General features: G+C 39.4%; 2 protein-coding genes across 2 annotated transcripts; both read left to right on the top strand.

Moving 5' to 3' along the window:
• The first annotated feature begins 47,529 nt into the window (after positions 1 to 47,529).
• LOC131700504 (protein FAM149A-like) lies at positions 47,530 to 83,377 on the top strand. Its single transcript, XM_058998104.1, has 15 exons — positions 47,530 to 47,995; positions 50,565 to 50,675; positions 51,314 to 51,446; positions 51,546 to 51,688; positions 53,523 to 53,645; positions 55,062 to 55,232; positions 55,566 to 55,747; positions 65,243 to 65,397; positions 66,467 to 66,570; positions 66,893 to 67,120; positions 67,338 to 67,455; positions 70,855 to 70,983; positions 74,532 to 74,610; positions 77,567 to 77,719; positions 78,222 to 83,377. Exons 1-15 carry the CDS (start codon positions 47,895 to 47,897, stop codon positions 78,293 to 78,295), a joined length of 2,004 nt encoding a protein of 667 aa, XP_058854087.1. The 5' UTR covers positions 47,530 to 47,894; the 3' UTR covers positions 78,296 to 83,377.
• Positions 83,378 to 85,195: 1,818 nt separating this feature from the next.
• Positions 85,196 to 102,457, top strand: LOC131700506 (cytochrome P450 4V2-like). The gene is made up of 11 exons (XM_058998108.1): positions 85,196 to 85,650; positions 86,980 to 87,092; positions 87,830 to 87,915; positions 89,807 to 89,997; positions 90,603 to 90,672; positions 91,533 to 91,659; positions 91,849 to 92,040; positions 98,086 to 98,188; positions 98,625 to 98,759; positions 99,685 to 99,864; positions 100,450 to 102,457. Exons 1-11 carry the CDS (start codon positions 85,458 to 85,460, stop codon positions 100,620 to 100,622), a joined length of 1,563 nt encoding a protein of 520 aa, XP_058854091.1. The 5' UTR covers positions 85,196 to 85,457; the 3' UTR covers positions 100,623 to 102,457.
• The last annotated feature ends 41,722 nt before the right edge of the window (positions 102,458 to 144,179 follow it).

Genomic DNA, 144,179 nt, shown 5'->3' with positions numbered 1-144,179 from the left:
CTCTCGCCAAGATAAGCACCAACTAAGACATAGCTTTACAGTAAACTAATTTTATCCATCTGTGTCTCTGTCCATTTGCGTTTCCTTCCATATGATGATGTAGATATCCTTCTGTCTGGTGTTGATGGCTGAAGTGTAATGCTGGCGCCAGGGATCAGCTTATTTGCCTCCCTGGCGCATCAGCACACACAACGGCTGCGATGCTGGCTCCGGGGATCAGCCACAGTGTGGTCTCCCCAGCGCATCGCCATGACAACCATCTGGATTGAGCAAAGTAGGGTACATCTCTGGGGTCTTCAAGTGGGCACCTTCCATCCTCGGTGTTTCATTGACTAGCCCACGACACCTCAAGAGGACTCGACGGTGATTGTGGCGTCCCAGCATCACCCCCCTCCGTCCCCCACTCAACTCAGCCCAGCTTACTTACCCGTACATCAGCATTTCTTTCTTTCTATTGTGCTTGAGATCCCCAGCCAGAATCTTTCCGTCTCAACCACAGCCAGTTGCTGCTCCTCTCTGCTGCTTCAGATAAGTTCTTCACTGTGTGATGCAATTCTTGGCCACTGAATCCGACGTCTCTGAGAAACTGGGTTGTAGAGTGTGCCACAAATCCTCGACAACCCACCTCCACTGGGTAAACCCGGACTCTCCATCCTCGCTGTTCCGCTTCAGAAACTAGTTGAGCGTACCGCAGTTTCTTCCTCCCATACGCCTCATCTACAGTATCCTCCCATGGCACTGTTAACTCTACCAGGTGTACAAGGCGTGCTGATCCAGACCACAAGACAACATCTGGTCGAACGTTAGTGGTGGAAATCTCAGGTGGAAAAATAAGCAGTTGACCAACATCTGCCAGCATTTTCCAGTCTCTAGCAGCTTCCAGTTGTTCTGGGCGAGGATTGGTTTTAACACCTTTTCTTGATGGTTGCTCTCCTGGGCGGAGGAATGTTGTCTTTTCTGTGTAATGTTTTGATGGAACTGGTGGTAACTTATTGGTCATGTTACGCTTGTCTTCCAATGCTAAGGCCAAACATCGCAGTACCTGGTCATGGCGCAAAGTAAACCGTCCTTGGCTAAGAGCCACCTTACATCCTGTCAAAATGTGCCTTAATGTTGCAGGTGATGAACACAAAGGACACGAGGGATCCTCTCCTACCCAGAGGTTTAGGTTCTGTGGTGATGGGAGAACATCATATGTTGACCTGATGAGGAAACTGATCCTGCTCTGTTCCACTGACCATAGGTCTTGCCAGCCAATCTTGCGTTGTTCCACACTTTCCCATCTCATCCATTCTCCGTGCTTGGCCTGGAGTTTGGAGTTTTGCAAAAAAATTGCTGAAATAAATAATTGTAGACATCTATTTCCTCATCCACAAAAGCAAAACTTTTGCTACAAAAGATTTTTCCTGAAATCATTCCTTTGGGGAATGTAATATATATATATATATATATATATATATATATATATATATATATATATATAACCAAGTAATTCAGCAAGATCTATTTATTTCTCGTTAGTGAATCAGTGAATCAAACAAACAAATCTGTTGAATTGATTCACTAAACTGAATGAATCAAACGAATCGAGTCAGTAAAAAGAACTGAACTGCACATCATTAGTTTTCAGGCCAGAAAAAGAGGTTTAAGTAGCGCGCCTATCAGTGGTTTAAGCCTGGTCTCTCTATACGCACTAATAAATGATCACTTTAATGCGTGCACTAAAATTAACATATTTTAGTAAATACCATCTCATCTCATTATTCTGAGCTGGATGTTCATTTAAATACATCAGCATGCATTACCATAACAATCACATATTCATTCTGATTACCATAGTGTGAAGCACTACATTTAGTGCACGCCATAATATGCCAAGTATCGCACACGATAATGAATAAAATTGCAATAGTAAATACGGAGATCATGAACGTGCACACTAATTGCAATTATTGTGCACCATAAAGTTTAGCGCCCTTTCATAAATGAGGCCCAGTGTCTCTTCACTGGGTACTATATGAGAAAAGGACACCACCTTTAGCTCTGGTTCAGAACTGTGAAGCTAAAGATTTGGTTCAGAGTTTGGTAACAACAACAAATGTGTGTTATTTATTTCAGATGACATTTATGCATTGGTGTGCTTGTCTGCTCCCCTGAACAAGACCCTTCCTCACACCAAGTACAACCATATGGTATGTTGTGCTGTGCCTGATAATATGTCTACAGATTTATTCAGCGAGATTAAACAGGTCATCCACAAAACAATCCTCCCCATCACTAGATTAGCAGTTGTCTGAGGTCTCTCTGAAAGGGGGTCATCCTTTAAATCCTCAATGCACTTCAATGCATTGGTGAAGCATCTACAGAGCTTTATTTACACGTTTTAAAGACATCAGCTTTTTTTACTTAGTGGTATAACATACTGGTATAAATACTGGCTTTCTGAAGCATGTCCCACACAGTTTCTATTTTATTTTATTAATCGTATGCAGTTCTGGAAGAAACTGCAGTAATATGTCAGACCCTTCCCTGGAGCATGACTGTCTGTGGAAATGATGCAGCGGGACTGTTAAAGAAAAATCTCCTACTGATTCAATTTGATAAGGACACAGAATTCTGAATAGAACATAGAAAAGGAGACATTGGAGCTAATGTTAATGGTAGGGGTGGTTTCCCAATGGGTTCAAGACAAGGCCAATCAAGCTAGAAACTCACTTATTGTGTTTAATAGTTGTGCAGATAAAGACTTGAATTTCTCCAGACATAAGAAAATACTACAAGCTGAAAAATATCTTAGATGTATACAAACTGAACATGATGCAACCACAGTAAATAATTAAAGGGAATATTTTTAGGTCAGATAGTTTGACAAAAAAACACGTTTACCATCATAAGTTTTCCCTTACTCTGATGCATTGCACTGCTTTTTGGAAACAGTTTGAATGTTAAAACGATAATACATCACCCTGCCCTTGCTAGGAACACACATTTTCAACCTCAGAACCTAAAAAAATAAAACTAGTTGTAAGGCATTTTCAGTGTTACCTCTAGCAATGTTTGCCAAGGGATTTAAAATAATCAGAAATCAGCACAGGAAAAAGAACATGGATGTTATTGTTGTGCAATCCTGTGCTTAAAAAAAAAATGCATATAGTTTTAATTTAATGTCATGTTGTTTAAAATGAATACCAATCACGGAGTTGGATGGCAAGACTACAATTACTGTAGATAATTTCAAACATTTTTATTCAGATGGGCAAATACTGGTATCATGTTTTTACTATTGTATGTATACTTCTGTAGTATTACAATTTTTATATATTTGCCTATGTTATAGTGAGAACAGTTAAGACTAAAGAATTTACAGTTAAGACTTATGTCATGAAAACTAAACCACGCGGTTACTCCGTCTCTATGGTTTACATATTAAGAATAATTATCATATTTATGTTTTTTAATACATTAAAATGATCCTGGACCAAGTCAAAACTGCCCAGACGTGGCACTAAAACAATGTGAAACGTATTTAAAACTATAGCACACGATTACTACGTCTCTATAGTCTATATATGATTTCTGTGTACATATGATTTTGTAAACCTCACATAGTAGTTTATTTTAAAAGAAAACATTCACACAATAAACCACTTGAAGAAGTGGAATACCAACGTATAGGCTACATAAAATCATAGGCCACAGTATAGTTTACAAATAAATTGAAAACTTAATTTTTCTTTTTATCTTGTATGTGAACAACAAAATGTTACAACCTAATATGCTGTAATTCGAATGTCTAGCGAATAATCTCCATAATAATGATCTTAAAATTACACAATATAACTTTTCTTTTTAAACAGCTGAAGGGCTTTTGCCCGAAACGTCCTGAATTTTTGTGTACAGTTTTAAAAAAAACAACTTTTCTTTCATATATATATATACAGACATGCTCAAATTTGTTGGTACCCTTACAGCTCATTGAAATAATGCTTCATTCCTCCTGAAAAGTGATGAAATGAAAAGCTATTTTATCATGTATACTTGCATGCCTTTGGTATGTCATAGAATAAAGCAAAGAAGCTGTGAAAAGAGATGAATTATTGCTTATTCTACAAAGATATTCTAAAATGGCCTGGACACATTTGTTGGTACCCCTTAGAAAAGATAATAAATAATTAGATTATAGTGATATTTCAAACTAATTAGTTTCTTTAATTAGTATCACACATGTCTCCAATCTTGTAATCAGTCATTCAGCCTATTTAAATGGAGAAAAGTAGTCACTGTGATGTTTGGTATCATTGTGTGCACCACACTGAACATGGACCAGAGAAAGCAAAGGAGAGAGTTGTCTGAGGAGATCAGAAAGAAAATAATAGACAAGCATGGTAAAGGTAAAGGCTACAAGACCATCTCCAAGCAGCTTGATGTTCCTGTGACAACAGTTGCAAATATTATTAAGAAGTTTAAGGTCCATGGAAATGTAGCCAACCTCCCTGGGCGCGGCCGCAAGAGGAAAATCGACCCCAGATTGAACAGAAGGATAGTGCGAATGGTAGAAAAAGAACCAAGGATAACTGCCAAAGAGATACAAGCTGAACTCCAAGGTGAAGGTACATCAGTTTCTGATCGCACCATCCGTCGCTTTTTGAGCAAAAGTGGGCTCCATGGAAGAAGACCCAGGAGGACTCCAGTTTTGAAAGAAAAACATAAAAAAGCCAGACTGGAATTTGCTAAAATACATATTGACAAGCCACAATCCTTCTGGGAGAATGTCCTTTGGACAGATGAGTCAAAACTGGAGCTTTTTGAAAAGTCACATCAGCTCTATGTTCACAGACGAAAAAATGAAGCTTTCAAAGAAAAGAACACCATATCTACAGTGAAACATGGAGGAGGCTCGGTTATGTTTTGGGGCTGCTTTGCTGCGCCTGGCACAGGGTGCCTTGAATCTGTGCAGGGCACAATGAAATCTCAAGACTATCAAGCAATTCTGGAGCGAAACGTACTGCCCAGTGTCAGAAAGCTCTGTCTCAGTCGCAGGTCATGGGTCCTCCAACAGGATAATGACCCAAAACACACAGCTAAAAGCACCCAAGAATGGATAAGAACAAAACATTGGACTATTCTGAAGTGGCCTTCTATGAGTCCTGATCTGAATCCTATTGAACATCTATGGAAAGAGCTGAAACTTGCAGTCTGGAGAAGGCACCCATCAAACCCGAGACAGCTGGAGCAGTTTGCTCAGGAAGAGTGGGCCAAACTACCTGTTAACAGGTGCAGAAGTCTCATTGAGAGCTACAGAAAACGTTTGATTGCAGTGATTGCAACAAAATATTAGGTTAGCGGTCCCATCATTTTTGTCCATGCCATTTTGATTTGTTTTATTATTTACAATATTATGTTGAATAAAAAGTTTCAAGTTATTTCAGAGAAAATTGTGCATTCTTCGTTTTTTGTGGCGGGGTATCAACAAATTTGAGCACATCTGTATATATATATGCAAAAATTACTACATCAAAGTGCCATTTAAAATTTAACTTAAAACAAATTATTCTACAATAGCGATATATTAGTGATTGTATTTCTTGTCAAACGGGATGTGCTCTTGCAAGTCACTCTGGTCTGAATGAAACAGGGTACCTTTTTTTGATGCACCAGGAAATTACGTCACAGGAAAAAAAAACCAGCAGTTTAATGCAAATGTTGTTATGCATAGTAAAGAAAACTGTGGTGTTTGGATGCAAGGGAGATATATAACAATTAATGTTCAAATGGCAAGAGACTAAATATTACATCTGAGAAAAGGCAATATTTACTTTAAGGGGACAGATTTGCTAAGCTTTTGCTCAAGTTAATAATTATCCCCACAGTTGTTGTTGAAGAATAAATGGATTTGACCCAAAAGTACAAGGAAAATTATAAGACAGCAACATGTTTTTTTAAAATCTTTGTTAAAACAAGTTTTCTTTAAGACTTTCAGTGGATTTCTTGGCTATAATTCAGACCAGGCTCTTGAAGTTAAAGCATTTTGTAACCTGAGAAAAGAGAAGCAACTTGAAATGTAATCCTGTTCAACCTCACACCATACCCTTCTGCAGTTAGGGAATATTGCTGTCACAACATTATATCCTTTCAAATGATGTGTTAATCACATCAGGGAATAGTAGATGAAGAATGTAATCCCTTTTAGTCATTAAACCATTTGAATATATACAAAAAGAAGAAAGCCTTTCTTCCTTTATTTAAAAAAAAAAGGTTTCCCAGGAGTGTTTTTTTTTTTGTATGTGTGTTATCGCACTCACAGCCTGTCAAATGCCCAAAGTCCAAATGTTTTTGGACAAAAAATAAGTTTCTCTTTCAAGTAAAAAGTATTCATAATCTTGATACAGTAGCTCTGTGCTTCATCAAACTATACATGCTATTACACCCATGCATATTTATGCATTTAATTGCACCTTGATTGCAATATTTGAAAAGTATTCCAATTCCCATGTCACTTTTCAAAGGACATTATTTCGATTGTGTTACTTAATTATTTAAGCTAAAATGATACAACTTGCTTGGTACGATACTAAAGCAGGTGATCTGTATTCACAAAAAAACAAGCTTCTAGCTAAAACCCTGTTTTTCTGAACTTCCCTTTATATTTACAAGCCTCTGAAACATGTTTAACAAAGACGTAAGTGTAACTGTGCCTCTGGGGATTAATTCTGCCTCTAAATCATGGCTATATCACTTTCAACATGACCTTTCAATACTTATCATCATGGGCTCTCCCACGGAGCCGCCAGCTATGGCATCTCTTCAGTCCCGATGGCTTCACTGCGCCAAACTTTTGACCCCTGTTTCAGAGTATTTTGTTACACTATTTATATATATATGCAATATTAATAAATAAGCTTAACATTTTAAACAGTTTTACCATGGGATCTGAAGCCAATTCAGGCAACAATCTGGTTAGTTATCTGAAAGCTAAACATAACATTTGTTGCGTATATTTGTTTCAATATAAAATAATCATTCATGCTTGGAAAAGGTTCAACTACCAATATTGACTGTCAGCAACATGTTGGTTTTATAAATATATGACACAATGCAGGAAACATTTTAGTATCAAGGGATGTATTTTACTCAACTTGTTAGAGAAATTACTACATTGAGTGAACTAATGTCAGACTCTGGTATAAATATTAGACATATAATTTATATTGTTGCATAAATGTATTCTTTTCCAGTAAGTTTAAAACACCATACTTCAATGGAAACCATTGGATTGACAGTTTCAGCTCACAAACACAAACTCTATCGCTCCTTTTTACCCTATGACTCATCAGGCAGGATTCTGCTGTTGCATTCAGCAGCAAGAAGGTTGTAAACATCTTCTACAGACTCCATTGAATACAAAATTTTGAAAACCATATGGGGCTGTGCACCTTTCAGACCATGTTTTAAACAGGCCCTCTCTGTCTATCTGACCCGCTAACAATAACTATAACTAAGCTTGCCAGTGCCGGTCAGCTTTATTTTAATCAATAATTTGAAACAAATGTATTTATAGAGTTGAAACAAGGGCATGTATTGAGTTTTCCTTGCCTGAAATTCTTCTTTGTTTTTGCTTAGACTAGCTAGCTAGAACGACAACACGTTAAAGTGGAAAATATCTAACCAGTCTTAAAGCTCGGCTACCTTAAACTTATTAATTAAAAGGAGCCTTGTGGGTGAATTCGATATATTTTCTTCTATTTCTTCAACTCTTTTCTAAAATAGTCCCACACGCAATGCGGTTATCCCACATACTGTATAGCAGTATTCTCATACAAAAGTGCATCCTCCTATTTGCACATGTGTACCATTGGGATGTGTACTAATACTGTCCCAATACACCATGCATCCTAACCATGTGCTGGAGGGTAGTGTATTTGTATTTCCAAAGAAGATTTTCCTAAATCAGCAGTGGAAAACCCAGCTTCTTGGATTCTGTGCTATGTCAGCCCATCTACAGCTCACCAGTCAGTGCCCTGGGATCACTTAACTTTAACTAATCAGGCAAGACTTTGGGTTAACGTCTCATCGGAAAAGCAGCATCTTTATCCCCATATTAAAAAAAAACAGCTGCAGAGAAACGGTTGTGCAAGTGCATTCAATTAGGACACTTACCGATAGATAATAATGGTTATCATTCATTGGGAAATACATTAACTACAAATGTGTACCTGGAGAGAAGCCCACATGCACTGCACAATAAACCATTTCCTGAAGTGATGTTGACACGGACTGGTTCCATTTGTCCCTGTTTCTGCTTTTGCTTGAACAGCAGCCTTATATTTTGAAAAAGTGTGGCAAAGTGGTTAACTGTGTGCAGGTGCAGGAATGCAGTAGTGATCAATGAACAGACAGTCAACGATATTCAAGGTGCAATGTTATTTTATTTGTAATTCCAAAGTCTGATGACAAAAAGGCAGTAAACAACAACAATGAGAAACAGGCAATACAGCGGCGTGTATTGCCCTGTTTTACCTAGGAACAGATCACTTCGCTACACCTCCTTTTGTACCGTCAATCATGACCCCTTGGTAAACTAGTGCAACCACTCCTCCAATCCGCAGCTGCCACGTCGTTTCCCTTCCGGGTCGATGATTTAGTGTATCGTAGCTCCGCCACCTTTCTAGATGACCGACTACCTTCTAACCCTGGGAATGAATTGTCTGGCCATCCACTCAAGGGTTCCCTTTACACAGTGCCCTCACAGGTCGGGAGAGAGATTCATCACCAAGAATCATTCTGTCTCTGTCACAAAAAGAAAAAGGTAATGGGATTTCATTTAAATAAAAATGTTTTCTACTTCTTATTCATGTTTTTTAAATGAAAATAATTCAATTTCAACAATTAAAATTGGCCTGTTCTTTTTTGCGTAATTACGCAAATAAACGCATGGATACACTAAGGTATGAGCTGTATTCTGTAAAAAGTAATCCAAGCATGCGCCTGGTTCCGAGAATAAGTGCACACTCACACAGATATACAGTACAGGAGCCTCTTGGTTGGAAAGCTGTGACTAAGATGTGGTAAGCTGTATTAGTGCTATGGTTAAAATATTATTGCTGTGCATTAGGGTTAGGGTGCATATTATCTGGTGTGAGTATACATTACATTGCTGTTCATACCTAATCAATCAAACACCATAAGCAAATAACAATGTTCATGCTGTGTGTTTAACTAGCAAGAACCAACTTAGAAGTCCCTTTAAGTTTTTTTGGGGGCATTTTTGAACATCATAAAACAATATATTACAACAGAAAGAAACAGCTTAAATACATACATGAACAGTTGCCTATTGTACTGAGTAGTTTCATGCCAGTTTCATAGCTTTACGATTTTCAATTTCATTTGCTTCAAAATGGTCCTGTATCTACTGTATCTGCAAGTTGTTTCTTGTATCATCCATATTTTCTTGCTGAACAAATTGTGGTAAAACGTTGCACCATTGCAAACTAATTCAAATTGTCCCATTGTGTTAAATTAAAAAATGGTACACTACAAAATGAAATCGGACAATGTGAGAGGCAGCAAATCAGGGTTAAATGGAAGATTAGCATTTCAACTGATCCCTGAAAGCAAGGATACTTGTTAGTACTCAGAAGCCCATTGATCTTGCATTGAGATTTAACATTTACCAATAAGAGATATGCATGCTGAAATCCTGGGCAAGATTTTTTCATTGGGTTAGCACAGTGCAGGGGGTCAATACTATTATTATTTTCTTAGCAGACGCTCTTATCCAGGCTGACTTACAATTGTTACAAGATATCACATTATTTTTACGTACAATTACATTATTTTTTACACATTATTTTTACATACAATTACCCATTTATACAGTTGGGTTTTTACTGGAGCAATCTAGGTAAAGTACCTTGCTCAAGGGTACAGCAGCAGTATACCCCACTTGGGATTGAACCCACGCTCCTCTGGTCAAGAGTCCAGAGCCCTAACCACTACTCCACACTGCTGCCCTGATGCAAATGAGCCTCGAAAAACTAGATGCTTCAGTCGTCTTGGGAAACGCAGATTTTCTCTTCCCATTCTTTTTTCTAAAGCCTTACTTCTTAAACTGTATTTCAGCAATAATGTCCCATTAAAGGAATTTCAATCTTATTGTTGTGCAAGTGGCTTACAAAACACTCAGCTTTGAACCTTGCACTTCCCCCTCTAGAAAAGGCTGCATTCCTTGTACTGATCTTACAAAATGATGTACATTAAGCTATTAAGAAATTACAGTATTAGAGGCATATTAAAGTTGCTGCAGTGGCATTTACAGTATCATTGAAATAAGGAAATACATGTTAATACATGGCAACAGTACCAAACCCCCTCTAAGCTTTCCAGGGTGAATGTTATTACAGGAGAATTGTTATGATGAGCATAGACATCCTCTTGAAGTACCCAAATATGTGGTTACATTCTAGTTTAATAACCAAGAACACTGGGAGCATGTGTCACTATTTACCATTGACCAGCAGCATAGCTAGAGGACCTTAACAAAAGCATGTATTTGCTGCTGCTGTTGCTGCTGTTAATTGAGATGGGACCCTACTTGAAGTTTGTACCAAGAGCTGGTACTGGGACCAGGACGAAGCACCACAGTCAAAAGCAGGCACCCTCACTACCAACCTGGAGTGACAGTGTTTGGACCTTTGGCAGGAAGACAACCAGGCATAGAGCCAAATGATGACATACCGGTTCAAATGATGGCATACCGGTTCAGATCCAGTCATCAACAAATACATTACTATATATCTGGTGCTGATCCATCGTGTCTGATCCGTTTCCCTGAATGATATTGAGGCTTTTGCTATAGAGTTCTAGGCAGGCAAAGAGACATATGTCATTTGATGTGCTCCTCAGTTGTTATTAACCAACATTAATAATAACAAAAACTACAACTAATAGAGATCTTTAGTACTGTATAATAGTATACAAATGTATATTAGTAGTGTATAATAGTAACTAAGGGCAGCAGTGTGGAGTAGTGGTTAGGGCTCTGGACTCTTGACCAGAGGGTTGTAGGTTCAATCCCCAGTGGGGGACACTGCTGTTGTACCCTTGAGCAAGGTACTTTACCTAGTTTGCTCCAGTAAAAACCCAACTGTATAAATGGGGAATTGTATGTAAGAATAATGTGAAATAATGTATAATGTGATATCTTGTAACAATTGTAAGTCGCCCTGGATAAGGGCGTCTGCTAAGAAAATAATAATAATAATAATAATAACTCCTTGCAGATGTATTGCTGGTATTTAACCAAAACAATAAGGTTAGGTATTGAAATGACCTTCATTGAAATCATGCAATACAATTATTCAACACTGATGGTTTACTAAATGTTCTTTAAACAAAAATTAAAAAAGTAAAAAAGTGACTTTGTAAATAAAAAGCATTAAAATTGTTACTAGTATTGAGCCGATCTGTCCACTGAACAGTGCTCTCATGGATGTTGACAAATGGCAAGGTCATTAGTATCCCTAAGCAGTGAAATACAATGCATAAAATAGGAGTGCAAAGTATTTGTACTCCATGTTTAAAGAAGCTCAATCATTTGTAAATATTGGTGGTATAACTGCACATACAGTACAATATATCCACATTAAACCTTAACCACTGTAAGTACTTGTGTGGGTCATTTTGACCTGGCCTCAGCAAATCAAGGTTAAAATCTATTTAGGTGGTATAGTGAAATTGTCAGTCCTATACTTATAACACATTAGCTGAGTGAACTTGTATTATAGTTTCCTTGCATTACAGGAATGCCAGCAACTTTTCAGTTTCCCCCTTTTATTTCATTACAGGTAGAGGATTTGTATCACAGACTTGCTCTGCACAGAGCTCAGGTTGCTAAATCTTGAAGTGGACTGCATTTCCCATTAAGTTATATCTCTTGTCATGTCTGAAATATGCTGATTGCTTGAATCTTTTTCTTCAAATAAGTTCCAAACAATTCTTAGTAGATTGTTTTAAAGAAATCCAGTACCAGGTTGATATGCTGGTCTCACTTTTCTTTACAATTCTGTGATGTGCCACAATCAAGGTCAGATTATTTTAGCATTACACCACACCCCCGCTCCTTCTTCTTTGAAAGCATAAAAACCATTACACAAATACCTTCTGACAGATCAGGATAATGCTCGCCAAAAGACTGTTCCACCTGACTATATTACTATATATCTGGTAGTACTTATTTTATTTTTATGTGCTCACCGGTGTGCCCAGCGTTAAATTATAATTGGTTTGATGTATTTTAAAAAACCTACAACCACTTTATGTGGTACAGGTAGTGGACAAAAAAATGGAAACACCTGGGTAAATGAGGGACACCAAGTATATTGAAAGCTAGGGCTTCCACACAGGTGTGGCTCATGCGTTAATTAAGCAAATAACATCCCAGCATGCTTAGGGTCATGTATAAAAATGCTGGACAGACTTGGTTGCCTATAATTATGGCTAGCATGGCTGCAAGAGGAGACCTCAGTGACTTTGAAAGAGGGGTGATTGTTGGGGCGCGTTTGGCAGGAGCTTCAGTGACCAAGACAGCTCAACTTGCTGATGTTTCACGAGCAACGGTGTCTAAGATGATGTCAGCATGGAACTCTGAGGGAAAGACATCATCAGCAAAGGGCAACAGTGGACGGAAGCACATACTCCAGGATCGTGATATTCTTGCATTAATTTGAAGTGCAAGGCAAAACAGGCGAGCAACTGTAGATCAATTGACTGCAAATTTCAACCTGGGGCGCGAGCAGCCAGTTTCATCAAAAACGGTCTGCCGAGAACTCCACAGAGCGGGATATCATAGTGGCCCAACGCCCTATTAAGTGACTTTACATTGTTTCTATTTTTTTGTCCACTACCTGTATATGGTTAGTGCTTCCCAGTAGCTTATGCAACATGTATAACAAGCTCTGTTTTCTAAAAATGGTGCCTCTCATAGGGTTATCTTGGGATAGAAAAACTTGAAACAAATATTTGTGGTCTTAAAACGTGGTCTGCAATTTCATATCTCAGGGATTTACAGATTAGGAACCAATGTTTGAATTCCTGCTCAGGTAGGTTTCTCCACAATTTAGAATGTCCAATTATGTTGTCGTTCCCCCCCCCCCCCCCCCCCCCCAAAATCATTTGCTGGGTTGTACTTGTACAAATGGTCTACTTGCAATTAGATCATGTGACCTACCTGATTAAGCTAAAGGTAATAAAATTGATTGTCTACCACACCTATTACTTTTAACAGACATCATCTTATAGTCATCCCCAGCCTGGGATGACAGGAGACATAAATTAGATTAAGATCTTAAATTAGATAAATTAGATTAAGATCTTTAAAAAAATAAAGGAAGGAGGAAGGTCTTACAATAAAAACAATAATCAATATACATACTAGAGGGTAGAACAGTTACTACTGTATGTGAGATCTAAACGTGGACTATACTATATGTGCAATCGTTTCTATAAATGAGAATTTGAGACTGAATCCAAGTTAAAACAATATTGGCCTGGAATTTTGCCTTTGTGTGATACTGGGAAATGTATCAGTCTAGCAAGTACTGTAATAATTTATTATGGATAAAAAATAAATAAACAAGCAAAAAACAAAAACCTGCAGGCAATCTAAATATCCTATAAACTGCAAAAATGAGAAAATGAGGCCTGCTGTTACTAACTGAATAAGTAATATTACACAACTGCCATCTACTGGATATACCAGTTAATTACAGATTATATATAAAGTGAACCTATCTACTAAAACGTAGTGCCGTACTTTTATTTTCCTGAGATTTTTCTTGCTATACTTGATTTTTATCATCTTAATTTTTATAATTACTTCTCAAGACAGATTGTTTCCCTTTCTTGAATTTCCTTATTTCAGTTCTGTTTCATAAAACTACCAACCATTTGTGTGAAAGAGAAAGTCTATTTATGTAATTAAGCCAAAGCATCTGTTTGGTAGTGCTGGTTATGATTTCCTGTACTTCCTCCTAGTTTCCACGCCAAATTCCAAAGATTGACATGTTTCTTGCCATCTCGTCAGTTTCTTCATGCCAGAAAGCCAACAATAACCGTAATAAAATATTTTCACTAAGATTGAGCAGATATGACATGTTATGAAACCGTTCATAAACGTACATTTTAAATTTAGATGTATTCATCCCATCAAATATCTTGAGAATAATGCATGAATGCCACTTGTAGGATGATTCAGGAAAAGTTATCAACGTTAAGCAGTTCTTAAGTAGTGCTGAGTGGTTTGTCAAGACCTTGAAAGATAATCCATCTCAAACACAGACAGAACTGCAGTTCAGCATGAAGTTTGTACTTTCAGTTTGTTTCTTCAATTATAGTTAATTGTGTGTGTGTGTGTGTTTAGCATCATTGATTGTTAATAGCTACATGTATAATTAAACAAAATGCAGCCCTTGTGCTGAGATTACTTTTACAATGTGAGAGCATTCTTTGAAGTATCAACAGTCTTAAATTCAGCTGTAGATGTACTATATTTAGTCTCGTAAATCAAATGACATTTTGAAGTTTACATTTAGTGCAGTTTCTCAGCAACTTAGAACCATTTGCACAATTAATAGCACAAGCTTTGCAGAATACATTGAGATATGAAAAACTGTGTTACAAATAGACGTCCACATTTTCTCTTGCACCCATTGAGAACTGTTCATTTTTAAGATGGCAGTAATTTCGTAACTTTAAATACTCAATCCACATAACTACATCCCCAACTGTTCGGTGTGCCAGAAAGAGCTGAAAAGCACTTAGAACCATATTAAATAAACATGGTTAATTGATGTGCTACATCAAAAAACTATAACACAAAATGAATGTCAGTTGATTGGCAATATATACTTACTCTGGTCAAACAAAGGGCCATTTTTAATTTCAAAAGGCAATTACTGTGGTAACAAGCAGGGGTGAAATTTTCAACAAACAAGTGCAGGTAGCCTACTCATATGCGCAGCTGGGTGGAAACATTTTTAAAATTGAAACAATTTGAGTGCCAATGAATAAATACTTAAATGTATACATAGCGGTACACAATACATTTTTGAATACAAAATAAGCCTTAAAAATAACTGCTAAAATATAACCAATTCACCAGAAACACGGAAGCTGAAAATACTGAAAGCTTTGTACGCTCTGCATGTATCACTCAGTACAGTAATATAACACTTAGCTTAAACCTTTAATGACAAGCATTACCAGTAAGAAATATTACACTATGCAATAACTGCTGTAGAGAGGGAGTTTCAAGATATCCTTAAAAGGGGATGATGTTATAAAAAAAATGCTTTAAAAAAAACAAAAAAACTGTGCTATGAACAAATAATACAAAAAGGTCTAAGTCAAACAATGCACAATTGGGGCTAAAATACCCCTCAAATTTTTAATGTACTACTCTTAAAACAATGATATACCTGACTTGGCCATTTTAATCTCCATAGTATTCTCTGAAATCATCCCCATACTTTCCAGACTCTGGGTACTCACCTTAAGCACTAAAAAACCTGCTTGATGTAAATCACAGTGAACTGTTAGACTACAAAGCTGTCAGCCTGGCTCTTTACCGCTTTGGGGGGACTGAACCCGCCATCATCTTGTGGTAGTGATTGGCCACCCGCCTCCACTGTCCCGGGGAACCGCTGGGCCAATTCACCGCCGATGTCTGCTACCTAGCCCGACAGGGGTATGATGGTTTCACCGCTGCCGCAAAGGAAACCTGGCGACCGAGGCTTTCCTCCGCGGCTTCACTCCCCCGACGCCCTGCGCCACCATGTTTGCCTCACCACTCCAACAACGTTAAACGCTGCGCTCTCCCAGGCCAAACTAGTGGAAGTGGTCCTGGGAGAGCAGCCGCTGCCTTCAGCCCCCTTCAAACAGCCGCCCCGCTTCAGTGCTCGCCGGACCCAAGGTCCTACTGCCGCAAACACAGAGATTAAACCTGACGCTCAGACTGCGGATGACCCGGACCAGTCGGGGGAGCCTGAGCCCCAATGAATCACTTGACCTGGTCGCAGGGTCAAAGTGGTTTTCATCCCTGTACTTGAAAGGTGGCTATTGGCAGGGCGAGGGTTATGGCAGTTCTGTGCCATGCCGTTTGGCCTCTGCAACGCTGTGGCGACTTTTGAACGGCTGATGGAGAGGGTGTTGACGGGAGTGCCCCCGACCTGATCTGGTCTATCTGGAGGACCTCCTCACGCGAAGGACTTTGATGAGGCCCAGTCTGCACTGAGGGAGGTACTGACCAGGGTCCGATTGGCAGGCCTCAAGCTCCACCACGAAAAGTGCAAGCTGCTGAGGCAGGAGGTGTCGATCCTGGGCCACCGGGTGAGCAAAGCGAGCATTACCACTGAGGAGGATAAGGTTGCAGCCGTGAAGGACTGGCAGCCCCCTGATAACCTGTGGCAGTTGCGAGCCTTTCTGGGCCTTGCCTCATACTATCGCTGCTTCGTCACCGGGTTCGCCACCGTTGCTACTCCCCTCCATAGCCTGACCAGAAAAGGGGTCCCCTTTGAGTGGAAAATGGAACAGGAGGCCTTCGACACACTAAAAAGGGCCTTGTGTGAGGCTCCGGTACTAACCGCCCCCGACCCTCAACTATCCTACATCCTCGACACGGATGCCAGTGATGGGGGAATCAGAGGCGTGTTTGCCCAGCAGACACCAGAAGGAGTGAGAGTTGTCTCTTTTAGTCAAACACTCAGCAAACCTGAGCGCAACTATTGTGTCACCCGCAGGGAGCTGCCAGCTGTGGTAGAGGCGACAAAACACTTTAATCACTAACTGTGCAGCTTGCCCTTTAGGATCCGGACCGACCATGCGGCATTACGGTGGCTCATGTCCTTTCGGGAGCCCGAAGGGCAGGTGGCACACTGGATAGAACTCCAGCCCTACCAGTATACAATCCAGCACAGAGCGGGGACAGCCCACCAAAACACAGATGGGCTGTCCAGGAGGCCCTGCACGGCGGACGACTGCCGGTATTGCACCCGGAGGGAAGAGCGGGAGGTGGAGATGGCAGAGGCAGGGTCAACTAAGTGTCGGGCCTTGCTCCCAGGGAACGGACAAGACTGGCATGCTCACCAGAAACAGGACCCGAAGCTACATGAGGCCAGACAGTGGGTGACTGAAGACCGGAGACCTGGTTGGGAGGAAGCGGTTGCTCAATCCACCAACATCAAGAGCTTGTGGTCTCAGTGGCCGGGCCTAGCCATCCATAAGGGAGTGCTGCGGTGGCGCTGGCTGGAGCTACCGGGGAGGCGCGGTGGCAGATCATCATCCCCAGGGCACTCCGGGAAGAAGTGCTGACAGCGCACCATGGCGCTCCTGGGGTGGGGCATTTCGAGGGCACTAAGACCCTCCGCTGCCTTTGCCAAGTGTTCTACTGGGGACAGTACAGGCGCGATGTGGAGGACCACAGCCGCCGATGCGATGCATGTACGGCCCGCAAGGGTCCCCAGTATGTTCATTGAACATACATACTTTCGCTCACATAACTTTAACGTGCATTTTATATATATACAGACATGCTCAAATTTGTTGGTAACCCTCCACAAAAAACAAAGAATGCACAATTTTCTCTGAAATAACTTGAAACTGACAAAAGTAATTGGCATCCACCATTGTTTATTCCATATTTAATAGAAATCAGACTTTGCTTTTGATTTTTTATTCAACATAATATTGTAAATAAGAAAACAAATGAAAATGGCATGGACAAAATTGATGGGACCGCTAACCTAATATTTTGTTGCACAACCTTTAGAGGCAATCACTGCAATCAAACGTTTTCTGTAGCTCTCAATGAGACTTCTACACCTGTTAACAGGTAGTTTGGCCTACTCTTCCTGAGCAAACTGCTCCAGCTGTCTCAGGTTTGATGGGTGCCTTCTCCAGACTGCAAGTTTCAGCTCTTTCCATAGATGTTCGATAGGATTCAGATCAGGACTCATAGAAGGCCACTTCAGAATAGTCCAATGTTTTGTTCTTATCCATTCTTGGGTGCTTTTAGCTGTGTGTTTTGGGTCATTATCCTGTTGGAGGACCCATGACCTGCGACTGAGACAGAGCTTTCTGACACTGGGCAGTACGTTTCGCTCCAGAATGCCTTGATAGTCTTGAGATTTCATTTTGCCATGCATAGATTCAAGGCACCCTGTGCCAGGCACAGCAAAGCAGCCCCAAAACATAACCGAGCCTCTTCCATGTTTCACTGTAGGTATGGTGTTCTTTTCTTTGAAAGCTTCATTTTTTCGTCTGTGAACATAGAGCTGATGTGACTTTTCAAAAAGCTCCAGTTTTGACTCATCTGTCCAATGGACATTCTCCCAGAAGGATTGTGGCTTGTCAATATGCATTTTAGCAAATTCCAGTCTGGCTTTTTTATGTTTTTCTTTCAAAACTGGAGTCCTCCTGGGTCTTCTTCCATGGAGCCCACTTTTGCTCAAAAAGCGACGGATGGTGCGATCAGAAACTGACGTACCTTCACCTTGGAGTTCAGCTTGTATCTCTTTGGCAGTTATCCTTGGTTCTTTTTCTACCATTCGCACTATCCTTCTGTTCAATCTGGGGTCGATTTTCCTCTTGCGGTCGCGCCCAGGGAGGTTGGCTACAGTTCCATGGACCTTAAACTTCTTAATAATATTTGCAACTGTTGTCACAGGAACATCAAGCTGCTTGGAGATGGTCTTGTAGCCTTTACCTTTACCATGCTTGTCTATTATTTTCTTTCTGATCTCCTCAGACAACTCTCTCCTTTGCTTTCTCTGGTCCATGTTCAGTGTGGTGCACACAATGATACCAAACAGCACAGTGACTACTTTTCTCCATTTAAATAGGCTGAATGACTGATTACAAGATTGGAGACATGTGTGATACTAATTAAAGAAACTAATTAGTTTGAAATATCACTATAATCCAATTATTTATTATCTTTTCTAAGGGGTACCAACAAATGTGTCCAGGCCATTTTAGAATATCTTTGTAGAATAAGCAATAATTCATCTCTTTTCACAGCTTCTTTGCTTTATTCTATGACATACCAAAGGCATGCAAGTATACATGATAAAATATGCTAATTTCATCACTTTTCAGGAGGAATGAAGCATTATTTCAATGAGCTGTAAGGGTACCAACAAATTTGAGCACGTCTGTATATATATCTATATATATATATATATATATATATATATATATATATATATATATATATATATATATATATATATATATATATATATATTTGTGATAAAGTTTTGGATAACTGGTATATCAGTCTAAGAATGCAAAGAGCTTTATTCCCTCAATAACTGCAATCTGTCATTTTGCCACCAGGTGTCATATTTTGTTTGTAGTGGGGAAAATTCCACATGCTTCTAATTGTGTAACAAGGTGCTAATTCCACATGCTATAAAAAGAGAGCTTGCATCTCCATTAGGAGAGAGATCACCAGGGAGCTGAAGTAAGAAGAGAAGTGATGTGTAAAAGAGGAGAAGTGCTGTGTTTAAGAAAGAAAAGGGTATTGTGCAAAGTAAAAGTTGCAACTGTGTGAAGAAGTGTGTTCTGCTGGTAAACGGCTTAGCCGTCCAGCGAGTTAGTTCAGGCTTGTGTTAAAAGTGTACTTTAGCACTACGTATGAGTGAGGTTTTGTTTGTTTGTTTTATTCTGTGAAAAATAAAAGTGTGCAGCAACCTCCAGCCTGTTCGTCTTTCCTAACGTTTCTGCCTTGATCGTCGGCCACACTGTCACAATTGGTGTCAGAGTGGGATTAAAGCGCCCCCCTACAGGCTTAGAGTAAGAAAGAAGGCATCAAGAGCAAATGGTTGCGGAGCAGGCAGCCATTGTTGCATAACAAGCAACTACCCTGGCGCTGCAGCACAACAACAACAGCTGATGGCCTAACTAGTAAAAGCCCAGGAGGAACGCCAGACATTGGCACAATGAATTCCTACAGGTGAGACCGACCAGTCTTGGGATCCCCCGATGAGACCAACTTACCTGCTGGCCAAAATCACCCCCAAGGACAACGTGTAGGCTTTCCTGTTAACCTTTGAAAGGATTGCCACCTGAGAAGGCTGGCCCAAGCTTGCTGGGCTGGTACCGTGGCACCCTTTCTAATCAGGGATGCACAAAAGGCTTATTATGATCTGGACATTACCGCTGCAGAAGACTATGATCGTCTAAAAGCCAAAATCCTGGCCCAAGCGATAGTGACCACTGCCATACAGGCACAATGATTTTTGTGTGGAGGTTTGAAGAGGACCGGGCTCCATGCTCACAAATGTTCGACCTCATAGATCTGGCTAAACGCTGGCTACAACTGGATGTAAACTCTGCAAGTAGAATCATGGAGATCCTGGTTATGGATCATTTTTTACGAGCTCTAACGGAGCAAATAAGAAAGTGGGTAGGCCAGGGGAACCCAGCCACCTTGGATGACTTTGTTGCCCTTGTGGAATGCCAGATCGCAGCGGAGGAGCTGTTCCAGAGATACTCACCATCGGCCCCTTTCCCCGAAACATCGCCCCGGCCAGAAACCCGGTAAGACCGATCTGAGGGGAGGAGGTACCGAAGAGCAGTCCATGACTGTGAAGGGACTGGGGTCAAAATCAGTAACACGGAGTAGGATGAAACTGGACCGGTTCTTAAATTATAAGATCAGGTCTACGGGCATATTGCAGTGCAATGTCCTAATGAAACTGAACCCATGCAAGGTAATGTGGGAAATAGTGATTATTGTGAGTTAATAAGCCTTGCTAATGTCACTTTTGGGGGTCAACAAAATATGGTCAATATAGAAGTAAACAGGAAAACAGGAAGCTCTCACTGATTCGTTTTTCAGGGGGCTGCAAATGTTGTAAGAGTTGGGGTTGTCCCCAGGCTACCTCATGAGGTGATACTGGGGTGAGATTATCCAGATTTTTCCGACTTGCTAAAATTACAAGGGGAACTGGCGGCCTCTAATAAAAATTTGAAAGGGCAGAATGACCCTCCAGAGACCTTGGAAAGTATATTCCCGTTTACTGATCCTGATTTATATGTAGAATGTGTAACGGAGCATAAATCCCCTAGACAGAGGCGGGCCGAGAAGCATAGAGGCTCTCCCAAGGGTGTTGTCTTGGTAGGGGAAACAAGCAAGCTGCTAGAAAGGGGGTTAACACACAGTGTTCTCCTGGAGCTATTGTTAATGAAACAGGAGACAGTGAGGTAATCATAGAGAGTGAGGACCAAGAGATGTTTGAGCAATGGAGTGAAAACTCCTCATAGTTTGGTCGGGACCAGGCTAATGACTCAAACTTAGAAAATCTAAAAAGGGCCGTAGTTGAAGTAAATGGAGTACCAATTGAAGGGTGAACTAAGAATCCCCTTGAGCATTATATTGTGAAAAAGGAGGTCCTGTATGGGGTCACCCAGATGGGAGAATCCGAAGTGGAGCAGGTATTGGTGTCAAAGAAATTAACAGTAATGCGCTTGGCTCATAGCCACTTGTTTGGTACACACCTGGGCCAAGAAAAAACAAAACAGTGCATACTGAAAAGGTTTTACTGGTTGGGTATTCCCGCCGAAGTCGAAGACTTTTGTGCTTTGTATCTCAAATGTCAAAAGGCTAGCCCACATACACACTTTAGGGCCCCATTAGTCCCACTTCCTGTTATAGAAATACCATTTGAATGTATAGCCATGGACCTGGTTGGCCCAATAAATCGGTCGGCTAAAGGACATGAACATATACTGGTTATAGTGGACTACGCCACGAAGGTACCCCGAAGCCATTCCTCTCTGTAACATAGCCTCTAAGACAGTTGCCAAGGAGGTGGTATAACTGTTTACATGAGTGGGAATTCCCAAGGAGATCCCGACGGACCAGGGAACACCTTTCGTATTCCAGCTCATGAAGGATCTGTGCGACCTTCTGAAAATCAAGCCCATTCACACCTCAGTATACCACCCCCAAACTTATGGGCTTGTCAAGCGCTTCAACAAATCGCTAAAACAGTGGTCGGTAAACGGCGGCCCGCGGACGTGTGTCGTCTGGCCCGCGGAGGTCTCCTTGGCAGGGCTGTATCAAGGGTGGAGCGATAGCGGAACTTCATTGTAATATTGCCGCAAGGGGGTTGTCATGGGGGATTCCCCATATGATCTTCATATATACTGTACACATGTTTCCTGTGTTGTCCGTTGATGTGAGTGGGTGTGTGATGTGAGTCTGTTTCGCTGGCTAATCTCTCTTCCTAGCAACCTGCCTGCATATCAGTTCTGCGTGTGTTTGAATGCGAGTGGATATCGATGGGCCAATGGGTGATGAGTGGGCAGAGTCAGCATCCAAAAAAGGGCATGCTGCGTGCTAATTGAGGGAATTGAGTAGAACAGGGAATATGAAAGACAGAGAGAGAGAGGCCCTTTAAATGAAACAGCACAAAAACGATTTGATACAAAAAAAACCCAGTTTTTACTGCTTTTGCTGCACCCTGTTATCTGTCTCTTCATTCACCGAAAGAACCCCTGCAGATAGCCGGCCGCTACAATATATTTCTTGCCACTAAGCAGAAAATTAAGTGTTTTGCAATATTGATTCCAAAGTGCTTGCTGATTGTGGGATAAACAATACATTTGTATATCAGGTTTTGCATACAATGACATATTGTATTACATTTAAGTCTCGCTATAGTACTGGAACCCTCATACACAGGAATGCACACAAACATAAAAAAGTAAATTCAAGTAGCACACATTTTTATTTTAAATGATTGATTGCGTTACATTTATGCCTCACTATGGTATTGGAATCCTCATACACAGGAACAAAGAATAACAGTAAAACAAATTAAAAAGTAGCACATATTTTTATTTTAAATTCTTGATTGCGTTTTGTTCATTGCATTTCATTTTGTCTGGTGGAACCCTCATACACAGCAACGCAGAATATATATATATATATATATTTTTAAGTAGCATACATTTGTATTTTAAATGCTCCACCAGCAGAGGAAGATTACCTGCTGCTTCCGCCTCCATCACCAGAGGGAGAAGAGAAGCTCCTGTCGTCGCTTCCCGAGGGTCCACACCTGCCGTCGCTTCCCGCTGCTCCGCACCTGCCGTCACTTCCCGAGGGTCTGCCATCTGAGGGGCTGCTCCTGCCCTGTCTTGCGCTGACTGGGGCTGCAAATCCTGTGCTGTCTGGGGCTGCAAAGCCTGCTCCGCCTGGGGATGCCTGTTTGCCATTGCCTGGGGATGCCTGTATGTCACTGCCTGGGGATGCCTGTACGTCACTGCCTGGGGATGCCTGCACTTCAGTGCCCGGAGATGTGGTGTTTCGACAAGCAGCAGTTTCGCTGCTGGAAATTCTGTGGCTGGAGCCCAAGAAGAGGGAGCTGCTGGCTACAGAGAAGGGGGGAGGTGAGACCACCTCCACCACAGCCCTGACCACCACCCCTGTGCCAAGCCCGGCGCCTGGGGGTTGGATCCCTCAACCTGGGCTCGTAGACACCTGACCTTCGTCTCCGGACCTATGGTCACTGGGCCTGACTCCCTGGTCGCTGCACCACCAAGCAGTCCTGCTCGGCTCCCCCTGGTAGCCCAGATGTCGCTGCACTGTCACCTGGGCTCGCACCTCTGCCTGGGGATGCAGCCGACTGATCACCTGCCTGCGCTCCCGACGCCCCATCCACTGCACCTGGGTCCCCTGTTGCTGGGTCTCGGTGCCGCCTTGAAGTTGCTGAAGGACAGTAAGGGACTTGATGGAGGGTGGTTGTGTTTTAAGGGAGGGGGAGGTGGGCGTTGGGGCCATGTGTGCTGCGCACAAGGGCGGGCGATATATGGCAGGGCAGGGCCCTGCTTGTAAAAAGTCTGGTTTGTGTATTGGTGGTGGTGGTTGGCAGGGGTGGGGTTAATTTCCTATCCCTGATTTAAATACATGTGAGAATGTGGCTGGAGCTAAATTGAATGATTAATGGTTAATTAGGCTCCAGCCACATGGTATTCAAAGAGGGGGAAATCCTTTGTTTAGAAGAGGGGAGTTTGGTGAGTGGTTATACTGTGAGTGTTTATTGTTATTATTTTGTAACTTTGTAGTGGAGGCTAATGCCCAGCCTACAACTGTTTAGTCTTTTGTTTGAACCTTTATTTTGGCCCTTGTGCCAGTTATTTTGTTTTTAGTTGTGACTTGTTTTGTTAAACCTTTTTGTTTTGCTGTGGGAGCAGTGTTTTTCTTGATTTATTTGTGAAAAATAAATGCGCACCCCCAGCGCTTAAACCTGCAGTTAGACTCTGAGTCTCATTTATACCTCCTGACCACCTTAGACACCCGGCTATCCTGGCACAACTGGTAACAACATAGTTTCGGAAATGTAACCTGTAGGGTACACACCAATAACAGCAGTCTGAAACACCCCCATTTAGGTTTCATTTGAAGTACAAGACCAGCAATTGTTATTTATTGCAAATGTTTTGGTATAAATAGCCCCTTTTGGATTTAAAATGGCAATAATTTATTTCCATAAAAAAGTGATAAAAATAAGCAATACAATTAGACAAACATTTCTTATAGTCAAAGATTTCTCGTCTTGATGAGCCGTAAAGACAGCAGCGAATCTTATCATTGATTGTTTTAATGTTATTGATGGATTTAATTGACATACCCTTATTACTGATGCTGAACTTAATATAAAATAGTTAGGATTTATGGAATAAGTCTGCATTTAATCCTGTACTTCAGAGTACTGTAATCTGCCAAGTGTTTAATCTGTAGTATTTTGTATTTAACCATATCCTGATGTAACTATCACTGACACTGTTATCTGCTGTATTATTGAATTGTATTTTGTCACACTTGTACTTGCTTGAACCAAAGTTATTGTATTTATCTTGCTCTTAATTGTATTATTACTTGTACTGTGATACTTGAAATGTATTTGCTTACGATTGTAAGTCGCCCTAGATAAGGGCGTCTGCTAAGAAATAAATAATAATAATAATAAGATACATAAAATCAGACATCACATTTACAAACAGTGAATAGAGCACAAAGCCCATAGTCTGAAATTTGGTTAGAAAGGATTACTTGAATTACATACTTAATAAAAAATACAAACATATGGTATTTTACTCTGAAACTCACAAGGCATTTCATTTCAGTACTGCACAGATACCTAAGCAGCTAACCACATCCATCTCACTGCCAGTATTTGTTTTGATTTGCAGTTGCACATAAAATTAAGAAATGTTTCCAGAGAAAGTGGTGTTTGCCTATGTTCCTTGTTTAAAGAGCTGGAAGTGAAATAACTTGTGCAGAGTTTGAAATATAAAGAATAGATAATATGCAACCAATATACAAATCAAATTATTTTCATCTCATCTAACTGAGCTAACATTTGAAAAATGCCTTTATTCTATTTTTCAGGGCAAGTCTGTTAGAGATCCTGAAACCATGAACATCTGTTTTTGCTTGTTCAGTTTGTGTGTGGGACTTTTAACCCCCTGCCTCTGCTATGTGGAATACAAGAAGACAGAGTGTGAGGTTAAAGATGAGATTGCAGACTGTAGTCACCTGAAGCTCAAGGAAGTGCCTTCATATCGTCCTGACAATATAACTGTCCTGGAGCTCACATAACCAGCTGAGGGAGTTGCCCACTTCTATTATGTCGTAATACAAGCAGATTGTTTATCTTGATACACGGTTTAACTGAATCAAGAAAATACAACAAGGCTTGTGCCAGACACTACTACTCCTCCGGGTATTGAAAGACTTTAATTCCTGCACTAACTGCAGTGAAATGAACCTATCAGCTGACACGATTAAACTCAATGGAGATCCTTCTGGAAGCCTAGAGGTAGGAATTTCCAATTTTACACTCGAATAAGAATTCTTTGGTGTCTGGTTGCTACTATTTCCAGTTTAGCCTTCTGTGCAAACTATTAGAAAACACAAAGCTTCCTCCATAATATAATATGCTGATTAACATTTGAGGTGTGCAGAAAGGTAGAATTTTTGCATTTCACCACCAGATGTCACTTTCACTGCAGCAAAAATCCCAGGCAAAACAAAACATGACAGGATAACTGTATCCCCTGCATGTATTTACTTTTTCATTAGACAGCTGACTATGGCTATGCATGATACTGAGCGAAATGTATACATTTAATAATAAATAAATGATTTAAACAAATGCATAGAGGAATAAATACATTTAGAAATAAATATTTTTAAATAAATAAATGTAGAAATGAATACATGTTTAATTATAAATGTATAAATAAATTAATAAATAGCAAGCTAGAAAAATAAGTCATATTAATTGATTTGGCTGATGCGTTTATCCACTTCAATTGGCATTTCTATACTTATATAAAAAGTACAAGTGAAGTAGTGGTTAGGACTCTGGACTCTTGACCGGAGGGTCGTGGGTTCAATCTCAGGTGGGGGACACTGCTGCTGTACCTTTGAGCAAGGAACTTTACCAAGATTGCTCCAGTAAAAAAAACAACTGTATAAATGGGTAATTGTTTGTAAAAAAAATAATGTAATTGTATGTAAAAATAATGTGATATCTTGTAACAACTGTAAGTTGCCCTGGATAAGGGAGGAACAGTAGTTCCTCATACAAGTTAGAAAAACTTCTCGGAAACTGACAAGATTTAGTTATACAACGAGACACTAGTGATCCGTCACGTGCAGCATCTGTGGAGTAATGGTTAGAGCATTGTGCTCCTGACTGGAGGATTGTGTGTTCAATTGTATTGTTATTGTATTTCTTGCTCTTATTGTATTACTTGTATTGTAACGCTTGAAATGTTTTTGCTTACGATTGTAAGTCACCCTGGATAAGGGCGTCTGCTAAGAAATAAATAATAATAATAATAATAATAATAATCACAGGTGGGGGACACATTGCTGCTTTACCTAGATTGGTCCAGTAAAAAACTCAACTGTATAAATGGGTAATTGTATGTTACAATTGTAAGTTGGCCTGGATAAGTGTGTCTGCTAAAAAATAATAATAATAATGTGTGTCTGGTTGGTTCTTGGATGAGAGACTGCCTGGCAATACCTGGTACTTTAAACTTTTCTTTGAAGTTTTACTTGTTTACAATAACAAATAGTAGATTAAACAGCAAAAATGATCTGATTTACTTTTAATTTATTGATGCCAGCTCGCTGCGCTCATCTTAAATAATTCCCACCTCACTTTGCTCGCCTTAAAAAAGATTCCCGCGTCGCTGGGCTCGCCAGCTACTCACTACTATTCTCTCCTAGCAGAACTTTTCATCTCTGATTCCATTACAACACACCATGCCGGTGCGGCGTGCTGCTCTTTCACTTTTCTATAAGGCACATGAGACGCACTGTTATGACTGATTTTATTAATTTTATTAATAATTGCATAAGAGAAGTTATAAATATATTTTTCACGCCTCCACCCGCTGTTTTGATTGCATTTGGATCATTCCAGACACCACCTGATACGTGAGCGCAACAAACTCAGCAATGCATTATCCAACGTTGGTTAAAAAAATAAATGAAACGGACACATTTGTTATATAAGGTAGGCTATGTTAGGTAGATGACAGAGTCCTAATATTGTGAAGGTGGCTCTTTTGATCAAAAATAAATGAATAAGTAATAGTAATAGTTGCCTACTTATTTTGAATATTAACTTTTAAATATTCAGCCGTGCTGTTTTGAGAATATACCTATACAGTGTATATCTTAGTGATAATATACTTGTTTTAATCAGTCATGGCCCCAAAGGAATCTGTATACTCTCATTTGGCCGTGAGAAAAAATATTCTTCATAACACCTCAGAGACAGATCTAGACTTTCATGAAGGTGGGGGGGGGGGGGGGGGGGGGGTCAGATTGTCATGAAGGAGGGATACCTGATATGAAACATACCGTTAAAGTAAACAATATATTGACATTTTTAATGAAAGTATGCATTATATTCCGGCTGGGACATTTCAATTTGATAATAAGCAGAGTGTGACATTAATAGAAGTGACATTAAACTTGATTGTATTATGGCTACATCTGTCTTCTTTTCATACATTTACACTGTAAAACCACAGACGTGTGAAACATTTGTATGTAAATGGTATGTGTGTATAATAAAGAAACAAAATAGAAGTGCTCTTTTCCTAAACAGCAGTGTTTATACGTCATTAGGTGTAACACTGGTGTTTAGTCATTTGGAACTCTAAATAATTGTTAAACGGTATGTGTTTAATCTCTGCCATTTTTGCTAAGTTTAATGTTTACATTTTAAACACTAGCCCTGTTATAAACATGTATGAATGTTTAAAAAGTGTTACAAATCATAAACACGTCCAAGAGTTTATTGAGAGGAACGGTAGTTCCTCGTACAAGTTAGAAAACCTTGTTTTAAACTACTGAGAGTCTCTATACAACTCCAAGAGTTTTGCTGTTTTCATCATGTTGCAGCGGCAAAACTAAATCACTTGGAATTACCATCTGTACCAGTACCAAGTCTGAAACTTTCTTACATCAAATGTGAAAAAAAAGTAAATACCATTTAATTTCATTCACCGAGCCATCATTAATCTTCAGGAACAGCAAAAGCCTCAATCTTCTGAGAACACTTGCAGTTACACATCCATTCAGAGGCTTGAGCAACCCCAATTTCACCTCATGCTATGCAAATGCAACATTGCAGTGCCTTCTTCACTTGCAACCTCTGAAGGATTCATTAAAACACAGTCAATAAGAGGCTTATCAGGAGCTTTGTTCACAAATATGATCACTTGCCATCCACTGCGTCTCTAACTACTGTGGATATTTGTCACTTCTTAGGAGAACCTTTCAATAGAGGTGAGCAGCAACATGTTGCAGAGTTTCTCACCAAATTGTCTGAAATTTGTCCTGAAGTATCTCGCATGGTTTCAGTCACAATAATTCATGACATTCTATGTACTAGATGCAACTACTGCTCATCAAACAGAGGTGTTACATGTTTATCCTCGACATGTACCTGCTGGTACAGATTCCATGTGTTTGGAAGAACTAATTTATAGAAATGACAAATGGGCAATGATTCCTGGTAGCAAATGTAGGCAATGCAAAACTTCTCCAAATCGTGAAATGTGAACTTATTCAATCAACAGGAAGAATGATTGCAGTCCAACTTATGCTTTGGGAAACCAAACCAGACGGGACCGTTGCAAAGCGACACAATGCTAAGTTTACTGCTGTGCAGAAGAGCAGAATTACTGTGGACAACAGGAATTACCAATTACCTTTTCTTGCTGTGGGTGCTACTGGAAAATGGGTGCATGCAAATGATGCACTTATTGAAGTCAAACCATAGCCAAGAAATGCAAAGGACATCTATATGGCCTTTTATGAAGAGATCTAATGCTTTACAAATGCCTTACATTAGCCTAAGTTCATAACACCACTATATCAAGGAGAATAATGTTTTTTTCCAGCATTAAAATGTGTTAGTATACTACCCTTTAGCACTGACATGCATATGTACCTTTTTAACCATTCATATTCTGGTTACAACCCAGCTGATAAGGGAATGAGCATTTCAATGTAAAGTGGAGCGATGAAAAAAAGAAGCCAAGTTAGAAGCAACAATTGTGTGAATGTTGGGCCCCAGCAACTTTTCAATTGTGCCTATTTGCTTGATGCTTGACAAGGTTGCCCCAATTGCTTCTCCTAACTTAGGCTTTTGTGTTTGATATCACCACTTTAAATGGCTGCCCATAATGTATATGTTTTGTACTTACATATGAGCAACACTTTGTAACTTTTTTTTCCATCAAATCATGCTGTTAGCAGTGAAATGTATTTTAAGACAATGCAATGGGGAAGAAGATAGTTGTTGTGCTATTAGTGCTGAAGGTAACAATTTACAACAGTGGGCTAAATATAGCAGGTTTAAATTACAGATAAACTGTAATTGGCGAGATCCTTGCTAACAACAGGCAGTAGATTATCTTTGCTGAAATGCTTACTTCTCATCTTTCAAGGATGCTTTTGTTTCCAGGTGACAGTTGTCTGTTCTATTTGAATACCAGGAAAGCTGAGAGGGATACAGTAACAATGGTGAACACATCATCATTAGAATGTCCTGCAAATTAAAGCAATCTATTTAAAGATCAGTTCTCATAGCATAACAAGGACTATGAAACAAATATATTTGCAGTATATAGTACAGTCTCAGACAAAGGTATTGGCGCCCTACACTTAATATAAGATCAATAATGCTAGGGAATCGGGACTGCCCCGACCATATAGGGACTGTTGGCATGTATGTACGCTATCAAAAGACAATAACAAAAACTACCTACGTTACAGGAACTACAATAATGTTTAAACGCACTCTTAACAAGTACTTGCATTGTTGCACATAACCTCACTGACAACTGCACAGATTCTAAAAACAAAAAATGGAACATGATACAACACACGTACTTTAACAGCTTAATCTGCAAGAGTTAATTGTTGTTAATCTTGGCCTTTTTTCCACTCTGCTCAGCGGGTGACTCGGCGGGTAAAAGTTCCAGTTTTTTTGGCTATGGGGCTGTTTAAAAAAAGCTAATATGAAATAGTGTCCTGTCTTCATTTCCTTTTTCTTTAGTATAGTATGCACTTCCGACGATAATAAAAAAAAAATTTGAAATACAGCAACTAAATGACGTTGACGTAGTTGATTTTCATTGGTCAATTTGCCTTGCTACGGTGCTGTTGGATGACTGACGGGCGAGTAGAGTAGAATAATCCGAGTCTGAGCCACTTTATACAGGCGAACTCCAGTGAAACTAAACTACTTTTTTTTTTTTTTTTTTTAACAAATTGAAACCGCAGAGACAGTGAAATCCCCCTCCCCCCCCCCCCCCCCCCCCCCCCCCCCCCATTAAAATCGCACCCAGCCTACAGCCCTGCTGCTGCCTTCTTTTTGTGCACAGAATGTGCCAGTATGTGCATTTTGTGCACTAAAGTGCTTTTTTGGACTAAATGATGCATGAGACGAATGGCGCCCAATACAACTGTACTCCAGCCAATCAGAAGTTATGTGTTTGTTATGCATAGCAACCAAAGCTGCCCCTATCACCTGACAAGCATGTTTATGATATTAAACTAACCTTCTGTTCCAGTGCATGGAGAATACAGTTTACATCGGTCATTGAGACTGAGGCTATTTCCTTATTTGATATAGATCAGTAATAGTATATGAGAGGCAAGAATGAAATAAACCCATATCAAGATAACTGTGTAGGTGCTTTCCCCTCAATACCAGGAAACTGACACAGGCCATGATTGTTTGCAAGGATCATGGGCTCGGCTTTCTGAGGACCAAATACTGATGAAAAAAAATGTAGAAACATACTTAAGGTAGGCATAGCTCTCACTTGACATAGTATTGGTGTGTAAAAGAAACACGTTTATGCATTCAGCTCAAAATTACCTATCAGCAATATAGTCAAATATGAAGGTTGCTGTGCTAGACTTTGAGACTATATTTGCAAAAATATTTAAAACATCACCAGTTTCGCCGCTGGACCCTCCTGCCCCATCAACACCAAGCAGTGTCCTGCATGGCTCATCCGGAGGGACTTCGGTTATTGCTGTTTCTTCAGCAAAGGCAATGACTTTCACTTCTTCATCAACCAGTTTACCTGGAAAGCCTGGAGCATTCTCGAGCGCACCTTCTCTCACCGCAGTAAGTGGATCAAATGCCGGTAGTACTAATCCGATTTTAGCCCGTCCAGCTCACAGTTCCAACCTGATCACTTTAACAGCAGTTCATCCGTTTCAGGGTGGCAGTTCCACCAGCACAACTTCAGAAAATTACACAGGAAGGACATCGATGTGTGTACCTGAAAGACTTAACTGGAATGCGCTTAACAATCCACACACATTTACTCTTCATGATATCAGAGAAAAAATACTCATCGACATAGAATCCGAGGGGAAACGTGACATTCAAAGGTAAGAATACGCGTTTGAAAAGTTTTAAAAAATATCTCTCTCTTATACACATTGCCTCTTTGCAAAGAGACCAGTAACCTAATGCATTTTTTTTTTTTTACACCACTATCTGCTTTTCGACGTTTTTGGAAATAATTTTACAGTAACAGCTAGGGACATTAGACTTATTTCAGATCACTGAAAAAAAAGTAATGTATTGCATGGGCTTTACAAAAAGAGCCAGCATGCAGTTTAACTTTATTTTAGAGCGTCCATCCAAATACATCTCACCAGATTTGATACTTACAACCTCGAGTTAAGTTTGATATATTTCACCAGCTTTCCACAAATAATGACACTTTTTATCAAATATAAACCAATGAACATAAACTGCTGAATAAACACCACCATTCTGTGAATGTCAAAAGTAGAAATGTGTAGCAACGTTTTAAATAACATGTTTATTCAGTTAATCACGAATAAAATAAAAGTGGGTAGTGTCTCGCTTTCATCTAGGCAAATTTGTCAACACCAGCCTAAGTATGTTTTTGCCAAATACCAACATTTTCATACGGCGAAAATATATTAGAAAAATAAATCCATTGATTTTCACAAATAACATTGCCTAATCATTTTTTTCGCCATATAAGGCACATTCAAGCAATGTAACATTTTGAAACAGTAATTAGCATCATGAATGATAAGAACACAGGCAGTAATTAGGCCAGTTTACAACGAGATAGCGTGCTGCGCTTTATCAGCATTGTTCTTAAAATATACAAAATGTGCAACGCAAGTATTTTTAAAGCAGGGCACTGGTTTATAACAAACTCGAAAAAAAAGTGATGTACTGCATTGATTTTCATTTCATTGCCTACCAGAATGTCTCTTATAAGCAATGTAACATTTTAAAAATGCAATTCTAACAGTAAATGTCAACCAGAATGTATCTAATACTACAGTTTTACCACCTTAAATATAATGTTCTACCGATCCACTGTGCAAAAGACAACGATGAGGTTTATAGAGCAGCTATGCAACCTGAAAGCACACAGCAAGCCCTACACATGAGCCTAAATCTGAAAACACACCGCACAGCGCTATACATGAGCCTAAATCTGAAAACACACAGCACAGCCCTACACATGAGCCTAAATCTGAAAACACACAGCACAGCCCTACACGAGCCTAAATCTGAAAACACACAGCACAGCCCTACACGAGCCTAAATCTGAAAACACACAGCACAGCCTTACACATGAGCCTAAATCTCTTTTCAAATCTATGATACCTTTTCATGTATAAATAATTGTGCCCGGGCATAGTAATATTAATAGTTTCTTCGGCAAGTGAATCTCTCCTTAATTGTGGCCAGGCTCTGTTTAATTTCTTCCGTTTTCCACCTGCTGTGACAAACATACATAACATTTCTCTTTGACTCATCATGATGTCAGTAATATTATATTGTTATAGAAATAACAGGATGCAATGCAATTCTGTGCTGTCGATACAATCACTGGAGAACAATGAACTATCAATCAAAAATGAATGAATGCCGCAGATGCCTTGAGACTCTGAGTTCGAGCTATTACATCACATAGCAACCGTTACCGACTTCATTCCTGATCCAGTATAGTGTTATAAAGTGGTACATCGTCAAAATATAGTACCCGTACCTAAACTTGACCCGTGTAATGTTAGAAAGTGGTACCCTGTCACATTGAAAGTGGTAGGCTGTGAGATTTTGGTACAGGTGCAATCAATTGCGATGTGATGTGTTTTCCTCTTGTCAAACAGAAGTACATTTACCATTAGTTAGCATTTTTTTTTTTTTTTTGCAAACCATTAATTATACATATTTTTTTACAAACTTAAACTGGAAACAGACAATTAATTTTTTTGTATAAAAAAAACAATTCATGATGAACAAGACAAAATGAAAAGTCCACAGCAAAGTTGCAGAAATAAACAAGTGTACAAGACCCAGTGTATTACATATGATAAATATTCGCATACTGTTTTCTTAATGGTGGAAAAATATGGTAATTAAACATCTAGAGGACCCCCTTGCCCCAGCGGTTGCAGAGTTACGGGGTCAAATAAGAACCCGCCACCCATCCCTTTCATCTCTATGGCACGAAAAAACACATTTTCAGGCAAATCTCTGGAAGCGTAGCACCTATTCACTCCGTTCAAAGTGTTTTGTGATCAGAGTAGCAGTCCGAGTGTATTTGTATGTCACTTCAAAAGACAAGCTGCATCCACACTGGACGTCGCTTTGAGAAAATTTCACGTCGCTAAAATAGAACCTGTTTCTATTTTTTTTTCGTTGCGCGACTGGAATGAAACTGACCAATCAGAAGCAAGTTCAACTCCTTTGACACACGTCGAACACACGCCTGAAAGCAAGTTAATTATTTTATGTAGTCTCAGTAGTCGTGGCTTGCAGGTGGTGCATTTAGTAGCACCGAGACATTTTCTTTACGATTATGCAAGTTGCATAAAAATCGGTTTATTAAGCAAAAATAAACCAGACCATACATGCAGTCTATATATCCAACAGAATGTGCACTTTTGCTGGCTTTTAAAAATGCCACAAAAAATGTCCTGCATTCACACAACTTGAACATATGACCTAACTTTAAGCTATGACTTGTTTGTTTGTTTGTTTGCTTTTATGATAAATAACGTTTTGTTCAATAAATTGTTCTGTGGCACAAATCAGTGACAAGAATAATGTCTTTACATACGTTTTGTGGCGATTCACCAAACAATCAAAAATATTATCGCGGGCGTACTATTCTGTACGTTGTAAAACAAAGCCAGCAACACGTTTGTATTCTATGTGACACATCCCAACATTACCAAGCTCATAGTTTTAAAGATTATGAGCCATATCTGTTCAAGATATCGGCACAGACATTATACAAACCGATGGAATACCGTGTGTATGTGTGTGTGTGTGTGTGTGTGTGTGTGTGTGTGTATGTGTGTATGTATGTATGTATGTGTGTCTGTTTAATAGAGAGAATACATGCATGTCGCCAGTCATATGTGTTTTTCACGATCATGTCGCCATAAGTTAAAGCCAAAACTATAGATATTTATTACTGCCATATCCTTATCTTTTCGCCTGTTGATTCGCCCCATTGCCACTGTAATTTATGCATCCATGCATCCCTTCCTGCGATGTCATCGGGCAGTGTGTTCCGGGCTTAAGGTTACAAATTGTTAAAATAAGTGAACAAATGTCATTAATAACCACAAGTATATAAAAGTCTAAATATTTTCATAACTACAAATATTGAATTATCTAGGTAGTCTCTGTATTGTCGGCATCACAGCCGCGGTATGTTTCAAGGCGAGTTATAGTCTTTTGTTAATTAAAACCCTCCTTTTCCAAGTGCAAATGAACTCCTGACAAATTATGATAAGTTAAGATATTAACATTATTTCGTAAATTAACATAATTTCGGAAATCATGTTAGCATGATTATTTAATAACGAGATAGGCATAACGACCTCTTGAAAATGCCAACATTTATGCTACATAATGATTTGCTGATTAACACTGGAGTTGTCATTTACGAACTTTTGAAAATCCTGCTCAAGGTGCCATCTGTACCATTCCTTCCCAGTGAAGTCACTTGTGAACCATGAGTACAGAAAAATAGGCAACGTAAAAAGACAACCATGATAAATAAACACCTATACACACACACAGACCCCCCCCCCCCCCCCTACACACACAACTGGATCTATTGTAACTTGGACCCTTTTTATAAATGTGTGGTAACAAATAAGTGCTTCCAAGTTAGACCCAAGTTGGCTAATGTATTTTATAACATATATAGCTGACTGTGAACTAACTTGTTGAGTCCACACACTACAGTATGTGGACACTATGAGTCTTTATAATCCAAACTTACCGTGCCTTCAAAAACAAAGTCCAACAGACAGTATAAACAGGTGATTTGAACTTCATTATTTGCAGGTAGTTGATGTATGGAAAAATCCGCACACTGTGAAGTTGCAACAGGAATCACTATAATGCCAATATAATTAATGTTCTTTATTAGAGGAAGTACAGGCAAAAAAACAAAGTGCAAAAAAAAAAATAGTGCTGCTGTGCAAACAACTCAAGAACACCTGGTATTTAAGGGTTACTTTTGATTGGCAGGTTGTTCAAACCCTATATCAATGTCAGGTGGTTGATTGAATCAAGCCATCATACTTGTATAGCTAGATTGTAAAGACACAGAAAAGTTAGAATGCATAAGTTTACAGAATTATACAAAAGGCATTCACAGGAAGTGAAGACATATTCAAGGTAAGGATGGCATTATAGAAGACATTAAGTATTTGAATCCTGACATTAATTTAGACATCACATCATCATATCATAAATGTAGTAAACACTGGAAATATCAATCCATATATCAGAAAAATAATCAATGAAATCAGTTATATATATTTTTTTTTATTTATAGAAAACATGATAATCCTAATTGTTCATTAATTCCTTGCCATATTCTTAATGTATGCAGATGTCCCCTTCATTTGAGCTTGGTACTGAGACTGATGTTTTCAATTTTTAATTGTAGCATTCCAAAAGAAGCCATCTTGAGCCAACTAATTAGAAAATGCATATGTTAAAGAACCTGGGAGTATTGTCTTTCCTTTGATACAGACGATATCTAATTGCAGCATTTACATTTTCAATTTAGCTATCACTATTTGTCTTGAAGTCTCAAAGACACATCTTAGCGCTTAAAGAAATTACCAAACGGTATATGTTTGTGCCTTAGAAAATCATTTTGTAAACAGAGGTTATGCACACTAGACAACTAACAATAATGATATACAAGGCAAACAAGGAAAATCAATAAAGAGGACAATTAGTGAGACTATAATAAAACATATGCTGGTTTGCTGTAACAGGTCCTACCCTTTCCAAATATTTTTTTCATGCACTAGTATATACCTATGCGGCAGGGCAGGGCCTTGACTGTAAATAATATTGTTTTGGTGGATAGGAACTTAACCCCATCCCTGCCAAAACATATGAGAATAAAAGGGGGAGAAATCCTTTGTTCGGTGGTAGTGTTTGAGAAGGAATTTGGTGAGTTTTGTTACTGTGGTTCTGCATTTTTGTAATTACATTTCAGTGAAGGCTCTGCCCAGCCTGAACAGTTTTGTATTTTGTTTAAACTTTTGTTTTGGCCCGTGTGCCTTTTGATTTCTGTTCTTGATTATTGTTTTTGTGTTTATTAAAAATGTGCATGAGTGCTTAAACTGCAGCTTTCCTTGTCTCTGAGTCTCTGTCCCTGCCGATACAACCTGGGCCCACAATGCTGTCCTGTCACAATCATTTATAGTTAATATGTTTTATTATAGTCAAGGAAGTAACCTGTTCAGACAGTTTTCCAAGTTCAGTTTTAAATAAATTAACCTGAAAAAAACTGTATCTTCATAGCAGAAAACATTAACATCTTCTACCTACTGTACCTATCTACCCACCCGCCCAATGTTAGGAACCTGAATCGAATTTATGTGTTTATTTCTTTATTCTCTTTTCCAGCACTTATGTTTTGCGGCCTTGGAGTCAGCAGAGTCAATTTAGACGTCTCAGTAAGCCATGGAGACCTTAGTTCATCCTCTATCCTTCCTTAGTTTCCCCTTGGGGGAAGTTCCTCGCTTCCCGGCCTTGGAGGTCAATCGGTTCAGCCTCACCTCAGCGATGGCGGTTCTCCGAGTAGTCAAGGGGAAACACCTATTCTGTTGCAGCTAAAGTCTCAAGCACTTAGTCTCTTTATTCTAGTAATCCCTTTACACAGGCCTGGTTCCTGCCTAAACACAAAACAGTGCTGCATTTATAAATACTAAAGGAAACTTAATACCGTAAGTTCAATGGCAAATCAAGCTTTTATAAACTTATTAAGTTAAATGAACTTCAATAGGGTTTACAAATAAATTAATAATTCTTTCACTTACGAGTCAGTCATGTTGGTTTCTTGTTTTGTTTCCGTTCATCATTTCATCCTTGAAATATTTTTTTTTTAAGACAATCTGAGCTCAGCTTGATTCACAGTTAGCTGCCCACAAAGCATATTTGCAATGTTAATGTGAGGCCAAAGATAATACAGGGCAAGTTTACAGGTAATGAAAAAAATAAATAAAGAAACAAAACCAAAAAACCCCATCAGACATTGCATCTCGTTAACCCATTACAGTGGGATTGTCAACTGGGAAGCTCGCACAGGTGCAGAACTTGAGACTAAGTAATAATCAAATTAGTCTCTTATCGTCTTGTATTTATGATGCAAAAAGCTCTTGAACTACCTAGAAGCATGTTTTAATAATTTTTAGTAGAACATATTGCTATGAACCATGCTCAAACTTAAAAAAAAAAAAAAAAAAATCAAGGATGTACAGTACCTATAAAAAAGAACAAGAAAAATGACGAATTGGAAACCAAGTAAGATGGATGTTATGTGGTTAAGAACAGTATTACATCTGGTACACTGTTTATTCTTCCTCTAAGTTTATTTTAGTATTCAGAAAAGCATTTAAAAATGCACATACTGTAGTGTAAGCTTGGAAGTTTAACCATATCAAACTTGTTATCTCTTCTACATTTTTGGTGTACATTGATATCTGCTAGTTTTGTAACATTAACACTGCATTTCTACTTAAGCACAAGTGAGCTTTAAACTGGTAAAAAAAAAAAGGCAATTACCGGTATTCATATGGCATTTGTTATGTCCTCTGATCTGTCTGTATTTTAACACCAGTATTTGTATTCATGTTGGAGTGTGTTTTGTAGGGCTGTTATTGAATGTACATGTGTTGCTACTGTACACTTCTGGAGTGTTGGAAAATGTAAACATGCTAGTTAAACACTGAGTGACTGATAGATTAGTTAACAAAGTTTCCATAGTGCTAAGATATTAACAGGGAAGTACTAAATAAATCTAAATATCTACTTTGATAATGCATAATATTAAAATGGTTCTTAAGAGATGTGTTTTACATTTGAAATGGACACTACAATTTACTCATATACATCATTAATAATTATCATTAGTTACACACTATTTACCAGGGCTTTGATAGAAAATAAAGGTATTGTTAACAACAGTGCCATCTAGTGTTATATAAGTATAACTTCACGTGCAAATGAAACGAGCTGCAGGAAAGGTTTATTTAGAAAATACTTGCACTGCATCTTACGGTAGGCATTTTGTCCAATAGATATTGGGTTTTACATTTTGTTGTTTATAAACAAGGCTTTTAAAGAGTATTTTTTTTTCTCCTAACCCCAAGTACAGGAGAATCTGTCCCCAGCTTCCTGGACGCCACCAAAAATTTAACAAACCTGGCACCTGTGGTTGTGTGTTTAGGGTCATTATCATGTTGAAAAACAAACCCTTCACCCACTAGTCACCATCCTTTATTTATTAAGTTTTTTCCAAAGAATACAAAAACCGACAAGAAAAAATAAATATATACAACAAGAAAGCAGTGTGAGTCTCAAAAAAAAAAGAGAAAAACCCACACATATACATTAAACAAACAAAAAAGAGACTATAAAAACATATTCTTAATAAAAGAAAAAACGGCAGAGCAGGCAGTCACCTTCTTTACACGGGCATGATGTAGTTTGGCAGTGCTTCTCTCCATAAGAATACAACCACGGTATCTCGCTCTCCACCCAGGCCTGTAAGATGTTTTTTTTTAGCTGCTGTTAGTCCTGCAAACAAAAGTTGCTGTTCCTGAAGGTTAACAGTGATTTGGGAATCGTCACCGAGAAGGAGCAGTTAGGGATTGAGCAGCACCTCTACTCCTGTCACTTCAGAGAGAACAGTAACCACATATGTCCAGAAACGTTCAATATCAGGGCACTCCCAAAACATATGTAAATAAGTACCAGTTGCTCCCAGAATGCATCTGTGACAGAGGGGGTCCGGAGCAATCTTCATCTGAAAATGGCGGTAAGGCGTTGCATAGCTTCTATGTACAAGTTTAAAATAAATCAGTTGGTGTGCTAAATTCTTTGAGGATGTAAAAATATTGTCCTGTACCACCTCCCAGTCAGGACTGTCACCCAACCTGTCTAATTCTCTGTCCCAAATTGTGGTTACTGGGAGAGAGCTGGTATTATAGGACATAAATAATCATAAAGAGAGGAGACTAGAACTCTTGTCGTAACTGTCAACAAAAGTAAATCAACCACAGGGTGAGAAGGCAGTGCGGTGTCTAGGATACAAAAAGTAGGAAAAACTAGGAAGCAAATGTCTCCCCAAGATCCTGGAACGTGTGGCCTCTGTCATCAAAAGTGTCCCTTAAAATATGTGTATTTCTTGTGGACCAGGGTGGGTGGATAAAAGGCTGAAAGCCTGTCAGTAGATGGAAATTATTCCAAATAGGTGAGAGCTTATGGAATTCGGAGGGTTGCCAAGAAAACAATCAACTTTCTTCCATATATCCAATGAGTTTGAAATAATTGGGCCCAATTTTTAGGGGCAGAAAATAAGCGATTCTAATTGGTTTAATTAAGGCTTCTTCAATTGGTCGCCACAAAGCTGTCGCACTTGAATCCAGCCATGATTTAAAAACCCTTAGCTAGAAGGCCCAATAGTAATATTTAAAATTAGGCACAGCGAAACCACCCAAAGTTTTAGGGGGAGCTGCAAGGTCATCAGTCAAATTCTTGGCCTCTTGTCCCTCCAGATAAAACCAGTTAATATGAGGTTAATTTGTTCCAGATATTTATGTGAGAGTGAGATAGGAAGCATGGAAAAAAAAATGAATGCAAGGGAATATATTCATTTTTATAATAGAGATCCTACCATGTATTGTGATCTGTAAGGGAGACTATCTTGCCAAATCTGTTTTAATTTTACCATATTTTCTTTGCTAAATTGGGGGATATCTAAATACACAGGTAGGTAAAACCTGTGAGCTGTGGTTGAATATGGATATGAGGTGGGAGACAGATATTCTTAGCTGAAAGTTTCAGAGGCATAAAAATAGATTTAGACCATTTATTTTATATCTGGAGAATCTACCAAAATCATCAAATAAATTCAAAGCATGAGGGACTGAGCTAGATACATTAGAAAGAAACAGCAGGATATCATCGGTATGAAGGGAAATATAATGTTTAGATCCCTGTATATATTAATGGGTGCAAAGCCGGTACACTGTCATATGGCCTGTGCCAGTAGTTTTAATGAGAGGACAAATAATAATGGTGACAAAGGACATCCCTGTGATGTCCCTCTTCCCAGAGCAAATTGGGTGGATATTACTGACCCTGTCTGCACGCACGCAGTAGGATTGTTGTATGAAGTGCACCTTCCTCTGCCGCTCCGAGCGCCTCTGGTGCACCTTGGTTTCATACGGCGCTCCAGCAGCAAACTGTACTTAACTGTACTTAATGCTAATAAATGCAAATGATATGCTAAAGAGTACCGTGTGTCCCACAATGCAACACTGATCACCTATTACCACCAGAATCAATCATGTCAGCTCCCTCAGAACGAGGAGCAACCAGTTCTGAGTCTCACACTTGTAATTAAGCATTTCATGAAGATATTTCTTGTCGCCACCATCATCTTGAGAATAACCCTCAACTTTCTTCTTTTCTTTCTCTCTTGGAGAATCTAAATAATGATTCGGCATCTGGTATCACTTGAATCCATATCTAACTTGCTAGCTAGAACAGGGAAGGATATGTGATAGACTGGGTAAATGTTTTCATTGGTACAATTGCAAAATAACGATAACAAACGTAAACAAACACATACATTCACACTCACTCACTTCCTGGTTTTGTCATTACTTACTACGCTGCATTGTGGGAGATTGCTTTGGAATAAGTGTGGCGCTCTTCAGTTCGCCAGTGTGAAATCAATTGGTTCATGAAATATAATGAAGTGCGGCTCTAACGCGTACTTAATTTCAATTCAGTTCGGCAACGGGGGTAAGCTAGTTAATTCAAGTGAGGTTTAAGAAATCCCTGATTTTAAGTGGATCTGCACCAGCTTCAGAGGTGTAAAGTTGTAAATAAAATACTTGAAAAACGTTATTGATCTGCTCAGGTTTAGAAAGCAAGACACCATTGCAGTCCTAATTGCATCAATAGAAGCTAAATGTTCGGATTGTTTTACCCTCGGTGCAAGTAATCTACTCGGCCATTCTACTTGTTCATAATAAAGCTGCCTTGTCTTATGTACCAGGAATTCTGCTCTTGTACTAGTGAGGTTTTTAAATCCACTCTTCAGAGTGGCTAATAGCCTTGCCTTACTTTCCAGGAAATTACTCTCTTGAGAATGTGTTTATTCCGTGTTTCATTCAGATTTGAAGCAAATGAGGTACAGCAGCCTCTAATAAAGCATTTAGTCACCTCCCATAATGAGGATCAGAGTTCGTTTCTAGGAAGTTTCTCAAACCTTCAGCCAGATGTTTTAAAAATTATTTAGGAATCAGGAATCAGATATAAGAATTTGCAGTATATCCGTGGAGATAACATATTTGGGGAAATATAAAGATATTTGGGGAAATAAAAATATACCGGTAGTCAATACGAGAGTATATTTTGTGTCTATGCGACAAAAATGTACATTTTTAACATTTGGATTTCTGATATGCCACGCATCCCATACATTTAGTTCTTGCGCTAAGTTTTGAAATCTTCTAATAAGCACTTAATTGGTCCAGTTAAGTAATTTGGGGTACAGTTGAAGCAAAAACCAGGAGGGACACCGACCCTCCAGGACCAGGATTGGAGACCCCTAGTTTAAACCATTGGGAACCAGATCATTCTTTGGACTTTGCAAAATCTTTGGAACCGCTAGAACTTTGTTACGAGACTCTTTTAAACCAATTTCTAAATCATTAAAGTTTGGTAACTATATGACGATTTATTTTATTTTTTGGTGCATAGAACTTTTGTAATGTTGACATAAACAAAAGTAATTGTACTTTTAAACTGAGTAATCTGATTTTATTTTTGGAGGTTAAAAGCTGTGTTATGATACCTATTAAGTTAATGGGGAATATTGTTTAAAATATTAAATTAGCTGTATACTACGAACATAAAAAGGATATATTGAATATTGTTAATCTTGGTATTTTTTTTAATTTAGTAGTCGCCAATTTGTTTTTTTTTTGTTGTTTTCTCCCCAATTTAATAGCTACCACCCCACTCTGATTCGGGAGCAGCTAAGACGAGCACACGCTGTCCTCCGAAGCATGTGCCGTCAGCCGACCACTTTTTTCACACTGCAGACTCACCATGCAGCCACCCAGAGCTACAGCGTCGGAGGACAACGCAGCTCTGGGCAGCTTACAGGCAAGCCTGCAGGCGCCCGGCCAGACTACAGGGGTCACTGGTGCACGGTGAGCTGACCTAACTCTCCCTCCCCCCGGGCAGCACTCAGCCAATTGTGCGCCGCCCCCTGGGAGCTCCCGTCCTCGGTCGGCAAAGGAATAGCCAGGACTCGAACCGACAACGTCCAGACTATAGGGTGCATCCTGCACTCTACGCAAGTGCTTTTACTGGATGTGCCACTCGGGAGCCCCATAATCTTGGTATTTTAATTGAATTTATTTACATTGCCTGACAAGAGTTACATAATATTTTATTTTGAGATGCTATAATTAATTTATATACTAACCTATATAGTAAATATCCGCTACGAGCCATAATAGCTCACTTACCATACACTCCTCCTCCACACTCTTTCTGGCTGGCCATTTTAAAGAACCCATATTTTCAAATGGCTCTTTTGTCTCAGTTAGTTCAGGTTCTGAAAGCTGTCTGTAGCCTTCTGATTGAGAGGGGAATGCACTCTCCGTTACAAAGGGTAATATAATAGTTTCATGGGAGTAATTGAGGTCAAATGTCAGTAAAATGTATCCACTGTTATATTTCCAGAAGTGGATAATAAACTTTTGCATAAGCCAATGTTTTATGTATAGTTGTCCTTTCTTTGTGGGATTTCAGTAAGCTTTACAGGTGTCCCCATATATGCACACCTCTTTCTTTTATCAAAAAGATCACATTTGTTTAGAATTGTAACTAGAGTCACTACTGTATATCACTTTTCTACTGTGACTAGATAATAAAACATGATTAGTAAAGATTTTAATAATCTATGTGGATCAACATGTTACAATTAAATGGCCTTGTTGAACGTGATAATGCACAGTTGCTAACTGAAACAGAGTGTATTCTATTACGTAGATCCACAAAAATTGATGATTGGTCAGTAGCAATATCTTTGCACACTGCCTGCCTTCTGAAAAGCATTTTCTTTATGAAAGAAAGTCGTGCATGATTGACATTATTTAAACTATGCTGCCAAAACCCAGGTTTACAGGTTTTTAAAAAAAAGAAACCGAAAACTTCAAGCTCTATCTATAATATATTACTGTAACAAGACATTGCTCTTTCTAATGAAAGTACATCAGCAAAAGTCACGTACGCTCATACCGTGAAATCACTGTGCCTTTGTTTATTGTATAAAGGCCTATAGAAAACCAGAACCATTTCAATTACCTTGGCTTTTCTGTATCCATGATGCCGATATATTTTTTATGAACCTGTGGACTTGGTCCAGTACATTTATTTAGTGTTTGCACTTTCAGCGATACCCGATCCGCTTTCAGTGTTATGCTTCCTCATTACTCCCACAAGGCATTAAAACCTTCACTCAGCTCCTAATTAGTTTTTTTCACAGAACCAGTTAATTAAAGCATTTGTATTTGTTCAGCCTTGCTTAATATTTAATGGTGGGAGATTTTCTCCACATTTCACAAACAAGGAAATGAGATGTGTATGATACAGTATGTATGCTCTTATATATATATATATATATATATAAGAATGATGTATATTTCCAGTCAACATTATTCTATTTCAAGAGACAAATGTTTAATCATGGACCATCCCATTTTATGTTAAAGTGAAAGTGCCTCATACAGTAGTCATCTTATCAACATCTCTACATCATGATTTTGTTTAATGACATAGGCCTATTTAATATACATATATTTTAGCCTTCTTGTACAGTTATTTCCTCTCTACCAAAAACTGCTATTGAATAAAGGCATAATATTGTATTATACAGCTTTCTCACTTATTAGGTTTACATGCCAATGGAATCAATGCTTTTGTAATTGATCGTTTTGATTCCAAACACAAATGTTCAGGCCTACATGCTAAACTTAATCCAGTTCTTAGGAATCAATGTTTCTGAACCTACAGTATGCATTGAATCTGATTAAACCCCCAATCCAATTCCAGCTCAAACATTTCAGATGTTTATAGACGTATGTCATCACAATATTACATTTATTTTAATTGAAATTTTGTAAACTAAGTGAAATACTGCATTTATAATCTAATTTAAATGTAAAGTAGCCATGTGACACAGATTTTAAAGTACTATTAGCTTTTGAAGACATTAACTATAGGGTAATGAATACTGTGCGTTAAATCTGGTTTGTCTTATATGAACCAAGTTTATAACTGGATCTGGGGATGGTCTATGACAATGATTTCTCATTGTAAATTAAACAATAAATACATACAATATGTTGGCAAGTGGCATGTTAGATAGGAAAAAGAATTTCCTTTACCTTTTTGTTTTAGGTCTCTTATGTATATACTGTCGTTACTTCTTGGAATCGTACATGATCAATTTTAATGCAGCAAATGAGGAATGGCCCCATAACAAATAAATAACTTCACTGTCATTACTTATTTTGAATGTGTTTTCTTAAAATGTGTTGTGTATTATTTTGCACCTTTTTCAAACCATACTGCAAAGTAATCAGGCAACAGCCACAGTGTCTGTAAAAGTGTGTTCAAATCAAAACAGTAACATACATTTAAAAAGAGCTATTTCTTTTGGTTACAGTAGAAACCCTCATGGAAACATTAGCATACAGTAGAAGCTTATTATGCTATAAATTGTGCATCATCTTCAGTGGTAGAAATCACATCAAAGTGAGCCATTCAGACAGTTACAGTTGCTATTTTTCTATTTAAACCTCAATTGGATGTTATATTCTATCGATACAATGAAGGTATTAACTGAATACTTTATTGATAGAATTCTGAGGGTGATGTTCAGTACTTAACATATGTAACCCAGGGATGCAGACATAATCTCATTATACCTGCATGACATCATGGAAATGCAAAGGATCAGTGCATCCTATGGCTTAAAGTGTCCCAGTTACCTTATTAAAACAGAAATGGTGCTCAGAATCCTGATTATATTTCAAATCTCTTGAGAGTGGGCGTCAGCACAACAACAGTCTCTTTTCATGTTCTGCTCTGGTAGTTAGGATGAAAACATGATTTCAGTTCCCCTGTAGACCCCCCACCCCGAGAACAACTAAGCCTGACGTCATGCAACGTTCAAACACCATGCAGTTACATGTCTGTGCTTCTGTAAAATTTACTTTATGTGAATCCTTAATAGACTATGTACTCCCCCACCCCTGTGCGTACTTTTCTGTTATTTTGTATTTCTATTTGTTGTATTATTATTTAAAGCTACTGTCTTTTGTTTGAACGTTGTTTTGTTGTTAATTATTTTCCAGCATGGATGGGGTTAAAATTCCCCATCCATGCTAAACTCGTGCAGAATGTGACTGTCTCCAGATTGATTCATTTATTACTTATCTGGAGGTACGGTCACATGTATAAAAACCAGCTTTGGCTGAACAGGGTTAGTGTGTTCAGAGGCGGAACACGAAACGTGAGTCCTGAGGTAAAAAGAATAATATAGAAAACAATTGCTACCCGTGCTGGTTTTACACCAGCACGATACCTTCTTTGTCTGTTTGGGCCACTGTGCCGTTCACTTTTGAAAAGTGTTATTGTTTTCTGTTTAAACATTTTATTTATCATTAAACGTGCGCACCAGCGCTTCATACCCCGTAGTACTGTGTCCATTCATTTCCTGGTGTGACGTCACCACAAAGCCCTCCGTGTGACAGACCAGTATTTGACTGTGTTTTCTGTTTTATTTATGATAGACTATAAATATAACAGTAAGTCTGTTTCTGTGACTGTTCAGGGAACACTCAGTATAATTTGCGTAAACCCTCAAAATGTCTACATTTGGTTGTTTTGCTAATGAATAAAATAATCTCCTAATTCAGTAAAGTATTGGGTTATTTAAAAAAAAAAAAAAAAAAAAAAAAAAAAAAAAAGATCTGAAATTAAATAAAAGCCTGATTTTACTTCTAACAACAGTTGAAACATAAAAACCCAGCAGCTTACAAAGTTATTGAACTTTAGTTGTTCATGTCCCTCGTGTATTTTCCATGCCAGCTCTAATACCTCTGTGCCTAGGTACAGGAGCTTTCCAACAGCTTATGTTCCACATTTTATTTTCACAGACGAACAAGTCTGAGTTATTTCCTCTTTCTCTACTGCTGTTGTGGTCCTGCTGTTGAGCTTGAAGGCTTGTGGGAGGGTAATAAAAGCCTAGCTCGTTTACTGTGGCGTACTCTGAGTACCAGCCGTGTGAGTCAGAGTGGGCTGGTTCCTTGCTGCAGATGCTTTGCCAAGACAAAGAGAAGTGCTTGGTTCTTGTATGCAGTCTTTAGGAATTTTGTAGCAGAATGAGAATCCAGAGAAAGAGGTATTGCCTCTATATATCACACTGATAACCTTATCCTGGTGTACTTTTAAAAACTGCAAAAAGACCCACTTCTCCAAGAAGAAAGGGTCATATTTCAGCAACTTTAGAATGGCAGTGTTGGAAACAGATGATAACAAATACACACTGTACCCTAGTGTAGGGCAGTGGCTGTTAATGGGAGACCAGTGTCTATTTTAGACATGCTGTATTGCATTTGAGTACCTACTGCCCTAATGCGTGTTGCTACTGCCACTCTGGTGGGTTCTCCTGGTTTATCCTGCGACTGCTGTAAAACTGGTGATGTGAACAGGGACCTGGACCTCGTTATCATTGGGTAAGTGACATTTATTCAAGGACATAAAAGCTGTCAGCATTATCAGCTGATAATGATCTAATTTATGTACACTGGTGATCTATTTTATTTTATTTTACTACATCTACAAAAAAAAGGTTCTCTACTTTGAAGTTTCATATAAAAGGTTGTTCCCCACTGTCTTCGTTCACCCTTCTTCATGATTTTATTTTGCATTTAAATATTGTTCTTTACATAGATATCTGATGGTCTTATTTTGTTATTAGTACGCCATCTTTACATTTCTTCTTCTTCTTTTTATCATGCAATTAAATAAACTCATTGTAAATTTAACAGATTGATTGTGACCTTAATTTCATAGCTTTCTTTCTACACAGGCTCAGGGATGTAGTTGACATTTCATATACAGGTAGCAGGGAAAGTGGCAAAAATATCAGGGGGATACATATGGAATAAAAACTTCAGCTCATTTCAGTAACATCATAAAATTAGACAGGAATATTGCCTGCTCGTGCTTTATTTACATCCCTAAAGACGTCTGTGCTACAGTAGCTGTTTGTAATCAAACCTATTTTCTGTTACGACAGTTTTTTTTTTTAATATTACAAATCTAACTATAGTAGCCAACAAATAAATATTAATATCTCAAAACTATGTATGTTTTTATTGTTTGTTATGTGATTTTTTGACATGTGTGTTTTGTTAACAAAACACCTCATCTTAGTTAACATAATATTCAAACAGGAGCAGATGTCATTTACATTATTCATCATTTCCATATAATTGTGCCCCTGCCTTGTACCACTTGAATTTTTAATGCTGTAAGTGCCAGGTGGATTAAAGAACATTTTAATCTGACGTGTAAAAGCTGGCACTCACCTTGAATAGCAGTTTGTATGTTTAGGCAGTTAACAGTCTAATTGATTAGCCTTCCATTTAAACTCAGTTTTTATCAGCTGCATGTAAACTCTGCTGGGAAATGTCACATGGCTTATAAATGTGGTTGTTTAAACCATTCAGTTGTACAAAGGTCACTTCCTCCGCTCACAATGGGGCCCAAATTGTGAATTTAAAGACATCGCCTCACCACTGTATCCCCATATCAATATTTTTTCACCCTCCAAACCTAATCAATGTTGCTAAGTTACAGTTGAAGCCCAGCAAGGCTAGTCTCTGCCTCGCCTTGCTGGGTGTCTGACCAGTAGAGGTTGCTTAAGCATCCAGGTCATGTTCTTACATAAGCGATAGGAGCACAAAGTTCCTTGCATTGCTCTGTGGGCCCCCTGCCAAAATAAACAACCCAGGGCTGAAGTCACTTACAACAATTACTTTCAAAATAAAGTAGGAATACACAATAAGAATAAATATTAAGTTATCCCACACACACAGCAATTACTGTTGCAAATGTTTCAAAAAATATTGAATTTTCTATTATATTTAGAGTTTTTTAGTATGTTTTTACCTCTGACATTACAGGGGAGTAGATTTTTTTCCATATGGATACTGGGTTGAAGATGCAAAACTAGGGCTTGGGGCTAGCAGAGTAAATGTCTATGAGGAAATATATGCAGTAGCACAGACATTGTTAGTCAGGCACAGATATGGATATTTTTACACCCCCTCAACTGGCAGCTGATTTAAGGATTGCAAAGCAGGAGTTGGCATATTAATTTTTTATCCATAAGGATTTGATCAAATTTATATCACATCTACGTTGTGTCACTGCCATGGCTATGGGCACAAAGCAATCATTGTAATATTAATATTAATATCAATGCGGGAAGCAGCAAAGTGGGGCACAAGGTTTATTCTTTGAATTTGTGGATTCACAGAGTAAAAAACATCTGTTTTTCCTATTTGCCTAAAATTGTCTCTTTTGGTTTTGAAAGATTTGAAGTCAGTATCTTTTAGATATATATATATATAATTCACTGAAACAGCAGTCTGGTATTAGTGTACAGAAATTAATTTTAAGGTAAATGTTTTTTTTTTTTACTAAAAAACATTAACTGCTTAAAACAGTTAATGAAATGACCTTCACATTGCAATATCATGGTTAATAATTACCAGAAAGACAACATCCACATTGCCTCAAAACATTTCAATTTGCAATACTAACTCAACCTTTATTATGTTAATTTCTGTATTCTCATGATTCATTTCCAACGTATGGATAATTAAAAATTGGGATTTTCACATGCAAATTAGATGACCGTTTTAATTTCAACCCTGATAAGCATGCCTATTTCATTTTTTTTCACATATTATTATTATTATTATTATTATTATTATTATTATTATTATTATTATTATTATTATTATTATTATTATTATTATTATTATAAAGCTTGACTGGAAAAAAATAGAACTAAAATCAAACTGAACTTGCTGTTTCTTATTTTCATTTATAAAATTGCTCACCATTTCATCAAATTTATAGAAAATAGTTTCCTAACATTTTATTATAGACATTGCAAATAAATGCACTTAAACAAAATGTAGCTAATTTGGTAATGCTTTAGATAAATCTTTGAAATTAAAAATGAGTTCCAAGCATACATTATTTTAACTCTGCCGTTATTCTTTTCAGAAAGGGACTCTACAAAGGAATCCCAAACCATCATTTTCATGGGAAGACGGTCGGTTCTCTTCCTACACTCTTTACAAAACATGTTCTGGGAGCTATTGAAAGTTACCATAGGTATTTCATTTTTTTATTTCCACTTGTTTTTAGAGCAGTATAATATATAAAGCATTTGAGAACGCCCCTTGCCTTGCCAAACATTCACTTAGTGTAGCTCTTTATCAGTTAGTATTGTACATACTGTTTGTTTTGCGACTTCTTATTACTTAGAAGTGCTCTGAATTATGGTGTTTGCAAAAGAAAAACAGATTTTCTAAAGCACGATGAAGATCAACGTCCGGGGTCAAAAATCCACTGGGGGATTGCTTCCAAACCTATTTCAATCCCTAGCACTCAAAATGTAATTTTGCCTTATGAAGATCGTATTGCTACTGCAAATGAAAAGTCTCTGAAAACAAAACAGTAATGTTGGTGACAGGGCCTTGTGCAGCAATACATGAGGCCAGAGCATTAAATAAGTCAAGGTGTTTGGGTTTGCCAACATATACACTAAATTAGAACACAAAAGATGGTTAGATGACATGTGAAAGCAAATCCACCCCATGGGACTATAACTAGTAAATTAGAAAAGCATCAATTGTATTAATAGTGCCACTGACACTGAGAAGTAAGGGGTAATCATTTAACATTTTCAAGTACAATGTAAAGTACTGATTTACCATGTAATTTGATTATTTTTATACTTGTCCCCTCAGTGACTGCTCAGCTTCTGTGTCATCAAGTGGTCAGACTACACAAGTAGGTCTCAATAACTCATGGTCTGGAATCCAGAGTTATGCAACTGGTCTGTCTACTGAAAGAAGCTCAGTTTACTCTTGGAGAGATGATGTAAGCAATTGTGCGACTTTGATGATTAGATTTTTGCAGATTTCAATTTTTCTTTCAAGTCTCTAATCCCCCCCCCCCCCCCCCCCCCTTTGATTTCAGGAGTTTGATAGGGTTAACACCCAAAAAGTCCACCAGCTGTTATGGGATGTTGCTGAGATGTTATTTGAAGGCAAGGTGAGTTCCAGAACACAAGGCCTACAGATGGAATGTAAAGAGTGGACCAAGCATTCACCCCATCTCAGGTGAGATATAATGAGATGTACTAAAGCTGCCGGCATTTGCTGCACTTACAATTGCATCAATTTGTTAAGAACTTTTGAAAGCATGCTTTAAACAGTCGCAATTAGCAAACCTTTAAAAGGCAGTATGAAAAACACTATCACCTAACCATGGCTGCTGTGATTGCAACAAGAAGGAGACATCATCTTCAGCAAGAACAAGTGATTTGTAGGATGAGAAGAGAAAGGGTATTTTGTACCTGCAATACCCGCTTAGATTTAAATGAAGACTAAATTAAGCACAAGTACAGGCTCGGCAGCCATATAATTCTTGAGCTGCTGTCTGATTTAAAAGATGACCTGGAGCCTGTCACTCAGAGAAGCCATGCTATCCCTGCAGTGGTCAAACTATTGTCCACCCTCAATTATTTTGCCTCTGGGTGCTTTCAGGGGACTGTGACAGCTGCTGCTGACATTTCCCAGTCTGCTTTTTCTCATGCGTTGCCAGTTTTGCGCAATGCATTTTTGAGGCGAACACCCAAATACCTATTTTTCCCTGAAAGCAGGGTGTACTTACAAGCCTTGAAAACAAATTTCTGTGACATTTCTGGTTTCCCCAACGTGCTGGAGCAATAGACTACACACATGTGCCACTAATCCCTCCAGCTCATTCTAAGCATCTTTTAGCACTGCACCACTGACTAACTTCAATAAAAACTGACAGTGTACATTCGGCTTATAGACTACTCATGATAATACGAATTAGTGGTATGATGCTAAATTTGTTGCTGGTCCCTTGAAATTCGTGTTAACGAGAATTGACTGTTCTCCTGTAAGTATCATAACTTGTCAATGCGGCACCATTATCTATTATGTGTTAACTGTCTAGGCTACCAAGTTAATAATAATAATAATAATAATAATAATAATAATAATAATAATAATAATAATATCTTGCTAAAATCATTTAGTTTCAATTTTAAACAATCTTATATTCGCATTGTACACCAATGTGTACAGTGCAGCAGTGTGGTTTATTTTGTGTTACCATACCGGTAGCCTACAGGCTAAAGTAAAAAGAAAGGGTGCTAGGTGTTCATTTGATTTTACTACTGTACTGTATACTGTATAGGCCTACTGTACAGATTTATATTTTTTTCATATTGTAATGTGGGATGATTAGACTGGCCCAGAATTTCGCCTGGACCAGCAGGAGCCGTCCTCAATTGAGGTGCGATCTCAGACGTCTGTCAGGAATCAATCAAGGCCGGGTAATGGAGGGCCACCGACCCTCAGGAGAAAGATACAGTTGCAAAGGAGGCACTGGAGAAGCAGGAGAGAAAGACTAGCAGAACATTTAGTGAAAGATGGGCTTGGTCTATATAGTATTGGGTAGCCATTAGGGTTTAATGGTTTATTTTCAAATTAAAATACATACCTTTTTTACTGAAATTGTGAATCCTTTCAGAAGATCCTTTTTTTTTTTTAAATGTGTTATTTGAAAAAAAAATGTTTCTTGCATTCAGATTCACATTTTGAATGCTCTTTTTTGATGTCTGTGCTTTTGAATAGTTCGTTTGGTAGAGAAAAAACAGCTTAATCGTCCATCTTCTCTGCTCTGTCTTTGGTTGGCTTAGTGGCAAATGTGATTACTGTAACCATAGTACCATGCTCATGATACAGCCTTAGATGATGTTGCAAATCTACATTGTCAAAGCAGAAAAATGTGCCACCATCAGATGGATATTTCTATTAAATTCATAACGTTAAACAATTTGCTAGGTAAGAAGTATATCATTGTTGATTACTAAGTCAACAGCAATAGTATACTAATGTCTCTTCATTTGGCTCTCTGTAGGATTTTGGGAAGCCAGTTAGTATTACCAAGAGATGAAGGATTTCAGCACGTTCAGAAGAGAACATCCAGTTCTAAAACAATTCCATCACCAAGCTTCCTGGACAGCACCAATGACATGAAAGAGTAAATGCCATATCTTTTATGCTATTACATTGACAAAATATTTTGGACAACTTAAAGATGTTTGCTCAGTAAGCACATACTATTCAGAAAATACCTTGATTCTGTTGTGTAGGATACAGACCTGAAATGGTTCAAAGAGAACAACAGTATTAGCTTTTATCTGTACATCACATCACTTTGTCAGACAGGAAAGGGAAATTATTGTGAGAAGACAATGCAGCTAGAAATTCAGAGTCATGCAGTTAAAGGTAAATCATCTTGAGATCTTGATAATTAATTATTTATACTCATGTATAGACATAAGTGTCACCCGTGCACCTTTGACTGTACTTATACCTATGACAGGGGCAGAGGTTCAAAATTGGACAGATGGCAGAGGAAGGTATTAGAGTGTGGCTGGGGAATAGAGGGAGATCACACATCACTGTCAACATTTAGATAGCATTTGCTAGTTACTTAAAAATGCCAAACCACATTGGAGAACACATTATTTATCTAGCAGTTTTCACCAAAGTATACAAATAAAATGTCTTAATACATTCTGTCTGCTTTATAAACTCCACTCATTTACATCATAAGTGCTTGATGTTTATGGATGAATAATGTACTGCTGTATCCTGGAATGGATTACTGAAAAATAATCTTTCTGGTTAGGTAACTTTATTGGTTGCTTTTTTCCGTTGTAAAAACAAAAAGAAAGAGATGATGATGATTTGGAGTAAATAGCATTGTAAATCAAGTTTTCTTTACCATAATACTGTATTGGAAAAACAAATGTTATAAAGAGTCTATTGACAGCATAGCAACAGCAGCCTCTCTAAGCTGAATGACTAATGCGAAAGCAGCACTTCTTTTTTTATTAAAAAAAACAGGACCCTGAACAAGGAAAGACCAAAACCCTTATCATACCATAGCTATAACTACCAGGCGTGCTTGTTCTAGGAGAGAACAGTCTCCCTTTCTCAATCTTATCTTGGATGTTATCCTCTCTGAAGATTGTTATCTCCTTGCCCTGTAGTTACCACATATGAGTCTATGGCTGATGGGGTATTAGCACTTAAGTAAACAGTGAACAGATTTTCTGAGTTCGTCTGAATACTGTTGAACAGATTGTCAACGTTGCTGTCAGGAGAATTTCTTGGCTTGGCATACCTACTGCTCCATTTGAGAAATATGTTGTAGAATGAGGGTAACAAGAGTGTGTTGAACCAGCACATGGCCAGTATTTGCAGAGATGCATAAGTGTTCTGGAACATACAGTATAATACCATGTGTACTCCATGGGAGTTGATGTAGCAGTTTGAAGCAGCAGGTCTGTACCAAATGTGGGTATTTTTTCCTAAACGATTTTAGTACTACTGATGTCTGTTTTCTTTGTAATGTGTTTGCAAGGAGATGTTACACTTTATTTTACAGGCTGTGCCTTTGGGGTCAGAAGCTGGTTGCAACACACTCCCCAGTGCACAGTGCATTGGGCTCCAGAGAGACTTCATGTTCAGACCCTTCCCTCTACTCCTTCCTAGAGGAAGAGATTTATGAAGTGGATGGGAAAATAGAGGAGTACTTTGCTTTTGATACTAAAGAAATGTAAGTTACAACTAAGTTACAGTCTGCCTGTCTAGCTATCATTTTATCAGTTTAAGTGTAATACCGAAATAGACAACCCATTATGATAATTTAAGTAAATAAAGGCATTTCAATAATCAGTTGTTGGTATTGTGTAGTAATAGGCAACCCAAATATATTATACACTGTAATATAATGCAGCGTGAAGAATACAGTAGATAGAAGCACTTAATGCAGAAGTCTACAGCTTGAGTGAAGAAACTTTTCAACTCATATCGAATGAAACTATAGTGGTGACCATTAACCTACCTACCTGTCTGTCTGTCTGTATTTCTTTTTTTTTGTACTGATTAGTGATGACGAGGGCTTGGAATTTAGAAAAATTCCAAAGAAATGTAACCGGGGTGTTCCTCCTGTTTCGCCTAATGCTTGTATCAAAGATGCCGTCACAGCTGAAGTGTTTGATGATGTCTGGAGGGATGTGGTGGAAATTATAGGAGAGCTCATAAGGAAGCACTGGGAGAATGAACTCACAGGTACTTTATTTTAATAAAATGTGTAGTCTTTCTCTGGATTTAGTGATGCTTTTGGTAATAAGAAACATGTTACTTGGATTATTTGATGTCACTACATAATGCAAAAATAGTAACCCTTCCAAGTCCACAAATACAGTAACAAGGAAAATAAATATATCACTTTATTTATCTACTTCAGTATTTACTTTTATATTAAGGAAATGAAAGCATGGTATCATACATATCATTATAGTTAACAAATTAAAGTTTATATAAAATTCTTAACTATAAATGACCACATGCAAAATAGCTACCTCATGAAAATACAATATCAGTATTTATACACTTGTCAAATACACTGTCCATAGAGTATAAGGCCAACATGAGCAGCCGGGACGGTCTCTAATTCCTTAGGGAACTTGGCTGTGAAAATCTGCAGCACACCATCTGTTTTTCATAATGGCTCACAGTAAAGCACCAGTAATTTATGCAGTCTTTGTAGGGTGACCATATTTCCCTAAACTGAAAACGGGAAACTGGGTAGGAGATGGTCAGTGCTCAGCGGAGTTCACTTGCAGAAGGAATACAACAGATAAGGCAGTTTCATGTATTATATTTATATGTTAATATATGTTATAGTTTCATATATTTTACTTACAATTCAGTAGTTACTGGCATTGTTCCTTGTCTTGCTGCTTTCATTCAGGGTGTGAAGCTGCTTGATACCAGTTGTAATTCTCAGTGCTATGTTTCTGGGAGTTTGCTTGTTTTTCAGCAACTTGTCATCAAATGCAGTACAGTCCAGAGAAAAGTTAACTCCGATGCACAAGACAGCCTTCAGGGTGGAGACATTGAAATGTGATTTTTCAGGAGACCACACACCATTCATAATTGAAAAGTCACGTTAGTACCAGGCCACAGCACAAATTCCACAGCCTTGGCTAGATCTGCATATTGTACTGCATTACGGCCCATCTCTCAAAGTCTTCTGCCACCTTTCGGTGACGGGCGTTCTCTTACGGTTCCAGTCTGAAAGACAACTGGAGACAATTGATTTTGCACTGGACCACTGTGGCATATTCCTCAGCAGAGCCCAGTCAAACATTTTGGTGCACTCAAAGGCAGGTCTCCAGCGCTCTAAGTAGGACAGGCATGTTGTGTAAAAATTGTCGACTACATCATTGGTTCGTATTCAACAAGTGTGTGCAGTAGGTTCTTCTGTGTGACAAATCTTTCTCCAACCTCTCCGATAAGTGAACATGCAGGGAACGTATTTGCAGCGCAAATTGTCACCGACAAATCATTTTTCTCGATCGTTATCTTTTGGAAGGCCACAATTGAGTGGCTGGATCATCAAAGAGCTTCTTTAGCAGTGTCGGGCATTTGAAGAAAATATGCTTAAAGCCCATCGAAAATCAACTACATCTTGTCTATTGCTGGTCCTAATGAGAGTAATCGTGTGCTGCCATGCTCTAGTAATTTGAAATACTTGATTTCGACAAATCGACAGAAGCCTTTCAACTCTTCAACATGCACCGTGTAGATATGAAAGTATTTGTAAACCTTTACAATGAAGCTCTCCATGTCGAAAGGAAGACAGTCAACTGCAGTTTGGAGGCATTTATGCACAATATGTTCCTGTCACAAAGACGGCCGGAGTGGGTGGTGTCAGACCAGAGCCAGGAAATAAATAAACAGAGAGATGTGGTTTGGTGAAGCTGGGCGCGTGATCGCGCTCAGCATTTAATAAACAGAACAGAAAATAAAAGGTTTTAAACACAAAAACACAAGCACAAAACAGGACACGGCACTTGCGCCAAAATAAATAGACAAACAAAACGTACTAAACACTTAACAAATGGTGCATGGAGAGACAAACAAACACGGTGAGTACAACGCTAATATTTACGCTTTCTTTCACTATTTAGTTTCTCCTTCTCCACACCCGTTCTCCACTCTCGAACACCCAACCCCGACTGAATGAAATGTGCATCTATATATACTGTGCTGGGATTCAATTACTAATTACTTATTCACTTGAAACCCAGCACGTGAATTAATTCTGTGCAACCCCGTGCTCACATATTACATTTAACCAGCACGTGAAGTGATTTGTGCCCTCCTCGTGCCTAAATACAAATCTACATTTTTAAATCACACGTGAAACACAGACCCGTTTATATCCCGTGTACCAATGACTATACACCAACATTAACACACGCACGCAACATACAACACATAATATGCACACAGGGGCGGGGCACATTGCCACATATACCCCCCCCTGTGCAAAGCACAGATGGCCTCAACGGCCACCTCCCCCCTTAAAAATCCAGCAGTCCAGGACAAAGTCTCGGGCTGGGAAGGGAGGCTTCAGTGGGCCCATGGCTGGCCATGCTGTCAGCACCCCTGCCGGTAGTGGCACGGCTGACAGCCTGCTGGTCCACGCCTGCAGCGAAATTGCTGCGGGGGATGCTGGTCTCCTGACCTCTCCCACGATCTCCGGCAGCGAAACTGCTGCAGTGGGAGCAGGTCTCCTGACCTCCCCCACGATCTCTGGCAGCGAAACTGCTGCTGGGGTTGGTGGTCTCCAGACCTCCTCCCCCTTCTTCGTGGCCGACAGCTCCCCTTTCTGGGGCTCCGGCCACCGTACTCCCTGTGGTGGAGGTACGGGAAGCAGAGACAGCTCCTGCTGTTCTGCTTCTGGCAGTGGCGGAGGCAGAGGCAGCTCCTGCTCCTCTGCTCCTGGTGGTGGTGGAGGCAGAGGCAGCTCCTGCTCCTCTGATCCTGGTGGTGGCGGAGGCAGAGGCAGCTCCTGCTCCTCTGCTTCTGGAAGTGGCGGAGGCAGAGGCAGCTCCTGCTCCTCTGCTCCTGGAAGTGGCAGAGGCAGCTCCTGCTCCTCTGCTCCTGGCGGTGGTGGAGGCAGCTCCTGCTCCTCTGCTCCTGATGGTGGTGGAAGCAGAGGCAGCTCCTGCTTCTCTGCTCCTGGAAGTGGCGGAGGCAGAGGCAGCTCCTGCTCCTCTGCTCCTGGAAGTGGCGGAGGCAGAGGCAGCTCCTGCTGCTCTGCTCCTAGCGGTGGTGGAGGCAGTGGCAGCTCCTGCTGCTCTGCTCCTGCCGGTGGAGGTGGCGGAGGCAGAGGCAGCTCCTGCTGCTCTGCTCCTGCCGGTGAAGGTGGGAGCAGCGTGTAGTCTCCTGGCGACGAAGGTGGGAGCAGCGTGTAGTCTCCTGGCGACGGAGGTGGGAACAGCGTGTAGTCTCCCCCTTTTGCAGGGGACTGGTGCTGCTCTACCTCTCTTGCAGGGGACTGGTGCTGCTCTGCCTCTCTTGCAGGGGACTGGTGCGGCTCTGCCTCTCTTGCAGGGGACTGGCATTCTTCCTCTGCTGGTTGTGCAGGGGAAACCAGCAGGCATTCTTCTTCTGCTGGTTGTGATGGGGAAACCAGCAGGCATTCTTCCTCTGCTGGTTGTGCTGGGGAAACCAGCAGGCATTCTTCCTCTGCTGGTTGTGCTGGGGAAACCAGCAGGCATTCTTCCTCTGCTGGTTGTGCTGGGGAAACCAGCAGGCATTCTTGCTCTGCTGGTGAAGGTGGGAACAGCTGCCTCTCAGGCTTCGGATTCCCGCGGTCCCCTCGTCTGGGCGCTGGACGCTCGCGGTCCCCCCGTCTGGGCGCTGGACGCTCGCGGTCCCCCCGTCTGGGCACTGGACGCTCCTCTTCATACTGGGTGGGGCATATGGCTAACGTGTGCCCATAAGCCCCACAGCCAGGGCATGACTCTGCCGCGAGGTTCTTTAAAAAAACCTCCCAGCCATCATCCCAGACCTCCTCCCTTTTGGGCTGTGGACGCCCCGACTCCTCCCTTTTGGGCTGTGGACGTTCGGGCTCCCCCCACTCAGGCGTAGGACGTTCGGGCTCCTCCCGCTTGGGCTGTGGACGCTCTGGCTCCTCCAACTCAGGTACTGGCGAGCTGGCATAGGGCATCCCGACCAGTCGTATCCCCCTTCCTCACATCGCCCGCACCAGCTCAGTGGCACCTCGGAGCAGTCCCTCCAGCGGTGATCCACCTTTCCGCACCAGGTGCACCAGAGGAACAGGTTCTCTGGCTCCTCTGGCCGCTGTTGCAGGTGTGGTTGGGGCGGTGGGAGCAGCAGTCTACCTCCCCCTGCTGGTGGTGGATACTGAGGCGACCCCTGCTCCTCCCTCTCCTGATGGACAGGGCAGCAGGCCACGAAGTGCTCACCTCTGCAGATGGGGCATAGTTGGGGTAGCTGTCCGAGGGGGTACCAGGGGCAGTTGGTGCTGGAATGCCCAGGCTCAGCGCAGCAGTAACACCCGGGCTGCTGTTCCTCCGGCTGGTGTTGTGGTTGCTGCTGCAGCTTTCCTTTCCCCCTTCTCCTCCTCCTCCTCCTCACCTTGGAAGGGGGAGAGCGCCACCGTGTGTCTGTAGACCCCACAGGCCATGCACCAACCTTGGTCCTTGAGGCCCCCGAGGAGGTCCTCCAGGTCAAGCTGGGCGCGTGATCATGCTCAGCATTTAATAAACAGAACAGAAAATAAAAGGTTTTAAACACAAAAACACAAGCACAAAACAGGACACGGCACTTGCGCCAAAATAAATAGACAAACAAAACGTACTAAGCACTTAACAAACGGTGCACGGAGAGACAAACAAACACGGTGAGTACAACACTTATATTTACGCTTTCTTTCACTATTTAGTTTCTCCTTCTCCACACCCGTTCTCCACTCTCGAACACCCAACCCCGACTGAATGAAAATGTGCATCTATATATACTGTTGTGCTGGGATTCAATTACTAATTACTTATTCACTTGAATCCCAGCACGTGAATTAATTCTGTGCAACCCCGTGCTCACATATTACATTTAACCAGCACGTGAAGTGATTTGTGCCCTCCTCGTGCCTAAATACAAATCTACATTTTTAAATCACACGTGAAACACAGACCCGTTTATATCCCGTGTACCAATGACTATACACCAACATTAACACATGCACGCAACATACAACACATAATATGCACACAGGGGCGGGGCACATTGCCACAGTTCCCCACACCCAATACCGAAGATCTCTTTTCCTAAGTTGGCCTGGCGCTTCCGCCACAAATTATTTTTCCCACCATGTCTGGCACCAGTAAAGTTAGTGTTGGTGTTGTCTGCACAAATTCCAACAATCTTGTCACTAAGAGAGTACTTCTCAATGACTTGCTGGATGAATGCACACTGTAAATCAGATGTTTTTCTGGGTAGAGACCAAAACTTGATAATTTTTGTACAAACTCCACTCAGTGGGAGAAAATACCATACAAGAACAGGAAATAATTTTCGCTCCTTTTTGTTCGACACGTCCACACTAAGCGTAATAAAGGAACACTTGTCCAACTCAAGCTGCACTTCTTCAATGGATAAAGACATTGCAAATGATTGCCTCAGATTTTGTGCGAGCAGATGAAAACTAGGTACAGTTTCTTAGTTAATTGTGTACAGTCACTCGACCGAAAACTGTGTTTGTGCCACACTGAGGGATAAGGAAACACTCCCTCACTGGCAAAAGCTTTTTCAGCTTTTGTGTCTTGTCTCACAAAAAATCCTGAAACACTAGCCGTTGAGCACTTGTGTTTCTTGCTTTTGAAGGTGCTGGGTAATGTCATTTCAGCCGCCGTGGGCAATGCAGAAATGTGCTCCACACTTCTCGCATACAACTTTCCTGTTGTCCGATGTTGAAATGTCTTTTTTTTTAAAAAACATAAGAACATAAGAAATTCTAGAACGAGAAAAGGCCATTCGGCCCACCTGTGCTCGCTTAGTGCAAGCATGGTCCATTAACACTTAGGAGAGGAAAAACTAAAAACCCGAACCATTTAGTTAGTAGGGGAAATGAAACCTCTGGGAATCCGTGATAAACGGACTGCTCTTCCTCCAGGTGGCTAGCTAAAGGTTGTATTATGGCTACAGAGAGGGTTACACAGCATTGTTCATGACAGCACCCAGTCTATTCTTGAAGGATCCGATAGTCTGTGCTTCAACAACTCTGTCCGGCAGCCTGTTCCAATGGTTCACCACCCTTTCCGTGAAAAAGCTCCTTTTCCACTCGGTTCTGAATATGCCCTTCTTCAGCTTCAACCTGTGGCCCCTGGTTCTGTTCTCTGTGGCCTGTGAAAAATAATTATCAGCAGTTACTTTGTTAAACCCCTTGACAATTTTAAATATCTCTATTAATTCGCCTCTGGTTCTCCTTTCTAGGCTATACAGGAATAAATCGTGTTGCTCTCCTCTACTCTCCAATGCCTCAATGTCTTTCTTATGATACTGAAATTCTACTGGCATATCTATATGATATGTTTTTGGAGGTCTTCATTAAAATTACACAGACATTTCTAATACATATTTATAACAATAAATGACCACACTCTACTAATGCTTCTAACTACACAGATACGCACAAGCCCAAACAAAAGACACACGCATCATGTGTGCAACATATGATCTTTAGTGTATCTTTCATGACTTCCCTGGAGATGTGTGCTATGAGTTAATGAACAGAATGAATGCCAGTATGAAGGGTAGAGCTTATAGTGTTGAGGTAAGTCACCACTAAATTGATCCAAATACTTTTTTTTACTGTATCCTGGATGGTCTGAATAATAAAAACAGATTTATTACAAGTAGAATAGTATATTCAGAATAGTCTATTCAGAATAGAATACAACTCATCAGTTGGAATGAGAACATGGGACAAATGCCCAGTTTTGCCAAAAAAGCTGTGAGGTCCGGGACAGGGCTTAAAAAGGAGACTGTTCCGTCCAAAACAGGATATACGCTCTCCCAAAGTCTTTGGTATATAAGCACCAGCACATAAGCTGTTAAAATCACATTTCCATAGAAACTATCCTCATTAGTAGGGTAAAAATAAAACTCAGATGCTGCATAGTTTTTTTTTTTTTTAAACCAACCGTAATAGGCAACAATCCACACCCATGGCTTCAATGTATTTCTAAAATGGAGGCACCTGTCTGTATGCACCGTATAATACTCATTAATGTTACGCTATACCTTGAGAACAGAACAGATAATGTAATTATTTTGGTTCTGGCTTCTGATTAGTTGGGCTATTGAAGGATATGTTGACTGGATATCAGTTAATCCAATGACTTTTAACACTTTATTCCTTTATTGCTCATAGAGTGTTTGAATGACAATTTTAAACAACAGTATTGATAATCTTTCGCAACACCTATAGATTGACCAGCAGAATTTCAAAGTGCATCTCTTGAGCAAGCAGAAAAGCCCCTGTTACATTTGGTATCTGTAATAAAAATTTTACTATTTAATCATGTTATTAATGTAGAAAAACATCCAAGGGGGAATCAAACGCACAAATAAGAGAGGATGAAAAGTGTTTTTTGCAGCTTCAAGAATTAAAACGTATTAAAGTAAGAACAATGTTCAGCATCTGTTACCCTGTACTATAACTGACACATTGTGTTCCCCAATGTTATGATGGATAAATGATACCATTTATTAAGGTTTAAATGTATATTATATTGGTTATAAGGATTTGTCCAAATCTAAATGTAACCATTGCACTGGAGAATTCTGTCTGTCTGTTCTCTGACCACCCCCCCCACACACACACTTATGCTAGCTTCAAAGACTCCCTGCTGGGAGCACAAACTAGTTTTATTTTTTGAATAAACAAAAATGGTCTGTGACAGGGTCTTACGTCACATGCGTGGGTCACCGCTGTTTAAGCAATACAGAGAGACAACTGGGGGGTGGATTTGAAACGCCGGCACAGGCGCGCAGGATTTATTACTACAAACAGAAATGAAAGTAAAGGTGGTCATGTGACGTTACCAGCCATGGTAATGCACAGAGGACACATACAGCAAGCTGTACAAAAGGCAAAAATAAAACACAGTACAAAAACTACAAATAAAAGGTGCCCCAGAGGGCGAGCGCTAGCCTTAAAACGAGGCGTCCCGCTCCAGGAACCGGCTACACTACGTAACCCTCGCTATACATCACATGGGATCACAATCCCCTAACTAACCTACTCATGAGCCGGTATTCATACAACGACTCGTGCTGCTTCATACGGCCTTGGCTGGGCATTGCCTTCACAAGCACCGCTTGCAGTCTCAGGGTTGCGTAGCTGTCGTTCCTGCAGAGCAGACCCTCTCCTCCCGAGTATACGCCGCTCCCCTCTGGCATGGCGTTGCAGTCGCCGCTCCCCTCTGGCATGGCGTTACAGTCACCCCGAACCATCTCCCGCGGATGCTTTTGAACTGACGGACACTCGGTCAAGACCCGCCCACCTGCTGATTGAGGTCCAGCACAGCCAATCACTTGCTGCCCTTCCCCTCAACCAAACCTAGCAGGCAGCAAGTCTCAATCTAGCGCCCGTCTGGAAACAATAATTCAATTAAACAAATCAACTCCAAAACGACACACAATAAACCCATTTCCCCACACAAATTACACAAACACTAATTTACACACGTGCAGGGCAATCACCCTGCTACAGTCTGCTTATGACAATTAGTCTTTGGAGGATACTTCCAAGACTGGCCCACTTGTGGATCAATGATATCTGTTGACATTAACATTTATAGTGATATTCTAACAGATGTTGATCAAAGTAAGTTGGATGTAGCTATGCGATAGGAGAGCTGCTGCTTCCCTTCTTTTCAATTATCTCAAAAAGCTGGCTCTTAACTCTGCACACCTACAAGCAATAAGGATGAGAGACCTTTGAAAGCTACAGCCTACCATCTGAGTAACTACGACAACAAGCTTCCAGCCTGCCATCTGACCTGCTGAAAGAAATCTTCATGCTTGTGTCCAACTAAAAGTAACTTATCCTGCAACACACTGCTGCTTGTTTTAAACCACAGAAAGCTTCATTCTTGTATCCTGCTGGACGTTTCTATCAACAATCTAACAAGGCCATGACCAAGAATTCATTTATTTGAGGAAATCACAAAAAAAAATCTTTTAAACCATTGGGAACCAGATCATTTGTTGGACTTTGCAAAATCTTTGGAACCACTAGGAGTGAACAACTTTGTTAAAAGACTCTTTTAAACCTAATTCTAAATGAAAGTTTGGTAACTATATGACGATTTATTGAATTTCTTGGTGCATAGAACATTTGTAAAATTGAAATAAACAAAAGTAATTTTACTTTTGAACTGTTATCTGATTTTATTTTTGGATATTAAAAGTACTGTTAAGATATGATACCTATTATGTTAAAGGGGAATATTATTTAAAATATTAAATCAGCCATATTCTACTAACAGAAAAATGATATATTGAAGATATATATTAATCTTGGTATTTACATTGACTGGTAAGAGTTAGATAATATTGTCTTTTGAGATGCTGTAAATAATTTATATACTAACCTATGTAGTAAATATCTGCTACAATGTGAATAACAAAAAAAAAAAATTAAGTGTAAATGTTCCCTTTTGTTGTCTGTGGTTATAGATGAGGATACACAAATGGTTAACCTAGAAACTCCAGGTGGCAAATTGTTACCTGTGCCTGCATCCCATGTGACAGTCGACACCTTCAGTATTCCACCTTCAAGGGGCTCAGAGTCAAGGAGTACATCCTTCTGGTCAAATGTTACCCCATCACAGGTATGAATTTCTGGTATTACTAAAATGGCAGAAAGAAAAAGGTATTCACTGATCCAGCTGTTTTAAAGAAACACACAGTTTTTAAAATGAGTAGGACTGTGTGTAATGAATCTTTTGATTATATATGCAGTTTAACCATACTGTGGAATAATAAGTCATTACAACTTATCAGTGGGAACTACACTATAAATCTATTGAAGAGTGTACACAAAAGCATAATGAAACTATACAATAAAAGTAATGTAATAAATATACAATTCATTAGCTTACAGGTAACATACATTCCACAGGGAAAATTGAAATGCCAAACTTTGAATAAAGACTTTATTCTCTTTATGATACTTCTAGTGACTTCTGTCAAGAATGGCTAAGGCAGCCTGTATCTAAATATTCAAAACTAAAAGGCAAGATGTGGATTTTAAGTCAATTTTGTGTTTCTTTTATTGGCTTTTTAGACACTTTTTTTTTACACCAGCAGCACTAGTTTGTGCAGCAGAGCTACCCCTTACCGGCATTCAGTGTCTAGGGCTTTACATAAAAATAATGTTTTGTTATTTGAGTAAACTAAAGATATGTCTTAGACTGGTCTTGGATGTTTTGAGAAAGTATTGAAAAAGAGACTTTTCAAAATCAGATTAGGTTTTTATTCCCCACTGGTATATAGTGGAGCTGATCGTGAGTACATGTTTCCATATTTCAGGTGAACTGCTAGTCCAGTCATCATGAAACTTGGTGTTAATATTATTGTGCATACATTATTGAGAATGTCAGGTTCACGATAGCTATCTCTCTGTACATCTGTATGGCACACATATTGCTTATCAAATTGCGATTAAACATTTCATTTCTAATTCTTATTCTATGCTATTATAATTGAGTCTTTACATTAAGTTAAAAATGCGATGTATGATCAGGGCAACTAGATGCACACTAATCAAGTTTATTACAGTCAGCAAGATGTAATAAAATAAAACAGATTAACTGCATACACAATCAAAATAAATTGCATTCCAGAACCAGGTAGTTCACTAATCATCTTACTCATTAGAAAAAAAATGTTTTCCTTCAGACCTCTCGTATGTCAAGTTCGTTCCACAGTAGTTTGAAAGGTGTTATGACTATACAAGCCAAACCCCTGCAACAGAGGCATGCTGGATTAACTGAGAAGACACTGTAAGTACATTTTTTTTCTGTAAATTGACAAGAACAAATATATAGAAGATACATAATGGTTCTAAGTGGATAAAGTAAAAAAAAAAAAAGGAGTGAGGGAAGTTTTGTGATGTAGCATTAGAAACATTTTGTATGGACTCAACAAATAAATATACACCTTTTCATGTCTGTACCAGGGATCCCCACCATTTACGATTTTTACACACAATAATTGTATAAGTTGTCTTTTAATATTGTACAGCTAAATGAGTTTCAAATGCTGTTCTTTTACAAACATGTTATTGTATATGCTGGTAATTAATTGTGTATTAACTTTATGCAGTTGCAACCAAGATGAGAAGCACCTAAGTATGGGTCCCAGTGTTCTGACCTCAGCTCGGAACCGACTGGGCCGACTGCAAGACCACAGTATTTTATCTTCATCCAAAAGGATGCAAACAGCTTCATGCAAACCAGTAGCTCAGCGCAAGCTGACAGTGCTCAGCTCAGATGCACTCCGGTCCAAGACCCGCAACGCTTACAGAGATGAAGTTCTCACAGGAACAAAACTGTAAGATCAAAAAATGAACACTTTCGATGAGCACACCAAAAATGTCATCTGTTACTGATCATTGAGATTTGTTTTTTAGCAGCTTTGTTAAGAAAATAGCCTCTATTTATAGTTGTAATGTGCTACAATATTGTGGCTAGTAAACTGCAAATATAAAATCCATATATAGATATATGCTTATATAAATAATTTTTTTTTATAATCTTGAATATTACAGGAAAACTGGTACTGGTTGCTTATCCTCCCCGTCGGTACATACTACAAGGAAAAAACATTTGCCACCCATTCATTTAGAAACATTGGAAAATAATCTGTCAGTGCCTCGTAATCTGCTGGTAGGTATATAAGGATGTGTAATACTTGTCCTTAAGGATACTAGGCTTCAGGAAAGACAACATAGATTATTGGTACAGTTAGGGCTGGCCTTACCTCTTTGTGGGCAGTATGCGGTGGACAATGGGCCTTATGTCACACCTAAAAACTTTGCTATAAATTCAGTAACTCTCAAGATCCCAAATGAACTTCTTTTGCTTTTTGTGCCACTAAATTATTATGTTTTCCTGGCTTTTGAGCATTTCATTAACTTCTGCTCTCCTTTTTCTCTTTTGAGATCCAGAGAGGTATTTACGCCCCCAGTCTCTCGCTGCCACTGCCTGAACCCATAAATATTGTAGATTGTTTTTAGTTATTAAGATGACTAGAGCGATTATCAATTTTGTTATGTGACAACGCTGTTTAATCGTGAAATATCTTGAAATACCTATTTTTAGACTGTGAAATGCTGTGAAATAAGCAATGTTTTACATTGAAAAAATACAGCCCTAATTATAATACCCACACACAAGTACATTTTAGAAATACAGTAGATGTCGCTCATTAGCAATCCTGATATAAACAACTTTCGGTTATTATCAACATTTTTGTGGGAACCAGTCCCGTCCCATAGACTTTAACGCTAACGGATTTTGGATATTAACAACGGTATCCCGCTTAATAACTTTTTCAAAAGTTCCATGGTTACAGAATGAGCGGGAATGCAAAACGGGCACGCATTTCAGCTTCCCTGTATACATCATAACATCATAACATACTGAATTTACCCCTGTATTATGAAAACTGCAGATAGCCTACACAGTATTTAGTAGACGAGGACACTCTGTACATTTTATATTTGCTGATTGTTTATGTGTAGGCCTAATGGCTTCCAAACGTGTAGACCTGTCTATAACCGATAAAGTTCAGATTCTGGGGGCTCTACGTGAACCCGGAGCTAAGCAAGTGCACGTAGCAGAAAAGTCGGGCATTTCAAAATCTGCCGTTTGCCGCATTCTAAAGGTGAGTGACAACATTATCAGGGAGTATGAAAACAGCACAAACTGAGGCCTTAAGCGCCAACGTGACGGAAAGGAGGCAGACATTGCCGATGCTTTATGACTCTGGTACTGTCAGAAACTAGCGCAAGGTCTCCGGACCAATTCTGAAACAAAAAGCGACTCAGCTAGCAATAGAGCGGGGAAAGGAGTTCAATCTGTCAGATGGGTGGCTCAGTCGTTGGAAACCCGATACAACGTGGTTCAATGGAAAGAACACAACGAGAAACACAAAGCTGAACTTCCAGCGGCTGCTGAATGGATAACAAACACCTTACCCTGGATTTTACACGAGTTCCAGCCATGGAACAACCGCTCTGTTCTACCGGGGCCTTCCAGACAAGGGACTTGGTTTGAGGGGGGAAGTGTTTATAGGAGGTATAAAAAGCCATGGACCACATTACATTGATGTGCTGTACAAACGGATGGGACAGAGAAGCGCCGTCTTTTCTTGATTGGAAAAAGTAAAAGCCCTCGCTGTTTTCCAAAAGATCGCTCGCACCTTCCGTTGATCTACAGGAATTCTGGAAATGCCTGGATGACAAGTTCACTGTTTACAGAGTGGCTGAAAAATTGCAACAGGGAGCTAATGCTACAAGACCGTCACATTTGCCTTTTAAGTGACAACTGCCCAGCTCATTCACGCAACATTGAACTGTCTCACATTGTGTTGCACTTTTTTCCACCGAACACGACCTCTGTTATGCAACCGATGGACATGGGGGTCATTAAAAACTTAAAAGGCCACCACCGCTCTCGTCTCAGTGCACGCAGTATTGCCTGTCTGGATACTGACCCACAGCAGCGAGCGATGGATGCTGTGAAAAAGATAACGCTTCTTGATACACTTCACCTAGTTAAAGAGTCTTGGGCCGCTGTTCTCCCCGAGACTTCAGAAAGGGGGGGTTTGTGTGTGCCACAGACAGCGAGGAGCAGATTGATATTGATGCGCTTGCTGATGTTGCCATTCCTGACAATCTCACAGCTGAGGAGTGTTGAGGAGTTTGACAGTCAGGAGGAGACGGCAGGTGAGCTCACAGATGCAGAACTTTTGGAGGCAGTAACAGTTGACAGGCACCTACAGGTGGAAGAAGTGGAAGAAATAGAAGTGGATACTGCACCAGAACATTCACTGAAAGAACAGTTGCAGGCAGTGGACACTTTTCACAGGATATGCCAGAATCATGGCTTTGAAAACGGCAATGAAGCTGCTCGGAAAATTGAGAGGGATTTACATTTAGAGGTGGCAAATCTTAAAAAGCAAGCAACATTGGACAGCTATTTTTAAAATTGTGCTTGATTATTAAATGTAAGTACAGTATCAACAGTTTATTTTTCTCTAAGGACATTGGTAGTACAGTACGTTGTTGCAGAGTACAGCAGATTAACGTTACAGATATTAGCCTACTGTACTTTTTTCAAAACACATTTGCCCATTAGAGTTTACAATGGTTTATTCTTGTATTTTGTAACGTCTATCTCAGTGATGTTCTCTTAAAACACATATTTCAGTGATGTGCTTCCTAAAAGTACTGTGCATATAGTTGCTCGAAACTGGAAATTAACTTGAAACTGTGGCGTTCCGCTTATTAACAACTTCGGTTATTAACAACTTTTGGCTGGGAACTGAGGGGTTGATAATAAGCGGCATCTACTGTACAATCAGTGGGCACAGGCGTGCAGTCTCCCAAAACGTAAAGTATGGGTTGTTTATGAACAGGCTCTCAATAACAAATTCCAGGTAGATTACAAAGTTCTGCTACTGAACCACACCGAGTTTGGTTACACAGCAACGCACTTGTCCAGTAAGAAACGGTTGCATAGGCCTAAGGTCAACCCTGGGTACAGTGTAATTCGGTGTGGCCATTGTGGGATGATAACCACTACACTGTTACCTCCATCAAAAGAGGTGCCATTCTCCATATGTTATGATACTGGGATGCTTTGTTGTTCCTATTTTTTTCTGATGAAATTGATTTCTCTCTTGCCATCATTCATCTGTTTCTGCACAAAGCAAGGCAGCATAAGCAATGGGAATGTGAGCTTTCATTTTACCCTCAAGCCTTCACTGGAGGTACTAGCCTCTTTGGGAATGAGAGATAACAACCCAGTCCCCATTCATTTGTGACCAGATTTAAACCCAGGCCTCCAGCACTTTAATTCACTATGTCATCTCATACCATGAATAAAACAGATATCCTGGTTTGTTATTGATTTTAGAAGATACTGTTACATTGGCATCTACCTGCAATCGAAATCTGCATTTGAAATAGTCCAGCATTTATTTACATTTTAATAAAACAGAGTTTTATTGATTTAATGTACAATACTTTGATTAACATTGACCTTATTTTTTGATTCCAGCGTAGAGGGAGGAACCCACACAGCAGAGAGTCCAGGGCCGTTCCTGAAAGCACAGGTCAACAGCCTCTCGGGGAACGGCCCATTGCTTTGGACCATTCCTCAAGGCCAAATACAACACACACTTTCAGGGTAGGCATGTTTATTGCAAGCTTTGTGTGTACAAAGTTGAGGATTCTAGTAAATGCTAGTACAAAGCTATGTAACCACTCATAACAACAACTCAATTAAAAACAGTAGGGTCAAAACTGCATGCAACATTGAAACCTCCAAGAAAAATAAATTACTAAACAAAATGTATGCTGCTGTAAGCTTTGTATAGCTGTGTAGAAATGGGTCCAGCATTTGCTACTGGTCCCACATATTACTTTGCATGCCATACTTTGACAAAACATACTGCATATTGTGTAGATTTTGATTAATTTAAACTATAATACAAAAACTGTATTTTATAAATGGGATATGTGCTTTAAAAAAGAGCTTACCCAGGTACATTTATCCGTTTGTGCAGTGGTGCTCTTGAGAACACAAGGTCAGGGGTGAAATTCTGCCAGTACTCAGTACCAGGATTTATTTTAATGCCAATGGCAGTGGATGACCTATTTACCTTAGTTCTTGGCAGCAAGTTGGTGCCAATCATTATTAAACCAATTGGTCAGTCTCATCTGCCTAAGGATTTATATGATTGGTCAATAACGTTATCAAAATAATGTGCTGTCGGTACCCTTCCCTGATATCGACTACTAATTCTCTGTTGCAGGAATGGAAAGTAAAAGATGGTTGTTCATAAAATGAATGACATCTGATGTAAGTTTACTATTCTGAAATGTTTAATTTAGTCTGCTTGTCACAGGGTCCCTTTTAGCCAAGTCCCCGGGATTAAATAAAGAAAATCATCCGAAGTCAAACTTTCTTTTTTAATAACAAGAGTTCAGTTTATTTATAAAAGGAAACAACGTTCACCTTCTAATGCAGCAAACCACTTTGCAAATATTTGCTGTGAAAAATAAATAAAAATATCAAAACAATATAAATCAAGAGATAAACAAAAATAACTAACTTTCAAAATAAAATAAATTTGTATAGATTGTACTATACTTCCCTATAGCCCCAGCTTTGGGAAATCACAGCAAAAATCTGTGTCGTAATTAGCCCTCTTTATACCTGCTTAACCCCGCCCACTTTTACAGGTGCAATTCATTCACTTTAATGAGATTGTTACCTTAAAGGTAAAGCACCCTAAACCATAACAGGAAGGCAATACACAGGAAATAACAATACACATAACAAACAACAATTAAGAAACTAATTCAGATATATAAATATAAAAACATGAAATAATTACAGACTTAAACTATACACAAGACCGGTGGTCGTCCAGTGCCTGTTTATAAAAATATAATGCCTGCAGGCATTGTAGAACTGTTCCCAAGGGTGGGTTTTCATGATGCAGTATACACAAAGACATACAATGACCAACAACACAGAGTGAAGAAGAAGAACAAGCGTTTGGAAAACTTTTTCAAAAACAAATGTCTTTTATTTATCTGTGTCTTCCGGGACAACAGCTAGTGATGATGTGGACAGTGATAGATATGTTACTGGAATACAGGTAAGTCGGCGGTTTCCTGAAATTCCTTTATCAGGGTCTTATTTTAAACAAAAGAAAAGTTATAGTGTGGCAGGGTGTGCAATGGTCCCCATCACACTCCTGATTTCATATTTTAGTTTTTTTCTTTAAACCTTAAAAACAATGAATATGATGGAATTTGTAAAATATAGCTGTTTTCTGTGAAATAAAATCCATTTCAAAGTAAAGTATGTGTATCAATGCATTCTGGGAACAGCTCTACAGAGAAAAATAATATATCTTTGTTTTCTTAATGTACATAATGACTTTAAAAACCAAGTTATTGAGTTTTTGAATGTTACTCGCATAAAGATAAAAAAAAATCAAGTCGTGCTTGTGTCCACGCTAGCTACGTAAAGTTTTACGGTGTTAAATTAAACTCTTCATAAATCCAGTTGATTAATGGAAGTTGATTGACCATTCCGTGAGAAAAAAAATGCTACTTATTGTAAATTTGTGTGTTAATCGGGTGGCATGAACGAGGGCTCCTCCCCGTTTCCTTCCTACCAATAACATCTGCTAATCCGCTATTTAAACCCCTCACTTCCCAACCTTAGAAGCCCTGACGCCGCTGGATTCGTCCTCCTCAAGGAAGGTTCTCCGTGAATCAAGGGAGACCCCTGGCCAAATGTATCTATCACTGTCAAATCCCCATTCTCTCACCTCTAGGTTCCCCTTGAGGGAATTATCGGTTTCTTCCCAGTCTTGGAGACTGATCCGTTCGGTCTCACCTCCACGAGGGCAGCTCTCCGTGAGCCAAGGGGAATCTCCTTACTCTTCTCTAATTTATAAGCACATATACAGTATATTACCAATTCCTGAGGTCTCTTCCATGCAGCCCTCATGTCCAGTGAATAGTAATTATCTGATAAAAGTCTAAAAGTCTAGCTGAAACTTTCTTTACAAGTGTGAAATATATATTTTTTAATCACGAGCAGCTGTTAAATAACAACAATAATGTACAATTTTAAAAAAAATATTTGTGTATCTAGATTTATAAAGATATAGATTGTATATCTGAAAGCATCACTTCTCCAACCAAATGTTGACTGTAGGTAAACACACCCAGCATTCTCCCTTTCTCTTAACAGACGAAACATGTTGCATTTTTAAAAGGTTTAATACTGATTCACAATGCAGAGTGGTAAAATGTTCATTTAAGTATTTGCCGTGCTGACTAGCAAATCTGTTTAAAAAAGATTGCCAGGAAGTGTGTGTGGGGGAAGATGATCACGCCATGATGAAAAAATCAATTGAAGGTGTACAGTATGTGTAACACTCACATAATTCCATCACATTCACTCTCGTTCAGCTTTGAGTATCCTTTTTTTTGGAATAGTTCATGATAATTAATCGAGATAGAAACACAACAGAGAAGCACCTAGAATATATTATTGGTTAAGTAATACGTAAAAGAAATAACAGGGATATATGTTCCAAATTTGTCTGTTACAGCCCCTGTATTTCAGCCCCTGTTGTGTAATGTTTGACCTTTTTGTATAATTTTTATAACACAGTTGTTTTTTTTTATACACTTTTTTTTATAACATCACCATCAGCATTTTAGGACATCTTCAAACAAAGCTTCCCCTCTTCAGCAATTGCTGCATAGTGTAATATATCTTAATGCTTGTCATTTAAGGTTTAACTTAGATGTTATATTACAGTACATGACTGAGTGATACATGCAGAGGATACAAAGCTTTCAGTATTTTCAGCTTCTTTGTTTATGATGAATTGGTTATATTCTATCAGTTATTTTTTAGGTTTATTTTGTATTAAAAATGTACTGTGTACCGATATTTATACATTTTACAAGTATTTATTCACTGGCACTCAATTTGTCTAATTTTTTTTTAATGTTTACACCTGGCTGCGGATATGAATACCTGCACTTTTTTTGTTGAGAATTTCACCCCTGAGCAAGGTTACTAGTTCTAGCATATACCATATACACATTTTTTTGAACTATTGTCTGTACAATGCATGTACAAAAATGATAGATAGCTGAAACAGAGATGTGAAAATACATCTTTATTTTCTCTTTCAGTCGGACACGCCATTTAAAAGGTCTTTCACCCCTTTGGATTTTGCTTGCCGCACTCGGACCGGGAGAGGATCTTGTACAGGTGAAGACACTGATACTGAAAGACTTCTGGTCTTGTCGTTGCATTGGATACATTTATTTTAGTATTACTACATATACCACCATTGACTGTTTTTAAAGTTATGGGTGCCAGGTAAAGTTGATTCACATTTTGAGAAGTAGATTACAGCACATGGAACAGGAGTCATTATCTCTTGGCTTGGGCTTATTCACAGGTTTGACACCACAAGCTGCTAAAGTCATGAGTTGTGATGAAGGCATTGTTTTATGTATAGACAAGCTTAACTGCGTATGTTGTTCAAGACATTTATGCCACAATTGTAATTTTCTTAACTTATCCTCATATGAAGTTTGGCCTCATTGACCTTTTGTTACATAAGAATGTAAGATAAGATAAAGCTTGCTTGTTTAAATGAATTAACTGTACACTGGAGAAAAGACACAAATTGAAATATGTTTGCAGCATTATCATGCAATACATTATGTTGATAGTAAAGGTGTGGAATGTAATTTCCAGCCTCAAGTAACTCCAAAATATCAAGCTAGTTGATTTTGTTATGTGGAGGGGTTTACTGTATATGGGTCAGTTGTGGGCCCCTATAAAACTATATGATATTTTAGGAAATCACAGTTGCACACCCATAATGATCATTCATAAAGCCTCCTTCCTCATGACATTTATATAAACTCCACTACTACTGTAGAACAGGGGTAGGCAACCCTGGTCCTGGAGTGCCACAATCCTGCTGGCTCGCCTCGACAACTTAGAAATTTAGACTCTTTTAGCACAGTGAACGATTGGCTTGAAGTTAAATCTAGCTCTGTAGTTAGGAATCTTGGTGTGGTCTTTGACCCTAGCCTTACTTTCGAGTCACATATCCGCAATGTCACCAAGGTATCCTTTTTTCACCTTCGTAACATTGCTCGTCTGCACCCTATGTTGTCTGTGCCTGATGCAGAAAGGCTAGTTCATGCCTTTGTTTCTTCCCGGCTTGATTATTGCAACGTGTTGTTTGCAGGTGTCTCCAAGGCTGCTATTAGCAGGCTACCATATACTCAGAACTCTGCTGCTCGCATTTTAACTGGCACTAAACTGGGTGCCCATATTACACCGGTTCTTGCTTCTCTGCACTGTTTGCTGGTTGAGAGCAGGACTGATTTTAAAATACTGTTGTTAACCTATAAGGCTCTGAACGGTTTAGCTCCATGTTACATTGTTGAATTGCTTACACGTTACACACCCGTACGTAATCTACGTTCTTCATCCTCGGGTTTATTGACAATACCCAAAACTAAGCTTCGCTCAATGGGCAATAGGGCTTTTTGCCGCTATGCGCCCAAACTTTGGAACGACATTCCTCAATCTATCAGGGATGCTAAGTCCGTTGTTGCTTTTAAAAAACAGTTAAAGACACACTTTTACGAACCAGAAGTGTCTGTGGCACTCCAGGACCAGGGTTGCCTACCCCTGCTGTAGAAAGTGCATTTCTAATCTGAGCCACTAGCTCAGGGGTGGGCAATTCTGGTCCTGGAGGGCCGGTGTCCCTCCTGGCTTTTGTTCCAACTGTGTTCTAAATTACTTAATTAGACCAATAATTGGTAATAATTGGTCCAATTAAGTAATTTAGGGCAAAGTTGGAACAAAAGCCAGGAGGGACACCGGCCCTTCAGGACCGGAATTGCCCACCCCTGCACTAGATAGTGGAATTATAAATCTGTAAATTCTAAGCAAAATCTTTTTGACTTATTTTCTCTTGTAACCAGAATAAAGTTAATGTAAATGCAGCATCATACTCCATATAGCAACAAGGTATAATGCCCTCCTTTGTCCTTTTGACTTATTTGCAGTCAGGCAAATTTTCCCATAATATAATTAAACTTTGCTTATTAGAATGGATTGGCATCTCAGTTCATTAAATTAAAAAGATAAATACAACTAGGTACTGAAAGAGAGCTATGCACTAAAGAGCTAGCTGCACAGGAAAGTAATCTTATGTTGATGATCAGCTGTAGGGCAGAGGTGGGCAATTCCGGTCCTGGGGGGCTGATGTCCCTCCTGGTGTTTGTTCCAACTGTTCCAATTAAGCTTCTAATAAACACTTAATTGGTCCAATTAAGTAATTAGGGAACAGTTGGAACAAAAACCAGTAGGGACACTGGCCCTCCAGGACCAGAATTGCCCACCACTGTGCTAGGGGAACCCATTACATTCTCCCCTTGCTGAGTCAGGATTGTAGACCCCTGTCATATGGCATTATGGCAGGACAGAAGCCCTGCTGCTGTACATAGTGTGTGTGGGAATGTAAGGTTGGCAGGGATGGGGTTAAATCTGTCCCTACCAGTATTCACAGGTGTGGCCATTCCCCAGTTAGGTAATTGGTGCTAACTGGGGAGTGGCCATACAAGGAATGGGAAATCCTTTGTCTGGTAGAGGGAGGAGTTTGGAGGTAATTGTGTTTACAACTATTTAATCTTTTGTTTAAACCTTTTATTTATTTCTTTAAATAAACTTGCACACCAGTGCTTAAACTGCAGCTTTCTGTCTCTGGGTCAAATTCCTGCTGGTAGCCAGCCTGGGCTGTGACGCTACCCTGTCACCGGCATCAATGTAAAGACTCAGTGTGGTGTAGTGGTTAGGGCTCTGGACTCTTGACCGGAGGGTTGTGGGTTCAATCCCCAGTGGGGGACACTGCTGTTGTACCCTTGAGCAAGGTACTTTACCTAGATTGCTCCAGTAAAAACCCAACTGTATAAATGGGTAATTGTATGTAAAAATAATGTGATATCTGTATAATGTGAAATAATGTGATATGTTGTAACAATTGTAAGTCGCCCTGGATAAGGGCGTCTGCTAAGAAATAAATAATAATAATACTGACTCGGCATCTCAGCTGATTGTATTAAATGGTAGGATGAACCCATTACAGTATGTAAATGTAAATAACTACAATGTGATCTATATTTTTTAAACTTTTTAGCTGACCATGCGGGTATCGGTGTGACTGGAGTCAGCGTTGGAATTTCTTGTTCCGGTTCCACTAACTTCTCTGAACCTCTGCATCATCAACAACGGCAGCTTTTAAATCACACCTTCATTGAGGGTGAAGAAGAGAAGTGCCAACCACCATGGGGTAAGCTTTTCATGTATAACACTGTTGTAAGAATAATGATTAGTATATAACCAATGAAGATGTGGAGCCTGAACTGATAGATTGTGTAAAGACATAGGGGTCCCACAGCCATTCAGACTCTGGCAGTTTACATAGCATAGCTCTTTACACCTTCAAACAGTAGGGACCACTTTCTGCAACAATTATGATTAAAACCCTTTGTTTTATGGATAACACTGCTGTTTTTAAAAGTAAGAAAGTTTGGCTTGTGTTATATATTGAAATGGTAGTTCCTTTTTTTTTGCAATTTGTGCAGTTTGTCGCTTTTAATTTAGTAGTAATTTTCAACGATACACCTTATTAACACATTTTAATGTGTGGTTCTTCAGTTTAATGAAAACATATTTTTATTCCTCATTGTATGTTGTTTGTGGTTATTAGCCTTTATTATATTTGTTCATTATAGTATGTAACGCTAACATATATATATTGCATTTATATATATTTTTACTTTTACCTTAAGGTCCTCATCAGCCAAGAGCTTTAAATCGGAATCTAACATATGGAAAAAAGAAATTTCAGATGGTCTCGTCATGAACTGTATTCACCTAAACAGGGACAGGGAACACAAGAACACCAATTTTATTTACTCAAATAAAAAAATAAACAGCACATGACAGCTGATGTGTGTATATATACATATTGTACTTTTTTATACAGTATTGAAAGCGCACTTTTGATTTTATTTTGTAAATGCTTTTGTGTATAACATACATTAATTGGGTGGGTGTGTATTTGCAATATGGGAATATAACAGGATTATAATATGTAACCCTATGTTGCATGTCCTGACTACACTATACACACACATACACGCACACACAAGTCCTGCTGTTATATATATATTTTGCTCAAAGAGCCAACTTCCCAATGTTTCAGTATTTTAACATACCTTTGTCATATATATATATAATGTGCTTGGTTTGCTACTTTAGGGGGGGCCTGGGTCTCATCTCACTCACTTGCACAGGCACTTAGGACATAGACAAAACAGTGACACAAAACGATACAACACATAACACTTAGTACAGATTGCTACTATATATATATGTATGTGCTCCTTTTCTGATTTTAGCACTTTATTTTCAGGATCAAGTTATTTTTTTTTATTATTCAAAATTAATATATTATAAGAATATTATATATTTATGTACAGTGTTTGTATCTGTTTTTATTATTATTTTATTACATTTGGCTCATGCCCTGCCATTTGTTTTAATTTATAGTCATATATTCTCATATTTAATTTTTTTTTTTTTTTTTAGAACTATGCAGAACAATCAAACTGCAGTCAATTGTACTGCTTTCCTGTACATCGTGACATTTGATTTTACATCTTTATTTGACCTGATGTCTATGGAAAAACATTTCAAATTGTGTATATGTGTTTATGCTACACCTCTTGAGAGAGCTAGCATTGGATAACATGTTAAACAACTACATTGTGCAACATTATTAGTAGATTTACATCCTAAAACTATAGTACTCCATAAAAAGTTAATGGTGTATGCTGTATATATAAATGTATTTTTCTGTGCCAAGAAAACCCTTTTAGCCCATTCTTGCACTCATTGAAAATAAGAAATACGTTTTCATATTCTGAACCATGAAGTTAATTTAAAAGAATAGTTTTATATTCAAAACGTTTGATATTGTTTATTCAAGTACTGTATGCATGTCTTTTGTAGCTTGTGAAGATGTTACACAAGCTTTTGTTGAGACCTAATACAAATATTTAAGTTATACCTAGTCATATCTTTCACAGTTATCTTTTGTTTTTCCCTTCACAAAGAGCAGGCGGTAGCCATAAAAAGGGTGTTTTAAAGAATAAAGTACAACTATTGTATTATGTCCCCAATAAAAATGACATTTGTTTTTCCATGTGGTTTTTAAATGGATATTGTACGTGTAACATACACAAGCAATAGTGTCAGAGTTTTAAAAAGTGCTTGTTTTTGGCCATTTGAAAGTACTAAACAAAGCCCCACTGTGTCAGTCATGTAAATCATCTGAAACCAGGCCCAGTTTCATACTGTATTAACGACTGTAAAGTTTGACCCCATTTGTTCTGCAGGGAGAAAAACAATATTAACATTTATCAACCAAGGAGAAATGAAATGCAATACAACAATAATGTTTTTGCATGTTAACAGGCAGTGTTGTGTGATGTACTGCCATTGCAAATTGACCCCTGCTACTTAGATGATGTTAAAAAGTTCTAGTCTGACTCTTTTATGCAGCAGTGAAGACACTCGGGGTTGGTGTGCACGTTCATGGGATAACAGCCAGACTCAAATTAACAGACACTACAAATGACCCAAATCATCAGGAGAAGCAGACAAAGGGGAATGCATTTCAAAATGTCCTGTTCTGATTTTAGTGATCCCAGTTTTAGTTCAAGAGCACTTGATAAAAAGGAGGTGTCATAGATATCAGCTGATGAAGATGATGAGAAATTAGTTATTAGTTGCTGTTAATAATAACTACTTATAAATGAACATACTGTAAACAATACATATAATATTGTAAACGTAATTGTCTTTTTTAAATATTTTGAAGTGTGAATTCAATGTTTTGTATGCTTTGTATTTTTTATATAATATTCTTGAGATCCATCTTTTTTTTTCTAGAGCATGTGAATATGAATTACATAATGCTTTATGATGTATCAAGCAAAATCAGTTGTTTTATCCAAAATATGGCCTCTGGATGCAAAAAGGCACCCCAATGGTAGAATGACCCATGTATTGATCATGTAGGAAGCTGCAGAACCCTTCACACAATAAATATGAGTACATTTAGAGCTGAAGTGACGAAAGAAAGAAATATATGTTGGTTTTTAGTTTAATTGTAAAATTAACAAATTAAAAGGACTTCATAGAAATGTTTTAAACAATATATCAATTTAGTAAATAAATACCCAGTATATTAGTTCATGTCCAAATATCAAATTGCATTCTGAAGTGCAGCTTATAACCCCTGGCATCGTCACACTGTATTCCATCCAAAGGTCAAGTTAATTGTCTGCCGCGGATTATACTAAACAAGTCCCAGCAACAGCAGTAAATTGATAAGACATTGAGAAAGGAGACATGCACAAAGATTTGTAATGACATGCCCATGATGAAACGTAATATACGTTGGCCCATGGCTTTGTCCATTGGAGCTTGAGCCACCCCTATACGCTGGCCGAACTATGATGTAATGAACATTGACTGAAACAAGAAAAGAGGCTTATTTAGTTATTTTTGCCCCCGAGAGGAATAAAATTATACCTGTGTCAGCCTGATTGAGGGACTCCTGGGGGTCAACATTGTGGAGTAGTGGTTAGGGCTCTGGACTCTTGACCCGGAGGGTTGTGGGTTCAATCCCAGGTGGGGGACACTGCTGCTGTACCCTTGAGCAAGGTACTTTACCTAGACTGCTCCAGTAAAAACCCAACTGTATAAATGGGTAATTTTATTTAAAAATAATGTGTAAAAAATAAAATAATGTAATTGTATGTAAAATAATGTGATATCTTGTAACAATTGTAAGTCACCCTGGATAAGGTCATCTGCTAAGAAATAAATAATAATAATAATAATAACAACATGAGGCAGGGCTGAGCTAGGACCCTTTTTATAGAAGTAGGTACTTCCTACATTTTTCCAAAATTCCGCTCATTTAATAGGACAATAGGCCAATATAAATAAGCCAGTCCTCTTTTGTTCATAATTTATAATATTTTTTGTTTGAAAATGAGCTGTGTAAAAGTCAAAATATTTTTTAAAACGGGGTCAGTTAATAGAACCAGTATGTCAGTTTTATTGAATATATTGAGCTGATGTGAATTTACATCAGTTACTGATCAGAGTTGGAATCTTGTTCTTCATCAAATTCAGAATCATTTACAATAATTTGAACTTTGTAAGGATTTTGGCAGCAATCTTCATTCATGCATCCACAGGCTTAAGTGCAGGCAAGTCGGTTCCTAGTACAACTGCAGTAACTTTTGCACTCAGATTTCCTACACCCACATGCAACTAACTGTAAAAGTGTACCAGGAGCTGCTTGCTGTGTCATTAGTATTGCCACCATTATACAAGTGACATTATTTTGGTTCTTGTAGCGCAACAGATACTCATCACCATCAGGTTCGTCACCATACAGAGGTCTCTCCACAGCACTGAAAGCATCCAATGATAACACCATAGTTTTGCCCAAGTTTTGTAGTCCAACAAAATTAGCAAGATTTTTAGAAACAGTTCTCAGTGGCTTTACTTTCCGAATTCCTGCCAGTGCACTTATTGAGTCACAACCTGTGATAGCATACGGTGCAGGGAACATATCACACAGGTTTGAACCACATGTTTTTGCAATGGTATGTGAGGAAATCAAGCACTGATTGTCCTTTATGCCAGTCCTTAGCCAAAGTTCCTGGCTAGCCAGTTGTGATGCAAAATGCACACAAAGAATTCCTACATCTGAATCTGGTGACAACATGGCTAGTCATGGGCATGTAAGAAGAGACGTGTATCTGCTTCCTCATGTGTAAAGTGCTGGAACTTCTGTAACACTTTCTCTTAACACAGACTTTGCCATCACTTTGTCATTAAAACCACCTGCAATGACTAACTCCTTCCCAGGGTCCAGGGTTTTACTTGCTACATCACACCATAGGTGTGATAGAAAAGCTGCAAAGTACTCCTTGTTGCATGGATTGCTGTAGAATTTGTGTAGGGTCATGGGTAGCTTGCTGCACAGACTGTGGATTTTTACTCAACTGCTGTCTTAACCTTACTTTCGATTTCGTTACCCTGCTTTTATTGAGTCCTCATGATCGTATCGATCAAAAACTACATCCAATCGAACACAGCTTGCAACTTGGCCAGTAGGGTGTCTAAAAGTCTCTTTGCAAGCTCGCCAAATGTAATCCCAATGGTTCCCTTTATCATCTGCAATAGTCAAATGCCGTCTACCAACCAGCATGTAGGTGTGTCAATTTGATCATCAGATTTGCTTTGTTTCCACATTTTTTTTAGGTACCATTTAAATGAGTGACACAGGGACACTTGTGAGCTCATACTTAAATACCTCCTTTAGGTCAATCACTCTGGCCAAATAACTCACAGTCAGTGTAAAGTATCGTGGTCAAGTGGCTATTGCAGGTGGCAGGAAACAGTCAAAAGTCGAGATTAAAATGCTATAAGCTTTTATTTAAGCCTCAAGTGAAAATTGGCAGTACAAAACACTGATTATTAACAAAATCAAATCCACAAGCCTGTATTTAACACAGATATTATACACAGATACTCAGTCACTCCAGCCTCACTGGAGTCTCAAATAGTTCTTCAAATGAGCTCTACACAGATACTTATACCCTCCCGTATCACTAGCCCCTCCCCAGGGCTAATCCACTACACGTTCATTAAAGTATAGTCTTATAAATGTTACAGTATCTGCATTAACTGATTCACACTTATTAAAATGTTAGGGTAATTTCCCTTGGTTTAAACCTTATTTACCCACTCTCAACAGTTCAGCATACTATAATTAAAACCCAAACCAAAGGATATATTTTCCATACAGGATGGTTTAAACCCAGCTTTTATAATCTGTCTTAAACTCATTTTAAACCCATCTTTTATATTAAAAAAAGATGTTTTTTATAATCTGAGCTGCATGATAGAGTGTACAACTAGGTTGCACATCTGCAACATCCATGTACAGGCTTTCATTAAACTTTTGTTTCAAATGATCAACTTCGTCTATGGCATGATTTAGTGTGATGGCACTGCTAACAATTAGTGACTTATTATTATTTGTTTATTTAGCAGATGCCTTTATCCAAGGCAATTTACAGAGACTAGGGTGTGTGAACTATGCATCAGCTGCAGAGTCACTTACAACAACATCTCACCCAAAAGACGGAGCACAAGGAGGTTAAGTGACTTGCTCAGGGTCACACAGTAAGTCAGTGGCTGAGCTGGGATTTGAACTGGGGACCTCGTGGTTACAAGCCCTTTTCTTTAACCACTGGACTACACCACCTCCTGTTGTGGGCTTGCAGAAATAAAATTTGGTCACCACTTGTATCACCACCATAATTTTGCGGTACATGAATGTCAGGAACCCTATTACCAAGCAGTTCCTTATATTGCCTAAGCAATGCAGCTAATTCAAAGGGATGACCCTTCACAAGCTCAAAGTGAATAGGTTTTACTAGCTCCTCAAATGCCTGCATATATATATTGACACATGTGTGTCTTCCTTCTGCCAAGCATGCTTTGCTCTGCAGTTGTAATTGTCACGACAAGACTATGATAGTTTGCATTAGCAGCAATAAGACATAGAAGACAGGTTCAAAAGCATGGCATGGTCTTTTAGGTTCTTTGCTGCATTTCTAAGAGAGGTTTCACTATTTTTACTTTGGACTGCTATGAAATGCTTGTTTCCTTTGTGACTTTTGACAGATAAAGCACCTCCTCCTTCGCAAAATGTCTTTACACCTTCTGACTTAGTCTGTCTTAAATGTCCATTGGTGTTGGACTGACATATTATATTGGGCCTGGGCCAATCTGTGGTAAAACGCAGCCACTTTCTGGCTGGAAGAAGCTTCAATGGACTACCTTCATCCATAGTTTAGTGTTGCTTTTTCTTTAGCTCTCAAGAACAGAAAACATCTACAACTGACACACTGCTGCTCACAGAATTCTCAGAATTCAAATGCAACATTCCATAACTGGTGATTCCCAGAATACAGAAATGATTTTCTGTGCACACATCTATTAATTTCATTTGGAAAAAAACTGTTTAATGTATATCACGTGCATTGTTTGTAAACATATAACATTTTTAATAAATGCATAAATGCATAAATAACAATGCCATAAATCAACGCCAAATCAAACACGTCAGTGGGCGGGGGCTCATTTGCATGTTAGCTTAAGGTTTAGCTGGCAAAATAAAATAAAATAAAATTATGAAAACCCAGATATATATATATTTTTTTACAGAATATTTTTTATCAGATTTAATTGTTTAATGGCCATAAAAAAATTTAAGTTACATGTATGCTAAGAAAAAGGGGCGGCATATAAAACGTTTGCGCACCGCCCTAGACAAGACACGCTGGGCAGGGTTGCCAGATTTCTGACCGAAAAATAACGACCTCGTTCTTCAAAACAAGACCAAAATAAGCGCAGCCCATGTAGAGTGGGCGTTTATGCAAATTTAAACACGCGAATCAAATTCCAACCGCGACTCTCAAAAAAACAAGCCCAATCCCGTTTATTATAAGCGGACTTGGCAACCGGCTGAAAGGTTGACGCAGTGGAGGAGGACCAAACAAAAAAAACGACAAGGAGGCGTACACTATTGAGACCTTGTTCGTGGTGGCCTATGCGCGCGCAGTTTAAAAATACGTCATCGCTGAAACGTCACACCCCTATCACGTGACAAGTGAAAAATAAGGCTGGAATCAATTTCGCTTTCCTCACGTCTTGTGTTTTGAAAGGAACTTCAGTTATATTCATTTCTTACTGGAACAGTTTGATTACATATGTGATTAGAGGGTGGATTCTCCTTTCACAAACACAACATAGTCCTCTTTCGTTTCATCTATCGTTACTTATTCCTTTACATAAAACAAGGAAAAAAAATAATTACAGTGCTGAATAATAAAAAAAACCCCACTGAAATCGCACCCCTTACGAAGATGTCTATAGAGATTGGGATGTTGTTGATCGGCGCAACAGGAGTTGCCATTTTCATTGCCGTGATAACAATTGTCACTTTCAAGTTCCTGAGTTCATACGTGCACAAATGGATTCAAATGAAACCCATACCCGGACTTAGCCCTACCTATCCAATTTTCGGCAATGCTCTTCATTTTAAAGCTGATGGAGGAGGTAAGGGATACATACATTAAGGATAGGAATAATATTTTGCGGAGTACTGTTACGCAGACCGGAGAGGGAAAAGCCACATGATTATTTATTTAAAAGTAATATGGGTGTTTAAACTATAGTAGGTTTAATAATGTATGCAAAGCGCACGTTGCTTTTTATGTTGAATGTTGCAATTTATTTATAATGGGTTACATTCCAATTGTCTGTCCTCTGGACCGGCAAATATCTGTACAAAAGTAAAACTAAGTGTGCCACAGGTAGATGCCAAGTAAAAGTTTTATATTGCATTTTCTTGTTTAACTATATAAATACAAACCCCAAAAGAAACAATAAGCAATACAAGGAGGTGGAAGACAGATACGGCAGTCAGATTGTTAGCCCTGGTAACAATTCTCCAGTTCCTCAGCATCTACGTGCATTAGTGGAGCAAATGAAACACGCCTGTACTCTACATATCCCTATTTATAAAATTCTGGGCAATGCTTTTTATTCTAAACCCAGTAGAGAAGGTAAGGGACATATACAAATTGGACATTGTTCATTATTGTATATGAAAAACATTTTTATTTGAAATGGATTTAGTGCAAGCTGCTTTACCAGGATAACAAAGTGTGTGTAAACTAAGTAGTTTATAAATATTTTACACACGCAGTTGCTTCTTATTTCTGTCTTAGTACTGTGTTAAAACATAGATAAATTATTCTTGTGGCCTTGGAAGAGAAAAAAAAAGTAGCTAGGTCTCAAAGGTGCAGTCACACTTGTTTCTTTCAATTTAAAACATATTATATGGTAGGGGTGTGCTGATACTCTTAATTCCATGAGGACTTCTCTTTAGGTTTTGTCGGCAGGTATATATTTTGAAAAAAACGAAGCCTATTAACTTCTGGGTAAAAGCATGTTACTAGCGTAAAGCATGCAAGTCAGTTGGGGAATCTGCTCCAGGTGAAATGATCAAGCAAGTGCAACTGAAAGCATGGCTTGAAAACTGAGATTTCTTCAACTGTGCAGAACCAGATACCATATTTTAAAATAAAAATACTGGTTCCTCTAATATGCGTTTCTTTCAAAACTGCACATTTGACACATATAATACATGGACGTGCACTGCAAGTAAGACTATATTGTTGGGTACAATCACTTTAAACACAAACCGTTTTCTTTCATTAAACACTGTTCTTTATTTTATTTTTGAGCGTTGAGATTATTACCATTGTGGTACTGTGTATATTAAATAAACCCTTGAGGGTGATATAGTCAATGCAGCCATTTCTTTGGGTGACAGTTATTTCAGAATACAGATATTTAACAACTGTATGATTTATATTTAAGATTTCTTTAGTCAAATGGCAGAGATAACTGCTGAACACAGGAATGCACCACTATTGAAGATATGGTTGGGCACATTGCCATTTGTGCTGCTGTATCATGCAGAAAACGTTGAGGTAAGGAATACCTTTTTTCCATTTTTGAATTAAGATGCCTGACTGTGCATAATTAATACAAACTGTAAATGAATATAATAATAAGAATACTACGACTAATAATAATAATAATAATAATAATAATACATTGTTTGGAAAGTGTGCAAGGTGAATGTATACTAATTTGTGTAATCATTAACCATTGTATATCTCTATCTCGAGCACTTTGTGCTGTTACATAACAACAACTCATGAATAACAAGTCAGGCACAGATCTATTTATGGAAAGGAAAACATTTAGTGATAAGGATGCTGGATTGGTAAATGATGATATGCAGTCTATTACACTATGACTTCTAATATATTGTTGGTATAATTACCATAAACAACACTGCGTCTTACAACGTAGCAATCATGTTACTGTACAATTCATTCTAAAAACAAATGGAATTTGGAGTGAATCACAATGACTCCTACATTATGAAGTTTACTGCACATCTTTTTGATTTTGCATGAAAAAGTAAAATAAGGTGGGTTTTTTATATGATTGGTATCACTTATGAAGATTATCAGTGTTAATTTCTTAAGAGAAATCTGCAACAAAGTCTGTTCTTTAGAATTACCCAGAAACAAATCACTTTTGAGAATAATTACTATAGTGCCTATTGTATTATCAGCACACTATCAAAATCTTTCACAACAAGTATGTAGCCTACTATATAGTGCAGGTGTTTCCAATAAACACAATTTCTTTTTAGGTGATGCTGAGCAGCTCCAGGCATATCGAAAAATCATATGCATACATATTTTTACATCCATGGCTGGGCACAGGCCTGTTGACAAGGTATTTACATATTGTAGAACTCTTTCAGCACTAAGACACTTTGCAAAAAGACAGCCCTGCTATAATTAATTAAAAAGATCCAGTGTCTTTAATGGAAATAAATAAACCAATTCAGTCATAAATGTCTGACTTCTAGTGCTTATCATTCCTTCCGACCAATTAATCTTAAAAAAACAAGTGTGAGGGGCTCCCGAGTGGCGCATCCAGTAAAGGTGCTCCACGTGAGTGCAGGATGCGCTGTATAGCCTGCAAGTCGCGTGTTCGAATCCAGGCTATTCCTTTGCCGATCGAGGACGGGAGCTCCCAAGGGGCGGCGCACAATTGGCCGAGCGTCGCCCAGGGGGAGGGAGGGTTAGGTCGGTCAGGGCGTCCTCGGCTCACCGCGCACCAGCAACCCCTGTAGTCTGGCCGGGCGCCTGCGGGCTTGCCTGTAGCTGCCCGAGAGCTGCGTTGTCCTCCGACGCTGTAGCTCTTGGGTGGCTGCATGGTGAGTCTGCAGTGTGAAAAAAGCGGTCGGCACACGCTTCGGAGGACAGCGTGTGTTCATCTTCGCCCTCCCGAGTCAGCGCAGGGGTGGTAGCGGTGAGCCGACCGTAATAAATAATTGGCCATTCCAAATTGGGAGAAAATAATAAAAATAATTGGCAACGACTAATTTTTTTTAAAAAAAACCAAAACCCCCCCCCCCAAAAAAACAAGTGTATTCTACTAAGTTCCAGTCAATGTTAATGAAAGGACAGTGTTTTTGAACAGTACTGTAATATTGGAATGCATCCCTTGCTCAGCTTTTACCTGGAGGCCAGACTTCTCTCTGTCTTTTGCTGATCTTTTGCTGTGAAGTGATGTCCACCTGTGGCACACAATTACTCTTAATCTTCTGTTATATTGTGTGTTATTATCCAAGTCAGTATGAAAGCTAACAACTTTAAATATCTTTAGAATTAGAATATGCCAAAATGATTTTCCAATATTATACTTGGGGCTTCTGATTTTCATTTTTAACTGATAAACGATAAAACACCCCTGAAACAAAAAAAAATAAATAAATGAAATTGGTGTATAGCCAATAAACACTGGAAGCGGTTACTCAATTCACATTGACTTCACCGCTTTCCCATTTAAAAACAAAATAAAAAAACGACTTAAAAAAACAAAAATAAACTACCTTTCCGTGCAGTTGGACAATGACCCTCCTTCCCACTTGTATGTATCATCGATTAATTCTGATTACTTTAAACCCACCCCAACTACTGAGTGGCAGCAAATTCAACATTTCTATTGGACTCCGTTTACGAGATTTAAAATGAGATTACAATTCAGTAGATGGCTTGCTCACTTGATTTAAAGCTATATTAGTTTGATAGTGAGAATTTAAAACAGGATTGCAAATTGTGGCGAAATGCCTAGACACACAAAAACTGCCTAGACACACAAAAACCCCAGAAAAAAAAAAGTCTAGACACACAAAAACCCCAGAAGATGTGCCCGTGACCACAAGGATTTAGTATGGAAGACAGTAAAGGAAAAAAGGTACAACTACGTGTGCAAGTACTGTCGAGTTACTACTATTGTGACAGAAAAAAATGCCCAAGCATTTTGGAAAGTAACTGAAAACAATAATTTCATACAGTAAATAAAAAGCAAAAACCCTAAAAATAAAACAAAAAAAAACATTTACATAAAACTTGAAAATAGCTAAAAATAAGCCCCCAAAAATGAAATTAATAAAAACCGAAAGACAGGAGCCCTAATTATACTCCTCTAATGTTTATGCTATAAAATGTGTTACAAGTACTCAAATGTGTAACATATTTTCAGTTATACTTTAGGAAATTAAATTGGATAGAAAGTATCTCCAAAAGGCTAAAATAACGATTTGTTTTTGTTCTAGCACTGGTGAAAAATGGCGTTCACGAAGAAAGATGTTAACGCCAACATTTCATTTTTCAATCTTGACTGAATTCTTGGAGGTTATGAATGAGCAGTCAGATATATTGGTCCAGAAACTGGAAAAGCACTCTGATAAGGAAACCTTCAACTGCTTCAGTCACATCACTCTCTGTGCCTTGGATATTATCTGTGGCAAGTAAATTTACAGTATTTTTTTATAAATAATGATTTGCAGCTGCAAAACACCCATGTTGCTGCCAAAAATGTGTTTAGCTGCCGTAAAGTGGAACTTTACCTGTCACTAAAAATGCTGCGTATGTAAAGAATGGTTTTCACCTAGCGTTGTGAACCCGCTATCAAAAATAGCACTTTGCCATCATTAATCCATTTAAATTATATTGAATTGTATTCAAGTAAAGAAAAGAGCGTTGAATCAGCTGTGTGACTCACCGTGCGCACCACACGGCTGCGCTTCTACCAGATGAGCCACTCTGGGACCCCCCACCAAGACATTTATTTTTTAAAACAAACTTTAATAGTTGACTGATGTTCTACAGTTTAACAAAACAATACATGCTATTTTCATTGCCTTTCCATCAACATCCTGTAAAAAAAAATCTGCCTCCTTTTAAACAGTTTAATTTTACCATGCATTTTAATGATTCACAGACACCACTAAAGAATAGATTAAAATTAGTAAAGATAATGCACTGTTCATTTTAATATGTGTCATTGGATGAAACTGAGATAGGATGAAAATGAGATAGGGTCCTAATATTGTGAATTGTTTCCATTAGAAACTGCGATGGGAAAGAACATCTATGCTCAGAGTAACTCTGATTCTGAATATGTTAAGGCTGTTTATAGGTAAGTGCAGTATAAAATATCAATGGCATGGTTACAGTTTTAAAGGACGTCCCACCCATGTGAATTCAATGAAATAAAAATAAATAAATGCATGTTATCAACTAAATTTAGCAGCTCGTAGCATTCTTTTAAAATAGAATTTTTCTGTGAATGTAATACACCGTCTTGCCCCATGAGAGCTCTCTCTTGCACTGGAGCACTGCAAGCAAACTTCAGTCCAGACGTTTGTCATGGGCCTCTCTCAAGCAAGGACTGCCAATTGTCTTAAAATGTATGGTGGTTTTGTAATGAATACTGGGTGAAATCTTGTGACCAACAAGTGTGTGACTTGAGCCAGATTCAAGGCCAGACCTCCAGAGGGTTAGAATATGAAAGACTAGAATTAGCCCACTGTGCTACCTACTGTACAGCCCGGGGGTGGGGGTTGAAGATGCATTAGACTTATACAGTATGATTAGATTCTCAAAACTCACCCAAAATAAAGCACACAAAATAAAGCTACCAAACCAGAAATAAACACTCTATTCATTAAAAAAGAAAACAGAATAGTAAGTAATCTGTAAGGTCAAATTGTAAATATGTATATTTATCTGTTTTTCTAAACTAAGTATATAAAATAAATTGGAGGGGAAGAGTTATCAAGAAGGTTAATTTGCTGCAGATGTGCTGTACATTTGTAGGGGCAGACCAAAAGGACATGAAAAAGGTCCATGTGACTAGTAGAGTAAGAAGTAGACATAGATGAGCATGTGAGTTGACTTTGTGTACTACAGTAGTCATTTGTACTCCAACGATGTATAATGTACTTGTATTGCATGTGTTGCTTTTACTACCCGGCTTGTTTTTAATTGTTTTTACAGGATGAGTGATATAATACATCGTAGACAGAAGATGCCATGGTTTTGGTCAGATCTTGTATATTATGTGTTCGGTGAAGGAAGGAAGCATAACAGAAACTTGAAAATTCTGCACTCCTTCACTGAGAGTGTAAGTAATAATTTTGTTATTAGGCTGCGTCACTGATTATGGTATAAAATACTAGGGTTCTCTTCAGTCAGTCAAAATTTAAATCATTAAAATCGAACACTTCATGCCATTTATAATTTTAAATATATAGGCAGATTACAACAACAAAATAAATACATAACCACTTTTTAAAAAAATGTGTTTGCCCAGGTCATTGCTGAGAGGGCACGAAATATGGCCAATCCTGAAAGGGATTCTTTGAGCTCTGATAGTGACACAGACCACACTGTCAAAAAGAAAAGAAAAGCTTTTCTTGACATGCTCCTGAATGCCACGGATGAGCAAGGCAATTGCCTAAGCCAGGAGAATATCCGGGAGGAAGTGGACACCTTTATGTTTGAGGTAAACTATTACTGGCTGACGTTCAGTGATTTTGCTCTGCTCCAGTTTTTGTACGCTAATAATGCTCCTCTCTTGCTTTCGTGCAAAAACATTTTCATTTTTCAATGAGTCCCTGCCTGGTTTTGCTCCAGAGCTCACAGTCAGCTATTCATATTCTGCTAAACAGGAGGAAACGGCAATATTGATCAAAATAGGTTGAAAGCAAAAAGATAACATTTTATGAAAACCAGTTAAATAAATTTAGAAAAAAAGATTGACCAGTTGTATCGGTTTTCTACTCAAGATGAGCGAATCCTTCGATGTCCGATGTAATTCTTTCATGACTTTTTAAACACTCAGGTAAAACCTATATATATGAGGTTGTACATTCATGCAAAAAAGTATTGAAGCTTACACTGTACAAAAGCATGCTGTACAAATACGAATATGCGGTTTGAAATTTAAAATATTGTTCAGGCAAAGGTTAAAAGTAAGTCGCCATCTCACACTACAATGTTGCACAAATTGACCAAAAGCAAGTTTGTTGTTTTGTTGTTTTTGATTTTGAGAGGGTGGGGGGGTTGCATGGAAACATGTCTGAAAGCAGTACCTTTTGTTCACAAGACTTTAGCAGTGAAGAGCCTGTTTGTGACATAACCTTGCCAACTTTCTACTATAAAGGCTGTACCAATCAATTCTTTATTAACAACTGAAATCTGCTGGAAGTAGCCCTGGCAAGCTTATTTGACCTTATTTTTTTATGTGTTTGGTTGTCAGATAGATGATTGCTTTAAGCCTAGACTTGTCTGTCCTTTAGCAATAAGATTAAATTCATTGTACACTAGCCTTAAGTAGCATCTACAGTATCATGGGTACCTACCAAGAACAAAAAAAAGTTACGTTTGTACCACAAAATGTATTAAATTAGCTTAGCTGGGAATTGGTGCCAGTGGTCTTCTGTTATATTGCTGTGAAAGCAATATAACGTGTATAAGTGTACCTAGAAGAATTGATGCTGTTTTGAAGGCAAAGGGTGGTCACACCAAATATGGATTTGATTTAGATTTTTCTTCTGTTCACTCACTTTGCATTTAGTTAATTGATAAATGTAATCTATTAACATGTCTATTTTTGAAAGCATTCTTACTTTACAGCATTTTTTCACACCTGCCTAAAACTTTTGCACAGTACTGTATGTGTATATGTATATATATATATATATATATATATATATATATATATATATATATATATATGCAGTGGTTTGGAGAAGTATTCACCCCCTACCAATAATGTCACATTTTGTTGAATTACAAATAATGTATGCACAGTTTTTCAAACTAACTTTTTTTATTCAAAGCTGTAGTGGTTAAACTGAACACTGTTATATGAGGAGGACGTTAAATGTCAGCAAAACTTGCAAAGAAAATGTACAAAATTAAATTTACTGGTTGCATAAGTATTCAGCCCCTTAAGTCAGTACTTGGTAGAAGCACCTTTTTGCAGCAATAACTGCTATGTCTTTTTGGATAGGTCTCTACTAGCTTTGAATGGTAGGATGGTGAAGTTTTTCATGGGAAAATTGCTCCAGTTCTGATAAGTTTGTTGGGGAACGTCGATGGACTGCAATCTTCAAGTCTCGCCATAAATTTGATTGGTTTCAAGTCAGGACTTTGACTGGTCCACTCAAGAACATTAATTGTCTTCTTGTTCAACCACTCCAGTATGGCTTTGGCTTTGTGCTTCGGGTCATTGTCCTGCTAAAATGTGAATTTCCTTTTACTCAAACAGGTTTTCCTCAAGGATTCGTCTGTACTTTGCGCCATCCATTCTCCCCTCTATCCTGACAAGCTTCCCAGTCCCTGCTGAAGAGAAGCATCCCCATAACATGATGCTGCCACCACCATGCTTGACAGTTGGGATGGTGTTGACTGGGTAATGTGCAGTGTTGGGCTTGCAGCAGACGCTTGGAATTTAGACCGAAAAGTTCAATTTTTGTTTTGTCTGACCACAAAACCTTTTTCCACATGTCCGCAGTATCATCTACATGCTTTTTCGCAAACTCCATAGTGCTTTAAGATGAGGCTTTTTGAGTTATGGCTTCTTTCTTGCCACCCGTCCTTACAGGCCAGCTTTGTGTAGGGATCGGCTTAGTGTTGATGTGTGAACAATGACTCCCATCTCAGACACAGAACTTTGCAGATCTCTCAAGGTCCTTGTTGGCTTCAGAGTGACATCCCAAACCAGTTTCCTGCTTGCCTGGCTGCTCAGTTTGGGAGGGCGACTTGATCTGCGTAGTGTCTGGGTAGTATGATGCATCTTCCACTTAATGATGGACTTTACTGTGCTGAGAGGGATAATCAGCGCCTTTGAAATGTTCTTGTACCCTTCTCCTGCTCTGTGCCTCTCCACCACTTTATCTCTGACTTGTTTCGAAAGCTCCTTGGTCTTCATGGTTGTTGGATCACTTTGTGATTGGATCACTATGTGAGTTTGAGTACACAGGCTGAAACCATTTCACTAATCTTGTGACCTTTCAAACAAATCATTTGCACCAGAGCTGACTTAGGGCTGCAGTAGCAAAGGGGTTGAATATTTATGCAACTGAGATTAATCTGTTTTTCTCTGTAAATCTTACTTATTTATATTCTATATGCATTTTTTTAACTTTATCAATGTGGAGTAGTTTGTGTAGATTCTACATGTAAAGTCTAATTTGAAAGCGTCATGGAGTACGATCAGGTGCCAACAAAATGTGAAAACTTTGCAGGGGGGTAAATACTTACGCAAACTACAATATATACACATATATATATATATATATATATATATATATATATATATATATATATATATATATATTACAGACTACCGGTCAAAAGTTTTAGAACACCTCCATTTTTCCAGTTTTTATTGAAATTTACGCAGTTTAATGTCTCAATGCACTCTGAAATTAAAGCATAGAACAAATAAACAATTGTAGATAAAAAAGAAATCATGGAATCGTTTTGTTTAACAAAATTTAATCTAAATTTTTGATTCCTCAAAGTAGCCACCTTTTGCAGATATAACAGCCGAACACACTCGTGGCATTCTTTCTACAATGGAAATCAAATATTGTTCGGAAAGTTCTTCCCAACACTGTTGCAGAAGTTCCCACAAATGTGTTGCACTTGTAGGTTGCTTTGCTTTCACCCTTCTATCCAGTTCATCCCAAACCAGCTCGATGGGGTTTAAGTCTGGAGACTGTGCTGGCCATTCCATGATTTGAAGCCTACCGTCTTGTTCTTTTCTTCTAAGGTAGTTCTGACATAGCCTGGAGGTATGTTTTGGGTCATTATCTTGCTGTAGGATGAACCCCTGACCAACTAGGCGTATACCAGAGGGTATTGCATGGCGCTGCAAAATGCTGTGGTAGCAGTTTTGGTTCAGGGTGCCACTCACTCTGTGCAAGTCGCCGACTCTGGATCCAGCAAAAGAGCCCCAGAACATCACGCTTCCTCCTCCATGTTTGACAGTTGGTGTCACACACCGAGGAACCATCCTTTCGCCTACTCGACAGCGTACAAAAACCCTGCGTGATGAACCGAAGATTTCAAATTTTGATTCATCGTTCCATAAGACCACCTTCCAGTCTTCAGTAGTCCACTGGCAGTGCTTCATGGCCCAGGCAAGCCTCTTTTTCTTATTTTGCCATCTTAGCAATGGCTTTCTTACTGCCACTCGACCTGTCAAACCTGCAGCTCGAAGTCTTCTCTTCACAGTTGAAACTGAGACTTGCTTACTTCGACCAGTGTTAAGCTGTGCTTGAAGCTGTTGTCCTGTGAGCCGCCTATCACGCAAGCTTTTGACTCTCAGAAACTTGTCTTCTGATTCTGTTGTGGCTTTGGGTATGCCAGACCTCTTCCTGTCAGAGTTTCCTCCAGTTTCCAAGTGACTTTTGATGGTGTAGGAAACTGTACTCACTGACACCTTGGCTTTCTTTGCAATTTCTCTAAAGGAAAGACCTACACTTTTAAGGGTTATAATAGTCTGTCTGTCTTCCTTTGTTAATTGCCTTTTTCTCGCCATTATGAGAGCAATATATTACTTCCTGCAGTACAATACTGTCCAAATAATGCTTAAGAGGGTGTGATAACACAGTCTGTTCCAACACTGCTTTTATACAGACAGAGGGTTTGTAAGTAATCAACAAAAGTTGGGACACCTGTAGGAATTGTTAGCATCAACTTTCAAGGCTTAATTTACTTCCATTGCTGCAGAACAGCTGTAAGTTGTTAACCCATTACTTGTTCCCTGAAAAAGGCCTTTTTGTATAACTCTGAAATGTACATTATTTTTCAGTTTTTGGTAACCTAAACTTTTTTTTTTAACCTCTGGCAGTTTACCGCTTACCTTTGTACCATTTCAGATTATTCACTGGACTTGAACTGCTTAAATTTCAATAAAAACTGGAAAAATTGGGTTGTTCTAAAACGCACACACACACACACACAGAGCACTCGGATAACCGTTACCTGTTACATGTCAGTCGCGTTTTACCGCCCTTGTATTAACAATAAAATCAATCCCCATTATTTATATATATATATAATGTAAAAAATTAACCCATCACACGCGATTTGCGACTCTGTCACCACTTTTCTGATACAAAGCCCATCTCTTCAATGTTACAATGTACTTGTGTATCTGTCATAGCCTGAGTTTTTCTTTCTCTCAAGCCAAATCAGTCTGTCTTTATTGTGCAGTTACACAGCGCTTCCTCCAATTCCACATGACAAAAATGCAGCAAAAACAAAGCGAACTAGATAAGCTATGATAATATAAAAGTTAACCATTAAACAGTTTTAGATACAGTGATGCATTTTAATCTGTGATCTTTAGTTGCTTTTGTGCATTTTCATTTGCAAGTGAACTGTGACATTGGGGCCTTATCGAGACTTATCAACTTACGCAATTTTGAATTCTGACTTTGGATACAGTTTTAATTCTGGGAACTGGTGTTGTGTTTTTTTTAATCTTTTGCTAAATTGCATTGCCTTTTACATTTTACGCAGTTCTGTGCATGGGTCACATTAATTTCATTTTGCTGTTTGGTTGTTAATGCGCAATTTTACATACTGCCACAATACGTACCGGATTTAAAAGTATGCACTGTATTACAGTTCACGTGTCCACAGACATCTCTTGGCAAGTGACATTTTCAGAGTAATATTGTTCTGAATTAAAATACTTCTGTCAAAAATATTGTACTGTACCAACAAAAACTACAGTACATCTAAATGGAAGCCTACTTATTTTAAAACTCAGCTATGTATTTTTGACATTATATATATATATATATATATAGTGCACCCTGGCTATAAGGCTCTCGGTTATAATGCGCCTCACATATAACGCTCCTACAGCATGTCCCCCAATTCCCTATACTAGTGATTCATGCAATATTTCTACAGTAAGTACAGTACCGGTGTTCAAACTGTAAACAACTTCTCAGTCTAACTTCTGTTTCTGTCTCTCCCTTTTGATACAGTATCTGAACTGAAGAAAAGCTGCGCTGGCACTTTATAACACAGACATCTTATTCAGCATTTGTTTTATAACTAAATAAATATTAGGCCTATTACGTGGTTATCTTTCTTAATATATTTACTTTTTTGCGCGAGAGGAGCTGCAGCTTTCTCCGGGAGATGAGACGCTTCAGCCCCGCTCCGGCAGCCGAACCTGGGGCGAGCCCAATCCCTCTTCTGTCGCTTCGAATTGAATTCCCAACTGCCGTTTAGCCAGGCTATTTATAGTTTAAAAACTACTAATTAAAATGATCCACGAGTGGGAATGTTACCTTTTTTTTTTTTTTTTTTTTTTTTTTAAATACAGCGTTGATTTTATGAAGTCTTATTTTTCTCAGAAAATGTCCTTATGCTTTTACACTGGCTTCAGAATAGGTCACAATGAGACAGTGCACTATAGTGTGACAAATGTATGTGAATATCTAGTTATGATTTGAATCGGCTTTTAATTGTAAGGTGTATGTGTTTTTTTTATTTGTTTCTGTTTTCGCATTAGGGACACGATACCACAGCCGCTGCTATGAATTGGGCAATTCATTTGTTAGGCTCTCATCCAGAGGAACAGAGAAAAGTTCATAAAGAACTTGACGAAGTGTTTGGTAAGTTTCTGTATACCACAGTGTGCTAGTTAGGTTATCTTTGCACGTTACTTAAAAAAGAACACACACAATAAAGATACCAAATCAGAAATAAACTAACGCAGGAATAAATTTAGTGACTTGGTTTTAGTCTTAAATTGTTTTAGAACTATAACTGGTGTTTTACTTTGCTGATGCTAACAGTGATTTGGAGTAAAAAGTTTGCGAATCTAGTCCAATATTCCATCAGCACATATTGCACGATATGCCCAAGTTATATCTGGGTATTTACATTTACGATACTGGGGACACTCATGAAATTTTCTGTGTATGGATTTTTAGACTGGTCTGTTTAATATTAAAGACCAAATTATACTTGCCGAATTCTGCATTTCCATTTGTTTTCGTAATGTCATTTCAGGAAAATTGATTAATATATTTTTATGTTTTGTATCAGGTACCTCTGACCGCCCTGTATCCATGGAAGATATGAAGAGGCTGCGATACCTCGAGTGTGTTATTAAGGAGTCTCTCCGCTTATTCCCATCAGTTCCTTTTTTTGGACGTACCTTTTGTGAAGACTGTAACATAAGTAAGTAACAGTACAAGTACATATAGATATACAAAAATATGGAAGTACCTGCCAAAACACTGTCACTAAGGTATTGGGCCACTATGGGCAGACAGGGAGGTGTTTTAATTGTGATGGGATGCATAAATATTCATTAATGATCCCCCACCTCAAGTTGCTTTGGAGAAGTAATTATCAATTCAGTTGACTCTCAATTCAGTTGAATGAAAAATATATGTGAAACAGAATTGTAAACAAGGTACCAATGTAAAATGTAGCCACTGCTAACATGCACATGTTATTACTTTCCTTTGCAAGAGCACAACTTTAAGGTTGAGGCAGTTAGGATAGTCACAAGATGTGTGATAGGAATGGAACAGACTTTGGTTTCAAGAAGTCAGTTCTATCTAAAATTTCAAACTGTATCCCAGATCACAGAGTTAGATGTAGATGTAAGGTTTAAAGTGTACAAAGCACAAAAAATATATGATTGTGTTTTCTTGGAAAATAGTTGAATTAATAATAATAATAATAATAATAATAATACAAAAACATTATACTTCTCACTTGTGTTTAATAGTAAGGGGAGTTAACTGAATGATAAAAGCAGTACACTCTATGGCAGGGGTGTGCAAATATAGTCCTAAAGGTCCAGAGTCCTCTTGGTGAAGGTTCATTTGGTTCAGTAAAGTAAATTAGGGTACAGGTGAAGCAAATACCAAGTGGACTGTGGACCTCAAGGCTGGAATTGAGCATCCCTGCTCTACGGAATATGACAGAGCAGTGCAGAGAGTTGTGAAACCTAAACATATTTTATTTGTAACCTAAGACAGATTCAGCCCCGGGACTCTGGGTATGATGTGAAATGGCTAGTGAGTTAGAAGACTACATCACCTAGCTCTGTTTCTACGTTTGTAATTATGAACCTCTTGCTGTTTCGATGCAGATGGTTTTAAAGTGCCGAAAGGAGCCAATGCTATCATTATCCCATATGCTCTGCACCGTGACCCCAGGCACTTCCCAGACCCTGAGGAGTTCAGACCAGAGCGCTTCCTCCCAGAGAATTCCTCCAAGAGACACCCTTTTGCATTTGTTCCATTTTCAGCAGGGCTAAGAAACTGCATAGGTATGTACAGTGAAATACTGTATGAGGTAGAACTGGATCACATTTTCATCTGCAACTTTCCACTTTGAACTGGTCCCTTAAAAATACATTAATCCTCAATTTCCTTAAGGGGGCACCATTGCACTAATATATTATTTTTGATGCTGTTAAGAATATTATTAGTTTTATTTAGCGGCAATATAGTATCAGGCAACAGCAGGTCTTTATGAGTTTTCTTTTTTTTCTTTAGTATTTTTTTCTTCACCCTTACTCAGAGCTACGAGCTTTCTCAAAACTCTTAAAAATCCCCTACACTACAGCACAATCTCCATTAAGCATAACATACCATGTATCAAAACTCTTCTTTAGACTGGAGCACACTGGAATCTATTCAAATATAGATCATGTTTACTGTTTAAACTATTGACATAATGGAATGAACTCTCTCTGGCAGTTAACTGAGTTGAGTATTAACTTTCATATGTCTGCTTCTCTAATTGAGTCTGGATTATTAGGCATAAAGACTGCTCTGTGAACTTGTTAATTACCTGCATTGAAGGAAAAAGACAAGTAATTGTTATGGTGTTCTTTTTTGCCCGGCTGCAGGTCAACGCTTTGCACTGATGGAGGAGAAAGTTATTCTCTCCAAGATACTGCGCCATTTCCAAGTAGAGGCCAAACAGCAACGAGATGAGCTGCGCCTCGTCGGGGAGCTCATCCTTCGTCCAGAGAGTGGCATCTTGATTCAGCTAACAAAGAGAACACAGAAACTCATGTAATCATTCGATTACCACACACATGCCTTTTAGTCCATGAGCCCGGTACCTAAATTTTGACTCATTGGTACCACCCAGAGGGGCAAATTCTAACAATGCATTTTTGAAAGCCCTATACCTGTGGATGATAAAAAGGTATTATAGCAGCTTATATAAAAATCCATCACTTACAATCACCCCCCTAATACTGATGAAAAAGCAATACTACACAAATACTCTTCATTATATGAACAGAGAATCATTGTAAATCAGTTTTAATAAACAATTATGACAAAGTTAATTACAATAACTATTTTTTATATCAAAATGAACACTTTTAACTAGATACATCCTGTTTTTTTGCTTTGTATTTGTATTAGAACTCTAATTCATCAAGTTCATTGTCACTTGAGAGACCAACAAGTCTTGAGTTTGCACATGTCTGAGCACTTCATTCTATTGCTCATGTATGGGGAGTCTGGTAGCTGACAGGATCTTGCACATTTGCAGGCCAGAAGTTCCAACACTGCTTCAGGTGCTGGAGGACCATCCATCCAGTCGATAGTAAGGTCATCTTGGCCATCCAGACTCAAGCTTCCACCCAAATCCAATGGGACTTGGAATGTCAGGCCTGTTTTCCAAGCACCTCTTCCATATGGCTGTTTGATAATTGGCTGTCTGTGCATGTTTAAACAATCAGCACATGGGGGTAACTGATGCGACTCAATCTCACTGCTGCAGAATAGCTGATACCGAAAGTCATTTACCTTGATGTCTTCAGAATTAGATCCATACAACTGACAGGTAAACTTGTCCAGTTTGGAGAACAGGCACTGCAGACTTTACTGGTGAATTTTGTGCGAGTGCAAGTTCCACATTTCACAAAGAGAGGTGCATGAATTACATAATTGAAGGCAAGGCAGAGCAGAAACACATCCGTGTCCTCAGAAGTAATGACAACTGCTCTGCTTCCAGATTTTGCAGCATGAGAAGCATGGAGTAGAAGTCTTCTATCTGCTTCTTCTTGGTGCGACTCTAAATCAGGCATCTCCTCACTGGTGTCCTTTGTAATTTTATAACATCTCTGCGAACCATTTGGCCCCCAATTATGTTCTTGTACTAAATTCCTAAGTCCTGACATCGGTTTAGTCTGTCAAATACAATGTCAATTCTTGAACTTTGGGCATTTTCTCTGAGGGCTGCTAACAAGACATTCTTCATGTGTAGCTCTTTCCTGGTCTGGGCTATCAGGATCATTTGGCCAAAGAGTTTCCTGTCTGCTTTGAGAATAAGATCCTTGCCCTTTTGCTTTCATTTTCATTTTCTTTTTTTGTCATATCTGAGAATGTCTTCAACTCCTGTTTTGTCAGCTTGTCATGAAATGTGTACTTTGGAGTCACACTCTCCAGTCGTTCTTCTCGGAACTTCTGATATTTACTCTTTCCAACCGCCTTTACATTGAGAAGATCATCAGTTATATCTTCAGACACAGCTATTGCAGTTCACAAACTGACCATTTCTTGCTGACTTTCAAATGGATTGAACCAGTTCTCGGCGACAGCTCCCTTATCTTTTGATAATCCTTGGCTTTCGGAGCTCAGCGTGATGCACATCACACTTTCCAAGGCCTAGCCTGTCCCTGAACTTGTGGAGAAAACCTCTGTTTTCTGCAAGGTGCTTTACCTAGATTGCACCAGTAAAAACCCAACTGTATAAATGGGTAATTGTATGTAAAAATAATGTGATATCTTGTAACAATTGTAAGTTGCCCTGGATAAGGGCGTCTGCTAATAACTAAATAATAATAATAATTTGTGTCAGCTTGCTATGTGTGAGAAAAATAAATATTGCCTGAGTTATCAGTGCCTTCAGATTGTTTTAATTTTTGGACCGAAGGGAAAACATGGTAATAATATGATGTATATGTTTGGTTTGCTGGGCAGTATAATTACGCTATAGCAGCATGTACAATACAGAGCAGGTACAGGTACAATCATTGTACAGAACTGCACTCGTCCGTAGCCTCCGAGCACATTTAAAGTGGCATTGGGTGATTTATGAGCCCACTTAAATGATTTTGTATTTTACTCTTGGACAGTATTGCTGAAACGAGAGCCCAAGGCTGAATGCAGTATTTCACATGTCAGTAGATCTCTACAGCTGAAGCAAAATCTTTGCCCTAATTGTAATAGAGAACTAGGATAAGTTGCACCATACTACATCTCCATTCTACTGTTAAAGCCTACTTGAAATTGCCATAGAGTATCAAACTTCAGTTTGTTAGTTTTATTATATTAACCAGCTGACTTTGGTAGTAGGCATATGCCAACTTTGACAAGCAGTATGCTTTGGACTTTACACTCTGTTGGCTCCCAGTACAGAAGCAGATGGAGACAACAGAGGTGAAAGGTCACAGTGTCAGAGTATGTATGGCCAAACGCATTGCTACAAGCAATTCAATGCCACTAAAGACAGCAAAATACAGCTGCAGCTAAGAGAAATACACTTCTACTGGATCAACATAATTCAGAACCACTTTGTAAAATAGGGTAAGATAAAAAAGCATATTTATCTATGTACCAAAAGTAATTTAAAGTATGTGTATGATTTTGTAAAATTACAATAAAACTCCCCTTTGTATCCCAACATTTTCTACCACTCTGAAGATGTGTTTGAAAATGTTATTGCCGAAAGTTTACTTTTCGTTTCTGAACTTCCATTATTCCATAATTTCTGTTAAGTGAAATAACAGATAAAAGATAAAAATGTCTTTAGTAAAAAAAACAAACGTAATTTTTCCTCACATTCAGCTGTATGTTAAAACATAAAGCTGTTCACTGCATCATTGGTGGTGATTCCACGCATCTTAGAAAGTCTTTCTCTCCACCGTCATAGCTGTGAAGTAGCATGCACATACTGTGCACATTCCTCACTGTGGCAGGGCGAAGGCCCTCAATTGTAAATAGTGTGTGTGTGAGGGAATGTAAAGTTGGCAGGGATGGGGTTAATGCTGTCCCTGCCAACAATCACAGGTGTGGCCTTTCCTCATTTAGGTAACTGAGTGCTAATTGGGGAGTGGCCACATGTATAAAAATAGTTAGAAATCCTTTGTTTGAAGGATGAGTTTGGGGGTGAGTGTTTGTGCTGTGATTTTGTACTGTTTTGCAATTTTAGTAGTGGTGGGAAAAATGAAGCCTCTTGAACCACTGAACCCTCTGAACCATTTGCTTCATAAAAGATTCACTGAGCCGAATCACTTGAAGCGCTTCGTGCTCCATAGTGACATCTATTGGTAGAGCCGCGTCATTGAACATACTTGAACTTGAACATATGAGTTACACACAGGCTGCTATTGCCTGGAACTTGGCATTTAGAAATAATGATCTGTAGCCTAATGTACACGAAAGACACCGTAAAGCACGCTTTTTACAGGCTCTGTCAGTGTTATTTGTGACTTACAAAATAAAGTTACATTTTATAATTTCTCTGTTATCTGGTTATATATCAACCACACATGTGATTACCCCAAAAAAAGCCAGTCACGCATATGCATTATCATACTTGAAATGTAAAATTGTTGTACAATCGAAAACACGATAATGTTGCTTTAGAAAGGCAGGCATATCTGACCTCAGATGTACTCGGCTGGAAAATTAGTGTTGAAACGAGTAAGATATTTGATATTTTATTTGTTAGCAAGTTTGCCGGTGGCGCAACAAGTTAGTAAGTCATATAATTAGAAATGCTTGTCAAGCGCAGGATCGAATCCCTGCTCCTGTGAGGAAGTGTGCGTGTAGAGAACTTGTTTTAGATTTTAAAAAATAATAATAATTACATTTTCCAAAATGCAAAACTAAAAGAATCATATTTGCTGATATTTTTTTAAATAAACGAATTGAAAAAAAAGAGAAAGAAATAATAAATGCTTCCTTCCAGGAGTAATCTAGGCTATATTTCAACGAAGCATTGTATTGATTCTGGTTCAGTCAGATCACGTGGTCTGTTGCTTCATGCGGAACACTGTTTGCTTCAGATGGTTCGAAGCGGGTTACGTCATTTGTTTGCTTCACATGAAGCAGTGGTCATTTGAATCACCTGAAGTAGTGAATCACTGAATCATGTGACTGATCTGAAGCCTCAATGAGCTCCTGTGAGCGATTTGAAGCCTCATGAGGCAATGAACCTCATGAATGATTTGAAGCCTCAATGAAGCAATGAACCTCGTGAATGATTTGAAGCTCCGCACTAACGTAGTTGAATCAGTTGAAGACCCTCTCCAAAACTCATAGGCATTCTAGTATTAGGCATAGCATTAATGGGTCATTAGTTCAGTGTCACATCGGTGTCTCTCGGATGGCTAGATTATTATTAAGCATACAACATACTTGAGGTGTAACCCCAAGTCAATTAAAGCCTAATGGACATTTAAAAAAAAAAGTGTTTTTAAAGTGCATAATATATAGAAACATAACATAATAATAATGTTTATTTTATTACATTTCAGTAAAACATACTTGAACGCAAAGATTTCTACATATACATCCATATATATTTTTATTAAAAAAAAAATGCATATTACATATATGACTTGGCAGACGTGAACCCAGACCTCTGAACTGAGGTTGATTACTTCATCTCACTAATCTCATAGAGCCTCCACGGATCCCACATTAATAACACAAACATCAACAACATATGGTGCTTTAAGGTGTAATGGTGTTTTTTCAATAGTATAGCAATTTGATATTTATAAATTATATTTATTTTGTTGATGTATCACAATGAAATAATATTGAATAAAAGACTTCTTTGACAAAGGTTTGAAAAGACATTTTATTAACAATTATTTCTGGAAAACATCTCAAATAATCATTACATTTATTTTTATAATAATTAACAATAATTAAACTCCCCCAATTTCATATAGTAGTAGCCAGCATATATATTTTAAAATGTAATTTGACAAACGGTATATTCTTCCTTCCAGTTCTAACCTATGTCAACAAAGCATTATTGATTCAAAGTAAAGCGTTGTATTAGTGGTTTGTGTCTTCTTTTGTAAATATACCATTAAAACGTTTCGATAGTGCACCTACAACACCGTCAGCAAGATTTTACTCCGTGAGCGTGCGTGACTGAATACCCTGAGCGTCTGCAGCTTCAGAGGATCCGTAGAACTGTTGCCGTTTGTGTCACGTGATGTATTGCTTCATGCGAACCAATTGAACCTTTGATTCACAACACTGTTTGCTTCTAATGGTTCGAGACGAGTCGAAGCGGGTGAGGCTTTGTACCCATCACTAAATTTTAGGAAAATAGCAAAACATACAGTACAAGGGGTTTAGAGACCTCTCCATTGTTTTGTTTTTTATGTGATTGATTCAGCGTTTCAAATTATTGCCATTTGACTCATAAAAAGTAGGAACCACTTAGACATGTATGTTGTGTGACCAAACTCCCATTGTTTTTGGACTTGTGAAAAAACCCTGCAGATTATATTGCTTAATCAATATACAGCAAAAAAACATTGGCTACAAGTCATATCCCACATGAGAAAAGTGCCATTGAATTACATTTAAAATGTTCCTGTGATAAAAGAACTGTGAAACATAAAGGAAGTGCGAAAAATGACTTTTCTCAACTGGGATATACTCTTGCCCCTTTTCTGTAGTTTCTTCTTAAAAATCTATCATGTTCGGTAAAATAATTAAAAAATATATATATAAATAAAAATGAAATAAAATGCTGTACAAACCAGGTGACGTACAAAACAAATTACTATGAAATGTTTTAATCGTCTTGTTTGAGACTCGCATATAACTCACATTATAAAATGAAATGGTGCCATGAATACCTTTAAATGCTATGTGAACTTTCAACTCTGCAGATCTTACCTACTTGTTTCATTAATGAATAATATATTAGAAAAATGGGAAAACAGATTAAATGTTTTAGTTCCTGCTGAGTTTACTTTTAAGCAGACCTTAGCATTCATAACATTTTCAGAGTCCTCCTGGCCAGTTTGAATACAGTTGGACACTCTGGGTCAATTGCAACGAACTGAAAGCAGTGTACTAACTGGGGATGATCCCATGGTTAGTATGGAGGGCCGTACTAAACTAGTACGCAAGTTAAATACCAATTGCAACGAACGTGGCAGCTCACGATAGTCCCCAGCTGCATACTAAAAATGTCCTCAAATACAACAAACCCAAAGTAACTGCTGCTGCCCTCTAGAGGATACTAAAGCACAGGACTAACTTAGTCTAACAATTTCTATAGACTAAAGATTTATAGTACCATACTAACTGGAACAAATGTGAAAAATCCCCAAATGTATTGACAACTTTTATGTAACTGAACTATTCATAACCACAAATCCATATACTTGACCTATATTTTACATATGAAACAGATATTTACATAAAAAAAATGCTAATTCAAAAGTAATCATACCCTTTGATGCTATGATAGTATTGTCTACAAGGTGCTATCAATTTCAATATGATAATGCAGAACCTGATTCTAGAAAAGTCTAGAAAATGCTGGATTGTAGGTGAACATTCTTAGAGAGTATAAAAGCGTTAGGCATAGGATGATTGCTATCATTACCCGTAAGTCAATATGGGAAAAAGTAAAGAGTTATCTGAAGACCTTAGGCAGAAAATTATTTATTGTCATAAAGCTGGAGAAGGATACAAGAAGATTTCCAAGCATTGGAGTATCCCAATTTCAACTATTGTTTCTATTATCAAGAAGTACAAGACTCATGGTACTGTCACAACGCTCCCTCGGTCTGGAAAAAAGAAGGTTCTTTCACCAAGAACAAGTAGAAGAATTGTGAGGAAGGTTAATAACAATCCAAGATTGACTGCCAAATATATTCAAAGTGAACTGGCTGCAAGTGAGACTGGGGTTTCCATTTCAACCATAGCTCGAGTATTGCAAGGTGAAGGTCTCAATGGTCGCAGACCAAGGAAAAAGCCACTCTTAGGAAAACGTCACGAGGACAATCGCTTAAAGTTTGCAAAACGGCATTTGAATGATGGATATGAGTTCTGGTCAAAGGTTCTGTGGCGAGATTAAATAAAAATCGAGCTATTTGGTCACGCTGATAGTCGTTATATTTGGAGAAAGTCTGGTGAGGTGTACAAAGAAAAGAACACCATACTTACTGTCAAGCATGGAGGTGGTAATATCCTTCTATCCGTCTACCAACCTACAGTTGAATTACCATATATCCTCAGTAATGTGCTTTCTTACTGTCTTGCAGAGCTCAATGTATTCAATCTTTGACTTCAGAGCTACTGTTTGTTTCATTTCCCTTCTTTTCTCTTGCGTGATCTTCTGGTCGCATTTTGTACTGTGTTCCAGCAATGTTTTTTGCTGTTTCTGCAATTTCTTGTGTCACTTCCTCATAGATTTTGTTTACCTCATCTTTTTGCAGATCTTGAAGAGCGCTGAATATATGCTTCAGGTTCAGTTGAAACAACAGGCTTTGCTTCTAGATTCAATTGTGTTGGATTTCGTCATCACGAGTTTTGCTCTCTCCAAGACTTGCATCTTAAAAGTCTGTGGTCACTTCCTGTGTTAAAATTGTTTAGTAAGACATTTTGTTCGGTGTGCTTCTTGTTGGAGAATATGTAGTCAATTTCATTCTTCACTCCGTTGGGTCTTCTCCATGTACATTTCCTGATGGGTTTCTTCTGGAAGAAGGTGTTCATGATGAATAAGTTTCCTGCAAATTTGTCACCCTTCTCGTTCCTGTCGCCATATCCAAATTTGCTGACCTATTTTGGTGTTGAACTCACCGATGATGGCTCTTCCCATTTTCGTGTAGTTCTTGTACTTCTTCATAAAAATCTTTGACTTCTTCATCTGAATAGCTTGTTGTTGGTGCATATACTTGGATGACCTGAAGTTCATACTTCCTTGAAACTTTCATTATCAGTCTTGTGAACCTCTCTGACGCACTGTCAATCTCTATTATGTTATTCTTGATTTTCTTGTGGACTGAATCCAATGCCTCCTGTTTATCCATCTGTAGTGCCTCGGTAGAAGAGAAGATGTCCACTCTTGAGTTCTAGTAGTCCTTCGTCTTTTTGCTGTACTTCGCTTAGTCCTACGATGTCCGAATGATTTGGCTGTAGGATTTATATTCCCCACAGAAACAGATATAGGCAGCTGGCGCCCATTTACAATTGGCAGGGCCAACTGCCAAAACAATTAACCAATTAAATCACACACATTTGCATGTGTGTTTGGCAGGGAGGATTTTAACCCCCTCACTGCCCTGTTACAATACATAAATACATGTTTTCACAAATAATAATACAATTGTAATGGTTATTTCCAATGTTGGGGAGTAACACATTACATGTAACATATTATCGGATTACATCGTAATGGTTTCTTTTTCCGACATTTGGGTTAGTTACATTTTTTTAAAGCACTATGGCCAATGCATAACATGGAAATCAGAATTATATATTTTCTACATTAAGCCTTTCTTTCAATTCTGACCTGAACTGTTATAAGTACTTTATTATCTGTCATGGTGTAATAATAATGTACAGCAAAATATATTTAAATGTGGAAAAGAATATTTAAACATTACAAATGAACAATAAAATGTATCTAAATTGAAGGTATTATGTGGAGAGAATCAGTGTTCTATAAAGTACAGTCGGCTAGTATGACTTATGTTTAGTATTACTATAATGTACATTATGCATTTAATTTAACTGTTTACCTGACCCACATCTATCTGTCTGTCACACTCTACATGATGAACACTATAACTGCCTTGATTACGCACCAATCTTCACCAATCCTAGTGTTTCTGGTTGCATTTCATTATAATCTTTCACTTATGCACTGGTTTTCAAATAGTAATGTCTGCAGATACTGGAATACATGATTCTAGTTTCCTTTTATTTCTGTTGGAGCAGTATCTGACAGAGAAACTGGGCAGCCTAAATATAAAGTCACACCAGATGGTTCCCTAAGGAACTTGGATTTGAGATGCATTAGGACAGATAGTTGGGCCTTGAAAGCATTTTATTTCTAGCTCTCTGGAGCTGTCTTATAATACAAATACCTCAATGAACACAAAATACAAGATAAAACCTTTTTTAACTTCAGTATTACCAAAAGTTTTTGTAAGTAAGGCATCTTGGGTAGCTCAATTGAGCAGAAACATAGGAATTTGTACCACACTGAGCAAGAGCTCTGCACGCAATACACACTACTCAAGCAATTATAATCCAGTTTGACAACAACCTTATTTTCCACTTTCTCATTTCTGTTGCGGTATCTTGGAGCACATCTGCCACTGATGTTTTTCTTCTTAATATAAATGCTAAGGGTTTGGTGCTGTTTTCTAAACACAGTTCCCTTCAATGTACTGTAAACAAAATGACGGGGGGGGGGGGGGGGGGGGCCTGAGATACAGGCTTTTTGCACTAGCGGTGTAAGAAAAATGCAGCCATGTTCTAACTGCATTAGTTGATGCAGTACTGTGTGTTGTTTCTCCCCCATTCAATCACATTATGGGTGAACTCCAGTTCTTTGTGTTTGAGTAATGAAAACTAATTAAAAAAAATCTTGATAGTTTCTTTGTTATTATTATTACTTAGCAGGTACCCTTATCCAGGGTAACTTACAACTGTTACAAGATATCACATTATTACATACAATTACATTATTTTTACATACAATTACCCATTTATACAGTTGGGTTTTTTACTGGAGCAATCTAGGTAAAGTACCTTGCTCAAGGGTACAGCAGCAGTATCCCCCACCTGGGATTGAACCCACAACCTTCTGGTCAAGAGTCCAGATCCCTAACCACTACTCCACACTGCTGCCCTGAAAAGCAGAACTATTTTATTTTATTTATTTATTTATTTATTTATTTTTAACAAAACAATGTTCTTGTTTCAAAAATCGTCATATTAAAGTGACAGTTAATAAGTGTAACATATTTAAAGCATTCAACACAACACAGGCTTTTAAACATTCTTTTGTATTTACTTGTCTGGATCTTAAAGTCATAATGTCCATTTTAGCATGCAGCCATTACATACTTTTGAACCAAGCTAACAACAGGCAGTGCGAGGTTAGATAACTCAAAGGCTCAGGTGACACTTCTTAAAGCGACTGTGCTCAATTTCTAGTAACTGCAATGATATAAAAAGTAAATAATTAGACTAGAAATAACACATACATTTCTGTACTTCACAGAAGTTACTTCAGGCATTTAAACCACCAGCTTTCCTCTTGAATCTTAATTTATTCTTAACACGCCATCCATCCATGGAACAGCTTGAGCTGCCCCGGAGCTTGTGAAATTTGCTACCAATAAGGTTACTAGAAATTTCTATTTATTATTCATGCCTGGGGTGTTTACTTAAAGGAAATAAGATTAATTACATCTCTCATTCATAGTTTAGTTTCATTAAGATGTCACTTTCCATGATCTCCCATACAAAAAAATGCAAGGATGAAGCAAGACATGCAAGACCATATAAAGCAAGTTGAAAGCAAGAACTGTTCAACTATGATACAAGCATAAGGAATGATTTCATGCATACCTTACATTAAACTTACACAATCCTTCCAGTTAAGTTGTATTTTTTCTAAGAAGGCATAACCTTGGACTCTCATTGGAAAAAGCAAGCATTTCCTGTGTCGATCTTGCACAATTCTTGCTTTAAACATATATTTATGGTATTGCATGTTTTCTTGACCCTAGCATGATCCATGCATTTTTTGTAAGGGCTTCTTGTTTCAAACAACCTTGTTCTCTATTCAGAACATACACAGCCTGAACTGAGAAACAGAAACACCTGCAGATTTGACATAATGAGTCTGCAAGAAGTTAAAAATCTGTAGATCATTATCAGCTATATTACAGAGTACATGTCAGGGGTACCATTTACATACCAATTTATTCAGTCATGTGAGGGACTGCACATTGATCAAAAAAAAGTATGTGCTACCATTTTTTTATATTTGGTACAGCCTTTTTTCATAGAGTGTAGGTAGCGGCTTGTGCATAAAGAAACAAACTTAGATTCTCAAAAATGTGTTGAGCAAAAAAATTTCCCTTAGAGGAAGATTGCTGGATCTGCCAAATGTATTTAAAAACTTCTAAAATGTAAATTGCATACTTTAGAATGATTTAAAATCGACCCAAAGGACACAAATATGTGGTTTTTGTGTGGATTCCAGCGCATATAGGAATAGAGGGGAATGAGAGGGCGGATGGGTTAGCAAAGATGGCAGTGAAGAAAGTGAGTGTGAGGATGGATGTTCATTATGGGCTAAGGGAGTATTATAAAATAATAGAAAACATTATAGTGAATGAATGGCAGAATATGTGGAATAGGGAAAAAAAGGTCGAAAATTATATATATCACAAAGTAAAGTCAGTTTGCGGGAAGGATGGTATGGAGGGAATAGACAGGAGGAATCTAATAAGGCTGTTTATACGACTTTCAGCTTTAAATGAACATTTATATAGAATTGGAGCGCATGAGAATGGGTTATGTATGAGATATGGTGTTATGGAAACTGTGGAACACCTGATGATTGAATGTGCTAGACATAGGGAAGTGAGATTAGAGGTAGGGGAATAGTTGAGGGCTTTGAATATTCAGAATAATTTCTTTAGCGACTGTATCGGTATCGGTTCTAGAATAGGTAGGGGTATAGTCAGGTATATAGGGAAATTCATTAGGAAAACAGGGAGATTTAACCAGTCAAAAAAAAAAATCAGGAATCAAAAAATGTTGGTCTCACAATAACGATAATCAAAACAAACAGTAGGTGGCGACAATAAGCTTCGGAAGAAGCTTGGTGGCCATTAACGAAGAAGAAGAAGAAGAGGAAGAAGAAGAAGAAGAAGAAGATGAAGAAGAAGGGGGAGCACATGGCTATTTTTTGTTTAAAACCAGTGCAACTTTTTATTTGGTTTACAATTTATATCAGGCCTTTGTCTTTGCTTTTTTTGATTTATTCATTAAGTACAGAGGCTTTTTTATTTTTCTGTATTCCTAAGCTTTTTAAGTTAATTTATTGTTTGTTGGTTTGATTTACAGAATAGTTTCATGGCCCGAGAGTTTGTTGTTTTCAGTTTATTAGTGTCTGTTTGGATTTTTTAAATCAACTTTCTATAACTGGATTACAATTATTTAAATGCTCACAAGTTCCTGACAGTAATTCTCTCTCACCAGTTCCATTTGGATTTTTCATCTGATCTTCTAAATTGGACATTGTTGCATTTTTTCTTTTCATTTGATACTTTTTCTGGGACTGTTTAATTTTCTTTTGATACTTTTTTTAACTTCATTTTTCTTTATAAATTCAGTGTTTTGTATTATTTATTCGCCAGATTAATGATTCTAGTTGTTTATTTTTCTTCTGTTTTTTTGTTATTTATTCTGACATTTCCAACCTTTAAACCATATTTTGCAGTAAACTGTATTTTCTTTGTTATTGGCATAAGTCCTTTGTTCTTTTTTCACTGTGCAGTTCACTTTGATAACCTGGTCATTGTAATAATCTTATTTTGATTCACTTGTGACCAGTAACACCTGCTTATCAGGGGGTGGATCGTTACAGCCGTACTTCATACTTTTAGATGTGTCGTGCATTTATATTCAGAGAACATTAAATTACTTTCAGATTGGCCGGCCTGTGCAGTGAAGTATAGAAATAGTTCAGTTTTGAGGTAGCTGATGATGGCATGGAATAGTAAAACAATATAATGATTCTCCATGGATATTGTGAAGCAAAGCACCACTATGTATATATGTTTCATATTGCATTTGTGTTATTATATTTGTCTGTGTTTTGGAAGACTTTGATATTATCGATATCAGAATATGTGTAAGATATCGATATACAATTTTCATATCGATGCCCACCCCTAGTTTTTATCAATTGGCTGAAAATGTTACACTCTCTTTTTAAGCTCTTCTTAAGCTCTTTTTTAGTAGATTATTCATTAATGGCTTTGTGGATAACCATTTTATGTCAAAGCAGGAGTGTCCGTTAGTCCTCTTTTTATATGTTTTAGCTATTGACCCACTTTTAAGAGAAATTCAGAACTCCTGCAGTATTAAAGGTTAAACTTCCCTGGGTAATGACTTCCTGTAGTCAGGGCAGTACTATTGAGAATGTAGAGAGGGGGTAGCTGATTTTAATTAAGTATCCCTCTGCTTGTTTAACCCTTTGCAGTCCTATGTCGGACCTTGACCGACATTGCAATTTTCCTTTTCCGGTCCAATGTCGGACCCTGTCCGACATCATCAAAAAGACGTAAAAAAACAGGTCTCTAGTCCTTTTTTCTCCTGAGACGCGCTGAATAAATGGACCGCAAAGGGTTAAAGTTGTAGTTTTTAATGCACATGGTTGCTAATGTTTATTTAGGTATTCACTGATTTATTGAATACGTTTGTATTTATTTATGATTATAAAATGTTTGGTTTATTTTTCTATAACCACCTATGTAGTTGGTTCAGTCTAGGGGAGGGGTTTGCCTGCCTGCACAGATATATATATATATATATATATATATATATATATATATATATATATATATATATATATATATATATATATATTGGCAGTTTGGTTTCATTCAGGGGCTGCCTTCTCTTTGTTTAGACCTGGGGATTGTTTGAAGCCCAGTAATAACCTCAGTGTTGGAGCTGAGTATAGCACCTGCTTTAGGTGAATTCTATTTAAATGTAAATATTTTTTTTGTTTGTTTGCGCCTTGTTCTTTTAATCAAAAAATCAAAAAATTACAATTATTTTTTTTTCTCTTAGTTTTTAAATAAATATACTTTGGTTTTGCACGAGACTTCACCTGTTCCTGAGTGTTTCCCTGCACAACAACACCAGCCACTGGCTGCACTTTCCAACATTTGGTGGCGGGGGGAGATGCATCAGTGGCCAGCAGGAGGCACTCTCAATTCCATCAGAGCAGAAGAAAAGTTGAAAAGCAGTGGAAAGAAGTCTGCAACATGCCTGCAAAACAAAGAAGGGAGAGACCAGAGGAGTCTGACGAAGGAGCCATGGCAAGTGGGATTGCAACTTCCCAAGCTGCAGTGCAACTAGTATCTGCAGTGATCGAGTGGTGACTGAACTAGTCTCTATGTTCAAAAGCTATCTAGAAGTCCAGACAGCCAGAGAAAAATGTATAGAGAAAGTGCCAAACAAAATGAACGATATAAATGTTTACAACAGCAGTTTCCTCAGCTTCAAGGAGAAGTACATCACAGCCTTCAAGCAGGATACCCTGAGAGCAGCAGTGATGGCAGGGGAGCAGAGGACACTTCTGTTGATGTTAAACAAGGTTAGTCCAGGGGCTGTAGAGAGCCCAAACTGCAGAAACTATAAGATTTAGATGACATAGAGCACTTCCTAACCACCTTTGAGTGTATGGCTGTGACTTGCACATGGGAGAAGACTAATTGGGCCGTGAGGCTGGTTACACTTCTAACAGGGAAGGCCAGAAGTGCCTTTGTGGCTATGCATCCCGATGAGACAATTGACTATTGGCAATTGGCTAACTCAGAGTGAAAAGTTGAGTCAGAACCAACCTCCTGTGTCTGTGGAGTGGGAAGTTCTGGACAACCTAGAACAGTTACAGAGAGCTGATGTGACTGAAGTCTCTTTATACTAGATTGTCTAGTATTGAGGGAGAGCAGGGAGGCCATAATTTAAACGATGCTTGGTTTGTTTTAATTAAAGGCCTACTGTACCATCAGAGTAAGAAGGGAGAGCAATTGGTCATGCTCAAAGCACAGAGAGGGAAGACTTTGACATTGGGGCATACAATCCCATGGGCAGGTCATTTGGGGAAGCAGAAAACACTTGCCCGTATAGCAAGTTGCTTTTATTGGCCAGGCCTATATACAGAAGTTGGGGATTTTATTAAGTCTTGTCCTGAGTGTCAGTTGTCATGTGCAGGAGGAAAAATGACTAAGGCCCATCTCTCACCTCTGCCTATAATCAGTACACCATTTGAACACATATCAATGGATGTGGTCGGCCCCTTGGAGAGGACTAGATCAGGACATAAATATATACTGGTCATATGTGATTATGCAACTCGTTATCCTGAGGTGTTTCCTTTGAGGAATGTCAAAGCCAGGCCGATAGCTAGTGTATTGATGCAGTTGTTTTCAAGGGTAGGGATCCTAAGAGAAATTCTTATGGATCAGGACACAAATTTTAGTTTGAAACTATTACACCAGGTTTACAGGCTGATGGGTATTAAAAGTATTAGGACCACACCTTACCACCCTTAGACAGATGGCCTGGTAGAGCATTTAAATCGAACCCTGAAGGCGATGCTGGGGAACTTTGTGTCCAAGAGAGGAGATTGGGATCAGTGGATACCATACCCTCTCTTCGTCTATAGGGAAGTCCCTCAGGTGTCAATTGGTTTTCACCTTTTGAACTCTTGTATCGCAGACAGTTGCGAGGGCCATTGGATATTCTAAAAGAGACCTGGGAGTCAAGCCCTTTGGAAGACCAAACTGTTGTCAGCTATGTTCTTCAAATGCGCGACCAGCTGCAAAAGATGACATCATTGGCACAAGAAAACATGGCGCAAGCACAACAAACCCAGAAGGCCTGGTATGACAAATCTGCACGTACCAGAGAGTTCCAGCATGGTCAAGATGTGTTGCTGCTTCTTCCATCTCAAGAAAACAAGCTGCTAGCTAAATGGCAAGGTCCATATAAGGTCTTGCAGAAGATGAGCTGTAGAGGAGAAGGAAGACCGGGCTGAGCAATACTTTCCTACAGATGATCAATCACATGGCCCAGACCAGAGCCATCTAACAGCAGATCAACAGAGAGAGATATCGAGTTGTTGAATGCCTGGCTTGTTCCAAGAAAGACCAGGTTGCACTAAATTTGTGGAACATTGGATCCCACTGAAGGACTTCAACCCCTTCAAACAGCAGTTTTATCGGGTGTCTGAAAGACTGATTCTGGTGTTACGGAAGCTAGCAGCAGTGAGTGGAGCAGTCCCATTGTACTAGTTCCAAAGAAAGATGGAAGCCTCCGATTTTGCATCGATTTTCGGAAAGTGAATGCAATGTCTAAATTTGACCCTTATCCTATGCCACGAATTGATGAAATGATTGAGAAGCTTGGGAGAGCCAAGTTCATTACCACTTTGGACTTGTGCAAGGGATATTGGCAGGTTCCCTTAGCAGCGGATTTCCAAGAATATACAGCCTTTCGTACTCCTTTTGGGCACTATCAATTTACGGTTATGCCGTTTGGGCTCCATGGGGCCCCAGCAACTTTTTAAAGGCTCATGGATCGAGTTCTTCAAAGCACTCAAGACTTTGCAGCAGCCTATCTAGACGATGTGGTTGTTTACAGTACATCCTGGGAAGATCACTTGACACACTTAAGAGCTGTGTTTAAGAGCATCAGATAAGCTGGACTTACCATCAATCCTGCAAAGTGTGACATTGCCTAGAGGGAAGTCATGTATCTTGGATACCATCTGGGTAATAGGGTCATCAAACCACAAGTGGTGAAGGTGGAGGTGGTTCAGAACTGTGGTCCACCCAAGACCAAGAAGGAAGTGATATCCTTTCTTGGCTTAATAGGATGGTACCGCAGGTTCATCCCTGACTTCTCTACTAGAGCAGACCCGGAAGAGTGAACCGAACAAAGTGAATTGGACTGAGGCCTGTGACAGAGCATTCCAAGATCTAAAGGAAGCTCTGTGTATTGAACCTGTGTTACAGAGCCCGGACTTTTCTAAACCCTTTGTTGTCCAAACAGATGCTTCCAATGCAGGACTGGAGCTGTATTGCTGCAAAGGGAGCCAGAAAACTTGAGGCCAGTGGTGTACATTAGCTGTAAATTGTTTCCCACAGAAACTCGGTATTCAGTAGTTGAGAAGGATCTGATCGGCCATGAGTTTACGTTGGAGACAGATCAACGAGCATTGCAGTAGTTTGGGAAGATGAGAGACTCCAGTGCTCGCATCACTCGGTGGTACCTGGCAATGCAAGCTTTCCATTATACAGTAAAGTACAAGGCAGTAGTCCAGAACCAAATTGCAGACTTTCTTTCTCGTGTCCCTGTAGAACACGTGAACGTTTAAGGAGGGGGATATGTGAAGGTTAAGCCCTCACATTGTGAATCTTGCAATGGACTGCAAAGACTTTCTTTTAATTGTTCATATACTGTATTACTTGTTGTGTAGGGTCCATAGGCCTGAAATAAGCAAATCGAGTTTTTCCCTTTCCAACAAAAGAGTTCCCTTTTGCAATTCCAGCACTTCAATAAAAATGTTTTCTTTTTGTACTTTGGTTTTTCTTTTTTTGGTGGGAACAGGGCTGTCATCTTCAAAATCTGTAAATAAACAAATCAATAAATAACTTCTTTTTAAATATTTTGTTTTTTGTATGTATATTTCATGTGATTTGTTTATTTTGTAAATGGGTGCCGAGTAACTGAAACATAAAACCTGTATTGTGGAAATGTTTAACTGTTGATAAACAAGGGGACGCATCGGCAAAGTGTATTTCAAAAACTTTACCAATTAAGAAAATATACAAAGTGTTTTTTTTTAATCCACAAGCTATAGTATTCATAAGGCTGAATGGGTTTCATCACTGCAACGTGAGTACCAATATGCTGCGGTATTTTTTTTTTGTTGTAATATTCATTTTGTCAAAATTAGCAATTCGTTTCTTGGGATACGTGTGCTTTGTATTGTACAAAAACTTACTTAGCACAGTGTCGATCTCAAAGGACTCCTGCTGCAGTTCCACTGAGTCGTTAGGATGCCACGGTAATGTATATATGATTTTACTGCACGGTTCTATAAAAAACGTTGGTTTATTTATGTATTTATTGTATTTACCTAAACAAGATTTATACTGTCTTGTGAGTGATTACCAGGTTTTTTTTTTCACAAGACCTCCACTAGAACAGAGTGGGATTTTGAATATAGGAATACTACCGATTGGATACATTTTTCAAATGGTATTTGAAAATATAGACACTAACTAACTTATTTTTAATTTACCTGCTGTTACCATCACCATAGCATCCTCTATTCCCGTCTCTGCACCCCCTTCAATTCCTTTGAAAATGTGAAATGTTTCCCCATAAATATCAAGTATTAAAGATGTTAACTGGGAACGTTTTTCAAAAGGGCCGTCTCCAGTTTTTTTTTCTTTTTTTAATATTCTTTTTTGGCCTCAGCCAGCAGGTTTTTCAATTTTTTTAAATTTCATTTACAGTGCGATTTACGGCTGGGTTGATGGCATTTACCCGTCCAATAATTTCTTGTCAGGCTTTATTTTTGTCCGAATTTTTTAATGACACCCCTAACCTCCCCAATATTATTTCTTTTTTAATAATTACTTCTTCTTCAATTGCCAATTGTTCTTCTTCGCCAAAATTAATTTTCTTCACTTTGCCTTCGCCAGCCATTTTTTTTTTTTTCAAACAGACTCGAAAAAATAAGTCCGGTCTTCGTAAGACCTGCTAAGTATTGCTTTGTGCAACAGACTTATCTCAAGGTCTTACGTTAAACCAATTTCGCTGGACTTGAACTAAGTCTTAGACTTAAGTTAAGACTTTTTTTGTGCAACCGGCCCCTGTACTTTTAGAAAATGCTTCTTACCACCACTGATGGAATGTGGACAAGAGAAATGCAGCTGCAGTACGTTGGTTCTCCATATCACTGTGTCCAAGGAAGTGGAAGGAATTTGACAGCACTATTCATTTCCCCAAAACAAATGAATATCCCAGCCTTCAAAGAAGGTTATGGATTCTTCCTGCTTTCTGTAACCCTTCAATGTACCTAAAATTAACTCAGAAAATATTACCTATTAGCTATTTTTTTTAAATCTACAGTGTAGTATCACTCCAAACATTCATGTGAATGATGACCTCTGACATGATTTGCGGCTTTCCTAAATTAATCGTAAAAGTAAAAAAGTAACTGTAATAAATACAAATAAGAAAATGCCAAATGTCAAGATATGTTGTTCAAGTAAATGCCAATACATTAAGTATTGTTATTTGCATTTATTTTAATAAAGCAACAGTTAACAGAATTAAAAAAACTATTAAAAACGAAAGAAAAAATATAACTTACTGTAGAAATCGATTTAATATTTACAGAAAATGTGACAGAAACGAAAAATCAACAGTGTTCGAAATCGAAGTTGTAGCAAGCAAATATATTTAAATATATTATTTATTTATTTATTAATGCACTTGCGCATTTTCGGACTCAGTAGCTACTGATAAACGGTGACATGGGAAAGTAGAAGATATAGGAGGACTAAAAATAAATGTAAGGACTGGTTGGTTCCATGAATATTTAAAAAAAAAAAAAATGTCTTGTTTGTTTTTTTTGTATAAAACGCAAAGAAAAAATGGAATACTTGAAAAAATAGAAAACAAAATACAGCTTATGGCTTACCGTTTCTGAATTCAAATTTACTACCAATTAATACTGCTTCTTATCATCTTTTAGAAATTGCTTCACATTTTTCTTTTCTGTCTCACTTGGTATTATGGTATCTTATATAATGTGACATTGTTTTTGTACCTGAGATATAATTTCTTTTGATTTCTGGTTCTTTCTTTCTTTCACCACTTTTTTTCTGTGTGTAATTATTGCAAAACCAAACGGTAATTTTCCCCTGCTGGTGATAGTGGGAACAGCAGGTAATCTTCCCCTGCTGGTGATGGTGGGAACAGCAGGTACTCTTCCTCTGCTGGTGGAGGCGGAAACAGTAGGTACTCTTCCTCTGCTGGTGGAGGCGGAAACAGCAGGTAATCTCTCTCTGCTGGTGCCTTGGGCCCAGGACCTGTGGGCTTCCCCTTCTTGGGTTGTGGATGCTCGGCCTTCCCTCTTTTGGGCTGTGGAAGCATCGGCTCCCCCCTCTTGGGCTGTGGACGCACCAACTCCCCCCTCTTGGGCTGTGGACGCACCAACTCCCCCCTTCTGGGCACTGGATGTTCGGGCTACTTCCACTCAGCGTAGGATGTTTGGGCTCCTCCCACTTCGGCGTAGGGTATTTGGGCTCCTCCCACTCGGCGTTGGCAGCTCGGGCTCCTCCCGCTCCAGGTAGACCCAGTCCACTATCTGGGTCATCCTCTCCAAGGCCTCCATCAGCCCTGGATATCCTCTGGTAATTGCCTTTCGTTGGACTTCTGGCTTCAGCCCAATGAAGTCCAAGAGGGTATCCAGGGTGCTGGTGTCCCTCAGCCAGCTCTCGTACCTCTCCATTCCTTTTTGGAGTGGTGGCCCTTCCTTTCCCCTCTGGACAGCTTTTTCTGCCTTGTAGTGCCTCACTGTGTTGAAGTGCAGGCACCACACACTCCTCCATCCTCTTCTTTCCAAAAACAATAATCCTTTTCTTGAAAAAAATAAATAAATAACAAATTTGACCCACAGTACTTGTTCTGGCCTCGGTCCTGGAGGCGCTAAATCCCATGCTGGACACCACATGTGACAGGGTAGCAGGGGCGGTGACGTCAGGCCAGCAGCAGATACCACACACAGACCGGTACTTGGGTGCAAAGCGCACTGCGGCGCCGTGTTTATAAACAAAACACAAAAATAAATACAAAGGTTGAACAAAAAACCACTGCTCACAGAGCAAATAAAACAGATAAACAAAAACAGGTCTCGCACACAAAATCCAAACTGAACAAATATGGTGCTGGAGCTTCCAGCACTCGTAGCAGTTGTTTTGTTTTACTTTCATTTTGTTTTCTTTACCTCCTCTCGCTCTCATTCTCTACTCCTAGATACTCCACCACAAACAAGGAGAGCTGCAGGCTTTTATACTAGTGACCATCTCCCATTTAGCAACAAATTGCTACATGGGATTTTGTGGGAAATGTGGGAAATATATTTATTTACACGCAGGGCTTTGCCCTGCCCCCTTTTATTGTGCAGGGCTTCCATCTCCCTGCCACACAGATCCTCAAGTTTTTATTTTTTTTATTTTTCTTTAATCAATTTTGCTTTGCCGCATGGTTGTTAAATAAGCCAAAAAACAGAGTGATTTTTAACATCCTTGTGGCAGGAACGGCTGAGTGGTCTGACGTCACGGCAGAAGGGACAACAAAAACAAAAAGGTATTGTGCAGTGGCGCGGGCGCCGTTTTATTTAATGAATCCAAAAATAAAATAAATATTTAAACAAAAGAACACTTGCTCACAGAGCAAAATAAAAGTGTAAACAAAAACAAATCTCGAACACAAAATCCAAAATAAATAAACCATACAGGTCAGGCTGGGCAGTCGCTGTCACTGTTCCTGTAGGCTATGCTTTAGTTTCGTTTTTAAATAAACCTTCTCTCGCTCTCCGTCTCTATCACCCACCCTGAACTGGAGAGCTGCAGGCTTTTATTAAGGTGAACCATCTCCCAATTAGCAACAAAATTAATCCCGTAATTAATTCGGGAGATGGTTCACCTTCTGCACGAGTTTATTAATTATTACTCCTGGCAGAGGACGAGCACCGATCTCGCCTCTGCCAGGACACGTTTTAAAAATAAACGAAACAATAACAAACATACGGCGCTCGCCGTCATAAATACAATAAATCATAATAAAACAAAAACAATACTTTGCACAGGGGCGGAGGATGAACCCTCGTTCTAAAAATAACACAAAACAATGTACAGGGCTGCTCGCCCTGTTACATATCCCCCTCCTTGTGCGAAGCACACATGGCCCCAACGGCCACCTCCCCCCTCAGTCTCAATGTCCTGGGAGAGGGGGAAGCAAGTTGCTTCTGGGGGGTGGCCATGGTGGAATCTCCAGCACCCCCCAATTCTTCGTGGCCGACAGCTCCCTCTTCCGGGGCTCCCTCCACACTCTGTCCTGCCGCGAAATTGCGGCTGGGGGAGCTGGTCTCCTGACCTTCCCCCTCCTCTTCATGGCCAGCAGTTCCCCTCCGTGGGGCTCTGACCACACAAACTCCTGCCGCGAAAGTGCGGCTGGGGGAGCTGGTCTCCTGACCTCCCCCCCCTTCTTCATAGCCGGCAGTTCCCCTCCGTGGGGCTCCGACCACACAATATCCTGCCGCGAAAGTGCGGCTGGGGGAGCTGGTCTCCTGACCTCCCCCCCTTTCTTGATGGCCGGCAGCTCCCCTCCGTGGGGCTCCGACCACATGACCTCTGGCCGCGAAAGTGCGGCTGGGGGAGCTGGTCTCCTGACCTCCCCCCCTTTCTTGATGGCCGGCAGCTCCCCTCCATGGGGCTCCGACCACAGTGTAGGGACCCCAGGTGAAGCAGGATCCCTGGCGACCCCAGGCGACGGCAGCGGACCCTCGGGAGGCGACGGCAGCGGACCCTCGGGAGGCGACGGCAGCGGCAGCGGACCCTCGGGAGGCGACGGCAGCGGACCCTCGGGAGGCGACGGCAGCGGCAGCGGACCCTCGGGAGGCGACGGCAGCGGACCCTCGGGAGGCGACGGCAGCGGACCCTCGGGAGGCAATGGCAGCGGACCCTCGGGAGGCAACGCAGGACCGGCAGCAACCCTAGGAGACGCAAGGGAGACACAGGCGACCCAAGGCGATGCTGACGGCGGGAGGGGAGCCCCTGGCCATGAAGGCGGCAGCAGGAGCTCCACTTCTCCCAATGGTGGTGGTGGTGATAGAGGTAGCTCCTGCTCCTCTCCTCCTGACGGTAAAGGTGGCAGGGGCTCCTCCTCTTCTGGCGGCCAAGGCTTCTCCCCTTCTGGCGGCCAAGGCGGCAGGGCTTCCTCCCCTTCAGGCGGCCAAGGCGGCAGGGCTTCCTCCCCTTCAGGCGGCCAAGGCGGCAGGGCTTCCTCCCCTTCAGGCGGCCAAGGCGGCAGGGCTTCCTCCCCTTCAGGCGGCCAAGGCGGCAGGGCTTCCTCCCCTTCAGGCTGCAGGGCTTCCTCCCCTTCAGGCTGCGAAGGCGGCAGGGCTTCCTCCCCTTCAGGCTGCGAAGGCGGCAGGGCTTCCTCCCCTTCAGGCTGCGAAGGCGGCAGGGCTTCCTCCCCTTCAGGCTGCGAAGGCGGCAGGGCTTCCTCCCCTTCAGGCTGCGAAGGCGGCAGGGCTTCCTCCCCTTCAGGCTGCGAAGGCGGCAGGGCTTCCTCCCCTTCAGGCTGCAAAGGCGGCAGGGCTTCCTCCCCTTCAGGCTGCGAAGGCGGCTCCTCCCCTTCTGGCAGCGAAGGCGGCTCCTCCCCTTCTGGCAGCAACAGGGAAACCAGCAGGCATGTTCCCTCTGCTGGCGGTGGTGGAAGCGGAACCAGCAGGCATGCTCCCTCTGCTGGTGGTGGTGGGAGCAACACACAGTCCTCCCATGGAGACGGAGGTGGCACCAGCAGGTATTCTCCCTCTGCTGGTGGTGGGAGTGACACGTCGTTCTCCCACGGCAGTGGAGGTGGAACCAGCAGGTATGCTCCCTCTGCTGGCGGAGGTGGGAGCGACACACAGTCCTCCCATGGAGACTGAGGTGGCACCAGCAGGTATGCTCCCTCTGCTGGCGGAGGTGGGAGTGACTCACAGTCCTCCCACGGCGGTGGAGGTGGCACCAGCAGGTATGCTCCCTCTGCTGGCGGAGGTGGGAGCGACTCACAGTCCTCCCAGGGCAGTGGAGATGGCACCAGCAGGTATGCTCCCTCTGCTGGCGGCGGTGGGAGCGACTCACAGTCCTCCCATGGAGATGGAGGCGGCACCAGCAGGTATTCCCCCTCTGCTGGCCGGTACCTGGGCTGTGGACCTTCGGCCTTCCCCTTCTTGGGCCGTGGACGCACCGACTCCCCCCTCTCGGGCCGTGGACGCACCGACTCCCCCCTCTCGGGCCGTGGACGCACCGACTCCCCCCTCTCGGGCCGTGGACGCACCGACTCCTCCCTTTTAGGCGCAGGACGTTCGGGCTCCTCCCTTTTAGGCGCAGGACGTTCGGGCTCCTCCCTTTTAGGCGCAGGACGTTCGGGCTCCTCCCTTTTAGGCGCAGGACGTTCGGGCTCCTCCCACTCAGGCGCAGGACGTTCGGGCTCCTCCCACTCAGGTGCAGGACGTTCGGGCTCCTCCCACTCCAGATCCGTGTTCCCTCTCTGCCTCCTTCTCCTCACCTTCCGCTCTCTCCCCTCTCGCTCCTGGTAGACCCAGTCGACCATCTGGGTCATCCTCTCCAAGGCCTCTATGAGCCCTGGATATCCTCTGGTGATGGCTTTTTTCTGAACTTCTGGCTCCAGCCTAACGAAGTCCAAGAGGATATCCAGGTTGCTGTCCCCCAGCAGATGTCTCCCCTCTGTTTTTAACCACAGCGGGGCGCTGGGGTCCCTCAGCCAGCTCTCATACCTTTCCATCCTTCTCTGGAGAGGTGGCCTCTGTGGAGCACTTTCCCTCTGGTAGTGCCTCACTTCTGTGAAGTGCAGGCACCACGAAGCTTCCTCCAACCTCTTTCCTCCCATCTTCCTTCCTCCTCTTCACTCCACCCAATCAAAAAACGAAAAAAAAATTAAAAAGATGCAGTACCCTACTTCTGCCTGCGTCCTGGAGGCGCTGCAATCCCACTTAGGACACCACGTGTGGCAGGAACGGCTGAGTGGTCTGACGTCACGGCAGAAGAAGGGACAACAAAAACAAAAAGGTATTGTGCAGTGGCGCGGGCGCCGTTTTATTTAATGAATCCAAAAATAAAATAAATATTTAAACAAAAGAACACTTGCTCACAGAGCAAAATAAAAGTGTAAACAAAAACAAATCTCGAACACAAAATCCAAAATAAATAAACCATACAGGTCAGGCTGGGCAGTCGCTGTCACTGTTCCTGTAGGCTATGCTTTAGTTTCGTTTTTAAATAAACCTTCTCTCGCTCTCCGTCTCTATCACCCACCCTGAACTGGAGAGCTGCAGGCTTTTATTAAGGTGAACCATCTCCCAATTAGCAACAAAATTAATCCCGTAATTAATTCGGGAGATGGTTCACCTTCTGCACGAGTTTATTAATTATTACTCCTGGCAGAGGACGAGCACCGATCTCGCCTCTGCCAGGACACGTTTTAAAAATAAACGAAACAATAACAAACATACGGCGCTCGCCGTCATAAATACAATAAATCATAATAAAACAAAAACAATACTTTGCACAGGGGCGGAGGATGAACCCTCGTTCTAAAAATAACACAAAACAATGTACAGGGCTGCTCGCCCTGTTACAATCCTATATTCATGATAGAGATATGCCTGTAACATAAAATGATTTTCATTTCGGAGGCAGATACACAGCACGCAGACAAAAGAGGTGACTTCACTGCGTGGCATCCCGTGCGTACAGACCTGGATGTTGACAGTGTGTGTATATTGTAACAAAAATCCCTAACACTATAGAATGAGCCTTCAGTTGATTCAGGGCCAAACTCAATCTTATTACACTAATAACTGATCAAAGACAATCTGCCAATTGTTAACTAACAATTAACAGGTCGCTGTGGGCCACGACCTACGCCGCTAAAACTAGGTAATTATTAAAAGGATTCTCAGGGTGGAACTATTCTGTCTCTGTTTATTCGCTTCTCTCTCTGCTTCACAACAACAACAAACACTCCCCCTGTCACTGGTCTTTAGCCCCAGTTAGTCACGCCACAGCTCCTGTGGTCCGTGCCTGTCTCCCATAGGCTGTTCGACCGATGTGAAACACAGCCCCTCCTACTCTAATCGTTCCTGCACTTCACAGACCTCACGTACGTTACAATATTATTTATTTAATTATTTTTTTTTATTTGGGGTCCAGGGGCCAGGTTTGTTATAGGGTGTCAGGGTGTGCTGTATATAATGTATATGGTGGGCCATAGAATTTTTACAGCATTATAATTACTCATGTGTTGTTTAACGTCCAGACATGCCTGTCTCCTGTACGCTGTCATATAATAGAAAGTACAAAAGACAGATATGTTCAAGTGTGGCTGAAAAGTGAAAGTGTAAAAAGATGCCAGCAACTTAGAGCCAGAACAACACAAATACATATAACACTATATTTTAGTACCTGTGGCAGGGCAGGCCTGACGGATGTATGTGTTTAATGGGGAGGTAATTGCAGTTAATTGATTTTCCAAATTCCACATGCAGGTGTGATGCATCACAGTCACCTTGTTTATGGTTCCCACTTAAATCTCCCCTTATAAGTTTCCCATAATAAAAGCATAGGAAAGTGGAATAAAGCACAGTGATAGCATAGTAAAGCCCTGGGAGGTATTGTAAAGCATATTAAAAACCATGGCAAACCATGGTAACCTATGTTAAATGTATAGTATAACCATGGGAAAAGCATGGCCAAACTGCAAAAATAACATGGCAATTCACTACAGTATAGTAAGCCTTTATAAGGGTCCTTTTTTTCAGCAAGCAGGCAATGCTGCAAATTTGTACTTTGTTCCACAATCTGGGTTGAGAAAAAAGCTACTATTGGACACTTACAAAATACTGATGCTGATTGGTGCCAAATAGCCCATTCTGGCCATTAGGTGAGAGTCCAACATTTATTTTAATCATATCCTGATGTAACTATCACTATTACCTGCTGTATTATTGAATTGTGGTTTGTCAAACTTGTACTTTACTTGAACAAAAGTTATTGTATTTCTTGCTCTTATTGTATTACTTGTATTGTAACGCTTGAAATGTTTTTGCTTACGATTGTAAGTCGCCCTGGATAAGGGCGTCTGCTAAGAAATAAATAATAATAATAATAATAATATTGGTATTGGGATCATATAAAAAAGCAAGCTTGCTAAATATTATATACAGTAGAATAAATACTGTGCTATTTATTTATGATTGACATTTAATTATTTTGTTTATACTTGGTTTTTACCAAGACACTACAATGTTTTGAATTATTCATTAATATGTTTTATTTCCCACATATTGTCCTCCTTCTACAAATCAATAAGAGTAAACAATGCTAGCTTCAAGGTTTGCTTTTATCTTAGTCTGGGAAAGAAAACACATTTAACAACAGGTTTAAAATAGATGTGAGGTTAGCAATAAGTCAAGTTCTACTGCAGCAGGCCTCTTAAGGTGCAATAAGAAATAGCAGGGAAAGAAGCTATGCTGACAGAGAAGCTTGTTATTTAGCAGCTGTCACTCAAGAGACATCCCAGACTATAGCTTTCACTCAGATCATAGCTGTCCTTGCCAATGAAAGATTGTTCTTCTATCAGAAACCTAATTATCCAAGATGTCAACCATCTGACAGTAATATGAAATGCATATAGACACTTTGTTCCATGATGTAAGTATTTCCAGATTCCTACCATTAGTAAGTGTAAGGCAAGGCAGTTGGCCTTTGATTATAGTTTAGGTGACTATTCCAAGTGCAGGCAATGCCACAAGCTGTTGTGCACGTGCACTGCATACATAACATGCAGCTAATTGTGGTTGTGCCAAGTTCTTTAAAAGGATGCAGGTTTGGCGGGGTGATTTTGTTGCACACATCAATTGAATTAAACAGCTCATGAACTTAGAGTTAACTATTTTACAGAACATACTTTAACCTTCCCAGCAAGCTTTTGCCAACCAAAGAAATGTCTGTAAAAAACTTTTTTTTTTTGTACAAATGCCAACATCAATATATACAACTTTAAGAATTCCATTACTATTTTATCATGCTGCTTGTACATTTCCAGACAAGCCCTGCTGTAGTTTCATTAATATTTATTTTCAATATTAAAATATTTAATATTGCAGTTATGAGCTGCTGTTTCAGAGATATCAGTTTACTATATGGTACTGTGTAAAGGTTGTATTATCTAATTGAGATTTGGCTTGGTCATAGTGAGTGCTTTATTTTACAATGCTGTCTATCCCTTTTTACAGTCAACACGCACTTGTTGCCTTTCAGAAACACACACAAGCCCAGTAGCTGCAGTTAGTTTTCAAACATATGCCTATACTAACACTCAGGTAATAATAATAATAATAATAATAATAATAATAATAATAATAATAATAATAATATTTTGCCATATACCAAACCAAGCTTTTTTCTTCTACGTAGTATTTCTGAAATATTTTCTATGTTCATTTTAATTGTCTCTGTTCTGCCCCAATCAAGATCATTTAAATTAATTGAAAAACTAAAAATTGCCATTGGTTATGTCTAGTCTTTGGTTAATCTTGTAACCCCAAGGGCTTCAAGCACTTCCTAAGAAGCACCAATAGAGAACATTCGGTAGCAATTTAGATTACAGTGCACAAATAACCATGTAATTACTGTGTAATTTTATGGTAATAATCCAGTAATAATCCAGTTTACTGGGTAAATACCAATTGTTTTCCCTTCGTTCATTGTAACTACTGTTGGAATAGACTGGAATACTGTAACTGAATAACTGTTCATTTATTTGCTGCTTGTTTCTCAATGAAATCAGTAAATGCATTAATGAGAATACCCATTTTAAGATGACAGGCAACAGCAACTTGTAATTATAGCAGGAAACAAGACCATTTCCATTTAACTACAGTACCTACTTATTCCAACAGTAGTTACAATGAAAGAACAGAAAACAATTGGTATTTACCCAGTAAAACTGGATTATTACCATAAAATTACACAGTAATTACATGGTTATTTGTGCACTGTAACCTAAGGTGCTACCAAACATTCTTATTGACTTCAAACTAAAATGCATATTGCATGACTTGAGTTCTCCAGTTATTATACCCTGCTGGGTATGAAATCCCAGTAGTAAAATAGTAAATATGGACTAGAGAGGAGGACTATAGTAGAAAATTATTGACCCGAGGGAAGCCGCAGGTAACAATAGTCTTCCCGAGGGGCATTTAATTTTCCACTATGGCTGAGTCTGCAGTACATATTTAATATATGAATCAGTCAAGAAAATAAGTGAGGCAAGGTTGGATAGTAAATAGATATGACTTTATATATTTTGTTTAAATATAGCCGATACAGCATATGTAGGCTATGTGGTCCGGTAGTTAAAGAATAGGGTTTTTTACTAGGAGGCCCCCGGTTCAAATCCTGGCTCACTCATTGACTCACTGTGTGACCTTGAGTAAGTCACTTCACCTCCTTGTGCTCCGTCTTTCTGGCAAGACGTTGTTGTAAGTGACTCTGCAGTTGATGCATAGTTCACACACCCTAGTCTCTGTAAGTTGCCTTGAATAAAGGCGTCTGCTAAATAAAACAAATAATATAAGTATTGACATATATTTTGTTTAAATATAGCTGATACAGCATAAATAAATAAATAAATAACAGAAAATGTTTTGGAAGTTCATACCGTATAGTTAGCAAAGTTTTTCTCCGTCTGGTTTGCCGACTGCTGCATAATCCAGTTTATATCCCGCCCGTCATATTTGTTATCATCTAATTGAATTTGTTTGAATTTCAGAAACGAAAGTGACAGTGGTGTTTTAATCACCATTTTAGTGTTTGGAGCATTTTTCTTTTGTAGTATGTTTTTTAATTCAGTGTTCAGTGTAAATCGGTGTTCAGCCATTTTCTCTTGTGAAGAGTGCAGGGAGAAAGGTGTTCCTTTGAAAAGGGGGCGGGACAGTGCTGTCAACCAACCACATGACAGACAGAGACAATTGACCGGTGGTATAAGGATGTTAGGGCAATAGTTTAATCTATTTTTCGTCCTATGATGAGGTTTTAACCAATTACAGGCCAGGATTTCCAATGACTGATTCATATACAGACGTGCTCAAATTTGTTGGTACCCCTCCACAAAAAACGAAGAATGCACAATTTTCTCTCAAATAACATGAAACTGACAAAAGTAATTGGCATCCACCATTGTTTATTCCATATTTAATAGAAATCAGACTTTGCTTTTGATTTTTTATTCAACATAATATTGTAAATAAGAAAACAAATGAAAATGGCATGGACAAAAATGATGGGACCGCTAACCTAATATTTTGTTGCACAACCTTTAGAGGCAATCACTGCAATCAAACGTTTTCTGTAGCTCTCAATGAGACTTCTGCACCTGTTAACAGGTAATTTGGCCCACTCTTCCTGAGCAAACTGCTCCAGCTGTCTCAGGTTTGATGGGTGCCTTCTCCAGACTGCAAGTTTCAGCTCTTTCCATAGATGTTCGAAAGGATTCAGATCAGGACTCATAGAAGGCCACTTCAGAATAGTCCAATGTTTTGTTCTTATCCATTCTTGGGTGCTTTTAGCTGTGTGTTTTGGGTCATTATCCTGTTGGAGGACCCATGACCTGCAACTGAGACAGAGCTTTCTGACACTGGGCAGTACGTTTCGCTCCAGAATGCCTTGATAGTCATGAGATTTCATTGTGCCCTGCACAGATTCAAGGCACCCTGTGCCAGGCGCAGCAAAGCAGCCCCAAAACATAACCGAGCCTCCTCCATGTTTCACTGTAGGTATGGTGTTCTTTTCTTTGAAAGCTTCATTTTTTCGTCTGTGAACATAGAGCTGATGTGACTTGCCAAAAAGCTCCAGTTTTGACTCATCTGTCCAAAGGACATTCTCCCAGAAGGATTGTGGCTTGTCAATATGCATTTTAGCAAATTCCAGTCTGGCTTTTTTATGTTTTTCTTTCAAAAGTGGAGTCCTCCTGGGTCTTCTTCCATGGAGCCCACTTTGGCTCAAAAAGCGACAGATGGTGCGATCAGAAACTGACGTACCTTCACCTTGGAATTCAGCTTGTATCTCTTTGGCAGTTATCCTTGGTTCTTTTTCTACCATTCGCACTATCATTCTGTTCAATCTGGGGTCGATTTTCCTCTTGCGGCCGCGCCCAGGGAGGTTGGCTACAGTTCCATGGACCTTAAACTTCTTAATAATATTTGCAACTGTTGTCACAGGAACATCAAGCTGCTTGGAGATGGTCTTGTAGCCTTTACCTTTACTATGCTTGTCTATTATTTTCTTTCTGATCTCCTCAGACAACTCTCTCCTTTGCTTTCTCTGGTCCATGTTCAGTGTGGTGCACACAATGATACCAAACAGCACAGTGACTACTTTTCTCCATTTAAATAGGCTGAATGACTGATTACAAGATTGGAGACATGTGTGATTTTAATTAAAGAAACTAATTAGTTTGAAATATCACTATAATCCAATTATTTATTATCTTTTCTAAGGGGTACCAACAAATGTGTCCAGGCCATTTTAGAATATCTTTGTAGAATAAGCAATAATTCATCTCTTTCCACAGCTTCTTTGCTTTATTCTATGACATACCAAAGGCATGCAAGTATACATGATAAAATAGCTTTTAATTTCATCACTTTTCAGGAGGAATGCAGCATTATTTCAATGAGCTATAAGGGTACCAACAAATTTGAGCACGTCTGTATATATATACAGTCATAACTTAATTATCTTGAACAAAGAAGACTACGCGGTGATCTGATTCAAGCATTCAAAATCCTAAAAGTTATAGACAATGTCGACCCAGGGGACTTTTTTGACCTGAAAAAAGAAACAAGGACCAGGGGTCACAAATCGAGATTAGATAAAGGGGCATTCAGAACAGAAAATAGGAGGCAGTTTTTTACACAGAGAATTGTGAGAGTATGGAACCAACTCATCAGTAATGTTGTTGAAGCACCCCCTGGGATCCTTCAAGAAGCTGCTTGATGAGATCCTGGGATCAATAAGCTACTAACAACCAAACGAGCAAGATGGGCTGAATGGCCTCCTCTCATTGGTAAACTTTCTTATGTTCTTATGTTCTTATGTTTATATTTATATATATATATATATATATATATATATATATATATATATATATATATATATATATATATATATATACACAGCTCTGGAAAAATTAAGAGACCACTGCAAAATTATCAGTTTCTCTGGTTTTACTATTTATAGGTATGTGTTTGGGTAAAATGAACATTTTTGTTTTATTCTATAAACTACTGACAACATTTCTCCCAAATTCCAAATAAAAATATTGTCATTTAGAGCATTTATCTGCAGAAAATGACAACTGGTCAAAATAACAAAAAAGATGCAGTATTGTCAGACCTCGAATAATGCAATGAAAATAAGTTCATATTCATTTTTAAACAACACAATACTAATGTTTTAACTTAGGAAGAGTTCAGAAATCAATATTTGGTGGAATAACCCTGATTTTCAAGCACAGCTTTCATGTGTCTTGGCATGCTCTCCACCAGTCTTTCACATTGATGTTGGGTGACTTTATGCCACTCCTGGCGCAAAAATTCAAGCAGCTCGGCTTTGTTTGATGGCTTGTGACCATCCATCTTCCTCTTGATCACATTCCAGAGGTTTTCAATGGGGTTCAGGTCTGGAGATTGGGCTGGCCATGACAGGGTCTTGATCTGGTGGTCCTCCATCCACACCTTGATTGACCTGGCTGTGTGGCATGGAGCATTGTCCTGCTGGAAAAACCAATCCTCAGAGTTGGGGAACATTGTCAGAGCAGAAGGAAGCAAGTTTTCTTCCAGGACAACCTTGTACTTGGGAGAAATGTTGTCAGTAGTTTATAGAATAAAACAAAAATGTTCATTTTACCCAAACACATACCTATAAATAGTAAAACCAGAGAAACTGATAATTTTGCAGTGGTCTCTTAATTTTTTCCAGAGCTGTGTATATATTTAAAATGTCTTGCTAGCTTCTACTGCATCTGTAAAAGACGTTCATTTGATAATATAGAGTATAAACTATAGTAAGTGTGTGTAATAAGCAAGGGGTTATGGGATATCATAGGCCACGAGACTGTAGGTCGAATGGCCTCTAATGTCCCAGAACCCTGAGAAGCCCTTAACAAGCTTGATTACACACACTTACTTATACTTAATTCTTTATTATATATGGAGAGTTGTAATCGACCGAACACACAAACACGTTTTTTTTGTTGTTTTTTTTTAAACATTCATTGTAAATCTCAAAATGTTATTTTATTGAGGATTGTGATAAATATTAATGTTCTTTAGGTATCTATTTATGCCGCCGAGTATGCCTCTTAGGGTGTGTGGTTCGAACTCACCCCCGTCTTTTCTTCTGACAGCCAAGATAAATTTTGACAGGTGGCTGTCGAGTTCTTCCTCCAGGAGCTGCAGCAAATCTTTATCCTCAGAAATGCTTCTTAGATAGTTTCTGAACAAGTTTAGGTCACATAATGTTTTCCTTTGTCTACCTTTGTTTTCTTGTTCCTGAATAAAATTTTCCACCTCAGCTCACTGACACCTAGAAATCTTGAATCTGCCATCGTGTCTGTGATGAGTCTCACAGTCTTATTACACACACTTACATGGTAGCAATAAGACTGTAAGCTTCACCAAGCTCCCTGGGAGATTACAACTCTCCACATATAATAACATCATTATTTTTGCAAGATTTGTCTTTGTTATTGTAAATTGTATATAACGCAATTATACAAAAAACAAGGGGGAGGAGTTGACATGTACTCCATAAGGGCCATCTAAAATGATCAGAATCTTTTTCAGAACCATTTTTACTTTTTAGTCTTGGCCAGAGCATAGCATACACTGAAATAAGACAAATAAAATTAAAAGAAACTACAAATGTTAGATTCAGAACAAATTAACTATACAATCACTTACACTTACTAAAATCACTTTCACTTTCATCTTTCACTTTGCTCGCATTACTGGATTTATCACCAACATTGATGTTTTGATGTTTTGATGATGTTTTCTCTGGTAACTCGTTAAGTTAAAAAAATCCATTGATTATTTTTTTAATTATAAAGCTGCTGTCTGCAGATTCTTGCTTAATCTCATTAATCTCATCAAAATGTCAAAGAATTATCCAACATGTATGTTAAAAAAAATGTGATTGCATGTATTTTACTGAAAAGTAACTGTAAAAAATAAAAGACTTCCACTTGTCTGCATTTAGTAGGAATAGGAATTTTGACCATATTTAACAAAAATATAAGTTACTGATTTGTATAGCTATTAAAATATTTAACTTGGTTATCAATTTTAAAAATGACTTTAAATCCTCAATCATAAATTAAATGATTATGTTTTTAGTTTCTGCTACATTGTCTTAATAAAATCAAGAGTAGTTATGTTTATAAGCAAACAATAAAAATCTTAATGTTGCATTCTTACCATATGCTTTTAATTATTTAGTTTGCCGTAGTTTTGTTCTAGGGAGTCATATCCTTTGTTTAAATTCCTTATTTGCTTTTCTTTTACAAAACATTCTCTGCAACCATGTCTGTATCAGCCTATTGCTGTTAAAGCACCCACAATATGGCTATTTGCATGATCGGGTACATTTTGGAATGTGTTATTGCTTGGCCCTGTCTCTGGGTATGAAGCCTGCATTTGTTGTATTGTGTGAAAGCTGTTTGTGCTAGATAAGGATATATCAATGATATCTGTACAACAATGTTGGGAAGACTGTTGTTAAGACATTGTTGGGTTGTCCAAGGGTTGTCCATGCATTCACTTCCTTGTTGTGGATCACTGTCACTCATGACGCACGTGTTAGGAATACTACAAGAGTATCCATGAGTTTGTGTAGGACTGTCACAAATGGCTTGGTGGGTGATGTCAGACCAGGAAGTAGACACAGGCTCAGTACTGCGTGGTGAGACGCAAATGCACTCTTTCTTTATTGTACAAACAAAACACTAAACACAAAACAAAAGGCACGTTGGCCAAAACAAATAATAAACACAGACAAACAAAACAAGTACCGTGCTGGTGCACAGGTATTTCTCTTTCTCTTCATCTCCTTTCTCCTCTACTCCAACCAACCCTTTCCCCGACTGAGAGGTTGCTGCCTCTTTTATGCAGCTGTGCCAGAGCTTGTTTGCTTGTCAATCATTCAGTCTAGCTCAGGAACATTCTACGGACGCATTTCTTTAGCAGGGGAGGCAATTAACCCATCCTTGCCAACCCAAAACAACAGCACAAATAAAATAGAATAACCAATAATAATAATAATAATAATAATAATAATAATAATAATAATAATAATACAAAAATAATACAAATAAACATAGGGCCAGAGTGTGCACTGTCACAAGGACTCATGACAATCTGTAACTTTGTCATAAGCTGGGAGAAAATGAAAGGTAACATTTTGTTGTTTCATTTGTATATGTTCTACTGTGCTGATTGTTACAATATTTAGAAGCATATGTTTTTGTGTTGCTCATGCATGTTGGTGTTCGTGTTGGATGTGTGGAATCCTCTTTTCTGGATGGGATCTGTATCCTTAGTGCTGGCATTTAAATATCTCTACAAAAAAGTGTTGGACTTCATTAATGGTTTGCTTACGAACCTCATCTCTTTGTCTTTGTTGGAGTTTGCTAATTATCATGGCGTAGTTTAAAATATTATTAACTACATGATTATATCATCTATTCAACTCACTGAGGTACCAGTACAGCTTATCTCACCCCAGGCTGTGAGTATTGATTAGGATACTGTTGAGTGGTGGCTTTCTATTCCGTTTAAGTTATTAAAGACTTTTAAGTATTAAGCTGACGATATCCTCCAGCGGGGGTGTGCCGACATCCCCAGGCGATGGCGATCAGGCGACCCCAGACAAAGCAGAGCTGACGACCCCCGCGAAGCAGTTCCGGCGACCCTAGGCAAAGCAGAGCCGGCGATCCCAGGCCAAGCAGTTCCGGCGACCCCAAGCGAAGCAGTTCCAGAGCCAGCGACCCCAGGAGAGGCAGTTTGGGCGACCCCATGCGAAGTAGTTCTTGCGATCCCAGGCGAAGCAGAGCCAGCGACCCCAGGCGAAGCAGACTCAGTAGCCCTGGGCGGTACCAGACAGGGTAGGAACATGTCCTCAGGAGGCAATGGCTTTAGACCCCCTAGCAGCGGTGGTTCCAGACCCCCAGGCAGAGACATCTCCGGGCCCTCCTATAATAGAAAAAGGAGAGACAACGGCAGCTCCGGCCCCTCCTACAGCGACAGCTCCGGACCCTCCAACAGTGACAGCTCCGGACCCTCGGGCAGTGAGCTCGGGAGGGGAGCCCCTGGCCATGAAGGTGACATTGTTGAAGAAATCAGGAACAGGCGTGGTGCAGGGGTTGGAATTGGCTGTTCTGGCTGTGGCTGCAACAGGGCTGGCCCTCTTCGCAGCAGCTGTAGCCGGGCTGGTTTCTGTCGTGCTCCCCTCAGCAGCCTATGCAGTGGCTGCTGAGAAATGCCAGCATCACGTCCTATTCCCTCATCTAGTGGTGGCAGCGGCAGCTCCTGCTCCTCTCCTTCTAGCTCCAGCCCCAGGCTTTCCAGCAGTGCAAAGGCTGCTGCTGGATTTAACACCACCCCGGGTAATGACAGGCAGGCATCCCCGGGCGGTGACTTGAAGGCATCCCCGAGCGATGTCTTGGAGGCATCCCCGGGCAGTGACTTGGAGGCATCCCTAGGCGGTGGCGAGCTGGCATCCCTGGACGGTGGCGAACTGGCATCCCTGGGCTATGGCTGGTGGAGGTGGAAATAGCAGACACTCTTTCTCTGCTGGTGGAGGGGTAAACAGCAGCCAATCTTCCTCTGCTGGTGGAACAGCTCCCTCTTGGGCTTTGGATGCTTGGCTCCCACCCTCTTGGGTGCTGGACATGCGTACTCCTCCCGTCTAGGAGCTGGACGCTCGTGCTCCCACCGTCTGGGCGCTGGTTCCTCCTCCTGGTACTGGGAGGAGCAGATAGCCAGGGTGTGCCCATACTTCCCACAGTTGGGGCACAATTCCACTGCGAGGCGCCTCAAAAATGCCTCCCAGCCATCATCCCAGACCTCCTCCTGCAGTTGCTGTGGTTGCTGTTGTTGTTGCTGCTGCTGCATTTTCAAAAAACAAAAAAAAACACACATGTGGCAGAGTGTTTGCAGTGCGCAGGTGTGTGGTGATATTACGGACCAGGAAGCAGGACAAAACACAGGATACGGGGATGAAACTGCCGAAGCAGTATATTTATTAAATACTGAAAATAAATAGTTTTAACAAAACACAAAAAAGAAAGGGCACATTGGCCAAACAAAACAAAACAAACACAAACTATATCTCTGATACAAAAATGAGTACCGTGTTCGCTGGCTGGTAGAATTCACTGTTACCTCCTTAACTTTCTCTAAAACTCTCCTCACAACTCTCTCCCGCTCTGAGCCCAGAGTGGGTCTTTTATACTGTGGCTGGAGCCTTAATTACCTATTAAGTAATTTACCTTATTAAGGTTCCAGCCACATTCCCACAAGCTACTCAGGATGGGGATTCAACAACATCCACGCCAGCTACATTTTGAGACCAGCTTTTTCGCTGGTCTAAAATAATAAATAGCAATGACGGACGGATTTCATCCGTCTACATACCAACACATAATAATAATAATAATAATAATAATAATAATAATAATAATAATAATAATAATAATACATAAATATATATGCACAAGGGGTGGGCACCCTGTCACAAATGGGTATACCAGTGTGGTCTGTCTCATTAGTCTGAAAACCCCATGTTTTAAAATGAAATATTATCATTTAAAACAGCCTTACTGTTTATCCAACGTCAAGGGGTTGAATACTCTTAAATAGAATATCAGTGATTTTTTTTTTTTTGCTCTGCTCCAATAATGGTAGTTTAAATGATTTAACAAGTAAATATCTGTTTGTGATGGGGATGTAATAGGGTCCCACTGTAATCCGCCCTCCCGATCTCGTGTGGCGTTGCATAGGGCAGCACGAAGTCGGGGCGAACGACCTGAAAACGATCATACTGGGAGTTCTGGTGTGGTGGGTCGTTTTGCCCTGACGCGGAACCGCACGGTCGCCGGGCTCACTTTCTGCAATCAGCTGTGCTGTGTTCGCCGGTTGGCTGAGGCGGGGGCATTAGCTGATTGCAGAGGCGGGGTTGGGCAGTATTTAGGCTGCGCGGTTTCTGCATTCGGGCTCTCTGTCCTGGGTTAGCAACAGGAGTTCGCTGGGCTGCTGCGTGTGTGTGTTGCTACTTACCTCTGCTCCTATTCCAGACCCCTGAACAGGCGGCTGCCTGCGTCCCGACTACGTTCTTCTCTCCTGGAGCGTATGTTTTGGAAGTATCCGGAAGTCTAATTTCCGCTCAGGGCGGTGAGTGCTGGAGTATGCTGCAGCTAGTGCGTGAAGGAGCCAACTGCAGACACAGCGCCACCACCACTAAAGTGGCCGTCTAAAGAACGGCAGCTACTCTGCTTTGGAGCACTACTTTATTATTGTGTGGGACTGGTTTATTTACTTTTTTTATTTTTAACCCGGTTTTACCATAGTTGGTACTACCGGGGGTTGTTGTGTTTGTTTTGCAATACCTGTTACTCTGCCTGGGTGCCAACTGTGGTTTTGGCCCTGTTGTTTTTATTTAATAAACCTCTACTCAGTTGCCAGGTGGCACTGAGGTTTGCCCACCAGCTTCCTGTGTGTGTGACATCCTTTCTGGTCCTCCCAAAGACAACTCCCACTACCCTCTAACACTGTTATATAAACAGTAGGGGTTACTGTGTTTTTCAGGTGTGTGTTCTGTGTGAGAGTGTGTGTGTGTGTGTGTATGTGTGTTTGAGTGGGTATATAATATGTGTTTGAAAACAAAAATCATATCATTTGGAGAATACATCATTTATATATTTCCCAGTATTACATACAATTTGTTCTAGGCTTATTTATATAACAACTGGGGTACAGAGCCATACATGTTTAAGAAGAGACAGGATGTACTAACAAACTGTATTATGAGTTTTATCAGTTTATGTGATGTTAACATTTTAAAGTGGAAATGACAGACCCGGAGCTATGAGAGTTTTTAATGAGGCCATACACCACTGTGCACACAATGATATGATTTCATTCATTTTTTGTCCTAACCAGGAGCAACAGATGACAACTTGAATGGTTTGGTGGGAGTTGTATTCCCTATTATGGTTCATGTCTATTCCAGAGTTTACTGGGATTAAAGATGCATATGATACTTCCCTTTAATGCATGGACCAGACCAAGTGACTGGATTTACTGTACAGTGCAACAACAAAGCAATAAAGCATGACAGGGTAAGGGCCTGTGTTTTTATTGTTACCTTTGTGTGGTGATTCGGGGGGGAGGGGGGTAAGCAGGAGCTAGGGCTCCTCCTCTGTTCTGTCCCACCAATAATATCTGCTACTCCCCCTATTTAAACCCCAAGTCATGGACTTGTTCGTTGTCTTGCGTTTTTCATTAGCATGTCACTCAGTAGTGTGCCATTGCATGCCCTGTAGCTCACACAAATAAAAATCTAAACAATAATATTATAATTAGTATATTATTATTATTATTATTATTATTATTATTATTATTTATATACAACATATACACTACTTGTGGAAGGGTGTGGGTATTCACTGACACGGGAGACAGAAATTGTAATTGAAAACACCACACAGGTGCTCGGTTTTATTTTGACTCTTGTGCGTTGCACCGATTTCTTTGAGCCCGTAGAGGGCGCTGTGGTCCGTGGTCTGGCTACCAGCTATGGTATCCAGAACCAACGGGGAATACCACGGCAGGGTACTCAGGTACAGTCCAGCACTCGCAGGTGCTCACAAATTATGAAAAACGAAAAAGGCAAAAAGAAACAGGGAAAATAAAACACAGTGAGGAAACACTACAAAATAAATGTGATGCACTTCGCAGCGTGAATCGCCCCAGTCGCCGCTACCCGTATGACCCGGGCCTCCGTCCTACTCTATGCTGTTTCCAGCACACTGTACAACAATATCGGGGCTGCCCAACGATTCCCCACTTTTCTCTCTCTTTCTTTAAAATTATTTTCTTTGATTTTTCTTTCTGGACGTTTGTTATCCTCCCGTCCCTCTGTAGTCAAAACGAGACCGCTTTGCTCGCTGTTCCAGTCTAAAGGGGCAGATCTGAGGAAACAGCAGAGTATTATTATTATTATTATTATTATTATTATTTATTTCTTAGCAGACGCCCTTATCCAGGGCGACTTACAATTGTTACAAGATATCACATTTTACATTATTTCACATTATACATTATTTCACATTATACAGATTCACATTATTTTACATACATTATACAGATATCACATTATTTTACATACAATTACCCATTTATACAGCTGGGTTTTTACTGGAGCAATCTAGGTAAAGTACCTTGCTCAAGGGTACAACAGCAGTGTCCCCCACTGGGGATTGAACCCACAACCCTCCGGTCAGGAGTCCAGAGCCCTAACCACTACTCCACACTTTATAGGTTAAACAATCCCATTAAAGCCCGCCTCCAGGCCACTCAGAGAGGGGGAAAGCGCACACACCCTCTTCCCCACCTCTCCGTGTCACCGCCATGACTGGCAGGCAGACCCCACGGGACTGCCGCCCCCTTCCTGCAGCATCGTGCATGCGTCAGACGGCCAGTCCAGATCTCTCCCTGTTACACTACTAATAATAAATATGTATAGGTTTGCATATAAGAAGAATCATATCATCCATGTCCGGCATGTCAATGCTTGAGTTGCACGACGTTGCCTGGGCAACGCGATGCTGTGCGGCAGACCTCCATTCTGGCCGCCCATTGAGAAACACAGTGAAGGCATGCAACCGAAGAAATGAATCGTGCTGATGGAACAGAGTGAGCAGGCCAACTCACAACTGCCACCTTGTAGGGCTCAGGTCACGAGCGGAAACGGAAGGCAGAAAAAAAAATGGCTATTTTGCAAAACTAGAGAATATGATTTGATTGCAGCAGAGAGAGAAAAATTGATAATTTAGTAAAATAAAATTACTGTCAAATCCATTTAGTGCAGGAGATTATGTGACTAAAAAAAGATATCATAAGAAATGGACCACCAAAACTGAAGTTAGAGAGCAAAAGCACAGGGGAAGTGTTGAAACGGTATTTCAGTGAAGCGGTGTACAAGTGGATCTGTGGATATGGGGAGAAAACAAGCGATTCTTCTGGCCATGTCTGCATTGTTAACGAGGAGTGTGTGGAATAAAGCTGGATACCATGATACAATGCTTGCAGACATCATGAAACTAGCCAGCAACACCTAACAGCGTGTACACATGTCTTTTATATTCCCAGAGCACATTAGAAAATATTTTTATGCCACGTAAAAAGTTGTTGCATGCCTTGCTAAAAAAGTCACAGCACTGGTGTCGCTACACAGCTGACAAATGCCGCTAACCAATCTACCCTTGACACCGCTGGACCCGCTGCCTCAATCCCTGCTGTGCCTCTCTGGGTACCCTCAAAGCTTTTCTCACTCCGAATTCTCAAATGCTGAATAGGAATTCCTGAATGGGCTGGCTTTCGTTTTCATTTGTGTGTAGTTACACAGCACTGCACACTCCTGCTCCTGCTGTTTCTACTTCACCTTCATCTCCTGCCTGCTGTGTCACCCGATCCTCCAGCTTCTCCTAATTCTTTCTCTGTCTCCAATTCTCCAATGACATCAAGCAACTCATTCAGTCTCTCAACTCTGCCGGTTTATTCCACTCCATCAGCACCATTAGCTCTCTCCCCTCCCCCCGCACGACTCAGAAACCAGCCACCGATAGTCCTACCCTAGCAGTACAAGCACACTCCATCTGGCATTCCTCCATGTAAGCTGTCTATCGCTCTTGTAGCTGCTCAGGATATACATCTAATGCAAAATTCAGTTTTTTCTAACTGCTCATTCATATTATTATTTGCTAAATAGGGAAAAAGAAAGCAAAAGCAGACATTCAGCCTACATTGCTTCTCCAACACTTCTCCTTGGATTCTCTATGCATGTACTGTTGGAACCTGCTTTTCTCTCCTCCTGTCCCAGCCCTCCTGTAGAACAGTCTCCTTCATTCTTACTACCGCTTCAAGAACTGGTCCTTACTCTGCCGCTTTCCTCCGCCAGAACATAACTGAAGCTCCAGAGTCCATATCTATTCAATTCTCAACCTCAGCTCTCCGCCTACATTCTCACTCCTCCTACGCATCCTGCTGGTTCTGCAAACAAAATCTGATCTCCCCTGTACCCTCCAACCAGGATTTCATTCCGTGTTTCCTTGTTCATGCAAAAGGTAATCTACACAATTCAGTGATCTGATATTCGATTCAATTCATCCCTCATGTCTGCTCATTGGTGTCGCCACAAAAAAAAGCATCAGCAGCATTAATTCACTCATTCTTTCGGACCAGTTCTCTCTCCATTATATCACCATTTCTGATGCTACACATCCATTAAATCACATGGCCAGGGATCCTAGTTAGCCAAAGCAGGCATTTCAGTCAAGCCTATACACCCTTCCTTATGCCATCTCTTTAGTATCCGTTTATTTCGCCACCCAGCTAACTTCCGGCTGCCGCAGTAGCCCCAAGATCTTTGTTTCGCTCTCCGAAGCCCTCCTAATGCAAAACAGACAACAGCTTGTGTGTACAAAGTACATTACGAGTGGAGTTAGTAGTTATTTTACAGACACTTAGTACTTTGTAAACAAATGGTGAAATGTGCCGCTGTTTCTCTTGCTACGAAAAGTTGGAAATTGTGTGAGCTCTTGAAAAAAACCTGAATCAGACACAATTTGAAACAATTTGGTATTTCCTGTTCTGGTGAGTTGCTTCACCATTCTGTTAAATAATGTGCATGTCTTATATTGCTGCTGCGTTTTTTAACATGTGTAGAGGTGCTGTGTTAATTTAGTTTGACAGCTAGTTTATTAGCGTTAGTTTGTCTGTTACTTTATTATTATAGTTTATTAACATACACTTGCCTACTTCTTTCTACTTATTCAGTTCATTTCATATGTTGATGCACGTGCGTCATGACAAGTTATACATATTTATTTATTTATTGATTGATTCATATTGTGTCTGGTGGCTAAATCAGGTTTTTTCTGTAATATAAAAAAAACCTGCTGGACGAGCCCAGACGGAGCAGTTAATTCAACTTATTAAATGGGTATTTTAAATACTCTATCCTGGCTGGTCAAAACAGGTCACATGGGGGTGTTGATATTACAGTATATCACCATGGGTCGGCACTTCTTTTCAAAAAGGGGCAAATCCCTGGTAGATATCCATACAGAAGTAGAATTTTGAAAAAATAAAAATAAAATGGTAGCCATATTAAAATGTATCGCAATAAAAATGACTAGATTTATGTAAATTTGGTCTTATTCATGGGTTAATTTGTAAAAAAAAAAAAATCCCGGATCTCAACATTAAGAAAATGACCACTGCTTTTTTTTTCAGAATCTAATCCAAAATTCCAGTACCTAATTTACCTAATTAGTTTTACCTTGTTAATTGATTTAGTTTAGACGTGATCTACCAAACTAATAATATGTTATCAACCTCAGTTGATTATATATTCCAATTAACTCAGAAATGTGGCAATGATCAAATTCTCTGCATTTACGAGGCAACTCCTTTGAGTTGCAATTTCAACAAACAAAATACATTTCTTACACACTCTAAAACAGGAAGTTATATTCTATTCCTAGAGCAGTTTATCCACTAACTTGATAGCATTTGCTACCGTTAATGTCTCGAGTCATAAAGTATTTAATCTACTGAACACTTATCGATTTTCAACAAAGAAGTCAATATTCT

Source organism: Acipenser ruthenus, chromosome 2 (genome assembly GCF_902713425.1).
Source record: "Acipenser ruthenus chromosome 2, fAciRut3.2 maternal haplotype, whole genome shotgun sequence".
Taxonomy (NCBI): Eukaryota; Metazoa; Chordata; class Actinopteri; order Acipenseriformes; family Acipenseridae; genus Acipenser; species Acipenser ruthenus.
The sequence above is the reverse complement of the archived record's forward strand: the minus strand, read 5'-3'. Positions and strand labels throughout refer to the sequence as shown.

Bases quoted from the DNA above. Each gene is read 5' to 3' on its own strand.
- LOC131700504 (XM_058998104.1), top strand. From the start codon at position 47,895: ATGCGTGTTGCTACTGCCACTCTGGTGGGTTCTCCTGGTTTATCCTGC. The intron at 65,398-66,466 runs GTATGAATTTCT...GTTTTCCTTCAG, and splicing joins CAAATGTTACCCCATCACAG to ACCTCTCGTATGTCAAGTTC. The intron at 67,456-70,854 runs GTAGGTATATAA...TTTTGATTCCAG, and splicing joins CAGTGCCTCGTAATCTGCTG to CGTAGAGGGAGGAACCCACA.
- LOC131700506 (XM_058998108.1), top strand. From the start codon at position 85,458: ATGTCTATAGAGATTGGGATGTTGTTGATCGGCGCAACAGGAGTTGCC. The intron at 85,651-86,979 runs GTAAGGGATACA...TTTATATTTAAG, and splicing joins TTTTAAAGCTGATGGAGGAG to ATTTCTTTAGTCAAATGGCA. The intron at 90,673-91,532 runs GTAAGTGCAGTA...TTGTTTTTACAG, and splicing joins TATGTTAAGGCTGTTTATAG to GATGAGTGATATAATACATC.